Source organism: Homo sapiens, chromosome 3 (assembly GCF_000001405.40).
Source record: "Homo sapiens chromosome 3, GRCh38.p14 Primary Assembly".
Lineage (NCBI taxonomy): Eukaryota > Metazoa > Chordata > Mammalia > Primates > Hominidae > Homo > Homo sapiens.
This window is the reverse complement of record NC_000003.12, coordinates 154,860,556-155,004,734: the sequence shown is the minus strand read 5'-3', so window position 1 is coordinate 155,004,734 and position 144,179 is coordinate 154,860,556. Positions and strand designations below refer to the sequence as shown.

The 144,179-nt window shown below is 37.5% G+C and overlaps 2 long non-coding RNA genes across 3 annotated transcripts, besides 2 other annotated features; both read left to right on the top strand.

The window, feature by feature from the left end:
* Positions 1-34,469: 34,469 nt before the first annotated feature.
* On the top strand, positions 34,470-105,669 carry LOC105374171 (uncharacterized). Of its 2 annotated transcripts, XR_001740568.2 has the most exons (5): positions 34,470-34,632; positions 47,636-47,796; positions 49,129-49,222; positions 66,600-66,771; positions 105,638-105,669. It is a non-coding gene; the product is annotated as an uncharacterized LOC105374171 (long non-coding RNA). The 2 variants fall into 2 exon arrangements; XR_001740569.2 differs by lacking the exons at positions 47,636-47,796; positions 49,129-49,222; positions 66,600-66,771; positions 105,638-105,669 and adding an exon at positions 35,053-35,784.
* Positions 82,871-83,406: an enhancer, noted in NCBI's record as "NANOG hESC enhancer chr3:154639118-154639653 (GRCh37/hg19 assembly coordinates)". NCBI's record gives its function as "activates a minimal SCP1, AML or CMV promoter by ChIP-STARR-seq in primed H9 embryonic stem cells {active_cell/tissue: H9 hESC(primed)}" and the evidence as "EXISTENCE:reporter gene assay evidence [ECO:0000049][PMID:30033119]".
* Positions 115,593-116,792: an enhancer, noted in NCBI's record as "BRD4-independent group 4 enhancer chr3:154605732-154606931 (GRCh37/hg19 assembly coordinates)". NCBI's record gives its function as "activates an origin of replication core promoter dependent on BRD2, P300/CBP, MED14 and CDK7 cofactors, and independent of BRD4, by STARR-seq in HCT116 cells {active_cell/tissue: HCT116}" and the evidence as "EXISTENCE:reporter gene assay evidence [ECO:0000049][PMID:35650434]".
* On the top strand, positions 117,321-141,017 carry LOC105374170 (uncharacterized). The gene is made up of 3 exons (XR_924602.1): positions 117,321-117,406; positions 123,157-123,198; positions 140,514-141,017. It is a non-coding gene; the product is annotated as an uncharacterized LOC105374170 (long non-coding RNA).
* The last annotated feature ends 3,162 nt before the right edge of the window (positions 141,018-144,179 follow it).

The window sequence follows — 144,179 nt, the reverse complement described above, 5'->3', positions numbered from 1 at the left end:
GCCTGAGCTTTATGTTGGCCCCTTTTAGCTACAGCTTGGACACAGGGAACCAAGTCTCAAGACTGCACAAAGCAGCAAGTCCCTGGGCCTGGCCCATGAAATCACTTTTTACTCCTGAGCCTCCTGGCCTGTGACGAGAGGGGCTACAGTGAAGATCTGTCCTGGAAACATTTTCCCCATTGTATTGGCCATGAACATTTGGCTCCTTGTTACTCATGCAAATTTCTGCAGTGGCTTGGATTTCTCCTCAGATTTTTTTTTCTATAGTATCATCACACTTCAAATTTCTCAACCTTTTATGCTCTGCTTCCCTTTGCTGAGACCAGCTCGGTTGGGGAGACCCTAACCCAGCAGCACTAGAGGAATTAAAGACACACACACATAGAAATATAGAGGTATGAAGTGGGAAATCAGGGATCTCACAGCCTTCAGAGCTGAGAGCCCCGAACAGAGATTTACCCACATATTTATTAATGGCAAACCAGTCACTAACATTGTTTCTATAGATATTAAATTAACTAAAAGTATCCCTTATGGGAAAAGAAGGGATGGGCCGAATTAAAGGAATAGGTTGGGCTAGTTAACTGTAGCAGGAGCACGTCCTTAAGGCACAGATCGCTCATGCTATTGTTTGTGGCTTAAGAATGCCTTTAAGCGGTTTTCTGCCCTGGGCGGGCCAGGTGTTCCTTGCCCTCATTCCAGTAAACCCAAAACCTTCCAGCGTGGGTGTTAGGGCCATTATGAACATGTTACAGTGCTGCAGAGATTTTGTTTATTGCCAGTTTTGAGGCCAGTTTATGGCCAGATTTTGGGGGGCCTGCTCTCAACACCCTTTTAAATATAAGTTCCAATTCCAAACCATCTCTTTGTGAATGCATAAAACTGGACACTTTTAAGAGCACCCAAGTCAGCTGGGCACGGTGGCTCATGCCTGTAATCCCAGCATTTTGGGAGGCTGAGGGGGGTGGATTGGTTGAGGCCAGGAGTACAAGGCCAGCCTAGCCAATGTGATGAAACCTTGTCTCTACTGAGAATACAAAAATTAGCTGGGTGTGGTAGCAGGTGCCTGTAATCCTAGCTACTCAGGAGACTGAGGCAGGAGAATTGCTTGAACCTGGGAGACAGAGGTTGCAGTGAGCTGAGATGGCACCACTGCACTTCAGCCTGGGCAACAGAGCAAAACTCCAAAAAAAAAAAAAAAAAAAAAAAGAGGACCCAAGTCACCTCTTGAATGCTTTGCTGCTTAGAAATTTCTTCTGCCAGTTACCTTAAATCATCTCTCTCAAATTTAAAGTTCCACAGATCTACAGGGCAGGGACAAAATGCTGCCAGTCTCTTTGCTATAGCATAGCAAGAGTCACTTTTGCTCCACTTCCCAACAAGTTCCTCATCTCCATCTGAGACCACTTCAGCCTGGACTTCATTGTCCATATTACTAACAGCATTTTGGTCAAAGCCCTTCAACAAGTCTCTAGGAAGTTCCAAACTTTCCCACATGTTCCTGTCTTCCTTTGAGCCCTCCAAACTCTTCCAACCTCTGCCTGTTACTCAGTTCCAAAGTTGCATCCACATTTTCAAGTATCTTTAAAGCTATGCTCCACTTTCTTGGTACCAATTTACTGTATTATTTTGTTTTCATACTCCTATAAAGAACTGCCTGAGACTGGGTAATTTATAAAGGAAAGAGGTTTAAAATATTGACTCACAGTTCAGCATGGCTGGTGAAGCCTCAGGAAACTTACAATCATGGCGGAAGATGGAGGCAAAGCAAGGTACCTTCTTCACAAGGCAACAGGAAGGACAAGTGCCAAGTGAAGGATGAAGAGCCCCTTTTAAAACCATCAGATTTCATGAGAACTCATTCACTATCATGAGAATAGCATGGGCGAAACTTCCCCCATGATTCAATTAACTCTATCTGGTCTCTTCCTTGACACATAAAAATTATGGGGATTATAATTTAAGATTAGATTTGGGTGGGGACACAAAGCCTAACCATATCACTATCTCTAATGAACAAATATACGAGATTCTAATTTTTTCTTCACCCAAGTGCTTACAGCAACCTTGAAATGCCATTCATGTGGATATCAATTTACTAAAACAGTATCTAAAAGCTTATTAAATAAAAATTTATTATTTTAACATTATTTCTTTAATTTCTCAAAAATTTGCTGCTATAGGAACCCAAATTTCATTTTTCTTAGAGACAGTTATTATAAAATATCTAGTTTCTAATTCATTCATGCTATATAAAGGCCACCGAGTCAGAATTTATAATTTTTCTGGCCTGCAACTGGGTGCTCTTTAAGGAAGTAATTGCTAAGAAACCATGTGACAATAATTGGACTATTTTATGTCATATTGTGAATTTCCAAAATATTCAACAATTTGTTTAAATGGGTGCTAAAATAATATATTGTTTGAACTGCACCCGGTATTCCCATTCTACTCCTGTGTAGAAGTTTTTAAGAAGCCAAGGATTTCTATATAAACATAGTTTTAAACATTTTAGCAGGTTACAATAATTGTAATCATGCTGTGATAATATAGTATAATTATAGGCAAAATAATCTGCATCTGTGAAGAGGTCAAAGTAGCACTGTACAATGTAAATATAGTGTTAGCTACTTTTGAGATTCAAAATGTTTTAGTAGCCTCATTAAAAAAGATAAAGAAACATAAAGTTAACTTAAATAACATTTTCTCTAACCCAATATATACATAATATTGTCACTTCAACATGCAATCAATATTAAAAATTATTAAGAATTTATTTTTTGAACTAAATCTTTGAAAATTTTTATGTATTTTATACTTATGGTACTTCTTGAATTGGGCTGGCCATACTTCAGGGACTAAATAGCTACAAGCGGCTACTGTTTTGATCAGCCCAAAGTTATGCTAATAGTGAGGAAATCTGTTAAAAGGAAGTGAGAACAGTTACACAGAGGTTGCCGTATATTAAGCAATATTCTCAGTATATTCAGCTCTGTTTTCTTTTCTCTCTTTCTCTTTTTAACAGCATGGTAAGGAAGAATTTATTCAAGACCATTGCCATAGGTGTAGGGACCACTGCAATGAGGGCTTGCAGTCGGGGAGAGCAATTAGGCTCAACTCTGAATAGAGCAGGAACGAGTAGGAATTCACAGGCAAGGAACTGTGTGGGGGTCCGTGGATAGAAAATTACTAAGAGGAAACATCAGAAGTAAGGTGGATTCTGGCTAAACTTGCCTAACAGGGCTCTTGCGTAAGACAAGCCGGGGGGATCAGACATCACCTGGGAGATGGTGGAGGATGATGAACCTGATCAGATATGGAGGTTGAGGGTTCTTGCTAAACAGACTCAGCAGGGTTTTTTGCTAAAACTGGACTTTACAATGAAGTGCATTGAAGGAGCTAACAGAAGATTAAGAAGCTGGACTAAAGTTTTGCCAAGTAAAAAATCTTTCCCTTTTGTAAAATGTGTACTGCTGGGACCATGCTGGGCCTCAGCATCTTCCTACACCTTTGGCTTCCAGGAGAGTGTTGTGTCCAGTGACTCCTGGGCATTTTCTTGATTGATACTTTCTAAAAGACAAAAACCCTACACCTTACCTAGGGTCAATTCATTGTCAGACTTTTAAGCCTAAATTTTGTGACAATACTTCAGTGACAATCTCAGGTATTAAAAAAATAAGATTCATTCATTCACCAATTCTAAAGACACACATAAAACATTCTTTTGAAAAATGTGAGATCATGAAAAGGAAATGGAACCATATAATTATTTAAGCATCCCCAAACCCCTACATAATCTGTCCAAAACCAAAACCAGGGAAATCTTCTCAATATAAACTTTGGATCCTGCTAAATCACTGACTCCGCTCTCGTGGTTTATGCTTGTTTTTCCTGCGTCCTCTTTTCCTCCCCTCTCCCCGCCCTACAGCATTTGCTGCTTCCCTGTCTTGGTTTACTGTCCTCAAGTCAGACCTGTACCTATGGTCCCAAGCACTTCCAAACTTTCTCCTCAAATCCAGAAGATCCACTGAGGAACCTAGGTCCTACTTTTGAGAGCTAACCCCTGCTCTGAAAGAGGAAACTCATATTTCTTTGGGACCACTGCTAAAATGACAAACTAACATGTAAGAGTCCAGTATAGAATACACAGTTTTCACCCAAAGAAAGAATAATTGCTTCTTTTTTCTTTTTGAGACAGGGTCTTGCTCTGTCACCCAGGCTGGAGTGCAGTGGCACAATCATGGCTCACTGCAGCCTTGACCTTCCAGGCTCAAGAAATCCTTCCTCCTCAAGCAAGCAATCCTCCCACCTCAGCCTCCTCCTGAGTAGCTGGGACTACAGGTGCGCACCACCACACCTGGCTGATTTAAAAAATTATTTTTGTGAGTTGGGGTCTCATTATGTTGCTCAGGCTGGTCTCGAACTCCTGGGTTCAAGTGATCCTAATTGCTTCTTTTAATTGCTTCATTTTATATTCACAGTTATCCTCTATTCAGGTGGTGTTTTCCTACTCTAAAAGGAGAAATCAGGCAGATGGCAGTTCTGTTTTATTCTATTCCATAAATATTTCTTGAACAACTGCTAAATTAGAGACAAACTTTTGGGGCTATGAGGATTATATTAGGGGTCTACAGAGAAACAGGACCAATAGGACATGAATAGATATAGAGAAAAAAATTTATTATGAGACTGGCTCACGGGATATGAAAGCTAAGTCCCACGATTTGTCATCTGCAAATTGAAGAACAGGAAATACTTCTGATCCAAGCCCAAAGACCTGAGAACCAGGGGAGCCATAAGTCCAAGTCCCAGTCAGAGTCTGAAGGCCTGAGAATCAGGAGCACTAACGTTCAAGGGAATGAGAAGGTGAATGTCCCAGCTTCCAAAGAGAGAAAATTCACTCTTCCTTTGTCTTTTTTTTGAGACAGAGTCTCACTCTGTCGCCCAGGCTGGAGTGCAGTGGCGCAATCTCGGCTCACTGCAAGCTCCGCCTCACGAGTTCACGCCATTCTCCTGCCTCAGCCTCCCTAGTAGCTGGGACCACAGGCACCTGCCACCATGCCCGGCTAATTTTTTGTATTTTTTTTAAGTAGAGACAGGGTTTCACCATGTTAGCCAGGATGGTCTCGATCTCCTGACCTTGTGATCCACCCACCGTGGCCTTCCAAAGTGTTGGGATTACAGGCGTGAGCCAATGCGCCTGGCCGTCCTTTTGTTTTATTTGGGCCCTCAAGAGATGCCCACCCACATTGGTAAGGGTGAATTTTCTTACTTAAACTACTTATTCAAATTTTAATTTCTTTCTTTTCTTTTTTTTTTTTTTGAGAAGGAGTCTTGCTCTGTCACCCAGGCTGGGGTGCAGTGGCGCAATCTTGGCTCACTGCAACCTCTGCCTCCCGGGTTCAAGCAATTCTCCTGCCTCAGCCTCCTGAGTAGCTGGGACAACAGGCACATGCCACCACACCCGGCTAATATTTGTATTTTTAGTAGAGGCGGGGTTTCACCATGTTGGCTAGGATGGTCTCGATCTCTTGACCTCGTGATCCGCCCGTCTCGGCCTCCCAAAGTGCTGGGATTACAAGCCTGAGCCACAGTGCCCCGCCTCAAATGCTGATTTCTTCCAGAAATACCCTCACATACACACCCGGAAATAATGTTTTACCGGCTATCTGCTTAGCCCATCCCTTAGTCCAGTCAAGTTGACACATTAAATCAACCATCACGAAGACTAACAAACAAACAAACAAAGAAAACCAGTTTCTGCCCTCAAGGAATCTGCTATCCAGTGATACATAGAATTACTATATATATTTACCATGCAATGGATATGTGTCAGGCATAGTGCTGGGCAATTTAAATTTAATTCTTCCCTCATTGTGAAAAAGACTATTTAGAATTTTTACATGCAAAACTTCTGTGTAATGTAGAGCCAAAAATAAAATATTTTTGAGCCATATGTTTGCTCATATATATGGCAGGAGTGATGATGAATTTAAATATACTTTACAAATATCTAAAATGTAGATCAGAATATTATTACATCCAGCTTTTCAAGTATCCTTAAATGTTTTATAATTTATTTATAAGTTCATTTATGTATTTATTAGGAAATTCTCATCAAATTGCAGTAGTGTAGCATATGGTAGGCACTGACTCAAAATGCATCAAATCAGTGAAATATTGCTTTCTGGAAACACTGTTAATTACCATGAGGAACAAAATAACTGGATATGGATTTCATTTTCAAGATATTTGCATATTTAGAAAAAAATGAAACATGTAAACAACTGAATATTGCAAAGTAGGAGACCACAGGTGTTATGAAACAGGAAGGTGCTATAAGAGTTCATTAGAGGATGCAATGGACTGAATGTTTGTGTCCCCTCAAAAGTCATATGTTGACTAATCCCAAGGTAATGATGTTTGGAGGTGGGGCTTTTAGGAGGTAATTAGGCCTTGAAAGTGGAACCAGTAGAGGCAATACTAAGAAGAGGCCAGAGAGCTAGCTAGCTCCCTGTGTTTTCCATGTAAGTATCCATGGAGAAGTCGGCAGTCTGCAAGCCAGAACTCATCATCCTGATCTTGGACTTCTAACCCCTAGAACCATGAGAAATAAATGTTTATTGTTTAAGTCACACACACAGACTATGGGATATTTTTTAGAGCAGCCCAAACTGACTAAGACAGAGAGAAAGAAAGCAGTTGAGAAATCAGTGTTATGCTTTAGTTTCCAAAAATATCCTGACCTTTTGTTTAAAAAGGTGCAAAAAATAAATTTATTATTTGAACCACTTCAGACATCTACCATCGCTTTCTTCCCCTGAATGAGCCTTGTCCTCCTATGCACCTTTTCCCAAAAAGATGCCTGCATACAGGGGGAGAAAGGGCTTATATGATCTCTTGATAATGGGAAAAAGCAAGCTGTTATGAACTGAACTCTTTTGCCCTCAAATTCATATGTTGAAGCCCTAACTCTCAATGTGACTGTATTTGGGAGATGGGGCCTTTACAGAGGTAATTAAGGTTAAATGAGGTGGTAAGGGTGGTAGTTTAATCTGATAGGACTAATGTCCTTATAAGAAGTGAAAGAGAAGGCCCGGCATGGTGGCTCACGCGTGTAATCTCAGCACTTTGGGAGGCCGAGGTGGGTGGATCACCTGAGGTCAGGAGTTTGAGACCAGCCTGGCCAACATGGCAAAACTCTGTCTCTACTAAAAATACAAAAATTAGCCAGGCATGGTGGTGTGTGCCTGTAATCCCAGCTACTAGGGAGGCTGAGGCAGAAGAATCACTTGAACCTGGGAGGCAGAGGTTGCAGCGAGCCAAGATCATGACATTGCACTCCAGCCTGGGCAACACAGTGAGATTCCGTCTCAAAAAAAAAAAAAAAAGAAGTGAAAGAGACACCAGAGATCTCTCTCACCACACACTCACAAAGAAGAATCATGGAAAAACACAGTGAGAAGGCAGCTGTTTATAAACCAAGAAGAGAGTCCTCATCAGGAACCAACACTGACGGTACTTTAATCTTGGACTTCTAGCCTCCACAGCTATGAGAAAATAACTTTCTGTGATATAATCTGCTCAGTCTTTGGTATTTTGTTACGACAGCTCTAGCAGACTAACATAGAGGCCCAGACTGGTAATAACTGTATTGGTTTATTTTTCTGGAGTGATGGTAAAGGATGGTGGGTAGGTTGGGCAGCAATCTTTGACTCCTGGAAACATTGATGGGTAGAATCTAACAGTTATTGTATTTAGACTTCTTTTCTCTATAGATTTTCCTTCAATAACAACAAGTGTTGCATTTTCAAAACTGCTATCCCAAGAAAGAGAGGAAGAAAAGGAAAGCACAAGCTAGTAAAAGAAAGAGGAGAAGAGAAAGGGAAGCTGATAAAAGCGTTATTCTTGATGTATAATGACTTAGACAAAAGATGTATAGCAACACAGATATATATCTAGTATATATAGTAGACATGATAAATATTTGTTAATGAATGAAACCTAGAGTCTTGGAACATACCGAGACAATTCAAACTATCCTTCAAGTAAAGCATTTATAAATACTAAATCTCTTTAGTAGTGACATGTATTGAGTGTTTACTATATGCTGGAACTTGGGTCAAATATTTTACGTTTCTGTTTGTTAAATTTTTACAAGAAGCTCATAAGTGAGTTATAATTAGCATTCCATTTGCAGATGAGGCTTAGAGATGTGTAGACATTCATCCAATGTCACAGTACTCAGTGATAGAGCTAGGACTTACATCTATAGCTGTCTGACTTGAAGTCTGAGGTCTGAGCCACTGCAATATTTATTTTTCAAGAAACATGCAGAAATGAGGAATATACTGGTGATCTAATCCTTCTTCTTCAAACAAGGTGGCAACATTTGGCATATTACCCATTAATTCTCCATTCCATGACTTAAGCTGAGTATTTTTGATATATTTGGTTAATTATGATATTTATATGGTTTGGCTGTGTCCCCCGCAAATCTCATCTTGAATTGTAGTTTCCATAATCACCACATGTCATGGGAGGGACCCAGTTGGAGGTAATTGAATCATGGGGCAGTTACATCCATGCTGTTCTTGTGATAGTGAGTGAGTGCTCATGAGATCTGATGGTTTTATAAGAAGATTTCCCCTGACTTCTCTCTCTACTTCTCTTTGCTGCTGCCATATGAAGAAAGACGTGTTTGCCTCCCCTCTGCCATGATTGTAAGTTTCCTGAGGCCTCCCCAGCTGTGCAGAACTGTGAGTCAAGTAAATCTCTTTCCTTTATAAATTACCCAGTCTTGGGTATGTCTTTATTAGCAGTGTGTGAATGGACTAATACAGTAAATTGGTACCACAGAGAGTGGGGAGCTGCTGTAAAAATACCCAAAAATGTGGAAGTGATTTTGGAACGGGGTAACAGGAAGAGGCTGGAATGATTTGGAGGGCTTAGAAGAAGACAGGAAAATGTGGGAAATTTTGGAACTTCCTAGAGACTTGTTGAATGGTTTTGACCAAAATGCTGACAGTGATATGGACAATGAAGTCCAGGCTGAGGTGGTCTCAGATGTGGATGAGAAACTTCTTGGGAACTGGAGCAAAGGTGGCTCTTATTATGCTTTAGCAAAGAGATGGGTAGCATTTTGCCCCTGCCCTAGAGATCTGTGGAACTTTGAACTTGAGAGGGATGATTTAGGGTATCTGGCAGAAGAAATTTCTAAGTGGCAAAGTATTCAAGAGGAAGCAGAACTTAAAAGTTTTGAAAATTTGCAGCCCAATGACAAAGCAACAGAAAAGAACAACTCATTTTCTGGAGAGAAATTCAAGCCTGCTCTAGAAATTTGCATAAGTAACAAGGAGCCAAATGTTAATCACCAAGACAATGGGGAAGATGTCTCCAGGTCATGTCAGAGACTTTCATGGCAGCCCCTCCCATCAAAGACCCAGAGGTCTAGGAGAAAAAATGGTTTCATGGGCCAGGCCCAGGGCCCCCACCACTGCTGTGTGCAGCCTAGGGACCAATACAGATATTTAGTGGTCAATGTTTCTTTTCTCTTTTCAGAAGTACATTCTAAAAGAATTATAATTAAAAATTAATTATATGAAAAATATTTCATAAGTGTTGGAGCTACAAAGCAAAATAAATAAATAAATAAACCTGACAATAAGAAATCTCATAGGGTCTTTTTCAGGCTTAACTGTTTTATCAGAGGACATGTGGAAAAATATTTTAAAACTCCAATGCTGAGTGTAATAACTTACTTATTTATCAATAGAGATTTATGTTTAAATTAGGTTTTCTTCAGAAATCATACTTGGGAAGACAGTGTTTCTGAATTTTCATTTTAAAAAATTGTCTTTAATGGTTGGTCTTAAATTTTTCATTGGATCCTTTTACATTTGTTTTATTTTCCTTGAAAAGGATATAAAGTTACTAAGTTTACATGTATCTTTATCTGAGTTTCATTTGAGGATTTATCTCAATAGCTCTGCCAAGATTTATTTTTCACATCCTGATAGTATTATCAAACAAGAGGGAGCATGTCCTGTCTACTGATTATCCAGAAAGAAAACATCCAGGTTGGTTTCGTTTCATAGAAAATATGTTGTTAAAAAGAATGTGGAAACATAATTAAAAGATTGAGTGGAGTGCTATACATTCTTTACACTTTAAAAACCTGCTTATGGAATTGGAGAAACTCCTCCCTACAAACACACTATATTAATAAAGTTTATATCCCCCAAGCCTCATAGCTGCATTTACGTATTTTCTCAGACCTAATCATAAACAATATCAAGGAAAAGAGTAAATTGATAAGGGAAATAATTATGCTCAAGTCAACATAAACTGCCACTTCAGGCTTGTAAATAAATATGGAAGCAGTAAATATGAACAAACACAAACAAAAAAAACAAGCACTTTGGCCAGTTAAATGGAGATAAGGTATAATATTTTTCTTCTTTTTTGTTTTTATAAATACAATTATGTTTATTTAAAGGCCTTTTAATTCCTTTAACCCTGTAAAAGGCATTGTATTTTTTAATTAACAAATAATAATTATATATATTTATGGAGTACATAGCAATATTTTGATACATGCAATGTATAGTGATCAGATCAAGGTAATTAGCATATCCATCATCTCAAATATTTATTTTTTCTTTATGTCGGGAACAATGAATATCTTCCTTCTAGCTATTTGAAACTATGTAACATGTTGTTGTTAACTGTAGTCATCCTACAGTGCTATAGAACACTAGAAGATATTCCTCCTACCTATCCTTTAACAGCTGTTTTCTAGTCCTTCCTTCCTCTACCTGTCCTCACCTCTGATGTCCTCTGTTCTACTTTTTTTACTTCTATGAAATCAACTTTTCAGCTTCTACATATGAGTTGAGAACGTGATATCTCACTGTCTCTTCCTGGCTTATTTCAATTAACATAATGTCTTCCAGTCCATTCATACTTCTGCAAATGCCAAGATTTCATTATTTTTTATGGAGGAATACTATTCCATTGTGCACATATCACATATTATTTATTTATTTATCTGTTGTTGGACACCTAGGTTGATTTCATATCTTGGCTATTGTGAATAGTGTTGCAATAAACATGGGGGTGCAGATGTCACCGATATATTTTTTTCCTTTGGATAAATGCCTAGCAGTGCAATTGCTGGATGATATGGTAGTTCAGTTGGTAGTTTCTTGAGGAACTTCCATACTGTTCTCATAGTGGTTGTACTAGCTTACATTCCTACCAGCAGCGTGTAAGAGTTTCCTTTTCCTTGCATTCTCATCAGCACTTTTTTTGTCTTTTTGATAGTAGCCATACCAACTGGAATGAGATTCTACTCCATTATAGTTTTGATTTGCATTTCCTTGATGATTTGTGATGTTAAGTATTTTTCATATATTTTTGGGCCATTTGTTTGTCTTCTTTTGAGAAATGTCTATTCAGATCATTGCCCATTTGTTAACCGGATTTTTTTTTTTTCCTGGTGAGATGTGTTCCTTGAATATTCTGAATATCAATTCCCTGTCAGATGAGTAGTTTCCAAACATTTGTCTCATTCTGTAGGTTGTCTTTTCACTCTTTTGATGGCTTCCTTTCTGTGCAGAAGGTTTTCAGTTTAATATAATCTCATTTATTTATTTTTGCTTTTGTTGCTTTTGAAGTCTTTTTCATAAAATCTTTTCCATGACCAATGTTCTGAAGCATTTCTCCTATGTATTCTTCCAGTAGTTTTATCATTTTGGGTCTCACATTTAAGTTTTTGATCCAATTTGAGTTGATTTTTGTATAGGGTAAAATATGAAGGTCTAGTTTCATTCTTGTATATATAGACATCCAGTTTTCCCAGCATCATGTTTTTGCTGACTGTCCTTTCCTGAGTGAGGGCTCTTAATACCTTTTTCAAAGATCAGTTGGCTGTAAGTACTGGTTAAATATCTGGGTTTTCTACTCTGTTCTTTTGGTCTACATATCTGTTTTTATGTCAGTAGAATGCTTGTTTGGTTGATATAGCTTTGCAGTACATTTTGAGGTCTGGGAGGATGATAACTTCAGCTTTGCTATCTTTCCTCAGGGTTGCTTTGGCTCTTTGGGGTCTTTTGTGCTTCCATACACATTTTAAGATTTTTTTTCTATTTCTGTGAAGAATGTCATTGGTATTTTCATAGAGATTTCACTGTATCTATAGATTTCTTTGAGTAGTATTGTCATTTTAACAATATTGATTCTTCTGATCCATAAACATGGGATGTCTTTTCATTTGCTTGTATCCTCTTTAATTTCTTTTTTTTTTTTTTTTTTTTTTTTTTTTTTTTAGTTTTTCTTGCAGAGATCTTTCACCTCCTTGGTAAAATTTATTCCTAGGTATTTTATTTTTTAAATTGTATTTATTATAAATGGAATTGCATTCTTTTTTTTTTTGAGACAAAGTTTCGCACTTTTCGCCCAGGCTGGAGTGCAATGGCATGATCTTGGCTCACAGCAACCTCTGCCTCCTGGGTTCAAGCAATTCCTCCACCTCAACCTCCCGACTAGCTGGGATTACAGGCACTGCCATCATGCCCTGCTAATTTTTTTTTGTATTTTTGTAGAGACGGGGTTTCACCATGTTGGCCAGGCTGGTCTTGAACTCCTGACTTCAGGTGATCCACCCGTCTCGGCCTCCCAAAGTGCGGAATTGCATTCTTGATTACTTTTTCAGCTATTTTGTTGTTCATGTATAGAAATATTAGTGATTTTTGTTTTGTTTTATTTTGTTTTTTGAGATGGAGTCTCACTCTGTTGCCCAGGCTGGAGTGCAGTGGCACAATCTCAGTTCACTGCAACCTCCGCCCCTGCTCCGGTTCAAGCAATTCTCCTGCCTCAGCCTCCTGAGTAGCTGGGACTACAGGCACCTGCCACCACACCCAGCTAATTTTTGTATTTTTAGTAGAGATGGAGTTTTATCATGTTGGCCAGGCTGGTCTCGAACTCCTGACCTCAAGTGATCGTCCCAACTCAGTCTCCCAAAGTGCTGGGATTACAGGCATGAGCCACCATGCCTGGCCCACTACTGATTTTTGTATATTAATTTTGTATCTTGCAACTGATAAATTCATTTATCAGTTCTAATAATTTTACGGTAGAGTCTTTAGGATTTTCTATATCTAAGATCATGTCATCTGCGAACAGTGACAATTTGACTTCCTCCTTTCCGATTTGGATGCCCTTTATTTCTTTTGCCTAATTGCTCTGGCTAGGACTTCCAGTACTATGTTGAATAAGAGTGGTGAGAATAGGAATCCTTGTCTTCTTCCAGTTCTTAGAGGAAAAGCTTTCAACTTTTCTCTGTTCAGTAAGATGTTAGCTGTGGATTTGTCATATATGACCTTTATCATGTGGAGCTGCTTCCTTCTCTACCTAATTTATTAGAGTTTTTATTACAAAGTGTTGTTGAATGTTATTAAAGGCTTTTTCCTGCATCTATTAAGATAATTTTATAGTGTTTGTCCTTTATTCTATTGGTGTGATATTTGACGTGTATTAATTTGCATATGTTGAACCAGGCTTGCCTTCCTGGATAAATCCCACTTGATCACAGTATATTACCATCTTGATGTGTTGTTGAATTCAGTTTGCTAGAATTTTGTTGAGGGTTTTGATTTCTATGTTCATTAGGGATATTGGCCTGTAGTTTTCTTTTTTGTTGTTGTTGTGTCCTAGTCTTGTTTTGGTATCAGGGTTAGGGTGGGCTTATAGAATGGGTTAGGAAGAATTCCCTCTGCTTCAATTTTTTTCAATAGTTTGAGAATAGTTGGTATTAATTCTTCTTTAAAGGTTTCATAGAATTCAGCAGTGAAACCATCCATTCTTGGATTTTTCTTTGGGAGACTATCTGTTGTGTTGTCTCCTTTTTCATTTCTGATTTTATTTATTTGGGTCATCTCTATTTACTTCTTAGTCTAATTGTCAATTTTGTTTACCTTTGCAAAAAACAAAATTTTTATTTTATTGATCTTTTGTATTTTTTTAGTCTCAATTTTATTTTTTTTTGCTGTTTCATTTATTTTTTCTTATTTCTTTCCTTCTACTAATTTTGAGTTTGGCTTGTTCTTACTTTTCTAGTTCCTTAAAGTGCATCATTAGGTTGTTTGTTTGAACTCTTCCCAGTTTTTTGATGTAGACATTTTATGCTAAAATTTTTATCTTACTACTCCTTTTGGTGCATCCCGTAGGTTTTGGTATGCTGTGTTTCCATTTATATTTGTGTTAAGAAATTTGAAAATTTCATTCTTAATTTTTTCTTTTCTTTCTTTTTTTTTTTTTTTTTTGAGACGGAGTCTCGCACTTTCACCCAGGCTGGAGTGCAGTGGCCCGATCTCTGCTCACTGCAAGCTCCGCCTCCTGGGTTCATGCTGTTCTCCTGCCTCAGCCTCCTGAGTAGCTGGGACTACAGGCACCTACCATCATGTCTGGCTAATTTTTTGTATTTTTAGTAGAGACGGGGTTTCACTGTGTTAACCAGGATGGTCTTGATCTCCTGACCTTGTGATCCGCCCACCTCAGCCTCCCAAAGTGCTACCATTACAGGCATGAGCCACCGTGCCTGGCCTTAATTTTTCCTTTACCTATTACTTTTTCAAGATAATGCCTTTTAATTTCCATGTATTTGTATAGTTTTGAGTGTTTATCTTGTTATTAATGTCTAGTTTCACTCTATTGTGGTAAGATAAGATACTTACTATGACTTTAAATATTTTTAACTTTTTGAGATTCATTTTGTGCTCTAACATATAGTCAATCCTAGAGAATGTTTCACGTGCTAAGTAGAATGTGTGTTCTATAGCCACAGGTGAAATATTCTGTAGATGTCTTTTAGGTCTATGGTGCAGTTTAAATTTGATGTTGTTTGTTGATTTTCTCTCTGGATGCTTTGCCTACTGCTGAGAATGAGGTGTTGAAGTCTCCAGCTGTTGTACTGGCATCTGTCTCTCTCTTTAGATCTAATAATATTTGCTTTATGTATCTTTTTTTTTTTTTTTTTTTTGAGATGAAGTCTTGCTCTGTGGCCCAGGCTGGAGTGCAGTGGCATGATCCCAGCTTACTGCAACCTCTGCCTCCCAGGTTCAAGCGATTCTTTTGTCTCAGCCTCTGAGTAGCTGGGACGACAGGAGCATGCCACCATGCCTGGCTAACTTTTTTTGTATTTTTAGTAGAGACAGGGTTTCACTATGTTGGTGAGGGTGGTCTCAAACTCCTGATCTCAGGTCATCAAACACCTGCCTCAGCTTCCCAAAGTGCTGGGATTACCAGTGTGAACCACCACTGTGCCCGGCCAGCTTTATATGTCTTGATACTCTGGTACTGGGTGCATATATTTTTATAATTGTTACATTTTCTTGCTGAATTGATTCCTTTATTATAATATGTCTTTCTTTGTCTCTTTTTACAGCTTTTAAATTGAAATCTGTTTCGTCTGATACAAGTAAATCTACTTTCATTTACATGAAATATATTTTTTCATCCCTTCATTTTCAGTCTCTGTGTGTCTATCCAAGTGAAATGAGTTTTTCTGTAGGCAGCATATAGTTGAGTTTTGTTTTTGTATACATTCAGCCAGTCTGTATCTTTCATATGGGGAATTTTACTCTTTTACATTCAAGGTTTTTTCTGTTAGGTGAGAACTTACTCCTCTTATTATATTGATTGTCTTGGGTTGTTTTGTGTATTCTTTGTCTCTTACATTCTCTCATTGTTTACATTTGCAGTGCGGTAGTTTTCTGTAGTAAAAATGTTTGACTCCTTTCTCTTTCTCCTTTGGGTATCAGCTCTACCTGTGAGTTTTCTAGTTTCACTTGTTTTCTTGATAGTGGTTATTGTTTTTTCACTTCAAGATGTAAGGCTCCCTTGAGTATTTCTTGTAATTCCAGTCGAGTGGTAATGAATTCTCTTATTTTTTGCTTATATGTGAAAAATTTTATTTTGTCCTTCATTTCCAGAGGAGAGTGTTGCTGGCTATAATAATCTTGATTGGTAGTTTTTTCTCTCAATACTTTGAATATACAATCCAATTCTCCCCAAACCTGTAAGGTTTCTGCTGAGAAATCTGCTGTTAGTGTAATGGGGATTTCCATATATTTAACGTCACGCTCTTATGCTCCTTTTAAAATACTATTTTTTTTTTAATTTTGACAATTTGAGTATATTATGCCTTGAAGAGGATTTGCTTCATTTGAATCTATTTGGAATCCTTTGAGCTTCCTTAACTCGATTGTTCATCTCCCTCCCAAGATTTCAGGTTTTCTGTGATTATTTTATTAAATATGTTTTCTTTGCCCTTTCCTGTTCTTCTGAATTGCCTATAATATAAATATTTGTTTGCTTAATGGTGTCTCATAAATCCTGTAAACAGAGCTTTATTCTTTTTAGTCTTTAATCTTTTTTTTTGGTCTGGCTGTGATATGTCAAAAAACCTGCCTTCAGGTTCAGAAATTCAGGCCTAGGATGTGGGTGCAAGGCTGCTTGACTAACCTAGGGGCAGCCCCATGGGCTGCTCCTCGGGCCTGGGACACAGGACCAAAGCTTCTTAGCTATCCTAGGGGTTTGTCTCCATGGAGTGGCCACAGGGATGTTTCTGAGGCTCAGGGTGCAGGCACACAGCTTCTTGGCTGTTCTGGGAATGTGTCTCTTAGGGATCTCCCAAGGTGTTTTTCTCAGGCCCAGGATGAGGGCACATAGTTCCTTGGCCAGCACAGAGGCATGCCTCCTTGGAACAGCATGTGGAGTTGTTGCTCAGTTCTGGGAATTGGGTGTGTAGTTGTTTGGCCAGCCTGGGGGAATTTCTGCCAGGGGCATCCCACAGAGCTATTTCTCAGACTTTGATTATGAATGCATGTCCATTGAGCAGGTGAGGGTCTTGTCTGCAGGAGGAGGGGCACCTCAGGGCTATTTCTCAGGCCTTGGGTGCAGGTGCCTAGTTGCTACACCAGCTCAGGAATGCTCGGAGGGTTGGAGGCTTGGAGGTTTGAGGGCGTCTCTCATATGAGGATGGAGTGCAATGGTTTGGCAGGCTTAAGGGTGGGTTCACCTGGGGCAGGACTATTATTAAACTGTTCCTCTGTCTGGAAGTGAGGGCAGCAGAAGTTGGTTTCCCTGATGTGTAGGACCAGAGTAACAGCTGATCTTGTGCCCAGTCTCTGTGCTGCTGGGGTTGTGGCATACAGCCCCTGGCATGGGCTTGGTATAATGAAGATGGAGCCTCAGTGCTGGAGAGGTGCAGCAGCTACTGTTCCCCAGAGAAGGGCACACACCAGAGGTGGCTCTGGTTTCAAGATGGCACCATGCTGCACAGCTTGGCTCACTGCAGGTAGATGGAGGGTGGAGAGTGCCCACCTTGTGCTCCTAATTTGGGGCAATGCAGCTGTGTGAATTCTTGGCAGCTCTACAATTCATAAGACTTTGAAATTCTCCTGTTGTACGTACTGTAGGTGTTTGTGGTGACAATGGGAGCTGGTGAGGCAAGTCCCTCCTAACTCTAGGCAGATCACACCCTGAGTGGAAGAAACAGGGCTACAGAGGCCCAGTGCCTCCATGCTGTCCTCCTGGCCTTTCAATCACATGTGTGTCTCCACTCCCCTGCTGCACTCTAGCACTTTCCCTTTGACACTCCAGTCAAATCTTAGCTGTTAATTCATTGCCTTGGTCTGGAGACTGGCATGACCTAGCATGTTACAGAGTCTTTGTTCTTGAGAGTTCCAGATTCCAGTGTCCTAGTTACCTAGTTTCTTATTGGGAAGGTGAGTGTGCAGTGTCTCAGCCATCTTGCTGACGTCACTCTCTACAATTTTTTAAAAAACATATATATTTTCATTATACTTTAAGTCATAGGGTATATGTGCACGATGTGCAGGTTTGTTACATATGTATACATGTGCCATGTTGGTGTGCTGCACCCATTAACTCCTCATTTACATAGGTATATCTCCTAATGCTATCCCTCCCCCCACCGCCCACCCCACAACAGGCCCCAGTGTGTGATGTTCCCCTTCCTGTGTCCAAGTGTTCCCATTGTTCAATTCCCACCTGAGTGAGAACATGTGTTTGGTTTTTTGTCCTTGCGATAGTTTGCTGAGAATGATGGTTTCCAGCTTCATCCATGTCCCTACAAAGGACAGGAACTCATCCTTTTTTATGGTTGCATAGTATTCCATGGTGTATATGTGCCACATTTTCTCAATCCAGTCTATCATTGTTGGACATTTGGGTTGGGTCCAAGTCTTTGCTATTGTGAATAGTGCCACAATAAACATACATGTGCATGTGTCTTTATAGCAGCATGTTTTATAATCCTTTGGGTTTATATCCCAAATATAAACCCAGTAATGGGATGGCTGGGTCAAATGGTATTTCTAGTTCTAGATTCTTGAGGAATCGCCACACTGTCTTCCACAATGGCAGAACTAGTTTACAGTCCCACCAACAGTGTGAAAGTGTTCCTATTTCTCCACATCCTCTCCAGCACCTGTTGTTTCCTGACTTTGTAATGTTCGCCATTCGAACTGATGTGAGATGGTATCTCATTGTAGTTTTGATTTGCATTTCTCTGATGGCCAGTGATGATGAGCATTTTTTCATGTGTCTGTTGGCTGCATAAATGTCTTCTTTTGAGAAGTGTCTGTTCATATCCTTCGCCCACTTGTCGATGGGGTTGTTTGTTTTTTTCTTGTAAATTTGTTTGAGTTCTTTGTAGATTCTGGACATTAGGCCTTTGTCAGATGAGTAGATTGCAAAACTTTTCTCCCATTCTGTAGGTTGCCTGTTCAATCTGATGGTAGTTTCTTTTGCTGTGCAGAAGCTCTTTAGTTTAATTAGATCCCATTTGCCAATTTTGGCTTTTGTTTCCATTGCTTTTGGTGTTTTAGACATGAAGTCCTTGCCCATGCCTGTGTCCTGAATGGTATTGCCTAGATTTTCTTCTAGGGTTTTTATGGTTTCAGGTCTAACATTTAAGTATTTAATCCATCTCAAATTAATTTCTGTATAAGGTGTAAGGAAGGGATCCACTTTCAGCTTTCTACATATGGCTAGCCAGTTTTCCCAGCACCATTGATTAAATAGGGAATCCTTTCCCCATTGCTTGTTTTTCTCAGGTTTGTCAAAGATCAGATAGCTGTAGATGTGTGGTATTATTTCTGAGGGCTCTATTCTGTTCCTTTGGTCTGTATCTCTGTTTTGGTACCAGTACCATGCTGTTTGGTTACTGTAGCCTTGTAGTATAGTTTGAAGTCAGGTAGCATGATACCTCCAGCTTTGTTCTTTTGGAATAGGATTGACTTGGCAATGTGGGCTCTTTTTTGGTTCCATATGAACTTTAAAGTAGTTTTTTCCCAATTCTGTGAAGAAAGTCATTGGTAGCTTGATGGGGATGGCATTGAATCTATAAATTACCTTGGGCAGTATGGCCATTTTCATGATATTGATTCTTCCTATCCATGAGCAGGGAATATTCTTCCATTTGTTTGTATCCTCTTTTATTTCGTTGAGCAGTGGTTTGTAGTTCTCCTTGAAGAGGTCCTTCACATCCCTTGTAAGTTGGATTCCTAGGTATTTTATTCTCTTTGAAGCAATTGTGAATGGGAGGTCACTCATGATTTGGCTCTCTGTTTGTCTGTTATTGGTGTATAAGAATGCTTGTGATTTTTGCACATTGATTTTGTATCCTGAGAGTTTGCTGAAGTTGCTTATCAGCTTAAGGAGATTTTGGGCTGAGACAATGGGGTTTTCTAGATATACAATCATGTCGTCTGCAAACAGGGACAATTTGACTTCCTCTTTTCCTAATTGAATACACTTTATTTCCTTCTCCTGCCTGATTGCCCTGGCCAGAACTTCCAACACTATGTTGAACAGGAGTGGTGAGAGAGGGCATCCCTGTCTTGTGCCAGTTTTCAAAGGGAATGCTTCCAGTTTTTGCCCATTCAGTACGATATTGGCTGTGGGTTTGTCATAAATAGCTGTTATTATTTTGAGATATGTCCCACCAATACCAAATTTATTGAGAGTTTTTAGCATGAAGGGCTGTTGAATTTTGTTGAAATCCTTTTCTGCATCTATTGAGATAATCATGTGGTTTTTGTCTTTGGTTCTGTTTATATGCTGGATTATGTTTATTGACTTGCATATGTTGAACCAGCCTTGCATCCCAGGGATGAAGCCCACTTAATCATGGTGGATAAGCTTTTTGATGTGCTGCTAGATTCGGTTTGCCAGTATTTTACTGAGGATTTTTGCATTGATGTTTATCAGGGATATTGCCCTAAAATTCTCTTTTTTGGTTGTGTCTCCACCAGGCTTTGGTATCAGGACGATGCCGGCCTCATAAAATGAGTTAGGGAGGATCCCCTCTTTTTCTATGGATTGGAATAGTTTCAGAAGGAATGGTACCAGCTCCTCCTTGTATCTCTGGTAGAATTTGGCTGTGAATCCATCTGGTCCTGGACTTTTTTTGGTTGGTAAGCTATTAATTATTGCCTCAATTTCAGAGCCTGTTATTGGTCTATTCAGAGATTCAACTTCTTCCTGGTTTAGTCTTGGGAGGGTGTGTGTGTTGAGTAATTTATCCATTTCTTCTAGATTTTCAGGTTTATTTGTGTGAGGTGTTTATAGTATTCTCTGATGGTAGTGTGTATTTCTGTGGGATCAGTGGTGATATCCCCTTTATCATTTTTTATTGTGTCTATTTGATTCTTCTCTCTTTTCTTCTTTATTAGTCTTGCTAGCGGTGTATCAATTTTGTTGATCTTTTCAAAAAACCAGCTCCTGGATTCATTGATTTTTTGAAGGGGTTTTTGTGTCTCTATTTCCTTCAGTTCTGCTCTGATCTTAGTTATTTCTTGCCTTCTGCTAGCTTTTGAATGTGTTTGCTCTTGCTTCTTTAGTTCTTTTAATTGTGACGTTAGGGTGTTAATTTTAGATCTTTCCTGCTTTCTCTTGTGGGCATTTAGTGCTATAAATTCCCCTCTATACACTGCTTTAAATGTGTCCCAGAGATTCTGGTATGTTGTGTCTTTGTTCTCATTGGTTTCAAAGAACATCTTTAGTTCTGCCTTCATTTCATTATGTACCCAGTAGTCATTCAGGAGCGGGTTACAATTTTTTTTCTTGATCAGCATTTCTTAAAAGGTGTTCCATGAAACAGGAGAAATATTTATCTCCTGAAAAGAGCTTTTCAGGCTCTCATAAGTTAGGAAAATACAGCTTGTCGTCCCTCTCTTGGAGGTTCACAGTCAAAGGTTCTAAGATGATCCGCAGTAAGGAAATCCTTTTAACATCATTTAACCTGAGTTTTTAAATATTCCTGGGGCAAAGAATTTTTTTGAAATCCTACTATTAATACCTTTGGATCATGTGTAAGGAAATACTATTTCAACCTTATCTTTCAACTCTATTTTAGGACTATTAGGTCATAATACTAAGTTAGTTTAACAAAATATTTCCTTTTCAATGCAAGGGGCTTTTGGTCAAAACATAATCTATTGGAAAGTAGTTATTAGAATTTAATTTTCTGAAGAAATATTTTGCTCAATTCTGAAATTATTAAATCAGAGAAAGAATGTTTCGATACAAACAGTCTTTTTTTTTTTTTTTTTTTAATACATGGATAGGGAAATGAAGCTGGGGAACTAGCCAGAGGCCAGATCACTCAGAGCCTTTTAAGTAATATGACCATTCTTCCTGAGCTGGATTATGCCATTATTCCTGCATAATTATTAACAATGTTCTCCTTCACTCTAAAAAATGTCCTAGTGTAGATAATAAATTCTATGGTCCACCTACTTATATGCCACTAAAAAATTTGGTGAGTTCATCATATGCACAGGATTTTGATACTCTCTCCCTACGGGGTGCAGTGAGGCTAGAGTAAGAGTTAGCCTAAAATGCTGGGACCTATAAAGAAAACTTTGAGAATTACTGAGAATCTTGTTAAGTTAATTCCATTGTCAAGAAATAAATAGTCAAATGATAATTAAGAGAATTATGCAGAAGTTTAGGTAAATTAAGATGTTTCTAGTTAAAGAGCTAACAAAATGCGGGTGGGGGTAGTGGGAAGGATTCAAAGCTAAGCCTGTATGTTTTTTCAGTATACTGTGAAGTGTGTCCATCTAAATACAATATATCTCTTGCATTTGAATTTATGAACTTGTATTAAAAAGTAAATGATTTAATCTTTTTTTAACTCCAGAGAATTAACATTTATTCAGGTGGGCTGGAGACTGGCATGATCCATCATGTTACACAGGCTTTGTTCTTGAGAGTTCTGGATTCCAATGTCCTAGTTACCTAGGAGTTACAAGGTGGTTAATAAGATGATTTCTTTGCCAAAAGCGATAATCACCATGCAATTAGATTCTGTGAGCCTTTTAGGGGATCATTCCATTCCTAGTCAACCTCTTTGTTTTCCTGAAAAATCAAACTCTTCTTTAAGTGATCTCAGTCTTGCCTTTTGATTTTATTAAAAGCACACCAAAGAAAAAATAAACATTAGAGAGACTCTCACACGTTGGTTATGGTGCTTTATTTTAATCATGCTTAAAGACAGCTATTAAATGTGTAGGACTATAGCAGTTTTCCAAAACTAAATTCCTCTGAGCATGCTGTCCTTCCTTTTTGGTCCATGTTGTGGCCCCATCAGGAGGCTTATTTGGTGTCAGAAAGTTATGGATGTTGAAGATCATGACTTTAGTTCCTCAAATAAATACCAATGACCCTGGAAATAAAACAGATGTTCCAAAGGTCTCCCCAGTAATTTTGGTGCAAAGGTCAATCTCCTGGGAAATTTAAGCTGGTGGCTCAGCTGGTTGTCTGGATGAGTGGTTTTATGGGTCAGATTATTAGTGCTAGCCACAGGTCATCCTCAAAGTCATAAAGACTATGTGGATCGATCAAAATGACAGCTCTTATAAAATGGGCTGTTGACAAAACCAGAGGGAGAAAGACATTTCATTTCCTTTTTTTTTTTGACAGCATGACTATTTACAAGATTGTCTCCCTACACCAGAACTTTGATTTCAATGAATAAAGAATTCAGACAATAGTAAACAAACAAAAACAAACAACAACATCATAAAATCTTAAAGAAGTTACTGTTAAGTCCTTCTCCCTCATCAGATGACATCAAGATGGTCACTGATTCTTATCAACTATACTGTTAAAATGCATCTTGACTCTTTTGCTAGAATCCCTACTGCCATGACTACAGTTCATACCCCATCTTTTCTTGTCTAGACTTAGAATAGCTTTCAGCTTTGTCACTGGACTTCACATCTCCCTTTTCCAGTATATCCACTAGCATTTCACAGGAAATATTCTTTGGAAACAAATTTGATCATGCCATTCCCTGTTTAAGCATTTCACAATATGACCAGTGCATATTTAAAGCAATCTACCACATATTCATTTTATGTATCACCAAACCAGAAAAAAAGTGCTACCAACTAAGCTATAAAATAATTCTTATCACTTAGACTTTTTCATTTTATACTTGTAATCTCTTTTAGACTTATTTTGTCAGATTTTTATTATGTATCATTCCTGTGCATGCATAAGGTGGAAAATATAAGTTGCAAGTGTAGACAATGACAATTATGTCACAACTCCTACTGTAGAACTATCCATTGAAAGATGCATTGTAATGGCAGAATTGTAAAAAAGTGAAAAATGTACATCTTAGAATATATAAAATATAGTAAAAGTTTTACATGTTTCTATCCATCCCCCACAAATTTGACTGTAGGGAGGATAAGGTCTGAATTCCTCAACATGACATTCAAGGATTTTCATAATGTGGCCCATAACTATATTTTTAACCTAATGTCCTTTCACTTACCCGTGTGTCAACACACCAGAACTTTCATGTTCATGTGCTCCTTTGCCTGTTTCCTTCTCTCCCTGGAGTCCTAGGTATAATGCCTCCTTCTTTGTTTTCTCCATTATCCTCTCCACCCTGACAATATTAGTTTCTCCCTGTAGTTCCTTATAGTATTGTCTTCATTCTGATCATGTACTGTTTCAAGTCAATGCTCTGTGTTTAGTTGAACACATATGTTAATGGCTGTGTCTTTTCATGGTACCTGGAACAAAAGAGATGCTTCATAAAAACATTTCAAGAGAATTAAACTAAAATAAAACTGTAACAGACCCATTTAAAAAGTAAAATAGTCAAAAATATCCCACAAAACATTCTGCTATCATCATCATAATCCAAATAAGGCTATTATCTGTTATTTAAAGTGATTAAAAACTTGATTAAAAACATAGCCTTGGCTGGGCACGGTGGCTCACACCTGTAATCCCAGCACTTTGGGAGGCCAAAGTGGGTGGATCACGAGGTCAGGAGATCGAGATCATTCTGGCTAACAAGGTGAAACCCATCTCTACTAAAAATACAAAACTAAGCTCTGTGTGGGAGTGCATGCCTGTAATCCCAGCTACTCAGGAGGGTGAGTCAGGAGAATCGGTTGAACCTGGGAGGCGGAGGTTGCAGTGAGCTGAGATCGCACCATTGAACTCCAGCCTGGTGACAGATCTAGACTCCTTCTCAAACAAACAAACAAACAAACAGCCTTTACAGGTGATTATGTTGGTATTTAATATTTTCTCTTTTTCCTCTTGAGAAAACTTACTGGGAGACTGGAGTGATGCTCAAATTTCTAGAGGGGTGATAGTAGTAAGTTCTTGATCTGCCTCCAAGGTTGTGGGGTTTGTTGGGTGCAAATGTATTAGATTAAATGAGAAACTGGGCTTTCTATGTGGTTAAAGCCCACACAAGGGGACAAATAGACCCTCCATTCCTTATTTCTCCAAGATGTATTTGCTCTAGAATATTTGGTAGCTGTCATATAGCTTGCTATAAAATGGAAAGGCTCAATCCTTTTTTTGATTATTTAATTCTACATTTGATTGTAATCCCAGCTGCTCAGGAGGCTGAGGCAGGAGAATTGCTTGAACCCAGGAGGCGGAGGCTGTGGTGAGCCGAGGTTGCACCATTGTCCTTCTGCCTGGGCAACAAGAGCGACACTCCATCTCAAAAAAAATAAATAATTAATAATAAAAAAAGTTCTTTAATTAACAGAAACCATTTCTACAATAATTCACTTCCCCTCTCTCTTCGTGCATAAAGAGGATCTTTGTAATCTATGTAATGTTGGCCCTGTTACCATGTGATGTATGCTCTCTGTGCATGGCGGATCTGGGCAAATTCTGCTTTTGTTTTAACCCTTGAAATAACATTTTGTTCCCTTTGATATTTAGAAAAACATAAGCTGATATCACATAACTGATGTTAGATACAAATAACATTGAACTAAAGTGATCATTTAGACTGTATAAAGCATTTTTTGAGAAAATGTTTTTGGTTTTTTTTTTTTTTTTTTTTTTTTTTTTGCAGTTGCAAGATTTAATAGAGTGAAAACAGAGCTCCCATACAAAGGCAGGAGACCCAAAGGGGTTTGCCATTGCTGGCTCAAATGCTTGGGTTTATATCCCGGTCATTGTCCCTCCTGCTGTGCTCTCAGGTGATAGATGATTGGCTATTTCTTTACCTCCTGTTTTTGTCTAATTAGCATTTTAGTGAGCTCTCTGATTGGTTTGGGTGTGAGCTAAGTTGCAAGCCCCGTGTTTAAAGGTGGACACGGTCACCTTCCCAGCTAGGCTTAGGGATTTTTAGTCGGCCTAGGAAATCCAGCTAGTCTTGTCTCTCAGTCCCCGCTCTCAACAGGAAAAACTCAAGTGCAGTTGGGGAGGTTGGCCGACTACCGCTCTAACTGCTTCCTGCTGAACTGGGGCATAGTAGGGGTTGTGCAGTTGAGATTTCCTCAGGAGGGGTGCTTTCGATGTCATTAACATCAGAGCACAGGCTAGCAGGCTGGTCTAGGGGTCTGTGGTAGATCTTAGTCATGGACTACATCTGGGGCTCCATTTGAAGAACTATTTGTAGTTTTACAGCTTCGATTCTGGAAGAGACAAACTTAACAAGGAGGTTAAAGATACAGGGATTGAAATGTATGGCCTGCAGCGCAGGGGATTATTTCTTTGGCACACTTCACAGGCCCTGACTATCTGCTTGATAGTTTTGAAAAGGCCTGGTCTTGTAAATAATGATTTGGCCCTCTGATGGGTGCTATCAATGCCTAAGTGAAAGGCTTGGAGAAGGGTTTTAAGTAATTTCCATTGGTTAGCTGCAGGCAAAAGTATTTTCCCTTCTTCGGTGGCTAGCCATCCTGAGCGAAGGAAACTATGTCCTCGTGAGGTTCCCTATTCTATTTTTCCTGCTGAGTACTGGGGCTTGGTTTCCCAGAAGGGATTACCACATACTAGGGGTCCTTCTATAAGCATTTCTAATGGAGGGTCCTGCCTTGCGGCTCTTTTTACTTCAATATCCGCTTGGCGGTTCCCTTCTATTTCCCTTTCCTTTCCTTTCTGATGACCCCAGCAGTGTAAAACTGCCAACTCTTTAGGTTTCTGTACAGCCAATAATAATCTCCTAATGGCTTCCTGATATTTGATAGGTGTTCCCTTGGAAGTTAGGAATTTCCTTTCTCTCCATATTGCTGAGTGGGCATGGAGGACTAGATAAGCATACTTAGAGTCTGTATACATATTTACCATTAGAGAAAATATGCTTTTTAATGAAGCAAGTTAAAATATACATGTTATGAATTCAACCACACGTCTTTTTGATTTACAGAGAATAATTTGAGGTGTTTCCTGGGAATTTGTACTCATTTATTCATTATTTATAGTGCTAGTTATTGTCTTTTCCAGATACAATTTCTTTCCCAGCAGCACTAGAAACATGTTTTGAATAAATCTTGGCAGAAATAAAGTCAGAAACATTTGAACTTTGTTCAGCCAAAATATAGCTGTATGCTTCATTTGGAAACCAGTGCATAAGAGCAGCTTCATTTTTTTGATATTACTCCTGTGGTTTTATAGTAGTGATTCTTTTTTTCTTTTTTTTTTTTTTTTTGAGACAGAGTCTTACTCTGTCACTGAGGCTGGAGTGCAATGGTGCAATCTTGGCTTACTGTAACCTCCGCCTCCTGGGTTCAAGTGATTCTCCTGCCTCAGCCTCCTGAGTAGCTGTGATTACAGGTGTGTCAACCACCACGCCCTACTAATTTTTTGTATTTTTAGTAGAGACAGGGTTTCACTGTGTTGGCCAGGCTGGTCTCCAACTCCTGACCTCGTGATCTGCCCGTCTTGGCCTCCCAAAGTGCTGGGATTACAGGTATGAGCCAGCGCGCCCGGCCTGATTCTTTTTTTTTTTTTTTTTTTGAGATGGAATCTTGCTCTGTCATCAGGCTGGAGTGCAGTGGCGCAATCTTGACTCGCTGCAACTTCCCCCTCCCGGGTTCAAGCAATTCTCCTGCCTCAGTCTGCCTAGTAGCTGGAATTACTGGCGTGTGCCACCATGCCCAGCTAATTTTTGTATTTTTAGTAGAGACAGGGTTTCATCATGTTGGCCAGGCTGATCTTGAACTCCTGACCTCAGATGATCCACCCACCTCAGCCTCCTGAAGTTCTGGGATTACGGGCATGAGCCGCTGCACCCAGCAGCAATTCTTTAAAACAATGCATACACTTAAATTTGAAGCTTAGCTGGGAGATTTTTGGATATGGTCAAGAAGATATAGGAACAATTTAATGAAGTTTTGTAGGCCAGTTGCTCTTTCATGTTCACAAAACAGTCAAGTGCCACTAATCGCATTTTGACAAACAATGAACCACATATACAACTATGGTCCCATAAGATTATGGTATTTTTACTGTACCTTTCATATGTGTAGATACAATTAGATACACAAATAGTTATCAAATAGTTATCATTGTGTTACAATTGCCTGGAGTATTCAGTATAGTAACATGCTGTATAGGTTTATAGCTAAGGGGCAATATAGCCATATAACCATATAGCCTAGGTGTGTCTTAGGCTATACCATCTAGGTTTGTGTAAGTATACTCTATGATGTTTTTACATCAACAAAATCACCTAATAATACATTTCTCAGAATGTATCCTTGTTCTTAAGTGATTCATGACTATCGTTATTCTTGACTCATCCTACTCTTAAGCCTTTTAACTGAAATACATTTATATTTACTTATTCAAAGTAGAAAGATCTAAGAATTGAATGTTCATTATATAATTATTTCAGAGATTTTTTTTCAAAATAATATTTGAAAATACTATGTATTGAGTCAAAATCTTGTTAAGATAAAAAATAAATGCTGGGTCATCTACTGTAATTATCTCAAGGGTAATTAGTGACATAGCTGAATTTAGAACTTAAATGTGGGAAACTACAGCTCATTTATCCCTGCGCTGTATGATGCTAAAATCAGAAAACCCCTGGAAAGTTACTATCCCCACTAAATTGTCTATATGACGTTGGCCCTGCTAAAAGATGATGAAATGTTCTCTGTGCATGGTGGTTCTGGGCCAATCTGATTAGACACAAGTAACAGCCATCACCCAGTTCTGTTTCAGGAAAAGACCAAGATTGCTTCTTTAAGAAAATATCGTCTTTTAACAATTGTTTAAATAAACAGATTACTTTTCAAGTACACTTCTGATTTACTTTTCATTCAGGTAATCTTAGATATATTTCCAGTTGCTGTGGCATATTAGATAGTTGCTTCTTTCCTAGCTCCATAAATAATTGTTGAATTTGTTGCATGGATGCATTTTATTTTTCTTTGTAGCCTCCCAAGTACCTTACTTGGGCCTTTGCATACGATAGTGGATGGTCGAATTAAGTTGGCATGGGATTCATTCTTTCTCTCTCTTTTCTTCTTTTCCATTTTCCTTTCTTGTTCTTCTCTTTGTCTTTTTACATCTCATTTTTCACCTTCTCATTCCTTATTGGAAATAATAAATCATTTTCCCAAAGCCATTTTGCCAATCACCCTAAAATTTATTTTCTGTAATTTTCCCAGCAGTTTGACAGGTTCAGTACATGTCATGTTGAGCAATTTTTAAGGAAATGTCAGTTATCCCTTATAAAGCTCAGCCTTTTAGAGTTTTGATCCAGGAAATGTATTAGTATTATTCATAGAAACCAGTTTTCATGGCCAATTTTAGCTCATTTGGCTATTCATGCCATCAGGTAAGTAAATATTTCTATTGACCAGGCCAGTCATGTCTGCTCTCCCTCTGTGCATCCAGAGGTCCAGCAAGGAGAATGTAGAAAACGATTTTCTTCTTAGCTTGTAGAGAGATTGGAGTAGGCATTATCCCACATCACATAGCAATGACTAATGACAACTTGAACTGCTGGATACATTCTACTTCCATTCCTAGATAGGTTTAGAGACAGATGACTTACGGAAATCTCACAAAAGGAAAATGGGTTTGTATGTGTATAGACTTATTGTCAAAATACAAAAGGATTCCATAAATTGTTATGGATTGAGTGACTTGAACAAGGATTTAAAAGGCATGTTCACCAGATAGTTTAGAAGAAATATAAACATTTTTGAACTTCACTGTCAATACTGATTGATTTATTGTTTGCAGAGTTTTTTTTGTTGTTGTTGTTAACTAAGGCCTCAAAGACTTTTCAAACAATAATGTTTTATGTGTTCATGGTGCTTTATAGTGTATACATCACATCGCCACTCTCTTGTTTAATTATCATGAAAACCATATAAATAGAGGTGCCATTTTTACATAAATAACATAGAGATATGAGATTGATGTGTTTTACTAAAAATTCCCTGGGAATTTTGACTTTGGTACTATAGGACCTTAAGAATTTTGGAGTCGGCTGGGCATGGTGGCTCACAACTGTAATCTCAGCACTTTGGGAGGCTGAGGCAGGCAGATCACTTCAGGTCAGGAGTTCGAGATCAGCCTGGCCAACATGGTAAACCCCGTCTCTACTAAAAATACAAAAATTAGCCAGGTGTGGTAGCGTGCACTTATAATCCCAGCTACTTGGGTGGCTGAGGCAGGAGAATCACTTGAATCCACGGGGCAGAGGTTGCAGTGAGCCGAGATTGCACCACTGTACTCCAGCCTGGGAGATAGAGCAAGCCTGTCTCCAAAAAATAAAAATAAAAATAAAAATTTGGAGTCACTGTGAGATATACATACACAATATACCTACTTTATATATATATATGTGTATATATATATGTTTGTGTGTGTATATATATATATTCTCACACATTTATCATCAAATAGGTATATTTGAGGTTTGTTCTCCCCAGCCAGGTAAGGTAATATAGTGGGAAAAGCATGGATTTGGAGTCTTAAATCCTGATTCTATCAGCAGTATTGTCTTGCATTAGTTACTAATCTCCCTGCATCTCATTTTCTCATCTAATAATAATAACAATTATTCTACTCTTAGGAGTACATTATGTAATGTAGATAATGTGCCTGAGATGGAATAACCATCAGAAGAGTCCATTTCCTACCTGGATTATTTTGTACAAATGCATCTAGATGATCGTTCCCAATCTCTTCATTAATGAATGGCACCTTTTGAGAGACAACCAGTTAATGTTGCTCTCTGTGGCCTTTGGGAAAGAGAAAAGTAACTGGTTTATGCCAGAATTAAACCTGGAACTCTAACCTAATGAGCAAACAGCAAAGAAGGCAGATCAATTGCAGACGTGAGGTGATTCATCATTTAGACCCTGGAGGTATGCCTTGGGACTCAACTATCTCCCTCATATCTCTGAGACACCAGTGTGAGCTTGGACCCCTCTAAACATTCAGATCTATTCCTATTCCAGCATACTTGTGTCTCAATTCACTCAGTGCAAAGGCGAGAAACTTAAGCTGTAAACAATTTGAACAACTATGGAATACACTAGATTCTATCTTGAGTTTTGTTTTGCTGATTAAAAACTCATACTGAAAGAGAAGTTTGATTGTAGAAAGAACTGACATGAATTCTTTGGAAGAAAGTTTAATAGAAAAAGTTCTCTCTCTAATTTATTGATGGCCGTGAGGAATTGTGGGTGAGATTTTAGCCATCAGTGGACATATAACAGATATTACTGAGTGATGAGATAGTGAGTGATTGTTTAAAATCTTTACTTCTTTGTGCTTCTCCATATTTCTTTCAATAAAAAACATGATGAGGGGGTACAATCAATCAATGAATCAATCAGTACATATGAGAAAGAAAGACTATTTTGTGATTACTGTTGGGATAGAATAAAACACATTCCCTGAATTCTTAGGAATTGCATTTAATGGAGAGCATTTTTGTCCTATCTATGTTCTGAGCCTTTTTGCTCAGAAGTTAGATTTTCTTTTCCTGAAGCAGCTCTTTCTGCCCATCCATGGATCTCATCAGCACAATCTGCAGGGTTTGTATGCAGCTGGCTTTCCCTGTTTTTACTTCTGAATGGGTGGCTTATTTCTTTCCAGCATTTTTTTTTTCTGATTGACCCAAAATGGGTGCAGATGTGGTAAGCACATGCTGAAAGTTGTTGAATATTATTTTCACCCTTATGAAAGGCCTGACATAAGCAGTTTCAGATTGTGTGAATTCTTAATTCTGCAGTGGGCTTCCAACAGTGGTTCTGTTGCCAGTGATAACAAAAACCTGGGAGAGACCTTGGGCGGTAAACCACAGACTTAGTTCCCAAGAATTGAAGACCTCATATGTTCCTTGGTATGTGATCTTGTGAAATGCAGAGGTATAAAATGAAGTTTTGACTTTCAAAATTGGTCCTAGGGACTAAATTATGATGTAAGGTATTTTCCCTATATGTTTTAGTGCATACTTGTAGAAATTGGCTTCTGTTATTTTCTTGTTTACAACAAAGATCATCTTTTTGTGCCATTTCTGAATTTTGAATTTTCTTTTGGTTCTTTCTAATACCTTTTTGTTAGTGGCATGTTGTATTGAAGAGCCACTAAACTGGGAGTAAAAAAAATCTGCCTGTTTCTCTCTTGTTTTGTGAAACAAGTATATATTGTAAATATATAATTGCTGAAAAATAAGGATAATATTATATTCTACCTAACTTTTGTACACAATAGCTATTCACATTGCTCAAAAGTTGTTTTTCAATACTTACGGAAAACATTTAATTAAACAGAGTTAGCTTGACTGTATGTATTTTTTACTTTGGGGTCTAAAACTGTTCATTCCAGAGGTTCTAGGAAGATGAATTGTTTTTTTAACTGGGGAAATTAAAGACTTACTTCTTGATAGAGGATCATCAAGGAATGGATTACATTTGTATATTTCCTTTTATTTCTGGTAAATAAAAAATTATAGGAGGCCATTGTTTTGAGCTACACTCCTACACTAGACCCCAACAGATCAGACTAAAAATCAAAACGGAGTCGCTCACGCTGTGGTTCCACATTACCAAACCAAAACTGAGTGGTTATCTAACCTTTGGAGAAGCCCAAAAGGAGAGATAACAGCTTAATTTCCCAAACAGACTGGTTTCAATCTACAGGATAATGAAGTTCCCTCTGCCTTTAATCTTTAAAGGGAAGGTAACCTGAAGTAACCTGATATTAAGCAATCAGTTATTTCTCTATTGTTTCCCTGTTCCTGCCTTACAAGGGAAATAGCTTTGAAATGACCAGTCACATTTTGTTCTACATTTCTGCTTTCTTCAGTTCTTCTCCGTCTATAAAACCAAACCCTTCCACTCAGCTTATTGGAACACTTATTCTATTTTATGGAATGAAGTGTTGCCCAATTCTAAAAATGCAATAAAGCCAATTGAGATCTTTAAGATAAATTTGTTGTAGCTTTGTCTTTTGGCAGATCTAAGCATACAAGGGCTAGATTAATGCACTCATTCATTTCCTTATTTAACAAAATTGTATTGAGTGCTTTCCACATACTAGGTACTTTGCCAGGGCCCAGGGGATACAGAGGTCAATTACAAAAACAGTCCCCGTCATATTGTCTGCAGACTAGTGTAGAGATGGACAAGTTAGCTGTTGCAGTAAGAGTGCATTAGTGGAACACCTGAACCTAGATTTGGGGGTCAGGAAAGGAATTCTGAGAGGAAAGTAGAACTGAGAAATAAATAGAAATTATTCAAGCCTGTGTGTGTTGAGAAAGAGAAAGTGGCAGTGTGTGCATGTGTTTGTACTTTAAGGAAGAGAAAGAGACAAGCACAGGGAGAGAGAGAACGTGAGTACACACTAATAGCTTAAGTCTACATTTGGATTGTATTAAAATAACACCAAAAGCTGATGGAAACTCATGCCGCGATCGTCATTAGGCTCTTACAAGCTTGCTGGCCAGTTTCAAAGTTTGCTTTCTTGGAACACATAAAGATAATTTAATAAATTTTCCGTTCGGGGTAGGAGAAAGTTAATAGACTACTAAAGGGCCTAATTTACCTCCCCGGATTAGATTAATCAGACTTAAAATAGGGCATCTAAGATGCAGATGCCATGTTTAAAAGTATACTCTGTGCAATTCCAGAAGAACAAAGTTTTCCAGAAAGCATTAGTGTTTGGTCAATGTAATAAGACTAATTTCTCAAGAACCTCACACCTAGGTTTCAGGTAAAAGGAAAAAGAAAAAGTAATGATGATTCTGTTTTTCCTTCTCAGGCACATTTTTCAATGCATTAGACTGTTTGGTTTGGATGGTGCAAGGATCAAATCTATGTTGTAAGAGGAAAGCCAGATGATCTTTCAAAATGCATCTAAAATTTCTTCAGCCAACTCAAAATGAATGAGTCATGTTGACGTTATACTAGGGAGCCATGTCTTAAGCTAAATTCCTAATCCTTACATGATACTGTTTTTAATCCTTTGGCCTATTTCCCGAACTATTCAGTTGGACTCTTGTGCAGTGTCATTTCTCACACATCTCAGAGCCCAAGTGGACTTCTTGATGGAGTTGGCTTTACATGCCGTGATGCCTCCTTAGCATTTTGTAGAAAGAAATAAGATCCAATCCAGTTTCAAAACACCCTGGTTTGGGAGGATTCTGAAGTTCCCTAAGACCTTTAAAATGCTTTAATTTCAATTCAAGGATGGCAGCATGAATTAATTATTCAAAAGACAAAGGATGCCTCTAAGTGATCCTTCAAACTTGGGATTTATTAATTCATTCAAGAGATATTTACTGAATACTTATTATGCACCAAGCACTCTTCTATGTATTGCAGTGTGGCTGAAATCCTAGACATACCCAGTGCTGAGTCAGAATTTCAATATAATAAGACACACTCCACTGATCAATATATATTAATAAAAAATAAATAAAAATAAAAAATTCCATCAGTTGAGTGTTTCAAATGTTTGGGACAATCAAAATCTTGGCTTTGCCACTCAGTAGCTATGTGACCTTCAACTTCTTTTCTCTGAGCTGCCGTTGTCACATTTCTTAATTGTGTCCAACAACTACTTTCATGAGAGGAATGGAAGAGATTGGCTGTAACAAGTCAAATGCAAGGGGAGCTGCTTTGAGAGCCCTCAACTTGCACTGTTCACCTGTCAGGTTTTATCTTTCAGGGGTCAGCCAAGCCAGTGGGAAGCCTACGACATTCCCCTGGGTCACTTAGTGAACTCCTACTCTTTCATCAGGCCTCACTTGAACATGACTTCCTCCAGAAGCCTTCCCAGACATCTTTGGTGAGTATATGTGCCTTATATGCATTTCTAGGGTATCCTATCTATCTGTATCATAGCATTTGCCACAATTTAATGTGATGGATGTCTGTTCTGTCTTCTATCTTTCTACGAGAGTCTATGCTTCAAAAGGGCAGAGAATGAATGTGTTCTGCTATCTATTTTAGTTCCAGTATTTAGAAGGGTCTATTTGTTATTGTTGAATGAATTAATGAATGTGTATCTGTATCCCACAAGCTAAATAGAAATTTATGAATGAGATAAAGGTGCATATTGGTCTATATTGTTTGCCTTGCACTTGTATACATGTAATTTCAGTTAAGCCTCAAAACCACTCTAAGTGGTGGAAGGACAGACATTTTGATGCTTGTGTGCTGATGAAAATGAGGTTCAGAGGGTAAAAGGATTTTTCTGTGTTTGCAGAGCTAGAAAGTCAGAAGAGTAGAATTGGAACCCAGCTCAGTCTGATGCCACATCCTTTGTTGTTTCCATTAAATCAGAGAATTTCTTAGTGCTGAGAAACTATTCTGGAACTTACAACAAAGGCAAGTGGGAAGGGAGTCGCCTGGAATTTGATCTCTGTAGATGCCTTTTTCATTTAGTTTATTTTTCATTTTTATCTGTTGCTTTGCTCTTATCAAATACAGATAAATAGCAGCTGCTACTGGTGCTGTTGATTGCGATTTCTGTTTGAAAATGGAATCTTGAGCATCTGTTCTCTCCTTTTATATTTTACTGTGAGAGAAAATCTATTTTTTTCAAAAGGTAATTCATACACATGGTAAAAATTTAAACAATATAAAAACCTATTTTTAAAAAACATATACTCTTGAGTATTTCTGTGTACTTTGCTTTCATCACTAATACATCTTTAAGTTTATTCCATATTGGTACGCAAAATACATATTTCATTATTCTAATGATTACATATTACTTAATTCAATTTGTAATACATAAATGGCAGTTTACTAATATAACCATATAAAAAGTAATCTAACAGAAGTTACAATGTTTTATCAGGTGAGCACTACACTGTTATTTTAATACTTGCCAGTTAAATCAAGCAATGTGACTGCTAAAAGTAGAATTCCCATACAGTAGGAAAGCACAATTTATTTTTATAATAAAAGCAATAAATGTGTTTAAAAATTTCAATCCTTTATTGTGAATCACTTGTGGCCAAGTATCACTTAGAATAAGAGTTCTAGAACTAAAAGTGTCTTTAGAGGCCTAGTACAGTTTGTTATAAGGAACACTGTGTGTGTGTGTGTGTTTGTGTGTTTGCATGTGTGTAAGACTATTTAGAAAAGTAAGCTTATATAAAGGTACAATAATGTCTTGTTTATTGAGTATCTACTTTGAGTCTGGCATATCATCAACATTTTATATCATTATCTTATTGCTTACAATCTTAGGGATAGGTACTATTATCATTTTTATTTTACAGGTAGGAAACAGAAATGCAAACTCTTTCTGATTCCAAATCCTATATTTATAACCACAGCACATTATTTGGTCTATTAGATGTAAAACAACTAAATTCCAGAAATAGTCTCCGAGCCCACCTACTTAGCCTCAATCTTCAATCTTGGAGGTCCCTGAAGGGGCTCCTCTAACCTTTAAGGTTTTTCACATGTTTTTACAATTGTTTCAGAGCCCATGCCAGGGTTAATAATCAGCCACTACTTACTGAAAACTGTACCAGTTTTGAAAATATTAAAGTACTTCTGAACCATTTAGTAAATAACCCTCTATGACCCAGCTACTCTCTAAGACTGACTGGTTGTTGTGGATTGAATGGTATCCCCAAATTTTGTATGTTAAAATTCCATTCCCCAAGACCTCAGAATGTGAACATATTTGGAGATAGGTCTTAAAGAGGTTAAAATGAGGCCGTTAGGGACATATCCTAATCCAATATGACTGATATCCTTATAAGAAGAGGAAGAGACACCAGGGATGTGTACCAACAGAGGAAGGGTCGTAAGAGGATACAGTCAGAAGGCAGCTGTCTGCAAGCCGAGGAGGGAGTCCTGAGGGGAGATCAAACCTGTGGACACCTTGGTCTTGGACTTCTAACCTCCAGAACTGTGAGAAAATAAATTTCTGTTGTTTAAGCCACCCAGTCTGCAGTATTTGATTATGGCATCCCTAGGAGACTGATACACTTGTTTCTCTCATAATCTGGAAACTAAAGAGCTGGTTCCTGGCACACACCAGAGGCCTCCCCAGGGGAACTTGCTCTGGTTGGTTACTCCTTGTGACTGTGGACATTTTGCTTGTTTTCAGCAATCTATGCTGTAATGAATGTTCTTGTACATATGTCTATATATTCATCTGGGGATATATTTTAATATACATTTCTAGAAATAAAATTGCTAGGTGGGTTGACTTAGAAAATAACTTCATGTATTTTAACATTCTTCATAAAATACCTTTAAAAATTCATCTGGGCAAAGCTACATTTGTGAAAGACACTTGTGTATTTGTTGTGCTCATTTTGGTTTCTTCTTGATGCTAATAGCTACCTTGCCTTTCAAGGGAGAAAAAGTTTCAAAGTAGAAAATATTTCAAATGCGTTAAGTAGAGGTTTGAAACATCCCATAACCCGCTAAATGAAGCCCAAAGCCACAAAGGGCAGAAAGGTCTAGGCAGCTCTGATAATGACTTTAAGTGGGAGCAAGGCTGCAGAGCACCATTGCTGAGAATAAAGGCTTAACATAATGCCTTTCTCCTGGGCATCCTTTGCCCACAAAACTTACCCATAATGACAGTTTACATTATGTTCATTCCTTCAGGAATAATTACTGTGCCTCCATGTGGAAGTTTTCTCATTCCAAAGAAGCAGGATCATCCATCATATTAATGTGATATGGTTTTGCCAGATGCCAGATGAATTAGCAAATGGTATTCAACATACACATTCATCAATTCTGACTAGTGCATAAATAAAATCATAAGGATATATCTTTGGAAAATACTGGTGGGCATTGTCACAATATTTTAAAAATTGTCCAGACAGGTATATTTTTCTCTTAGTCACTTGAAACATTTAGAATTAAATTAACTTTTGTCAAAAGATGGTTCTTCTTTAATATAAATTGAAAAAGGCCAGAGGCAGAAATTCTCCAAATTGAGGATATATCAGAATCACTGAGGGTATGTTAAAACACGGATTACTGAGGCCAGGTGCTGTGGCTCACACCTGGAATCCTAGCACTTTGGAAGGCCCAGGTCAGGAGTTCGAGACCAGCATGACCAACATGGCGAAACCCCGTCTCTACTAAAAATACAAAAATTAGCCACGTGCGGTGGCGGGCGCCTGTAGTCCCAGCTACTGGGGAGGTGGAGGCAGGAGAATCACTTGAACCCGGTGGGCGGAGGTTGCAGTGAGTTAAGATTGTGCCACTGCATTCCAGCCAGGATGACAGAGACAGACTCTGTCTAAAAAACAAACAAACAAACAAACAAACAAACAAACAAAAAAACCAAAAAAACCAAACACAGATTCACAGATTACTGGTCCTTACTCCAAAATTTTAGACTGAGTAGGTCTGGAATGGGCACATGGTTCTGCATTTTTAATAAGTTTTCAGTTGATGCCAATTGATGCTTCTAGTCTGGAGAGCACACTTTGAGGATTGCTGGTCTTGGAAGGTCTTTTACAAGATTTAAGTCACATACCAATCACTTAGGTATCTTTTGAAGATACAGATTCAGATCCAGTAGGTCCTGGGTGGTGCTCAAGATTCTGCTTTTTTTTTTTTGAAACAGAGTCTTGCTCTGTTGTCCAGGCTGGAGTACAGTGGCATGATCATGGCTCACTGTTACCTTGAACTCCTGGGCTCAAGGGAAGATTCTGCACTTTGACAATCTCCTGAGAGATGCTGCTGGTCCATGGGCCACACTTTGAGTATCAAGTGTGTTTCAATGTATAGTATATTTAGTTGGTTGACAATTTAGGGGTTGTCTGAGTAAAAGATAAAGGTAATTTTTAAAATATGTATGACTTTCCCCACTTTCTTGCAGTTTCTCTATTGAATGTTGAATGCCTTGAAACTGATTACCAGGCCTTTTAATGTAACTTAGCTCATGGTCCTCTCACCCAGAAAATGTGACCAATTTGACCCATACTTTCCACCTCCAAATTTTGCTGAGGCCCAGTTTGATATGTTTTCAATTACATGCTCAGAAATAGAAACTGGACACAACACATCTTTGCTCATTGAGACCATGTATATGCAGAGTAAATAAGTAATTTACCTAGGACACAAAACCCAGGGCAGGTATGCTACTTGCCCTCTTGTTGCTTAGGAGAGGCAACATGGTGGGAGTGGATTCTAAAGACTGTGTAAGGGAAGAAAGGAGATAACCTTGATGATCTGGTGATGATAACAGTTTTCTAGAAATAGGGTGTGGCCTAGGTAGAGGTTTAGAGTCCAGAGTGGGGGCAATTACCCATACACAGTAGCTAACTTCTCTAGCAGACTTTTGAGGTAAGAAAGTAGAAGTCTTTTCCATTTCATGAGGCCAAGTGTCATAGGAGGACTTCAGACTTCTGTCATCAGTTTCCAGCATCCATTCCTCTGTCCTATCACTTCACCTACCAGTGTATATCAGTTCAAACTGGGGTCATTAGGCTCCAAAGGATTGAATCACAGAACCATAGAATCTCAGAGTTGAGAAGAACCTTCTGGCTTTTTCTCCTCTGAAACTGTGATTCAGCCCTAATGAAACTCAAAGTAGATACGTTCATAATCCATCTCTAAGATAATATCTCCTAGATATCAGAACAAATTCAAAATATGAGGATCCTTTGAGGAGTATTAAGACACCTCAAAACTGAACTAAAATTTGGAATCAATAAAATCAAATAGTGTTGGAAAGGATGAGAAGTTTTGTGGGACACTTCACTCAACTATGGAAGAGTATGCAAACTAATTTGTTCTCCTATGAATATTGCAAATGTTAGCCCCAGATTTTCTAAGTTGGCATTAGATTCAAACATTCTATGTATTGTACACAGATCTGCTTAGATTGCATGTCACAATATTTGGTTTGGTAAATATAATCAATATAACTAAAGAGTTCTTCCCAAGGGCAGCAACCCTTTTTCCCTAGAGAGTCTCGGTCCCCCGGTGATATGACAGGGCTGTGATAGATTGTCTATCCAGCTCTCCTGGCTTTGGCCTCTGCACTAAACTGCCCATTCTCTTTGAGGACCTCAAGCTTTAGAGTTGAATACTTGGCAACCTTTCTGAGCCTCACAGCATATAAAAGCCACAATTTTTGTGGCCTTGAAAAGAAGGCTAGCCTGTAGTGTTGCAAAGAATTAAATACATTTTGTTTTAAAAAGATATAATTTTATTACTTTTAAACACCATGGGTAAATCACTTCACCTCTTTCAACTTGAAACAGACAATGAAAGTTTAAGAGACTCAAATCCACTCCCTAAATCTGAGTCCCTGCAGCTGTCCTGCCTTTGTTGCCCTTTCTAAAACTGTCTAACCAAATCTAGGCAGATAATCTCTTTAAGCTCAACATTTTCCTGTATGTATAATAAAAATATTATTATTAATTATTTATTCTGTGATTAATAGATCATTTATTTAGTGACCATTTATTGAACCCTACTAGATTTCCCTTTACCCAAAATGTTAGACACAAAGAAAATGAATGAGGCATGGCCCCTGCCCTGCAGAAATCCACTGTCTAGTAGGGGAGATAAGCATTCATTTTTCATTAATTCATTCCAAGAATGTACATTGAGTTTCTATCATGCCCCCGCCACTGTTCTTAAGCGCTAAGGAGCTTACGTTTTAGTGGTGGTAGCAGGGACAGGGGAGAGGGAGAAGATAGATAATAATCAAGTAAACAAGCAAATGACATAGTATCAGTAAAAATACTAAGAAATCAGGGTAAAGGAACAGGGCGTTCAGAGGAGGCATTTCTTATTGGGTGACAACACCAATGAGACTTGAATGATAAGAAGGATCAGGTCATGTGATGATCTGGAAGAAGAGCATTCCAGGTGGTAAAAAGATCTGGAGTCCAAAAGAAATACCCTGTATTCCAGGGAGAGAAAGAAGATGGAGGGTGAAGGAGTAATGACACATAATGACAATGAGAATAGATAAATGATAAGAGAAAAGAAAGTATAAACTGCTTTGGAAATATGGGCATGTGTAACTGTCTGGAAAGGGTAGACGGATGTGGGGCCATGTCTTGGGGTGAGGTGGCTTTGCAAAGAGTCATTGAGAGTAGGCACCAGCAATCTTTTATCTAGGATGCTTCTAAGATTCTTGCCTAAGGAGGCGGAGGAAATGAATAAAAAGGGAACCAGGCTTGGGGAGTGGGATGGAGAGGGGAATGCTGTCTAACAGCGCTTTCTAATTTTATGCATTCTCATAGATGAAAATATCTAAAAGGAATTTACATGCCTAGAAAAACAACTTTGTAATAATTGTACACGATTAGATACACTTTGGCTCAATTTTATTTTGAGTGATCATAAATTCCGACTTAGTAAAAAGTCTGCATTGAGATTTTTATGTCGCCTTGCCGTTTTGTCTAGGAAATTGAGATCTATGCCAAAAAGCTTTTTCCTTATCAAGCGCTATTGATTTACATATCAATTTTTAAAGAATATTTATGTGTGTGCACTGTGTATTTTTTCATTTTAACAGAGATGTAAGGGAATAAGGCATAATTCTCTTATTACAGTAGTAATAAGGGAATAATAGTAATAGTACTCAGTCATCTTGACTGGTCCTTCTGATGAGGACTGGGAAGACTCTGAAAATGTTATCTACTTTGTGGCTGGAAAAAAATTAATAATATTAACATTTAAAAATAAAAAGAAATTTAAAACACTATGGGTTTAAAAACCATAACATGAGTTCTGGAACTCGTGTGTGTGTGTGAGAGAGAGAGGGAGAGCACAAGGGAGAGACAGAGATGGAAACTGAGACAGAGATACAGAGAGATTGTGGTTTTTGAAGAGAACAAATGATCCAGGTGTGCTGTGGGTTGTCCCATGGATCTTATTGTTCCTATTTTTAGACCCCTCAGCATACCTTGGGCTTTATGAGTGAAAAACAAAATGCAGTGGAACTCATTTAGTGTCACCTGAAACCATGTGATATAGTCAAACTTCCCTTTCATATTCTGAGAAAAACATGATTTGAGGTTTTAAAATTTTGCTGGCATCTGTCCCCTCACCTTTATAAGTGGAACCAAGGACAAAGCTAGTGTTGTTTGCTGCTAGCTCTGACAAGTGAGGGCATTATAAAATAGATTTTAAAATTACTTAAAGAAATGCAAAATTCCATACTTTTCTTTGCATCCCTAGGCAGTCCCCTCCCAAAACTTTATTTTTAACTAAGATGATTTCAAAGCTTGGTATTTTCAAGAATTGTAGTAGTGTTTGTGTTCTTTAAAAAATAAATTGCATTTCTACGCATCAGCAAAGGTTATAAAGTATGTAATGTTTTCTCTCATGTTTTATCTTTTAATAGAAAGATTAGAATAATAGTACTTCAAATTGAACTTGGATAGCATTTTTAACCAATTTTTTAGAAAGCATATTTTTGTTCTATCTTTTTTATACACATTTGAATTATTCTTACAATTTCAAATTCACTATATTTCCCAGAGGTTTACCTCACAGAGAATGGAGCATTTTGCAGTTAAACTTGCCTAGTGGCTGAAATTGTTCAAAGCAATTTGTCCAAGGTTGCACCTGAATTAATGTGGTGAATGGATTATATATTACGTTACTTTTTAAAATTCAGGACACAATGCAACCTTTTCATTTATTCAGGACCAGCATTAAGGTATAAAAAGAGTAAATGATGTGACATATGATTTGAGGAGAAATGCTGAGAGACACCCTTTTCCATTTACTTTCCTTTTCTTCCTCCTCAGGGCCTAAACTTTCTCTCTTAGAAAGGCTTTGTGTCTAGAAGTACGAGGGCAGAATGCAAAGCAATGATTAAACTGTGACTTATCTGGGTAAATGTATTTATCAAATTACCTAGCAAGAACTTGGGGATGGTGGAGAAATGTTACCAAGTATTTATGAGATAGTGGAGGAGGAAAAAGCCCTAATTTTCTTGCTCCAATTTTCTTACCCATAATGTGTATGAGGAGTTGGAGAGCTTTATAGGGACACAAGGATTATTTAAGTGCCTGGCAAGCTTAGTTGGTAAAGCATGACACTCCTTTATTTATTTATTTATTTATTTATTTATTTATGTATTTATTGAGACAGGGTCTTGCTCTGTCACCCAGGCTGGAGTGCACTGGCGTGATCACTGTAGCCTCAACCTCCTTGGTTCAAGCTATCCTCCCGCTTCCTCAGTAGCTGAGACCAGAGGCATGAACCACCATACCCAGCTAATTTTCTATTTTATTTTGTTCTTAGTAGAGATAAGGTCTCACTATATTGCCGAGGCTGGTCTCCAACTCCTGAGGTCAAGTGATCCTCCCTCCTCAGCCTCCCAAAGTGCTGAGATTACAAGTATGAGCCACCATGCTCAGCCTCTTATTTTTACTTATGCAGCTGTAGAGAGATGAAGCCTCCTTGTCTGTCCATTGGATTCAATTCTTCTGGATACTTTTCTGCACCTCTCCATATTTGTTCCATTTCTTGGAATGCCCTTTCTGACCCAGGCCCCAGCTTCCTAATGAACTTCTTTCTATCTTCGAATCTCAGCTCAAATGCTGCTTGTTTCTTGAAATCTTCTCTGACTGATTCATTTCTTCCCTTCTGGAAGGAGTGTTTGCATATCTCCTTCCAGAGCATCATGTGTGTCTCCATTGTGGTTAGCTTTTCTTACAATGATTTGTTTGGGTCTCTTCCTTGCCATATTCTGAGCTAGCATAGGATCCCTTATTACTTTCTGGAGGACCTGGCAAAGTTATTCAATAAATGCAGAATAAATGCATTGCAGTTCTTGCTCTTGTGTGTTTCCCAAATTGTTTATCTTCTATATATGAAGTTAAATATTGCTAGATCATCTTCCATTTAAATACTTGTATTTTTTTGTTTATTTTTTAGTTATGCTTTTTTTTACCACTAGTTTGTCACATTCTTTATAAAATAAAAATTATATGTGTAGAGTATGATATTATATTCATCACTGTCCTCCAATCCTCCAATCCATTCTACCCCATGCCCCTTCCTTATCTTTCCCAGAACAGGTAACTGATGGCTGTCCCTTGCTTGACAGAGAAAGAAACAGCTATCCACTTGAAAACCCACAACTCCTAACCTTTTTCACTGATCAGGTTCTACTTCTCTCTACCTTACAAGAGATTCTTAATTCAACATGTCCTTCATCTCATTTATTCTGTATATATTGGGCTATTACTGTGCTGAGTTTCTCCCCCTTTATGTATCTTCAACCACTCCAGTGAATTCTTCCCCTCAGCAGGTAGATACATCTCAAATCTCTTTAAATAAAAAAAACTATCTCTTAACTCACACATGTTCCAATATCTCTGTCCTTCCTCCTTCTCTATGCAATAAAACAATAGTTACCCACAATCTTAATCTCACTTTCTATTGACTCCTGAAACTAATGCATCACCCATGATCATTGCTAAGGCCAATATTCATTTCAGTCTTTAATCTTACTTTTACTCTCAGCTGCATTCGACTATTTTGAGCATGGTCTTATTTTTGGAACTTTCTTCCTCCTGGATGTTTTATACATCCATGTCCCTTTGTGATTTTCTACTTACAAATTGCCAGCCAATCTTTTGAGTCAACTCGATGAGCTCCTCTTTTCCTACTTGCTGCTTAAGTGTTAATATTTTCCAAGGTTCTGTTATTGACTTTCTTCTCTTCTCACTTTGCATACCCTCCACAGGTAGTTTTCTTCATACATGCAACATCAGCTATCAACTATGCTGAAGTTGGTGCTGAAATTGGTATACCCAAATGTCTGCATCCAGTCCAAATAAAACTCTGAATTCCCAAGTCCCCAATATGTGACTTGGGAGTCATTCTTTACCTTTTCCCTTTTTTCATCTCTCATATCTAATGTTTCACAGCTGATGAGGAGATGGAAGCTGAAGCCAAATAGTTTCCTTCTCCCCACATTTTCCTCCCAAAGGAAAGTTGAAGAGCATTCCCTTGTGTACTCCCTTGTAGGAGAAATATTGCCAAAAGTTGCTTAGGTTCAGGAGCATATATTTAGCATTGGCCTTGTGAGGCCAGTGTACAGCGGTAAAGTCTTTCGAGGATGCATTCTTCCCTCAGGACTGTAGGCTCCCTGGAAGATCCCCCATACAGCATTCATTTGTCTCATCTTCTGTCCTCTCCTTTACACTCCCATGCCTTTCCTCTTTCTTCTCTTTCCTTCTTTTCCTCCCTTCTCCCATCCCATCCCATAGGTGTGAACTTTCTGCATTTTGAAGAAAGATTTGTATTTTTGGGTGGACTAGACAGATCTTTCATTCTGCTTTTCTTGTCGATTTTTAAGATTGAATTTGCCTAGCAAAAGAAACTTCTTTTGAAAACAGATAATTCATAAGACCTCTTGATATGGTTTGGCACTGTGCCCCACCCAAATCTCATGTCGAATTTTAATTCCCAATGTTGGAGGAGGGACCTGGTGGGAAGTGATTGGATCATGGGGGCAGATTTCCTCCTTACTGTTCTTGTGATAGTGAATGAGTTTTCACAAGATCTGGTTGTTTAAAAGTATGTAGCACTTCCCCCTTCACTCTCTCTCTCCTGCTCTGGTCATAGTAAGACATGCTTGCTTCCCTTTCACCTTCTGCCATGATTGTAAGTTTCCTGAGACCTCCAAGCCATGCTTCCTGTACAGCCTGCAGAACTGTGAGTCAATTAAACCTCTTTTCTTCATAAATTACCCAGTCTCAAGTAGTTCTTTATAGCAGCGTGAGAGCAGATGAACACTGAAAACTGGTACCAGAGAAGTGAGGCATTGCTAGAAAGATACCTGAAAATGTGGAAGCAACTTTGGAACTGGGTAATGGGCAGAGGTTGAAACAGTTTGGAAGGCTCAGAAGAAGACAAGAAGATGAGGGAAAGTTTGAAAAATTTGCAACCTGACCATTTGGGAGGAAAGAAAACCCATTTTCCGGGGGTGGATTCAAGTAAAGAAGAACAGAATGTTAATAGCCAAAAAAATGGGGAAAATGCCTCAAGACATTTCAGAGACCTTCATGGTAGCCTCTGCCATCACAGCCCTGGAGGCCTAGGAGGCAAAAAAAAAAAAAATGGTTTCATGGGCCAGGCTCAGGGTCTCGCTGCTCTGGGCAGGCTCTGGACATGGCGCCCTGCATTGTGGCTGCTTCAGCTCCAGCCGTAGCTAAAAGGGGCCAAGGTACAGCTTGGACTGTTGCTTCAGAGGGTGCAAACCCCAAGCCTTGGCAGCTTCTATGTGGTGTTGGGCCTGCGGCTGTGCAGAAGACAAAAATTGAGCTTTGGGAGCCTCTGCCTAGATTTCAGAAGATGTATGAAAATGCCTGGATGACCAGGCAGAAATCTGCTGCAAGGGTGGAGCCCTTATGGAGAACCTCTACCAGGGCAGTGTGGAGGGGAAATGTGGGGTTGGAGCCCCCACACAGAGTCCCCACTGAGGCACTGCCTAGTGGAGCTTTGAGAAAGCTGCCATCCTCTAGACCCCAGGATAGTAGATCCACTGACAGCTTGTGCTGTGCACCTGGAAAAACTGCAGTCACTCAATGCCAGCCTGTGAAAGCAGCCATGAAGGCTATACCCTGCAGAGTCAATGAAGCAGAGATGCACAAGGCCTTGGGAGCCCACCCTTTGCATCACTGTGGCCTGGATGTGAGACAATGAGTCAAAGGAGATAATTTTGGAACTTTAAGATTTTATGACTGTCCTGCTGGGTTTCAGACTTGCATGGGACCTATAGCATCTTTGTTTTGGCCTATTTCTCCCTTTTGGAATGGCGGCATTTACCCTATGCATGTATGCACATTGTATCTCGGAAGTAACTAACTTCTTTTTGATTTTACAGGCTCATAGGCAGAAGGGACTTGCCTTGTCTCAGATGAGACTTTGGACTTGGACTTTTGAGTTAATGCTGGAATGAGATATGACTTTGGGGGACTGTTGAGAAGGCATGATTGTGTTTTGAAATGTGAAAAGGACATGAGATTTGGGAGGGGCCAGGAGCAGAATGATATGGTTTGACTCTATGTCCCCACCCAAATCTCATGTAGTTGAATTGTAATCCCCAGTGTTGGGGAAAGGACCTGGTGGGAAGTGATTGGCTCATGGGGGCAAACATCCCCCTTGCTGTTCTTGTGATAATAAGTTCTCATGAGATCTGGTTGTTTAAAACTGTGTAGCACTTCCCCCTTTGCTGTCTCTCTCTCCTGCTCCCATCATGTAAGACATGCTTGCTTCCCCTTCACCTTCCACCATAATCATAAGTTTCCTGAGGCCTCCGTACCCATGCCTACTGTACAGGCTGTGGAACATTGAGTCAATTAATCTTCTTTTCTTCATAAATTACCCTGTCTCAGGTAGCTCTTTATAGCAGTGTGGGAATGGACTAATACACATCTCTATTGGTTTTTGAGTCAAATTCTTCAGATAGAAAAAAAATGGGTCAATTTTACTTTGCTTTTTTTTCTGTGTCTATATTTTTTTCTGGGAACCATGTGGAGAGGTAAGTCCCAAAAACAGGATTCAATTAATCATGGATCTCTGGTCAGTATAATTTTAATTTCACTATCTTTCTCCTTTTACCAGCAGCCACCAACTATTTTTGATTCTATATTCTAGCTATTTCAAAATTCTCTCTTTGGTAGATTATAAAAATGATCACTTTTTTTGATAGCCATTTCATCAAGAGATACAGTCTATTTTTCCATTCTTTAATTCTGGGCTGGCTTGGTGACATGCTTTGGCTCAGAGAATGAGACTGACACACAACAGTGTGCATTCTGAGGCTGGATCTCAAGAGGCCTTGCATATTTCTTCTTGATCTCTTGTAGCCTTCACTGTATGAACAATGCCTGATCATTCTTCCAGAGGATGAGAAACCAAAGGGATCAAAAAGGAGCTGTTCCAGCTGAGCCCTTTAGCTTAGCCAGCTCCCACCTGACCAGCTATTAATAGTCGACCAGAGATGTATGAATCAGCAAGTTGAGATCAGGTGAGCCTGGCCCAGATCAGCAGAATTCCAATGAAGCCCAAACCATACTGATGGCCTGCAGACTCTTAAGCTAAATCAGGGTTTCTCAACCTTGGTAATATTGACATTTTGGACTGAATAATTCTTGGGGAGGAGTGGTACTTTCCTGTGCATCATAAAATGTTTAGCAGCATGCCTGGCTTCTAATAACTAGATGACCACAGCATCCTCACCCCCACTGTGACAACCAAAAATGTCTTTAGACATTGCCAAATGTCCCACCCACTTCCCCACTTCACTGGTTGAGGACCAATCAGCTAAATAAGTGGTAGTTGTTTTAAATCTGTAAGTTTTGTGGGTTTTTTTTGTATACAAAATGCTAATTAATACAGATCCCTTTTTTCTAGCTCTACTGACATTTTCTTACATTTGGTTCCTATAACTTTGCTTTGACTAAATTTTTGCCAGCTGCCTAACTAGTCTTTCTATTAATACTTGGGTTTACTCCTGTAACCCACTTCACACATTTCCATTAGTAGTTAAGCAAATAAACACACAAACACAAATCATATCACTGCAGTAGGACCTCATAACCTGCTTGGCAGAATTCCAAACTCCTGACATAAAAGGTCCTTTATCATTCAGTTTCCACTACAAACCATATGAGGAAGTTTGTATATGCCCCTAAAAAGAATGTTGTTGAATTTTAAAGTTGTTAGGAGCAGATTCTAGTATAGTAGATATTTCCTATTTTATTGAGTATTCATTACGCTGTTTTCCCTTGATCTGGGAAAAAATCCCATATCCTTTTTGGGAAATTATCTCTTCACTGTGTGCAAGATTAAGAAGCCTGTCAATCAAAGTATCTTGACTTTTTCTAACCAAGGGGATGGAAACACAACTTTAGGTACGTTAAATAGCATCTGCTCTAGGATGCAGACTCTTGGAGAATGATGCAAAACCCTAAACAATGATAGGTGTGCCCTTATCCTGTGGTAGCCAATTCACTCCTGTATAATAGTCTAATTTCTGATTCCCCAGTTTGTGTTATTTTTTTTTAAGCCTATTGTAGGCTTTTTCACCTGTACTGGCTGTGATCCTCTCAATATATTCCCTTTTTGGTAATATTATTCAGAGTTTTTTCTGCAATCTTAATTGATCACTCTCACAATAGAAAACAACAAAAACCTGAGTAAAGCAAGAATAAATAACAATGACCAATGTGTCTTTTATGACCTTAGATAAAGTGTGCATTAGTTTTCAAACTAAAATTAGTAGTTATCTTTTAAAAGTATAGTTTAACCATGAATTTATCATAAAATGTTATGGCGAGCTAACTGAATCCTTTTTTAGTCCAAAGGAAAGTTGGATGGCCATGAAACCAATAACTTGGTAGTAGAGACATCAATGGGTCTATAAGTCTGTGACTACGTATGCCAAATTTTTGGTATGTATTGCATTCCTTATTATTTAAGTCAATATATATGAACTAAATCTGATTGTTTGAGGTTTTGTGTGTAATATTTTCTCTTAAATATTTTGTAATATTGACAATAATATCATTTCCTTAAAATAACATTAAATTAATTTTAATATATTTCATAATATATACCTTTGACTAAATCAGTGTGGATTTCTCCCATTCCAGCCCTAATTAATGAAATTCTATTATATTTTTGCTATATCTATCTATAGAAGAAGGAAAAATAATTTTCTCTTAACCCTTAGTCTAGCCTCCTTCATTTCTAGCTAGCTATCTAGCTATCAATCAATCAATCGTATATCGAGGAATCAATTTCCTAGATGCTCCAAGTATTTATAAACCTTATCTTGCATGCCAGAAGTGGGGGAATCAGGTAGCTTAGAGTTTATTTATGCTCTATGCCACTTCTGTTTTATATGCATACTTACAAGCAGAAGACATGTTATAAATGTTCTTCTTCTGACTCTGAGACTCCATTATACTTGCTTAGGTTCTTGAGAAACAGGAGGATGCCCTCTTGAGGTAGTTATTAGCGCTGTACTCTTAAATGTATCCCCTGTCTCCTGTTCTAGGCACATGGTATCATACTTTTCATCCTCATTGTGTCTGAGTGAGGCCCTGTGATTGGTTCTGAATAATAAGTTATGAGCAAAAGTAGCACATGATATTTCCAGGGAAATCATTTAATAGCCAAGGCAAGAACCTTCATAATTCTTTTCTCTCTAATTTTTAATGTTTGAGATGGTGAGTGTTCCCTGAATGATTATGAGCAGAGTAGGTGAATGTATAGATTGAACAAGAAACAAGACTTGATTACTTTAAGTCAATAAGATTTTGTCACTGCAGCATAATGTAGCTTTTCTTGCCTGATAATATCTTTATTTCTGCAAAGTAATTCTTCAGAAATCTGCCTTTTCTCCTAATGGTAAATTTGTTTGGACAAGTAAGAAGATCATCTGAAGGCCCCCACTGATTCTTTAGCCAGTAGTCTAGAAGCTCAATCTTGGTCTTCTTTGGTATATTTGAAAGCACACCTAACCTGCCTTCCTACCTTTCTATCCACTTCCACAGGTTTATAAAGTCTCCTGAAATCTTGAAAATGTCTTAGACAAATGCCCATCATCTAAAACTCTATACCTAAAAAAGTACAATCGAGAAATTCTGCCCCCATCATCAACTTTTTTTTTTTTTTTTGGTTTTCAAAATCCTTTCCTTTTACCTAATAAAAGTTTCTCAAATTCCAGCCTGTTTTACCTCTTCTTGAAACAGGAGGGGAGATAATACTATTTATCTCCTTTTTTGACCCCCAATTTAATAAACATCCTTTCTTCCTCCTTCAGTCTTTTTATTTCTGTTAGCTCTCTATCAGTGTGACTTTGATCTTGATGCCTGACATGTGCTTTCACCTAGAGAAGGTGAAAGTAAAATGGGGATAGGGATTGGGGTAACAACAGGTGCTTTTTCTAACATTTTCTACTGAGGGCACAAAGCATGCCCTGATTTTTAAAAAATGCTGTTAGAATTGGTATTCACATGAACTCAGTTCTGATGTCATTTGTGACAGTTGGAGTGTGATAATCTGTAGGTTTTCTGATTCCAGTGAGGTTATATGCCTGCATATTGACAGGAAGGCTAAAGAAAGCCTCTTTTTCTACTCTTTCCATTTAGCTTGAGCTAAGTGACCCAACAGAGACCTATGAAAGCAGAGAGCAGAAGAGAAACAGGGTAGGGCTATGGGTCACACGTAGTGAATAGAGAAGGAGTGACATCAGTACGAAGTCTGTAGCTTAATAGTTTTCACTAACCACAGTGGCAGCTCTGAGATGAGTTTATTTTGAAAATTCAAGGTTGAAGCCTTTTTAATTCTGAGAAAGAGGAAATTTCTTCAGGATATGTTATTCGTTTCTTTATGGTTTGAGTTTAGTTTTGTTTCAATAGACACCTTTTATGAAGCACAAGACTTCTTTTTTTTTTTTAATTCTGGGAAAGGTGGGTATATAAATAAAATGAAATAGTTCCTATATCTCTTATTGACAGGTTAAATGGCTGGAAATGCTCAACTGAAAAACATTCTGGGGCTCTATTTTGGCTCAGTGGTGACAGAATAGCCATGATGGCCTAGGGCTTAGGAGCTTTAAATTTGTCATCCTTGTTGTAGGAAGTATGTGAGTAATAATCTCTTATATTCTTATACTTTAAGGAAGAAAAGGGAATATATTATTTTTTCTCAAAATATAATATTTTTTCTTTAAAGTCTTCAGAGAAAGAGCTCTCTGGACATTGGACATTCTCATTTCTTACAAGTTTTTAAAATTTTGTTTTAAATTGACAAATTAAAACTGTACCTATTCATGGGGTACATAGTAATATTTCAATTAACTTCATTTAACATAATGTCCTCCCACTTTATCCATGTTGTAAAGAATAACAGAATTTCATTAATTTCTATGTCTGAATAGTATTCCATTGTGTATACATACCACATTTTCTTTATCCATTCGTCTGTTACTGGACACCTATGTTGATTTCTAATCTCGGCTATTACGAATAGTGCCGCCATAACATGGGAGTTTAGATGTCTCTCTGATATAATTATTTTTTTCTCAGAGAGAAATATTTAATAGGGACTTATAAATCATATTTTTGGCAGTTGCAAGATGAGCCGGTGGATCCCCAACCATTATGTTATAATTATTTCCTTTCCTTTGGATAAATGCCCAGCCCTGGGATTGCTGGATCATATGGTAGTTCTATTGGTCATTTTTGAGGAACTTTTATCCTGCTCGCCATAGTGATTGTACTAGCTTATATTCCCACAAACAGTGTTTTAAGAGTTCCCTATTCGCTGCATCCTCACCAGCATTTTAAAATTTTTTTGTTGTTTTGATAATAGCCATTCTAACTGGGGTGAAATAATACCTCATTGAGGTTTTGATTTGCATTTCCCTGATGACTGGTGATGTTAAGCATTTTAAAATATATTTGTTGACCATTTGTTTGTTTTATTTTGAGAAATATCTATTCAGATCACTTGCCCATTTAAAAATCATATTGTTTGCTTTTCTTGGTGTTGCAATGTTGGAGCTCATTGTATGTTCTGGATATGAATCCTTTGTCAGATGAGTAGTTTGCAAATATTTTCTCCCATTCTGTAGATTGCCTTTTTACTTTGTTGATTGTTTGTTTTGCTGTATAGAAGCTTTTTAGTTTGACATAATTCCATTTGTTTAATTTTGTTTTTGTTGCCTATGCTTTTGAGGACTTCTTCCCAAAACATTTTCTAGACTGATGTTCTGAGTCATTTCTAGTGTGTTTTCTTCTAGTAGTTTTTTTGTTTCAGGTCTTACATTTAGATCTTTGGGCCATTTGAGTTGTTTTTTTAATAGGATGAGAGTTGTGGTTCTAGTTTTTCTGCCTATAAATATCCATTTCTTAGCACCATTTATTGAAGAGACTGACTATTCCCCAGTAGGTGTTTTTGGGACCTTTATCAAATATCAATTGATTGTAGATATATGGATTAATTTCTGGGTTCTCTATTTTGTTCCATTGGTCTATGTGCCTGTTTTTATGCCAGTACCATGCTGTTTTGGTTACTATAGCTTTGTAGTATACTTCAGATCTGGTAGTGTGATATCTCCAGCTTTGTTCTCTTTGGTCAGGATTGCTTTGGCTCTTTGAGATCTTTTGTGGTTCTATACAAATTTTAGAAATTTTTCTATTCCTGTGAAGAATGTCATTGACATTTTGATAGAGATTACATTAAATCTGTAGATTGCTTTGGGTAGTATTGTCATTTCAACAATATTGATTCCTCTGATCCATGAGCATGGGATGTCTTTCCATTTGTTTGTATCCTCTTTAATTTCTTTCATCATTGTCTCATAGTTATCCTTGTATATGTCCTTCATCTCATTTGTTAAATATATTCCTAGGTATTTTATTTTTCTGTAGGTATTGCAAGTGGGATTGCCTTCTTGACCTCTTTTTCAGCTAGTTCATTGTTTGTGTACAAAAATGCTACTGATTTTTGTATATTAATTTTATACCTTGCAACTTTATTTAATGTGCTTATTGGTTCTAAGTTGCTGGGGGTTTTTTTTGTAGAGTCTTTAGGGTTTTCTTTTCTTTTTTTTGCTTCACTTTATTTATTTATTTATTTATTTATTTATTTATATTACACTATAAGTTCTAGGGTACATGTGCGCAACGTGCAGGCTCGTTACATAGGTATACATGTGCCAGGCTGGCCCACTGCACCCATCAACCCATCATTTACATTAGGTATTTCTCCCAATGCTGTCCCTCCCCGCTGTCCCTCACCCCACAAAAGGCCCCAGTGTGTGATGTTCCCCATCCTGTGTCCAAGTGTTCTCATTGTTCAATTCCCACCTATGAGTGAGAACACGCAGTCTTTGGTTTTCTGTCCTTGTGATAGTTTGCTCAGAATGATGGTTTCCAGCTTCATCCATGTCCCTACAAAGGACATGAACTCATCATTTTTTATGGCTGCATAATATTCCACGGTGTATATGTGCCACATTTTCTTAATCCAGTCTATCATTGATGGACATTTGGGTTGGTTCCAAATCTTTGCTATTGTGAACAGTGTCACAATAAACATATGTGTGCATGTGTCTTTATAGCAGCATGATTTATAATCCTTTGGATATATACCCAGTAATGGGATCACTGGGTCAAATGGTATTTCTAGCTCTAGATCCTTGAGGAATCGTCACACTGTCTTCCACAATGGTTGAACTAGTTTACATGCCCACCAACAGTGTAAAAGCGTTCCTATTTTTCCACATCCTCTCTAGCATCTGTTGTTTCCTGACTTTTTAATGATCGCCATTCTAACTGGTGTGAGACGGTATCTCCTTGTGGTTTTTATTTGCATTTATCTAATGACCAGTGATAAGGAGCATTTTTTCATGTGTCTGTTCACTGAATAAATGCCTTCTTTTGAGAAGTGTCTGTTCATATCCTTCACCCACTTGTTGATGGGGTTTTTTGTTTTTTTTCTTATAAATTTGTTTTTAAGTTCTTTGTAGATTCTAGATATTAGCCCTTTGTCAGATGGGTGGATTGCAAAAATTTTCTGCCATTCTGTAGGTTGCCTGTTCACTGTGATGGTAGTTTCTTTTGCTGTGCAGAAGCTCTTTAGTTTAATTAGATCCCATTTGTCAATTTTGGCTTTTGTTGCCATTGCTTTTGGTGTTTTAGTCATGAAGTCCTTGTTCATGCCTATGTCCTGAATGGTATTGCCTAGGTTTTCTTCTAGGGTTTTTGTGGTTTTATGTCTAACATTTAAGTCTTTAATCCATCTTGAATTAATTTTTGTATAAGGTGTAAGGAAGTGATCCACTTTCAGCTTTCTACATATGGCTAGCCAGTTTTCCCAGCACCATTTATTAAATAGGGAATCCTTTCCCCATTTCTTGTTTTTGTCAGGTTTGTCAAAGATCAGATAGTTGTAGATGTGTGGTATTATTTCTGAGGTGTCTGTTCTGTTCCATTGATCTATATATATGTCTTGGTACCACTACCATGCTGTTTTGGTTACTGTAGCCTTGTAGTATAGTTTGAAGTCAGGTAGCGTGTTGCCTCCAGCTTTGTTCTTTTTGCTTAGGATTGACTTGGCAATGTGGGCTCTTTTTGGTTCCATATGAACTTTAAAATAGTTTTTTCCAAGTCTGTGAAGAAAGTCATTTGTAGCTTGATGGGGATGTCATTGAATCTATAAATTACCTTGAGCAGTATGGCCATTTTCACAATATTGATTCTTCCCATCCATAAGCATGGAATGTTCTTCCATTTGTTTGTGTCTTCTTTTATTTCATTCAGCAGTGGTTTGTAGTTCTCCTTGAAGAGTTCCTTCACACCCCTTGTAAGTTGGATTCCTAGGTATTTTATTCTCTTTGGAGCAATTGTGAATGGGAGTTTACTCCTGATTTGGCTCTCTGTTTGTTGGTTATTGGGGTATAGAAATTCTTGTGATTTTTGCACATTCATTTTTTATCCTGAGACTTTGCTGAAGTTGCTTGTCAGCTTAAGGAGATTTTGGGCTGAGACGATGGGGTTTTCTAAATATACAATCATGTCATCTGCAGACAGAGACAATTTGACTTCCTCTTTTCCTAATTGAATGGCCTTTATTTCTTTCTCCTACCTGATTGCCCTGGCCAGAACTTCCAACACTATGTTGAATAGGAGTGATGAGAGAGGGCATCCCCATCTTGTGCCAGTTTTCAAAGGGAATGCTTTCAGTTTTTGCCCATTCAGTATGATATTGGCTGTGGTTTGTCATAAACAGCTCTTATTGTTTTGCGATACATTCCATAAATACCTAGTTTATTGAGAGTTTTTAGCATGATGGGCTGTTGAATTTTGTTGAAGGCCTTTTTTGCATCTATTGAGATAATCATGTGGTTCTTGATGATGGTTCTGTTTATGTGATGGATTACGTTTATTGATTTGCGTATGTTGAAGCAGCCTTTCATCCCAGGGATGAAGCCCACTTGATCATGGTGGCTCAGCTTTTTGAAGTGCTACTGGATTCGGTTTGCCAGTGTTTTATTGAGGATTTTCACATTGATGTTCATCAGGGATTTTGGTCTAAAATTCTCTTTTTTGTGTGTGTGTCTCCACCAGGCTTTGGTATCAGGATGATGCTGGCCTCATAAAAAGAGTTAGGGAGGATTCCCTCTTTTTCTATTGATTGGAATAGTTTCAGAAGGAATGGTACCAGCTCCTCTTTGTACCTCTGGTAGAACTCGGCTGTGAATCCACCTGGTCCTTGACTTTTCTTGGTTGGTAGCCTATTAATTACTGCCTCAATTTCAGAGCCTGTTATTGGTCTATTCAGAGATTCAATTTCTTCCTGGTTTAGTCTTGGGAGGGTGTGTGTGTCCAGGAATTTGCCCGTTTCTTCTAGATTTCCTAGTTTATTTGTGTAGAGGTATTTATAATATTCTCTGATGGTAGTTTGTATTTCTGTGGGATCGGTGGTGATATCCCCTTTATCATTTTTTATTGCATCTATTTGATTCTTCTCTCTTTTCTTCTTTATTAGTCTTGCTAGCGGTCTATCAATTTTGATTTTCAAAAAACGAGCTCCTGGATTCATTGATTTTTTTGAAGGGGTTTTTGTGTCTCTGTCTCCTCCAGTTCTGCTCTGATCTTAGTTATTTCTTGCCTTCTGCTAGCTTTTGAATGTGTTTGCTCTTGCTTCTCTAGTTCTTTTAATTGTGATGCGAGGGTGTCAATTTTAGATCTTTCCCGCTTTCTCTTGTGGGCATTTAGTGCTATAAATTTCCCTCTACACACTGGTTTCAATGTGTCCTAGAGATTCTGGTATGTTGTGTCTTTGTTCTCATTGGTTTCAAAGAACATCTTTATTTCTGCCTTCATTTCGTTATGTACCCAGTAGTCATTCAGGAGCAGGTTGTTCAGTTTCCATGTATTTGTGCAGTTTTGAGTGAGTTTCTTAATCCTGAGTTCTAATTTGATTGCACTGTGGTCTGAGAGACAGTTTGTTGTGATTTCTGTTCTTTCACATTTGCTGAGGAGTGCTTTATTTCCAACTATGAGGTCAATTTTGGAATAAGTGTGATGTGGTGCTGAGAAGAATGTATGTTCTGTTGATTTGGGGTGGAGAGTTCTGTAAATATCTATTAGGTCCGCTTGGTGCAGAGCTGAGTTCAATTCCTGGATATCCTTTTTAACCTTCTGTCTCGTTGATCCGTCTACTATTGACAGTGGGGTGTTAAAGTCTTCCAATATTATTGTGTGGGAGTCTAAGTCTCTTTGTAGGTCTGTAAGGACTTGCTTTATGAATCTGGGTTCTCCTGTATTGGCTGCATATATAGTTAGGATATTTAGCTCTTCTTGTTGAGTTGATCCCGTTACCATTATGTAATGGCCTTCTTTGTCTCTTTTGTTGGTTTAAAGTCTATTTTGTCAGAGACTAGGATTGCAACTCCTGCTTTTTTTTGCTTTCCATTTGCTTGGTAGATCTTCCTCCATCTCTTTATTTTGAGCCTATGTGTGTCTCTGCATGTGAGATGGGCCTCCTGAATACAGCACACTGATGGGTTTTGACTCTTTATCCAATTTGCCAGTCTATATCTTTTAATTGGGGCATTTAGCCCATTTACATTTAAGGTTAATATTGTTATGTATGAATTTGATCCTGCCATTATGACATTAGCTGGTTATATTTCCTGTTAGTTGATGCAGTCTCTTCCTAGCATCAAAGATGTTTACAATTTGGCATGTTTTTGCAGTGGCTGGTACCGGTTGTTTCTTTCCATGTTTAGTGCTTCCTTCAGGAGCTCTTGTAAGGCAGGCCTGGTGGTGAGAAAAATCTCTCAGCATTTGCTTGTCTGTAAAGGATTTTATTTCTCCTTCACTTATGGAGCTTAGTTTGGCTGGATATGAAATTCTGGGTTGAGAATTCTTTAAGAATGTTGAATATTGGCCCACAGTCTCTTTTAGCTTGTAGAGTTTCTGCCAAGAAATCCACTGTTAGTATAATGGGCTTCCGTTTGTCGGTAACCCGACCTTTCTCTCTGGCTGCCCTTAACATTTTTTTCCTTCATTTCAACCTTGGTGCATCTGAAAATTATGTGTCTTGGGGTTGCTCTTTTCAAGGAGTATCTTTGTGGTGTTCTCTGTATTTTCTGAATTTGAATGTTGGCCTGCGTTGTTAGGTTGGGGAAGTTCTCCTGGATAATATCTTGAAGAGTGTTTTCCTACTTGATTCCATTCTCCCCGTCACTTTCAGGTACACCAATCAAATGTAGATTTGGTGTTTTCACATAGTCCCATATTTCTTGGAGGCTTTGTTTGTTACTTTTTACTCTTTTTTCTCTCAACTTCTCTTCTCACTTTATTTCATTAATTTGATCTTCAGTCATTGATACCCTTTCTTCCCCTTGATCGAATCGGCTACTGAAGCTTGTGCATATGTCACATAGTTCTTGTGCCATGGTTTGCAGCTCCATCAGATCATTTAAGGTCATCTCTACACTGTTTATTCCAGTTAGCCATTGGTCTAATCTTTTTTCAAGGTTTTTAGCTTCCTTTTGATGGGTTTGAACATCCTCCTTTAGCTTGGAGAAGTTTATTACCAACCTTCTGAAGCTTACTTCTGTCAGCTCATCAAAGTCATTCTCCGTCCAGCTTTGTTCAATTGCTGGTGAGGAGCTTCGATACTTTGGAGGAGAAGAGGTGCTCTGGTTTTTAGAATTTTCAGCTCTGGTTTCTCCTCATCTTTGTGGTTTGATCTACCTTTGGTCTTTGATGTTGGTGGCCTACAGATGGGGTTTTGGTGTAGATGTCCTTTTTGTTGATGTTGATGCTATTCCTTTCTGTTTGCTAGTTTTCCTTCTGACAGTCACGTTCCTCAGCTAAAGGTCTGTTGGAGTTTGCTGGAGGTTCACTCCAGTCCCTGTTTGCCTGGGTATCACCAGCAGAGGCTGCAGAACAGCAAATATTGCAGAACAGCAAATATTGCTGCCTGATCCTTCCTCTGGAAGTTTCGTCCCAGAGGGGCACCTGCCTGTATGAGGTGTCAGTCGGCCCCTACTGGTGGGTGTCTCCCAGTTAGGCTACATGGTGGTCAGGGACCCACTTGAGGAGGCAGCCTGTCCATTCTCAGAGCTCAAACACTGTGCTGGGAGAACCATTGCTCTCTTCAGGGCTGTCAGACAGGGATGTTTAAGTCTGCAGAAGTTTCTGCTGCCTTTTATTCAGCTATGCCCTGCTCCCAGAGGTGGAAGCTACAGAGGCAATAGGTGTTGCTGAGCTTTGATGGGCTCCACCCAGTTTGACCTTCCCCTGCTAGCCACTTTGTTTACCTACTCAAGCTTCATCAATGGCAGATGCCCCTCCCCCAGCCAGGCTGCTGCCTCACAGTTTGATCTCAGACTGCTGCACTAGCAGTGAACAAGGATCCATGGGCGTGGGACCTTCCAAGCCATGTGTGGGATACAATCTCCTGGTGTGCCGTTTGCTAAGACCATTGGAAAAGCACAGTATTTGGGCAGGAGTACCCCGATTTTCCAGGTACAGTCTATCATGGCTTCCCTTGGCTAGGAAAGGGAAATCCCCCCACCCCTTGTGCTTCCAGGGTGAGGCAATGTCCTGCCCTGTTTCGGCTCACCCTCTATGGGCTGCATCCACTGTCCATCCCGTCCCAGTGAGATGAACCAGGTACTTCAGTTGGAAATGCAGAAATCACCCATCTTCTGTATCAATCACACTGGGAGCTGCAGACCGGGGCTGTTCCTATTTGGCCATCTTGGAACAGACTCCCCGTCTTTAGGTTTTTCTATATATAAGATCATGTCATCTGCAAACAGGGACAATTTGACTTCCTCCTTTACAATTTTGATGCCCTTTTTTTCTTTCTCTTGCTAACTGTGCTGGCTAGGGTTTCCAGTTCTATGTTATGTTCTATTAGTTTTTATAGGAAAAGATTTAGCTTTCCTCTATTCAGTAAGATGTTAGCTGTGGATTTTCCATATAAAGCCTTTAGTATGTTGAGCTTCTTTCCTTCTTGTGGGAAAGAGAGTTTCTGGTTGGTCTCCTCTGTGTGCGACACCCATGGAAAGCCATGGGTGGACTCTGAGGAGAAGTCTCCTTATTGCCTTCATGTCTTTATGCCCCAAGAGCATAACCACTCAGCGGCATTCCATAGGTTGCTCAGGGAGATAACGCTTCCTTGAAGCAGTGGAGTATAATCAAACATCTTGGCTCCTCCTGAAACCTGCTCCCACCCGTTTCAGTCCAGATAAGTTAAAGATCTTAAGTAGTTTATACACACGCCTTTGCTCAAGGAAATTCACAGAAACCACCACTGCTATACATTTTATCAAATAACTCACGAGTTCTCCTTCACTGATTAATCCATTTCCTCATCCCTTCCTCCCCCTCCCATCTGCCCTAAGAACAAAGAGCTTGTAAACCAATTAAACCAATAAATTGGGCAGAGCCTGAGAGCTCTGGGCTGTGAGCAAACCTCCGATGCTCTGGTCCCCTGGACCCACCTTTTAAACGCTTTTTCTGTCTCTTTCTAACTCCTTTGTCTCCACTGGACTCCGAGTACCCACTGGGTGGTGTGGGACTGGTTTCGCCAACACTTCTCTACCTAATTTATTAGTTTTTATTATGAAGGGATGTTGAATGTTATCAAAAGCTTTTTCTGCATCTATTAAGATGATCATATGGCTTTTGTTCTTCATTCCATTAATGTGATGTATGATGTGTATTGATTTGCATATGTTGACTCATGCTTGCTTTCCTGGGATAAATCCCACTTGATCATGGTGTATGATTAATTTGATGTGTTGTTGTATTTAGTTTGCTAAGATTTTGTTGAGAATTTTTATTTCTATGTTCATCAGATATTGGCCTGTAGTTTTCTTTTTATGTTGGATCCTAGTCTTCTTTTGCTAACAGGGTTATGCTAGCCTCATAGAATGAGTTAGGAAAAATTCCCTCTGTTTTAAAATAGTTTGAGAAGAATTAGTGTTAATTCTTTAAATGTTTAGTAGAATCCAATGGTAAAACCAGTCCTGGACTTTTTTTTGTTGGAAGACTTTTTATTATTGATTTAATCTCATTAATTGTTATTAATATTATATGTTTAGGTGTTCTATTTGTCTTGTTTCAATTTTGGTAGGTTGTATATGTCCATTAAGTTATCCATTTTCTCTTTATTTTTAAATTTACTGGTATATAGTAATCTCTAATGATCCTTCCTATTTCTATGTTATCTATTGAGATATGTCATTTTTTGTTTCTGATTTTTATTTATTTGAACCTTTTCTCTTTCTTAGTCTAGTTAATGGTTTGTCAATTTTGTTTATATTTTCAAAAACTACCCTTTTGTTTCATGAATCTTTTGTATTTTTTTACTCTCAGTTTTATTTATGTATGCTCTGATTTATATTATTTTTTTCCTTCTATTAATTCTGGGGTTCATTTGTTCTTGCTTTTCTAGTTCTTCAAGGCACATTGTTACACTGTTTATTTAAAATCTTTCTAGTTTTCTGATGTAGGCATATATTGCTATAAACTTACCTCTTAATACTGCTTTTGCTCCATAAGTTTTGGTATGTTATGCTTAAATTTTCATTGGTTTCAAAGAAGTTTTAAATGTTAGTCTTAATTTCTTTCTTTACCTATTGGTCATTAGGAGCCAGCTATTTAATTTCTATGTATTGGTATAGTTTTGAATGTTACTCTTGTTATTGGTGTCTAGTTTTATTCCATTGTGATCAGATAAGATACTTGGTATGGTCACAATTTTTAAAAATTTTGGAGACTTGTTTTATGTTCTAATATATGATCAGTCCTGGAGAAATGACCATATGTTAATTAAGCATTAATTAACATTAATGCTTAATTAACATATGTTAATTATGCTTGATTAACACATGTTAATTATGCTTGATTAACACATGTTAATTATGCTTAATTAACATATGGTCACCCAAGCAGCTGTTGAGTGAAATGTTCTGTAAATGTCTGTTAGGTCTATTTGGTCTATAGAGCAGATTAAATTCAATGTTTCCTTGTTGATTTTCTGTCTAGATGATTTGTCTAGTGCTGACAGTGAGGTTTTTAAGTCCCTAGATATCATTGTTTTAGGGTTTATCTCTCTCTTTAGATTTAATAATATTTGCTTTATATACCTGAATGCTCTAGTATTGGGTGAATATATTTTTACAATTGTTATATTTTCTCACTGAATTAATTCCTTTATTATCACATAATGTCCTTCTTTGTCTCTTCTTATAGCTTTTAAAATGAAATCTCTTTGTCTGATACAAGTATAGGTTTTCCCGCTCATTTTTGGTGTTTGTCACCGTGGAATATCTTTTTCTATCTCTTCACTTTCATCCTATTTGTGTCTTTAATAACAAGATGAGCTTCTTGTAGGGAGTATGGAGATAGGTCTTGTTTTTGTAACCATTCAGTCAGTCTATGTTGTTTAAATGAGGAATTTAATCCATTTGTATTCAAGATTATTTTTGATAGGTGAGGTCTTATTCCTATCATGTTTATTGTTTGTTTCGGGGTTATTTTGTATATTCTTTGTTCCTTATATCCTTTCTTCTTATTATTATTTTTTTAGATTTGGGTGGTTTTCTGTAGTGATAAAGTTTGATTTATCTTTCTCCTTTGTGTATCAGCTGTACCAGTGAGTATTATAGTTTTGCATGTTTTCATAATAGTGGTTATCATCTTTTTATTTCCAAACATAAGACTCCCTTGTAATGCTGGTGTAGTGGTGATAAGTTTTCTTAGTTTTTGTTTGTCTATGAAAGATTTTATTTATCCTTCATTTCTGAGGGATAATTTGGCTGGGTATATTATTATTGGCTGGCAGGTTTTTTTTTCTTTCAGCATCTTGACTATATCATTTTATTGTCTCTTGGCCTATAAACTGTCTGCTGAGAAATGCGCTTTTTTTTTTTTTTTTTTGAGATGGAGTCTGGCTCTGTCACCCAGGCTGGAGTACAGTGGCATGATCTTGGCTCACTGCAACCTCTGCCTCCTGGGTTCAAGCAATTATCCTGCCTCAGCCTCCCAAGTAGGTGGGATTACAAGCGTCTGCCACCATACCCGGCTAACTTTTGTGTTTTTAGTAGAGGTGGGGTTTCACCATGTTGACCAGGCTGGTCTCGAACTCCTGACCTCGTGATCCACCCACCTTGGATTCCCAAAGTGCTGGGATTACAGGCATGAGCCACTGCACCCAGCAATACACTGTTATTCTAATGAGGATTCCCTTATATACGACTTTACACTTTTCTCTTGCTGCTTTTAAAATTCTATGTTCTTGACTTTTGACAATTCGACTATGATGTCCCTTGAAGAGGACCTGTTTAAGTTGAATCTATTTGGGGTTCTTTGAGCTTCCTGAACCTGGATATCCTTCTCTCTCCATAGACTTGAGACATTTTTTGCTATTATTTCATTAAATATATTTTTCTTACCTTTCCTTGTCTCTTCTCCTTTCTATAATGCTCATAATGTAAATATTTGCTTAATCGTGTCTTGTAAATCCAGCATGCTTTCTTTATTCTGTTTTCTTTTTTCTTTTTTTTTTGTCTGCCTGTATTATTTCAAAATATTTATCTTCTAGTTCATAAATTCTTTCTTCTGGTTGGTCTAATGTGTTGTTACAGTTCTCAATTGTATTTTTTGTTTAACTCAGTAAATTCTTCAGTTCTAGGATTTGTTTGTTTTTTTATAATGATATCTATTTATCACATCTGTTTGTTGAATTTCTCATTCAAATGATGAATTGTTTCCTAATTTTATTGAATTGTCTATGTGCATTTGCTTGTATCTCACTGAGTTTCTTTAAGATTATTATTTTGAATTACTACTCTAGCACTTCCTATATTTCCTTTTGATTGGGGTATATTACTGCAGAATTATTTTCCTTTGGAAGTGACATGTTTCCTTGCTTTTTCATGGTTGATGTGTCCTTACATTGATTTCTATGCATCTGGTAGAAAATTCACCTCTTCCAAATTTATCGAGTAGGCTTCCTAGGGAAAGACTTATTCATATGAATAGGTCTGGTGGTATCAGTGTGTTGTGTGTTTTGATCTTTGTTCTAGTATAGTCTCTGTGTAGTTTCTTCAGTTGTAATCCATGCCGGTGGCATTTGCGAGTTTCTTAGCGTCTTAGGCTGAGAATGTTTGTGGCTTGGTTGTGTGCTTTGCCATGGGTGGGCCCACTGGGCTGTTTCTTATGTTGAGGGTATCTGTATGCACATATGGGTTGGCCAATGTGAGGTTTGACTCTCCAGGGTTGGGGGTCACAGGGCTGTTACTCTGGCCACAAACTAACGCACACAGTTGTTTGGCTAGCCTGGGGTTTGGCCTCTCAGGAGCAGCTTGTGGGGTGGTTTCTCAGGCCTGGAAGGTATGTACACTACTGCTCTGCCACCTGGAAATGTGTTTTCCAGGGTTGACCCACAGGGCTGTTTCTCAGGCCTGGGACATGGGCTAAAGGCTGCTTGGCTGGAGTAGGGGGGTGTGCTAGCCAGTGATAGTCCATGGGGTTATTTCTTAGGCCTGGTATGTGGGTGCAGGGCTGGCTGTGTGTGTGCCTGCTGCAGCTGATCCACGACACTATTTCTCAAGCTTTAAAGCTGCATGGCTGCTCAGCTGGGGGATGTCTGTGGGAGGCGGTCCATGGTGCTGTTGCACAGACCTGGGATGCAGACACAGGGATGCTTGGTTGGTCCCGGGCATGCTTACCAGAAGCAGCTCACAGGGCTCTTTCTCAGGGGCACATAGCTGCTTGACGAGCCTGGGGCCGTCTTCTCTGGATGGACCATGGGCTAGTGCTTAGGTTTGAGATGAAAGTGTAAGGCTGCTTGGCTGGCTCAGGGGTGCGCTCAACAGGGTGGTCCATGGAATTGTTTCTCAGGTCTCTTGGCTGCTTGGCTGATCTGGGAGCATGCCTACCAATCATGGCTTACAAGACTATTTCTCAGGCCCTTATTAGGGTTACAGGGCCACTGGGCAGGCCAAGGACATGTCTGGGGGTATCAGGGATGCTAGGGGGCTCTTAGGTTCTGAGCACAGGTATGTAGCTACTCTGCTGGCCCAGGGGCATATTAGCTGCTTGAAGACTCAGGGGCCTCTCCGACTTCAGGGGAAGGCATGTAGTGGTTTGGCAGGCTTTAGGATAAGTTTGTCCTAGGCAGGACTGCTAGACTGTTCCTTTGACTGGAAGTGAGGGAGGCAGGGATTGGTTATCCTGCTGTGCTGGACCAGAGTCACAGCCAATCCTAGGCCCAGGCTTCACACAGCTAGGATTTTGGCATTCTGTCACATTTGTGGGCTTGGTTTAATGAAGATGGAGCCCCAATGCAGGAGAGCAGTAGCTACTGTGCCCCAGAAGAGGGCACACACTGGTCTTAAGATGGCACCGTGCTACAGCAGGTTGGCTCACCATGGCTGGGTGAGAGGAGTACACACCTTGTGCTTCTAATCTGGGCAATACAACTATGCAAATTCCCAGTATATTTCAAAACTTGGCTCAGGGCTTGTGAGAACTTAAGATTTTCCTGTTGTAAGGATTGTAGGTGTTTACGGTGGCAATGGGGGCTGGTGGGGATCTTCTGCATACCTTCTCCTTGAAACAGGACGTCCCTCCTGACTCTAGGCAAATCTGATCTGGGTGAGAGAGATGGGGCTGCAGAGGCTAGGTGCCTCCACACTGCCCTCCTGGGCTTCCAATCACCACAAATGTGTCTCTACTCTCCTACTACATTCTAATGATCTCCCTTCAACACTCCAGTCAAATCAGCTATGGATTCTTTGCTTTGGTTCATTCTTGTAGGGGGGATGAATGCCAAGCGTCTGTAGCTAGCCATCTTGCCGATGTCACTCCCCCAATTTCTATCACAGGTTTTTTTTTTTTTTTTTTGGCAAGAACTTCTGAAAGCTATGCTGTAAGGCAACATTGTGGGGTGGATTGTTTTTTAAGCTTTTTCAGGTGAGCTTTTGTTTGTTTTTACTGAAATATCACACAAATGTCTAGTAAAAAACAAGTTTCAGTTATAACTATTTTATTTAAAGAGGGAGCAGTGACCTAAGACCGAATTCCTTGGCCTTCTTCTCTCTTACCCTTTGGCACATTTGAGAATACATAGGCCTTTACCAAATGCAACTGAAAGCTCCAAAATTGACATTTGCCAGAGAAACCTGGAATTGAATCTTGCTTTCATTGCTTTCTAGCTAAGTAACATTGGAAAAGTTGTTAGCCCATCTAAGATCTGTTTTCTTTATCAGTTAAATAGTGGTACCAGTGCTTAGCTTGCAAAGTTATTGTGACATTAAATTGAGATAGCAGAGGATAGTAGATTCTCAACAAAGATTATTTCTATTTCTCTCCCTGCTTGAAGCTACATACAACATAATAAACCAAATTTTTTATAAACCTGGTTTAAATTAATTCATTGCCATCATCCTCCACGTATTTGTAGAACATGTGAAGTTTTCTTCTGTTTTTCTTTGTTACCAAAATTAACCCTGATGTAGTTTTTTCTCTTCTCTTATACACTCATCTGGTGAAACAATAGATAATATTTCTCCTTTCTCCTTTATTTATGTTTGTTGAATTTTCATTAATGATAATATCTTACTTTTATAAACAAAAATAATTAATTTAAATAATACCACAGTTTTAAAGCTATACTGTTAGATATTATTTAGCTTATTTACTAATTTAATAAATGGCGTTTAATACATCTTTAACAATTGCCTAATGTGTATTTTGATAATTTTCTTCTTTTTCTTAGTCAATTTGCATTGCAATAAAGGAACACCTGAGGCTGGGTAAATCATAAATAGGTGATGTGGCTCAAGGTTCTCTAGGATGTACAAGAAGCATGGTACCACCATCTGCTTCTGGTGAGGGCCTCAGGCTGCTTCCACTTACGGCAAAAGGTAAAGAGGAGCAAGCATTGCATGGTAAGAGGATAGAAGCAAGAGAGAGAGTGGAGGAGGCATCAGGCTCTTTTTAACAATCAGTTCTCATGGGAATTCACAGAGCGAGAACTTGCTCATTACTATGAGGATGGCACCAAGACATGCATGAAGGATCCGCCCTCATGACCCAAACACCTTCTGTCAGGTCCCACCTCCAACACTGGGGATCAAATTTCAACATGAGATTTTTGAGGGGGCAAACATTCAAACTCCATCATTCTTCATATATGATTTTCTTAGAAAGTTTTTATACATACATTATTTCCATAAGTTTCCAAAGTTACACATTGTTATGTCATGTATACATATGTTTTTGATGTAAAAAAAGGATCAGTGAAAATAGCAAATTATAGCTTAAATTACTTTTCTCTACGCAAAACCAGCCTTTGCGTAATAGGTTGCTATTTGCAAAGGCTGTTGCTTTGTTTTTTTCTGTATACCTTTGACTAAAATGTTGTAAGATGCTTTTTCTTCTTTCATCTTTCTTTCTTTTATCTTGGCCTATTCTTGGAACTTTTGTCATAGTCCTTGACTATTGCAGGTTATTTAATATTGAACTTAACTGTATCTTTGCAGTATTTGTTTGACTCCATATTTATACTCTGCTTTTCTGTAGACTCACCTCCCTAATGTTACTGCTTAAGTGCTAACAAATTTGGAAAATGGATTTGATAAAGGAAGTGAACAGTTCCTAGACTGGCCTTAAAAGAAATCAGACCTATTTATTCATAGACATACCACAGAGTGATTTTCATGGGACTAACTCTTGAAAATTCTATTTTTTAAAAAACAGAAACAGAGTGAAATAATTCACTGTAAAGAAATTTAAAGTTACTTATATTTCTTCATTAATAGATTATTTGAATCTGAATTCATTGTTTACAAAAGCACAATCTTTGATGTGGGGCGCACATATATAAGGAAGATCTTATATGGTGACTTTGTTGGCCATGATTACAATGTAAAAAAAAAAGTCTTTTATTTGTAATGCGTAAGCAGGAGGAATTTAACAGAAAGTCCACCTTCTAAGATGACCAAGGAAAATAGGATGAGAAGGAAAAGGGAAAACTTAGCTTAGAATGAAATTATGTGATTGGAAAGATCTAAAACAGTAATATTAGCAACCAAAATCAAGTTTACATTCCCAACCTATTAGCTAAATCTAGAAAAGAACTTGACATTCTAATATAAGCAGCTGCTTGAAGAGTTTAGACAACTTTCTTTGCATAGATATTTAGATAAAAGCAAATTAATGCATATGTTTTACAGAAAATTATTTTATCTGTGACACAGAATTTAATGGAAGACAAGTATTCTCTAGAAAAATAGACTCAAGGGAAAACAGCTGGAATTCTTACAGCTTATAAATGAAGTGCCTGAAGGTAGCCTTAATATAGTTTGCTAAATGCTTCCAAAGAATTGCCAACAGGTCTCCACATCTTTGAATTAAAACATACCAGGTTTCTTAAGGAAACTCAAAGTAGATCCAAGCTGGCACGGCATTTCCGGGCCCTGTGATCCAATGAATTAAACTTTAGTCATCACTTCCTAAACAAAGCAGAGCGGAGTTTCTTATGTAGGCAAAATTTCCTTACCTCCATTTCAACCGCTGTTTTTGAAAGGCCTTGTGATGAGGCCCAAGGGAGTTTTGATCTGAGAATCACAGGAAATGTTTTTTCCACTTTCCAATAAAATTCCAAGTTTTTGTAACATGACCATTCAGTCTTTCTATAATTGCTTTGATAACTTATGTTGTATAATGAGGTAAATAATTCACAGTGTAGAATGAAAAAGATTGGCCGGGTGCGGTGGCTCACGCCTGTAATCCCAGCACTTTGGGAGGCTGAGGCGGGTGGATCACGAGGTCAGGAGGTCGAGACCATCCTGGCTAACACGGTGAAACCCCATCTCTACTAAAAATACAAAAAAAAATTAGCCGGGCGTGGTAGCGGGCACCTGTAGTCCCAGCTACTAGGGAGGCTGAGGCAGGAGAATGGCCTGAACCCGGGAGGTGGAGCTTGCAGTGAGCCAAGACAGCGCCACTGCAGTCCAGCCTGGGCGAAAGAGTGAGACTCCGTCTCAAAAAAAAAAAAAAAAAAAAAAAGAATGAAAAAGATTATGTGTGTGTGTGCGTGTAAAATTATTTGCAGAGAACCGATACTAGTAATTATAATCCTTTTTCAATCCCTCAGAAATATAGTAGAGATAAGTCACTTAGATGTGCATTTTGGTGCTGCTTAATTAAGGAGCATGTTGTTTACAAAATTATCCTGAAAGAAGAAAAGTATTACGGTTGACTCCTTCCACCTGGCTAAAACACAGATTATTATTTTACTGTCAGATTAGAAACATGTGAAAAAGTCTCTTTCTGTAATTTTAAAGTGTACTGTGTTATTGTTATTCACAGACAAAATTTTCTTTGTTTTCCATCTATGTACACTAATATTTAGTATTTAAACACATAATATTTAAATATTTGAAAAAAAACTCTGGGAATAGGAGACCAATCTGCCAAAAAAAAAAAAAAAATCCCCTTTCAACTTATGGCTTTTACTAGTACCTTAGTATTAGAAATTTCAACCACTTTATGAGTTTTAAACAGTCTATATATGAGATAATTTATTGAATAAGTTGTAGGGTTTCTTTAGATGAGAAAAAATTGCCAATTTTAAGTATGAAACTATAGAATATCATAAATGCTAGAAGGAAAACAGTCTTGTATAAATTTTTGACCCCACATCCCTGTAAGTAACATATTTTGAGCATGTACAATTATATACACTTGACTTATTTATGTACTACATTATAAAACACACACTTAAAATAACATAAGAGTATAAAAATGAAACAGCATTTTCTCATACCTGAAGGAGTATACAGTCATTCCTTGGTGTTTGTGAGGGACTGGTTCTGGAACCCCTGCAGATACCGAAATCCATGAATGCTCAAGTCCCTTATATAAAATGGCATAGCATTTTCAAATAACCCAGGCATACCCTGTACACTTTAGATCATCTCTAGATTACTTAAAATAACTAATACAATGTAAATGCTACATAAAGTTTTAATATTGTATTTTAAAATTTATATTACTTTTTATTGTATTTTTTTCCAAATATTTTTTATCTGAGGTTGGTTGAATTCATGCATAAGAAACCCATGTATACAGAGGGCCAACCATATACTATCGCTACAAATTTGAATATGAAGAAAAATTTCATGTAGCTATTTCTTTCACTCTGTATTTTTTTCAAGGCTCCAGAGAACCTCTTTAAGCCGGGGGCACATGCAGCACAGTTTTGTGGCCTCTTTACCAGAGGACACATGACAGGGGAGAGAGAGGTACTTCCGCATCCCACAGGGTGGCCCTCAAAACTCAGTGTGCATCAGAATCACCTGTATGTTTTAAAAAATACTGATGCCCAGGCTCTAACCTCAGGATTTGGTTTCCAAAAGTCTGGTAAGAGCAGGGTCTAGGCATTTATATTTTTAAAAATCCTCCCAGGAGAAGTTAGTGTACAGGAGGTGTTGAGAATCACTGCTTTAGACACTTGTTGGAGGGCCAAAGAAAATTTCCAGCAGAATGTGGCTATGGTGTTCAGCCATAGTGCCTGGTGGGGCAACACAGTAGCTGCAAGGACACAGTGGAAATAGTGATCTGTCCAGATGGAGATGACTGCATTGCCCCAGGAAGGTGGTCACTGGAATCAGAAGAAGCAACTGCCATGCCCTACAAGATAGTGGTGCTCAGCAGAAGAAGATGTGTCACTAAGATTGAAGGCTGGACTGCTTTAAGAGCTCTGGCAAGTCATCAGAAGAATGTTGCAGGGGCTGAGATCTTGACAGAGCAGGTGGGAACAAAGACTATTGCAACTTAAATTAATGTCATGCCAATGTCATTAAGGCTTCCACAGTTTGAAGATGCTTAGGGAAACTCAGGTTACAGCATTCGTATTGTAACAATAACCACCTTTTACAGAGAGAGCATCACAATTTACAAAGATCTTTTGTATATATTATGTTACTTGATCCACCCTTTATCCCTGGGAGGAAGTAGGATAAACTCTATTAGTTCCATTTTATGAAGGAAAATAATAAAGTTCAGAAATGTTAAGTATTTGCCTGAGGTCATACAATACCAAAGGGCAGAATCAGAATGCCAATCTAGATCTCTCAGCTCTTAACCTTTCTCTTTCTCACCAAATCTTGAGATGGTAGGGTGTTTGGTGATGCATAGAAGAGGATGTCTATGAATTTATGTGGTTATTGGCTTGTTTAGAAATGGGGTAAATCTCTCTCAGGCATGCTTTTAGAATGGTGCAAAAGTAATTGATTATTCAACAACTAAGAGGTTAATACCTGACACAGCAAAGACATTCCTGGCCCTGGTTCAGTGCCGAGGACCAGACTAAGTGCCTGGGCTATAAAATATGTGGTTGTGAAATGATAGAAAGATTACCTTTCCCCATGGCCATTCATTTTCAAATTCAGGTGTTTTGGAAATTAATTGTATTGATAATAATGGGCCATAGAGAATGGATAAGCAAAACATTGATCTATCCATTCAAAGATTCATTTCATCTGTGACCAAGCTATTTCGATTCTGCCTCCTAAATATCTCTCCTTTGTGTCGCCTCCTGCTCCCAACCACTGCTGCCTTTATTTAGATTTTCAGCATCTTTTTCATAGCCTCTTGTTATGTGGTCACTGATTCTTATCTAACCCCTTCCAGTTTGTTCTCACACTGCTCCCAGACTTTTAGCTCTAAATTTGAAATCTGATGATGTCCCTACTCTTTTAGATTTTACCCTTTTAGAATTTTTCAAAGGTTGCCTTTTATTGGTAAGGTTTTACTTAAACACCTGCGCTGGAACACAAGATCATCTCTACTTTGGTTTATGCTTTTCTCTTCAGCTTCATATCTAACTGAACCCAGTTCTCACTGTATCTTACATTCATGTCACAATGAAATATCCAGAGTTCTCCAAATGTACCATACAACTGTGCCATGACTCTTCTTTGCAGACTCACATCACCTTTACTTCCTGATGAATGAGAGTACATTCTCCAGACTTAATTCAAGCCCCACCTTCTCCATTGATTAACATCCTGATTTCCCATGGCCTCACCCAGTTGGCAATGACTCCTTCCTTTATGAACTCATCATACTCCATGAATACTTCCATCACAGCACCTATAAAGCTTCATTCCACCTACTTGTTTATGTAGCCTTCTCTTCCATTTAAACTGTTTATACTCTTTGGGGGTATAAATCATGTCTTAGTTTTATCACCAGCACCCAAAATACTGTATGACGTATGAGGTATTTAATAGTGCTTATCAAACAAATGCCTTAATTCATTAACTCCCATATATGAATTAGGGGCTCTTCCTCAGATATAACCTAGAGCTTCTGAATTTTAAAAAAATTAGGTAAAAGGTCTGACAAAGATTTTTTTAGTTTCTCTTTCAAACCTGGGAAATAATAGATAATGATATATCTATGAATGTCAGTTGGCAGACATTGCTAAGTGTTTTTCAAAGCAGTGGGAGTCCCGAACCCAGTCATATATGCCAACCACAAAACTATAAATAAGTATCTGTGTACTGCAATTAATAGCTTATTTGGAGCCAGATAATTTCTTCAAGCACAGAGTATTTTAAATCAGGAATGAACTAGCACTGAGCGAGTTTTGGCAAGTTTCTCTTACACATGGGTTGAGATTTTAAACATCACTTAGGTGCTTAAACAGTTAGAAACACATTAATGTCAGCCATTATTTTTGGTTACAAGCTGGTGTCATAACTGGCCTAATCCTTTTTCTTTATTCCTTTTCTTAAAATAATCTGATCTATAAGAACAATTGGCAGATGTTATTTGAAAATGGGCTCCACACACCAAAATTCTGTGGAAGTTCCTCCACACAGGTAGAGGAAAAAAAGAAAAAAAAAATTCCTACTTCTTAAATCAGATAGAAAATTCCCATTCTGGGATTAAGAAGAAAAAAGCAAATCTCAACTTATAAGTGCTTTGCCAAACATATAAATCACAAGCGTTTATGGTTTATTTTTGAATACTCTTAATTGCTAAGATGTAAACTCAACATTTCAAAAGTCTCTACATTATTTATCCAGTCTTATAACCTTGAAAGAAACAAACTGTCCTAAAGCATGAACTATTTTTAAGTGAGCTAATATCTGTGGAATCCTTTCCCAAATGGATTTCAGGGTTAAGGGCGTGTCTGATCCACTGTGCAAGAAAGCAAGATGTGCTCATTTCCTTCCACTGTATGCATGAAAATGATGACAACTTATCCTCAAAGTGAAAACTAGGAACTATGTGTCAAGTGATGTATAAGACTATGTAAAATATACATGTATGCAAGAAATGTGTACATCTAAACACTCCAAATGTTTGACTGTATAATATGACTTTTAATGTCAGAATGAGAAGAAGGAAGCATTGAACAAGAATAAAGAAAAATCCTATATTTACTTTTTAAATTAAAAAGCATAACCACATCTTCTATAAATTCTAACAAAATCCTGCACACAATTTTGAGAAACAGTACCATATCTCTTATGGTACTGTGTTACTTGGATGAACTTAGCAGTTGGTGGGGATAAAGAAGTATGAGACTAGAGAACCAAATTTTCATTATTTGTCAACAGACAAATGGGTAGATGCTAGGAGTAAGTAGAGGAGTAAGTAAATTCAGAGGGAATTTTTTTTTTGAAGAAACCGGGGCAAGGTGAGGGTGGCTTTAGTTTATGATATTACCCATGCTCGCTATTATGACTGTGCTTCCTGTACTAATTTCCGTATCTGTTCAAGCTGAATCCACATGCCTGTTGATTGGTACTTTGCTTGGTTTCAGGGACCTCTCTCAAATGTAGCCTAGAGCTTCTGAATAAAAAATATCAAGTTAAGATATTTGATGAAAGTTTTTTTCTACTTGTTTGCCTTGATTTATATAGTGCATCTTACAAAGCCATTGAAATTAAACCACATATCCATAATCTGTTAAGAAAAGGTAAGTAAAAGAAATAAGGTTGGGCCGGGCGCGGTGGCTCACGCCTGTAATCCCAGCACTTTGGGAGGCCGAGGCGGGCGGATCACGAGGTCAGGAGATCGAGACCATCCCGGCTAAAACGGTGAAACCCCGTCTCTACTAAAAATACAAAAAATTAGCTGGGCGTAGTGGCGGGCGCCTGTAGTCCCAGCTACTCGGGAGGCTGAGGCAGGAGAATGGCGTGAACCCGGGAGGCAGAGCTTGCAGTGAGCCGAGATCCCGCCACTGCACTCCAGCCTGGGCGACAGAGCGAGACTCCGTCTCAAAAAAAAAAAAAAAAAAAAAAAAAAAAGAAATAAGGTTATATGAAATTGGGACTATTTTGAAAATTCCAGGAAGTATGCTGGCATATATTTCTCAATTGTTTTCTCAACATTTTGAAAATTATTGTCCAGGCTGTAGATCATGTTGTCAGTGGCTTCTCCCCATCTAATAAAATATGAAGACCCTCTCCACCTTTTGGAGGAAAATGCTGGTATCTTGGAGTTTGATACTACCGTGTAGAAACCAATATACTAACTTGTAAGAGACAAAAGTTTATTTACTCCACGTATTGTTGAAATTTTATCATAAAAACTGATATTCTTTGGGAAAATGATTATAAAAGCCACAAATTTTAACATCTATTCGGTTGTAATTTAAAAATACCTGAATTTTCAGCCATTTGCAGTGGCTCATGCCTGTAACCCCAGCACTTTGGGAGGCCAAGGCAGGCAGACCACTTGAGGTCAGGAGTTCAAGACCAGCCTGTCCAAAATGGTGAACCCCACCTCCCACCCCATCTCTACTAAAAATACAAAATTAGCCAGGTGTGGTGGTGTGTGCCTGTAATTTCAGCTACTTGGGAGGCTGAGGCACAAGAATTGCTTGAAACCAGGAGGCAGAGGTTGCAGTGAGCTGAGATCGTGCCACTGCACGTCAGCTTGGGTGACACAGCGAGACTCTGTCTCAAACAAACAAACAACAACAACAACAACAACAATTTTCAAGGAAAGAATAAGTTTTCTACTATCGATTCCATTAACTCCGACTACACAACTCAGATTGTGTTTTTGAGGTAGCACAGTAAGCTGGGCATTAGTCCTGCATGCTCCTAGGTAAACTCTCTGAGCTTTAATTTTCTCATTTGTGCGATAGGAATCATTCTACGCACCCAGTTTCTCTCAGGGCATTTGAGGGGAAACCCCTGGAGCAATGGACAAAAAAAAACCCCTTTGATACCTGTAGATACTGGTGTTCCAATCTCTACAGATTGGTGTTCCAATACCTTTGCCCGGGTTATGCTTATGCCCCAGCACCTAATCATAAAATGGTGTCTTTGCCCTCTTGCCTCCTGGCTCACAGCTTCTTACACACTTGAGTCAGAAGCGGTTTTTGTCTTCCTCCTTTCATGAGAGCAGGAGCCTCATTCCAGTCTCCAGCTTTGAGAAATGAGTATTTCTGTTGCCTTCTTGCATGGAGCACTCTCTGCTCTTTAACTGACAAGGGCTAAGCTCCTGACTGCTATTGTCTTCCTTGAGTTTTGCCCCTGCTTTTGCTTGGCATTTCTGTCCAAGAAAAATGCTGATCTTGTTTTTGAGATGGGCTATGTCTTTTTGGTCTCTCTGTTATCAACCTATATATGTGTTTAGAGTGGAGAGTATGCATCAAAGAAACATACTCGATGTTCAAGAAATCTTTAAAGAAATGCTGTCTTCTCAGTTCTTGGGGCAATATTGTGTTGAGTCAACTTATCCAGACAACTTGGCTGGAAGGCTTTATTGGTGCAAGTATTTCATAAACTGCAAAGTTCTATACAAACATAAAACATTATGTTGATGTGTATAAGAAAGAAAACCTAAGGTTTATCTTTTTCTGAACTTCACCAGCCATTCCTGAGAATATCTGATATTCAGTGTTATCACTTCAATAGCAGCACAGATCAGTCACAGAGTGTGGCCCACAAATTGCTGATCCATGGATTGTTACTGATCTGGGGCAAGATAAGTTCAGAAAGTGAGAGTGAGCACCTAGAAAATTTTAGAGCAATTTGACAAAGTAATTTTACATTCGTTATATCTAATGATTTGAAGAATTAGCTTATTATATTTTTATATCTTTTAAATTTCATTTTTCTTGTACTTTAAAAAATACCTGTGACGAATTGAAAATTGAAACTAGGTCCTTTACCACAGATAGGCTTATACTGTTACTCATGCTTATTATATTTCACCAAATACGATTTCATCAATTTAACATGTGCTATAATCTTTATATATTAATACAAAAGAAGAAAACAATGCTACCAATTAAGCTATCCACAAGGCCTATAAATCACTTAGTTTTTAAAATCTTATATTTACTGAAAGAGCTCTTTTAGTAAAGTAAACACAATTTTGAACTTAACATAACTTTAAAGAATTTCATATCAGTCTTATGTGGGTATAAAAGGAAAATGTTAATGCAATAAATTAATGAAGAAGACATTTCCTAAATTTCTTTACAATCTGAGTCCAATGCTTCTGACTCACTTTTCAGCTTAGAGTTGTTAATGTCTGTGTTTTCTACACAATATTGCCCCAGGGCTGAGAAGATGGCATTTCTTTAAAGATTTCTTGAACATTAGTTGCAGATTTTTCTCCCCAAATTACTGGCCTTACTAAAAAGTGTCTAGGGGCAGTTACGTGTATTTTAGGAGCAAACTATATCGTAACTTTTCATGCCTGTAAGTACTGTCCTTTCTTAGGTTCCATAGAGCACTTGATAGTTGCTTTGCAAGAAAAAATGAAATCATGACTATCTTTTCAAAAACAAGTATCTGCTTCTTCAGTATCAAATGTATACTCAATGTTCTGTTTCCACGCTTTATTGCAAATATAATAACTTTTTTGTGTTAATGCTCAGTTATATTGTAATCTTTTAAAATATATTTTAAAAGACAATTAAACCCAACACATATATTATTAACAAGGCATTTAATTCCATAGAAGTGATGAGAATATGAAAACTGTGACTGAGCTTGAGAATGCTTAGGCAAGGTCTGGCTGACTATAATTGCAATCACAGATTATGAACTGTATCCTAATAACATGAGCTGTCTTTACAATCTTTTATTTTATTTTTTCAGGGATGGGGTCTCGCTTTGTTGTCCAGGATGGGATGCAGTGGCTATTCAGAGGTACAATAATCATAGCGTACTGCAGCCTCAAACTCCTGGTCTCAAGTGAGCCTCCCAAATAGCTGGGACTATAGGCAATTGCCACCACACCCAACCTTGAATTAATGACTTTAAGAGTGAGCTATCATTTTGCCTATAACTTAAAGATACCTAGGTTCATGATTAATATTTACTCCCAGGAGAATCACTAAACTTAATGCTTCTAAATTTAAATCCATTGAACATAAAGGAATTATCTAACTGTATGGAGATTGCAACATTCCATTGACTAAATCAACTAGCCTGCTAGAGAGCTCAGTAAATAGCTAAGTGGTTTAATTTACTGAACTACTTACTCCAAAGACAGAGTGTATCTAGCACATGTGTAACAAACAGCACTTATAATGTGTAAGGCATTATCCACAGCAACCTTTTAAATTAGGATACTAATAATTCTCCCATTTGTAAGACCAGGCAACAAGGGCAAAGAGAGGTTAATAAGTTGTGGAGCCAGGACTCAAAACCACATGTCTACCCTAAGGGTTGAAAGACTGAGCTTTTAACATATGCTATTTTGTTTTTCAATAAGTGAAATTATTTTGGCTACACTTTGAGTTTTCAGAAGATCTCATAGTTAATTTAAGAAATTATTTTCTAAAACTTTCCAGATCATGAAAGCATATAATGGGAGAAAAAACAACAACTCTGAATTTAAGCAAACAAACCAACTACACTGGTCAAGGCTGGGAGCATGAGTGGAACCAGCTGAAGAAAATGTGGCCCAATCAGAGCCTTTACCAAGTCTTGGTAATAAATGCCCTTGGCAAACAAAGACAATCAGAACAAAAACTACTTTCCACTACCACTGAAAGGAAAAAATGTTGGCAAAGATTATGGAAATGTGGTGACTTGTAATTATTTAGCTGAGGGGGAATATAAACTGGGACTTACATAGACTTTAGATGCCAAACAAAACGATTTTAATGAAATTCTAGGAGACCAAATGTAAATTAAAACTATGGTCCAGGCTACAGCGTTTCTCCACTATTGAATATACAAAGGTGAAACTGAATCACCAAGGGGGACAAAGCAAGCAACGATATCAGCTATTTCTCACAATGAAATCCTAATAAAAATGCAACTGAGTTTGTTAAATTTCAGTTGTCTGAGGTAGATGCATTTCCTCTTGTTATTTAAACAGCAGATTCTTGCTTACCTAAAATACAGAGCCCCAAAAATGTCCATTTGCCCAATAAAATCTTTATTTAGGGAATACAACACATGAAATACTTAAACAATAGGGTATTTTATATGTTATAAAAGGATGCATTTATATTTCATAGACAATTTAGTTTCCCATGAGTTAAATGAATTTCCAGATCATTGTGTGATTAAGCTCTTCGTTCTAAGAAAGTTTAAAGTAAAGCTTAGGTAATGGCCAAGTTAAGATGAATAAAATAATTGAATAGAAAAACACTATTTGAAATTATAATACAATCAATACCAAATATTTGATTTTACTAAATTATATAGACTAAGACAAACCTTATTCACTTTCAGCAGTAGTGCTTTCTAAAAATCCTGGCATCTTTTAGAAGGAAAACACTGGAAGATACTAAAGGACAATCCGTTGTGGCTAGAATACAATATTACATCTTTTATTTGCATTTAAAAATATTTATACTGTTATTTTCATATACTCATTATGTATCATGTTTAATGTTAAACAAATAAGATGTTTTACTTTATTACATTTTGAAACATGGATTGGCCTAGGAGCCCTTATTTGGTCAATATGTGAGGATGTGGAGGCCGTCCTATCAAAAGGATGAGCTCCAACCTATGATGGGTAATTTTACATGTAAACTTGGTTGAGCCAAGGCACCAGGCGATCCATCAAACATTATTCTGGATGTTTCCATGAAGGTGTTTTTTTGGATGAGATTAACACTTAAATTGGTGGATTTTGATTAAAGCAGATTACACACCATAGTGTGGATAGGCCTCATCCAACCAGTCAAAGTCCTTAATAGAACAGAGACTGACCTTTCTCAGAGGAAGAATGAATTCTGCCAGCACATTGCCTTCAGATTCACGCTGCAACTCTCCCCTGGATCTTCAGCCTGACAGAACCTCCACCTTGCAGATTTTGAATTTACCAAGCCCCACAATTGTGTGAGCCAATTCTTTAAAATACCTCTCTCTCTCTTTCTTTCTCTCTCTCTCTCTATATATAGAATATATATATTCTATATATATTCTCTCTATTCTATATATATTCTCTCTCTCTATATATAGAATATATATAGAGATATATATATACACACATGATATATATGATATATGAATCATATATGATGCTATATATATTTGATATATGATATATGAATATATATGATTATATATACATACATATATATATCTATATATATGCAAAGAGAGAGAGAGAGATAGCCTATTGTTTCTATTTCTCTGAAGAACTCTGACTAATACACCCCCATGAAGGAATGAGAGTGGAGCCATCACTTATTTGCTGTCCCTTAGAAATCTGGGATGTATTGCCATTTATGTGTGCTTAGCTATATAGACTTAGAGAAAATATTAATCAGTTTTTAACTACATTCATCCTCACAAAACAGACAAGTGGTCTAAAGATTCTCTCATATAAAAACTCAAGTTGAGATTATGTTAAAATTCAGCACAAATAAGCCTCAAGACACTTCATAACTACATTCCAATTAAAAAATCATTATTGAATTACATATGAGAAATCTGTTATGAAATCTGTTATAAAACTGTAACTATCTGAAAATCCATTTGAAAAATAGATTTATATTATTAATGAACCATGCTTCAGGTATATATTGTGCTAGGAAATAATAATTCAAGTTTTTAAAACCTGATATTTGTGTAATTTAAAAATAAATAGCAGGGGATATGTACAAAATATGTTTTAATAAAATGGGCGATCATTCAAAAATATTTACACACTAATTTTAGATGAATGTCAAGCAGAATAAACATTTAAAAAAGCTGACTGATAAAATTAAATGCCTTCAAACCAATCTTTGCTGTTAGAAGTCAGAAAAATTGATACTATTAGAGGGAGCAGGTAGTGACAAGAAGGCTTCACAAAGGGGCTTCTGGTTTTGCCGACGATTTGTTTCTTGAGCTTGGTTTGGTTATATGGATGTGTTTAGTGCATTAAAGTTCATTGAGCTGTGCTCTATAAATAGACTCTTTTCTCTATGTTTATTAAGCTTCACTAAAAAGTTTAACAAAAAATGGCTTTAAAACTAGAAAATGTACCCCTCTACAAATTCTGAATGCATAAATGCAGTTAATTTGTATATATACCAATTGTGATTATAAAGGGAGACCATAAGGTGCAGGCACTTTCTGACCATCAAAGAAACAGGCTAAGATTTTAGATAGTTTGGAAATTTCGCATATATGTTCATGAGCGGTATTAGCTTGCAGTTTTCTTGTAATGTCTTTGTCAGATTTGGGTATTAGTGTGGTGCTGGCACCATACAATGTGTTGGGAAGTATTCTTTGCTTTTCATTTTTTTCAGAGACTTTGTTTAGGATTGGTGATATTTCTTTCTTAAATATTTGGTAAGATTCCCTAAAGAAGGTATTTGGGCCTGAATTTTTATAGGAAGATTTTTAACTATAAACTCAATGTTTTAATAAATGTTAGGCTATTCCCATTATTCGTAAGTGAGGGTTGGTGGACATTTGATTATTTTTTCCCCCTCAGTCTAAGTTAAGTTCCTTGGCATTAAATTTTTTATAAACAACTTTTGCTTAATTGAAGTTTAATTTACTTTTTTTTTAGTTTTTAAATGTAGAGGCTAAGATTATTAATTTGAGGCCTTCTTTTTCTTTTCTAATATAGCCATTGCTACTATAATTTCCCCTCACATACTGCATTCCACATTTTCATTCAGTTCAAAATATTTTCTGATTTATAAAAAAATCTTTCTTTGATACACGGGTTATTCAGAAGTGTTATTTAATTTCCAAATATTTGGGATTTGTCAGGTATCTCTTATTGATTTTAGTTTAATTCTGCTACGTTTATACAACATATTTTCTATACCATAAAACCTTTCAAATTTAGTAAGACTTGTTTTATCACCCTGAATGTGGTCTATCTTGGTAAATCCTTACTGTGCACTTGAAAAACAATGTGTATTTTGTTGTTTCTGGGTGGATCATTCTAATAGTTTTCTAGTTGGTCAAGTTAGTTTGGTAGTATTACTCAAGGTTCAATATACTTACTGATTTTCTGTCTATTTCTTCTATCAACTATTGAGATGTATGTTGAAATTTCCAGCTATAACTGAGAATTTATATATTTTTCTTTGCAGATTAATCAATTTTTCCTTCATGTAATTTGAAACTCTGTTATTAGGTATAAAAACATTTAGAATTGTATGTCCATTTGATGAATAGAACCTTTTATCATTATAAAATGGCCCTTTTTATCCCTGGTAATATTCTTTGCTCTAAAATCTGTATTATCTAATATTAATATGAGTGATTAATGGTAGCATGATATATCTTTTTCCATCCTTTAACATGTAGCCTATTTGTGTGGTTTTTTTTAATTTAAGGTGGTTTTCTTCTTGGTAGCATTTGTTTGTTTGTTTGTTTTCAATACAACTTCTGCCTTTTAATTGGAGTGCTTAATTAATAATTAATGAAATTACTGATATAGGTGCATGTGAGTCTATCATATTCTTATTTGTTTTCAATTTTTCTATATGCTCTTAGTTCCCCTTTACTGTATTTTCTGGCTTCTTTTGGATTTTTTAAAAAATTATTTCATCTTATTTACTTTTTTGGTTTATTAATTATAACTCTGTTGTATTTATGTGTTATGTGTATGTGTTATGTATACTTTGAAGCATAAATTTTTAACTTATCACAGCTTTTCTTATATGTATACCACAGCATATATATAATAAGAACCTCATGTCAGTACACTTTCATGTCTCCCCTCCTGGCCTTTGTAATATTATTGTCATATATTTTACTTTTACATATATTATAGATCCTAAGATCCTATGATACACTGTTTTTTTTTCTTTTAACAGTTTTTAAAAGACATTTTAAAAAACAAGAAATTTGATATAGTTTGGGTCTATATCCCTGACCAAATCGCATGTCAATTTGTAATCCCCAGTGTTGGATGTTGGGCCTGGTGGGAGGTGCTTGAATCATGAAAGCAGATTTCCCCCTCAGTGCTGCTCTTGTGATAATGAGTGAGTGTTAGCCAGATTTGATGGTTTAAAAGTGTGTGGCACCTCCCTCCTTGCTCTCTTCCTTTGGCTCTGGCCATGTGAAGACATGCCTGCTTCCCCTTCGCTTTCTACCATGATTGTAAGCTTCCTGAGGCCTCCTTAGCCATGCTTCTTGTACAGCCTGCAGAACTGTGAGCCAATTAAATCTCTTTTCATTATAAATTACCCAGTCTCCAGTATTTCTTTATAGCAGTGGCGAGAATGAACTAATACAGAAAGCTGGTACCAAGAGGTGGGGCATTGCTATAAAGACACCTGAAAATGTGGAAGCAGCTTTGGAACTGGGTAATGGGCAGAGGTTCGAACAGTTTGGAGGGCTCAGAAAAAGACAGGTAGATGAGGTAATGTTTGGAACTTCCTAAGACTTGAATGGTTGTGACCAAAATGCTGATAGTGATAGGGACAGTGAAGTCCAGGCTGAGGAGGTCTCAGATGGAAATGAGGAATTGGAGTAAAGGTCACTTTAATAAGTAAAGGTGGCTTATTGGGATATGGAGTAATGGTCACTCTTGCTACACTTTATCCCTGTTCTAGGGATCTAAGAAACTTTAAACTTGAGAGAGATTATTTAGGGTACCTGGCAGAATAAATTTCTAAGAAGGAAAACATTCAAGATGTAGCCTGGCTACTTCTAAAAGTCTATGCACATATGCATAAGCAAAGAAATTATCTGAAACTGAAACTTATATTTGAAAAGGAGGCACAGCATAAAAATTTGGAAAATTGGCAGCCTAGCCATGTGGTAGAAAAGAAAATCCCATTTTCTGGGGAAGGAATTCAAGCCAGATGCATAAATTTGCATAACTAAAAGGAAGGCAAGTACTAATAGCCAAGACAATGGGAAAAAGACCTGAAGGCATTTCAGAGACCTTCATGGGAGCCCCTCTCATCACAGGCCCAGGAGGGCAAAATAGTTTCGTGGGCCAGGCCCAGGGCCCTACTGCTCTGCACAACCTTGAGATGCTGCTCCCTGCATCCTTGGGGACTCCAACCATGGATCAAAGGGGCCCAGGCACTTAGGCCACTCACTGCTTCAGAGGGTGCAAGCCATAAGCCTTCGTAGCTTCCACATGGTGCTGGACCTGCAGGTGTGCAGAGTGCAAGAGTTGAGGCTTGGTAGCCTCTGCCTAGATTTCAGAAGATATATGAAAAAGCCTGAATGTCCAGGCAGAAGTCTGCTGTGGAGGCAGAGCCCTCATGAAGAACCTCTACTAGGGCAGTGCAGAGGGGAAATGTGGGGTTGGAGCCCCCACACAGAATCCCCACTGGGCACTGCCTAGTAGAACTGTGAGAAGAGGACCACCATTTTTCAGACCCCAGAATGCTAGATCCACCTGCAGCCTGCACTGAGTGCCTGGAAAAACCCCAGGCAATCAATGCCAGCCCTTGAGAGTAGACATGAGGGCTCAGCCCTGCAGACCCAATGGTGCAGAGCTGCTCAAGACCTTGGGAGTCCACCCCTTGAATCAGCATGCCCTGAATCTGGGACATGGAGTCAAAGGAGATTATTTTGGAGCATTAAGATTTAATGACTTTCCTGCTGGGTTTTGGACTTGCACAGGGCCTGTTGCTCCTTTCCTTTGGTTTATTTATCCATTTTGGAAAATGAGTATTTACCCAGTGCCTATACCCCCTTTGTATCTTGAAAGCAACTAACTTGTTTCTGATTTTACAGGCTTATAAGTGGGAGGTACTAGCCTTATCTCAGATGAGACTTAACTTTCGACTTTTGAGTTAATACTGGAATGAGTTAAGACTTTGGAAGACTGTTGGGAAAGCATGATTGTGTTTCAAAATGTGCGGACATGAGATTTGGGAAGGGTTGGGCAGAATAATATGGTTTGGATCTGTGTCCTCCCAAAATCTCATGTCAAATTGTAATCTCCATTATTGGAGGTGGAGCCTGGTAGGAGGTGACTGGATCAAGTGGGGCAGATTTCCCCCTAGGTGTTGCTCTCATGATAGTGAGTGAATGCCCATGAGATCTGGTTGTTTAAAAGTGTGTGGCACCTCCCCCCTTGCTCTCTTCCTCCTGCTCTGGAGATGTGAAGGCACGCTTGCTTCCCCTTCACTTTCCACCATGATTGGAAGTTTCCTGAGGCCTCCCCAGTCATGCTTCCTATAGGAAGCCTGCAGAACCATGAGCTGATTAAACCTCTTTTCTTTATAAATTACCCAGTCTCAGATATTTCTTTATGGCAGTGTGAAAACAGACTAATACAAAAGTTTTTCTAATTATATAATTACCATTTCTAGTGCTTTTTATTCCTTTATATAGATGCACATTTTCATCTGGTATCATTTTTTTCTGCTGATAAACTTCCTTAAAATTTTCTTGTAATAAGCAGTCTGCTAGTGATGAATTCAGATTTTGTATGTCTGAATAAGTCTTTATTTTACCTTTGTTTCAACAAATATTTTTCCTTGGTAAAGAATTCTAATAGACAAGTTTTTAAAAATGTCAACATCAGCTCTATAGTTGATAGCATCTCCTTAATTCTTACCACACTAAATCTAATCTCTGATTTGTAGAGTTTGAGGCTCATCCTATCATTTTAATTGATTGTCTCACTACTCTAAAATTAATTTTCAAATGCAGGCATACTGGTCTCCTTCCTCGTCCTATTTATTTTTCTGCCTTCTCTTTAATGTTACCTTCTTTTCAGACTGACTTATTTTACTTAGCAATATGTGTTTAAGTTTCCTCCATGCCTTTTCATGGCTTGATAGTTTATTTCTTTTTAACACCAAATAATATTCTGTTGTCTGGAAGTACTGCAGTTTATTAATCCATTCATCTCCTGAGGGACATCTTTGTTGCTTCCAAGTATTGATAATTGTAAATAAAGTTGCTATAAATATCTGTGTGTGTGTTTTTGTTTGGATATGTTTTCAACTCATCTGGATAAATACCAAGTGAGCAATTGCTGAAAAATATGGTATGAATATGTTTAGTTTTGTAAGAAACTGCTAAACTGTCTTCCAAGTAACTGTACCATTTTGCATTCCTACCAACAATGAATAAAAGTTTCTGTTGCTCCACATCCTCATCAGTGTTTCTTGTTGTCAGTATTTTGGATTATGGCCATTCTAATATGCAAGTAATGGTATCTCATTGTTGTTTTAATTTGCCTTTCTCTGATGACATGATGCAGAACATCTTTTAATATGCTTATTTGTCATCGGTATAATCTTGTTGAAATGTCTGTTTAAGTCTTTAACCCATTTTTAAATCAGGTTGTGTGTTTTCTTATTGTTGAGTTTTAAGAGTTCTTTGTATATTTTGGATAACAGTTCTTATTCAGATGTGTGTTTTGCAAATATTTTCTCCCAATCTGTGGTTTGTCTTTCCATCCTCTTTATATTGTCTTTCACAGAGCAGAAATTTTTAATTTTAATGAAGTTCAGCTTATCAATTATTTCTTTCATGGATAGTGTTTCTTGTGTTATATTTAAAAAGTCATTGTTACACTCAAGGTCATCTAGATTTTCTCCTATGTTATCTTCCATAAGTTTTATATATATATAAAATATATATATATTTACATTTGGGTCTAGGATTCATTTTGATTTAATTTTTGTGAAGGATGTATGTTGGTATCTAGATTTATCTTTTTGCATGTGGATGTCTAGTTGTTCTAGTACCATTTGTTGAAAAGACAATCTTTGCTCCATTGTATTTTCTTTGCTTTTTTGTCAAAGATCAGTTGGGTATATTTATGTGGGTCTATTTTTGGGATTTCCATTCTGTTCCACTGATCTGCCTATTCCTTTCACCAATACCACACTGTCTTGATTACTGTAGCTTTATAGTAAGTCTTGACATCAGGTAGTGTTTGTCCTCCAACTTTGTTCTTCTCCTTTAATATTATGTGGCTATTCTGGGTTTGCTTCTTCATATACACTTTAGGATCAATTTGTCAATATCCACAAAGTAACTTGGTTGGATAGTGATGGGAATTGCATTAAATTTATAGATCAAGTTGGAAGAACTGACATCTTGATAATATTGAATTTTTTGTCTATGTTCTTTGCCATTTAAATCTTCTTTGATTTGATGTGTTTCATCAGAGTTTTGTAGGTTCTCTCATATAGATCTTGTACAATTGTGCTAGTTTTATACCGAAGTATTTAATTTTTGGGGTGCTAATGTAAATAATTTGGTTTTAATTTGAAATTTGACTTGTTTAATGTTATGCAGGAAAGTATCTGACTTTTGCATATAAACTCTGTTTCCTGCAACCTTTCTACAATTGCTTATTAGATTCAGGAGGCTTTTTTTGGGGGGCGGTGGGACAATTTTTTTGGATTCTCTATGTAGACAACCAAGTCATTTGTAAACAAAGACAGTTTTATTGCTTCTTTCTCAATCTCTATGCTTTTTATTTCCTTTTTGGTTTGATATATTGCAGTAGCTAGTACTTTCAGTATGATGTTGAAAAGCAGTAGTGAGAGGCAACAGTCTTACCTTGTTCTTGATCTTAGCGAGAAGATTTCAAGTTTCTCACCATTAAATATATTATCTGTAGGTTTCTGTGGATGTTCTTTATTGAGGACGTTCTTTTCTATTATTAGTTTTTATCATGAATGGGTGGGAGTTTTTTTCAAGAATGGGTGTTGGATTTTGTCAAATACTTTTTCTTCATCTACTGATATAATCATGTAATTTTTAGACTGTTGATTATAATAATGAATTTTTAAAAGTTGAATCAGCCCTGCATACTTGGGATAAAACCCACTTGGTCATGGCATATATGGTTATGCATCACTTAATGATGGGAACATGTTCTAAGACATGCATCATTAGGAGATTTCATCATTTTACAAACATCATAGAGTGTACTTACATAAACTTAGATGGTACAGCTTACTACACCTAGGCTATATAATATAGACTCTTGTTCCTAGGCTACAAACTCATACAACATGTTACTTTCCTGGATACTGTAGGAAATCACAATGCAATAAGTATCTTTGTATCTAAACATAGAAAAGTGCAGTAAAGATGTGGCATTATATTATATCATCCATCATTGATTAAAATGTCATTATATGGTGCACAACGATAATTGTTTCTATACATTGTTGGATTCAATTTGCTAATATTTTATTCAGAATTTTTATTTCTACATTCATAAAATATATTGGTATGTAGTTTTCTCTTCCTGCAATATCTTTGTTTAGTTTTGGTATTAGGTAAGGCTGGCCTCATAAAATGAGTTAGGAAGTAGTCCTGTTGCTTCTATACTCTGAAAGAGATTGTAGAGAATAGTACAATTTCTTCTGAAGTGTTTGGTAGAATTCTTCAGTAAACCTCTTTGAGCATTCTGCTTTCTGTTTTGGAAGGTTATTAATTATTGGTTTAATGTCTAGAATAGATATAGAACTATTCAGATTGTCTATTTCTTCTTTTATGAGTGTTTGGTCATTCTTTTAAGGCTTTTGTCTACTTCATCTAGTTTATTAAATTTGCGGGTGTAGAATTATTCATAATATTTTTTATTATCATTTTAATGTGCATAGGATTTTAAAGTTTATAGTATTTCCCCTCTTTCATTTCTGACATTAGCATCTTGTGTCTTTTCTTTCTTTCTTTGTAAGCCTGGAAAAAGGATTATAAGTTTTACTAATGTTTTCAAAGTAACAACTTTTGATTTTGTTGATTTTTCTCCATTGATTTCCTGTTTTCAGTTTCATTGAGTTCTGCTCTAATTTTTATTGTTAATTTTCTTTGGCTAACTTTGGCTTTAATTTGTTATTTTATTTCTAGCTACCTAAGGTGGAAGCCTGGATTATTTATTTATTTAATATTTTTAAATTTCCTAATTTTAAAATAATTTTTTAAACTTTTATTTTAAGTTCTGGGTTACATATGCAGGTTTGTTGTATAGGTAAATTTATGTCATGGGAGATTATTAGACAGATTATTTCACCATCTAGGTATTAGCCTATGAAGGAAAAAATGTTAAAAGCAGTTAGAGAGAAAGGTCAGGTCACCTATGAAGGGAAGCCCATCAGACTACCAGCAGACGTCTCAGCAGAAATCCTACAAGCCAGAAGGGATTGTGGGCCAATATTCAACATTGTTAAGGTAAAGAAATTCCAACCAAGAATTTCATATCTGGCCAAACTAAACTTTATAAGTGAAGGAGAAATAATATTCTTTTCACACAAGCAAATGCTGAAGGAATTTGTTACCACCAGATCTGCCTCACAAAAGCTCCTGAAGTTAAGCACTAAATATGGAAAGGAAAGACTGTTACTAGCCACTACAAAAACACACTTATGTATACAGACCAGTGACACTATAAAGCAACCACACAAACAAGTCTGCATAACAACCAGCTAGAATTAAGGTAACAGGACCACATCTACACATATTAATAATAATGTTGAATGTAAATGGGCTAAATGTCCCACTTAAAAGACAGAGTGGCAAGCTGGATGAGAAACCAAGATTCACTGTTATGCTGTCTTTAAGAGACCCATCTCACAAGCAGTGACACCCATAAGCTCAAAATAAAGGGATGAAAAAAATTTACCAGGAAAATGGAAAACAGAAAAAAGCAGGGGTTGCAGTCCTAATTTCAGAGAAAACAGACTTTAAACCAACAAAGACCAAAAAAAGACAAAGAAGGGCATTACATAATGGTAAAGGTTTCAATTCAACAAGAAGACCCAACTATTCTAAATATATATGCACCCAACACAGGAGCACCCTGATTTGTAAACCAAGCTCTTAGAGACCTTCAAAGAAGTTTAGACTCCCACACAATAATAGTGGGAGACTTCAACACCCCACTGACATGATTAGACAGATCATCAAGACAGAAAATCAACAAAGATTTTCACAACCTGAAATCAGCACTGGATCAAATGAATCTGACAGATATCTACAGAACTCTATCCCAGAGCAACAGAATATACATTCTTCTCACCACCACATGGCACATACTCTAAAATTGACCACACAATTGGACATGAAACAATCTTTGGCAAGTGCAAAATAACTGAGATCATAACGACCACTCTCTTAAACCACAACACAATAAAATTAGAAATCAAGACTAAGAAAATTGCTCCAAACCATACAATTACTTGTCATACAATGTGTGATAATCACATCATGGTAAATTAGGTATCTATTGCATCAAGCATTTATCCTTTCTTTGTGTTACAAACTATCCAATTATACTCATTTAGTTATTTCAAAATATATAATAAATTATTGTTGACTGTAGTCACCCTATCGTGCTATCAAATACTAGATCTTATTCATTCCATCTAACCACATTTTTGTTCCCATTAACCATCTTCACTCTCCACCCCACCCCGACTCCACTACCCTTCCCAGTCTCTGGTAACCATCATAAAACTCTCTAGCTGCATGAGTTCAATTGTTTTAATTTTTCTAGCTCCCACAAATAAGTGAGAAGTAACATTTGTCCTTTGTTATTTCCAAATATTGGCTATTGTGAGTAGTTTGATAATGAACATGGAAGTGCAGACATCTCTTCTTTATATTGATTTCCTTTCTTTTGGGTATATACCTAGCAGTGGGATTGATGGATCATATGGTAGTTCTTTTTTTTTTTTTTTTTTTTTTTTTGAATTTGGGATATGTTTTTTTTTTATTATACTCTAAGTTTTAGGGTACATGTGCACATTGTGCAGGTTAGTTACATATGTATACATGTGCCATGCTGGTGTGCTGCACCCACTAATGTGTCATCTAGCATTAAGTATATCTCCCAATGCTATCCCTCCCCCCTCCCCCAACCCCACCACAGTCCCCAGAGTGTGATATTCCCCTTCCTGTGTCCATGTGATCTCATTGTTCAATTCCCACCTATGAGTGAGAATATGCGGTGTTTGGTTTTTTGTTCTTGCGATAGTTTACTAAGAATGATGGTTTCCAATTTCATCCATGTCCCTACAAAGGATATGAACTCATCATTTTTTATGGCTGCATAGTATTCCATGGTGTATATGTGCCACATTTTCTTAATCCAGTCTATCATTGTTGGACATTTGGGTTGGTTCCAAGTCTTTGCTATTGTGAATAGTGCCGCAATAAACATACGTGTGCATGTGTCTTTATAGCAGCATGATTTATAGTCCTTTGGGTATATACCCAGTAATGGGATGGCTGGGTCAAATGGTATTTCTAGTTCTAGATCCCTGAGGAATCGCCACACTGACTTCCACAATGGTTGAACTAGTTTACAGTCCCACCAACAGTGTAAAAGTGTTCCTATTTCTCCACATCCTCTCCAGCACCTGTTGTTTCCTGACTTTTTAATGATTGCCATTCTAACTGGTGTGAGATGATATCTCATAGTGGTTTTGATTTGCATTTCTCTGATGGCCAGTGATGATGAGCATTTCTTCATGTGTTTTTTGGCTGCATAAATGTCTTCTTTTGAGAAGACATGGTGTTTTGGACATGAAGTCCTTGCCCACGCCTATGTCCTGAATGGTAATGCCTAGGTTTTCTTCTAGGGTTTTTATGGTTTTAGGTCTAACGTTTAAATCTTTAATCCATCTTGAATTGATTTTTGTATAAGGTGTAAGGAAGGGATCCAGTTTCAGCTTTCTACATATGGCTAGCCAGTTTTCCCAGCACCATTGATTAAATAGGGAATACTTTCCCCATTGCTTGTTTTTCTCAGGTTTGTCAAAGATCAGATAGTTGTAGATATGCGGCATTATTTCTGAGGGCTCTGTTCTGTTCCATTGATCTATATCTCTGTTTTGGTACCAGTACCATGCTGTTTTGGTTACTGTAGCCTTGTAGTATAGTTTGAAGTCAGGTAGTGTGATGCCTCCAGCTTTGTTCTTTTGGCTTAGGATTGACTTGGCAATGCGGGCTCTTTTTTGGTTCTATATGAACTTTAAAGTAGTTTTTTCCAATTCTGTGAAGAAAGTCATTGGTAGCTTGATGGGGATGGCATTGAATCTGTAAATTACCTTGGGCAGTATGGCCATTTTCACGATATTGATTCTTCCTACCCATGAGCATGGAATGTTCTTCCATTTGTTTGTGTCCTCTTTTATTTCCTTGAGCAGTGGTTTGTAGTTCTCCTTGAAGAGGTCCTTCACATCCCTTGTAAGTTGGATTCCTAGGTATTTTATTCTCTTTGAAGCAATTGTGAATGGGAGTTCACCCATGATTTGGCTCTCTGTTTGTCTGTTGTTGGTGTATAAGAATGCTTGTGATTTTTGTACATTGATTTTGTATCCTGAGACTTTGCTGAAGTTGCTTATCAGCTTAAGGAGATTTTGGGCTGAGACGATGGGGTTTTCTAGATATACAATCATGTCGTCTGCAAACAGGGACAATTTGACTTCCTCTTTTCCTAATTGAATACCCTTTATTTCCTTCTCCTGCCTGATTGCCCTGGCCAGAACTTCCAACACTATGTTGAATAGGAGCGGTGAGAGAGGGCATCCCTGTCTTGTGCCAGTTTTCAAAGGGAATGCTTCCAGTTTTTGCCCATTCAGTATGATATTGGCTGTGGATTTGTCATAGATAGCTCTTATTATTTTGAAATACGTCCCATCAATACCTAATTTATTGAGAGTTTTTAGCATGAAGGGTTGTTGAATTTTGTCAAAGGCTTTTTCTGCATCTATTGAGATAATCATGTGGTTTTTGTCTTTGGCTCTGTTTATATGCTGGATTACATTTATTGATTTGCGTATATTGAACCAGCCTTGCATCCCAGGGATGAAGCCCACTTGATCATGGTGGATAAGCTTTTTGATATGCTGCTGGATTCGGTTTGCCAGTATTTTATTGAGGATTTTTGCATCAATGTTCATCAAGGATATTGGTCCAAAATTCTCTTTTTTGGTTGTGTCTCTGCCCGGCTTTGGTATCAGAATGATGCTGGCCTCATAAAATGAGTTAGGGAGGATTCCCTCTTTTTCTATTGATTGGAATAGTTTCAGAAGGAATGGTACCAGTTCCTCCTTGTACCTCTGGTAGAATTCGGCTGTGAATCCATCTGGTCCTGGACTCTTTTTGGTTGGTAAACTATTGATTATTGCCACAATTTCAGAGCCTGTTATTGGTCTATTCAGAGATTCAACTTCTTCCTGGTTTAGTCTTGGGAGAGTGTATGTGTCGAGGAATGTATCCATTTCTTCTAGATTTTCTAGTTTATTTGCGTAGAGGTGTTTGTAGTATTCTCTGATGGTAGTTTGTATTTCTGTGGGATCGGTGGTGATATCCCCTTTATCATTTTTTATTGTGTCTATTTGATTCTTCTCTCTTTTTTTCTTTATTAGTCTTGCTTGCGGTCTATCAATTTTGTTGATCCTTTCAAAAAACCAGCTCCTGGATTCATTGATTTTTTGAAGGGTTTTTTGTGTCTCTATTTCCTTCAGTTCTGCTCTGATTTTAGTTATTTCTTGCCTTCTGCTAGCTTTTGAATGTGTTTGCTCTTGCTTTTCTAGTTCTTTTAATTGTGATGTTAGGGTGTCAATTTTGGATCCTTCCTGCTTTCTCTTGTAGGCATTTAGTGCTATAAATTTCCCTCTACACACTGCTTTGAATGCGTCCCAGAGATTCTGGTATGTGGTGTCTTTGTTCTCGTTGGTTTCAAAGAACATCTTTATTTCTGCCTTCATTTCATTATGTACCCAGTAGTCATTTAGGAGCAGTCTGTTCAGTTTCCATGTAGTTGAGCGGCTTTGAGTGAGATTCTTAATCCTGAGTTCTAGTTTGATTGCACTGTGGTCTGAGAGATAGTTTTTTATAATTTCTGTTCTTTTACATTTGCTGAGGAGAGCTTTACTTCCAACTATGTGGTCAATTTTGGAATAGGTGTGGTGTGGTGCTGAAAAAAATGTATATTCTGTTGATTTGGGGTGGAGAGTTCTGTAGATGTCTATTAGGTCTGCTTGGTGCAGAGCTGAGTTCAATTCCTGGGTATCCTTGTTGACTTTCTGTCTCGTTGATCTGTCTAATGTTGACAGTGGGGTGTTAAAGTCTCCCATTATTAATGTGTGGGAGTCTAAGTCTCTTTGTAGGTCACTGAGGACTTGCTTTATGAATCTGGGTGCTCCTGTATTGGGTGCATAAATATTTAGGATAGTTAGCTCCTCTTGTTGAATTGATCCCTTTACCATTATGTAATGGCCTTCTTTGTCTCTTTTGATCTTTGTTGGTTTAAAGTCTGTTTTATCAGAGACTAGGATTGCAACCCCTGCCTTTTTTTGTTTTCCATTGGCTTGGTAGATCTTCCTCCATCCTTTTATTTTGAGCCTATGTGTGTCTCTGCATGTGAGATGGGTTTCCTGAATACAGCACACTGATGGGTCTATTTTAAGTCTTTGGAGGAACCTCCATGCTGTACTCCATAGTGGGTGTACTAATTTACATTTGCCCCAACAGTGTTTGGGAGTTCCCTTTTCTCCACATTCTCACCAAAATTTGTTATTGCCTGTCTTTAGGATAAAATCCACTTAAGCTGGAGTAAGATAATATGTCATTGTACTTTTGATTGCATTTCTCTGATGATCAATGATGTTGCGCATCTTTTCATATATCTGTTTGCCATTTGTATGTCTTCTTTTGAGAAATGTCTGCTCAGATCTTTTGTGCATTTTTTAATTGAATTATTAATTTTTTTCTTATTGAATTGTTTGAGCTTCTTATATATTCTGGTTATTAATCCCTTGTCAGATGTATAGTTTGCAAATATTTTCTCTCATTCTGTGAGTTGTTTCTTCACTTTGTTGATTGTTTTATTTGCTGCACAGAAGCTTTTTAACTTGATGTGATCATACTTGTTCATTTTTGCTTTGGTTGCCTGTGCTTGTGGCGTACTAATACTCGGAAAAACTTTGCCTAGACCAATGTCCTGGAGAGTTTCCCCAATGTTTTTTTGTAGTATTTTTATGATTTCATGTCTTATATTTAAGTCTTTAATCCATTTTGTTTTGATTTTTGTTCATGGTGGGAAATAGGGGTCTAGTTTCATTCTTCTGCATGTGTACCAGTTTTCCTAGCACCATTTATTGAAGAGACTGTGTTTTCCCCAATGTATATTATTGACATTTGTTGAAATGAATTTACTGCAGAGGTATGGATTTATTTCTGTGTTCTCTATTCTGTTCCTTTGGTCTATGTGTCTGTTTTTATGCCAGTACCATGCTGTTCTAGTTACTATATCTCTGTAGTATAGTTTAAAGTCAGGTAATGCCACTCCTTTTGGTTTGTTATTTTTGCTCAGGATGCCCTTGTCTATTCTGGGTCTTTTGTGGTTCCATATAAGTTTTAGGATTTTTCTTTCCTCTGAAGAATGCAATTGGCATTTTGATAGAGATTGCATTGAATCTGTAGATTGCTTTAGATAGTATGAACGTTTAGCAATATTGATTCTTCCAATGCATGAACGTAAAGTATCTTTACATTTTTTTGTGTCCTGTTCAATTTCTTGCTTCAATGTTTTATAGTTTCCATTTTAGAGATCTTTCAATTCTTTGGTGAAATTAATTCCTAGGTATTTAATTTTATCTGTAGCTATTGTACATGGAATTACTTTTTAATTTCTTTTTCAGATTGTTTCCTGTTGGCATACAGAAATGCTACTGATTTTTGTGTGTTTCCACACTTTACTGACTTTTAAAAAAATCAGTTTTAATAGCTTTTGGTGGAGTCTAGGATTTTCCAAATACAAGATTATATCATCTGGAAACTGACTTTTTCTATTCCAATTTGGTTGCCCTTTATTTTGCTCTTTTGTCTGATTGCTCTGTCTAGGACCGCAGTACTATCTAAAATAACAATGGTGAAAGTTAGCATCCTTGTCTTCTTCCAGATCTTAGAGAAAAGATTTTCAATTTTTCCTCATTCAGTATGATTCTAGCTGTGGGTGTGTTATATGTAGCTTTTACTGTGTTGAGGTATGTTCCTTCTATACTCAACTTTTTGAGGGTTTTCATCATGGAGTGATGTTAAATTTTATCAAATGTTTTTTCAGCATCAATTGAAATGATCATATTGGTTTTGTCCTTTGTTCTGTTCACATAATGCATCACATTGATTGATTTGCATATTTTGAATCACCCTTGCATTTCTGAAATAAATCCCACTTGATCAGGATGAATGACCTTTTTAATGTGTTGTTAAATTCACTTTTTTAGTATTTTGTTGGGGATTTTTGCATCAGTGTTCATTAGAGATATTAGCCTGTAGTTTTCTTTTTTTGATGTACCTTTGTCTGTTTTTTTATATTACTGGCCTCGTAGAATGAGTTTGGAAGTATTTCTCTTCCTCTACTTTTCAGAATAGTTTGAGTAGGATTGGTATTGGTTTTTCTTTAAGTGTTTGGCAAAATTCAGCAGTGAAGCCATGAGGGCCTGGGTTTTCTTTGCTGAGAGACTTTTTATTATGGCTTCAATCTCATTACTTGTTATTGGTCTGTTAAGGTTTTGGATTTCTTCATGGTTCAATCTTGATAGGTTGTATGTGTCTAGGAATTTATCAATTTCTCTTAAGTTTTCCAATTTATTGGGTATGTAGTTGCTCATAGTAGCCTCTAACGATCCTTGGAATTTCTGTGGTTTCAGTTGTGATGTCTCTTTTTCTATCTCTAATTTTATGTATTTGGGTCTTATCTTTTTTTTAATTATTCTGGCTAAATATTGTCAATTTTATCTTTTCAAATAATCAACTTTTTATTTCATTGATCCTTTGTACTTTTTTATTTTAATTTCATTTATTTCTGCTCTGATCTTTATTATTTCTTTGCTTCTACTAATTTGGGGTTTGGTTTGCTCTTTTTTACTTCTGTAAGATCCATCTTTAGGTTGTTTATTTAAAATTTTTCTACTTTTTTGACATAGCCACTTTTGTTATAAGCTTTCCTCTTAGTCCTGCTTTTGCTGTATTCCATGAGTGTTATTATGTTGTGTTTCTATTTCTATCTGTTTCAAGAAGTTTTTAAACTTTCATCTTAATTTCTTTATTGAACCACTAGTCATTAAAGATCATATTCTTTAATTTCCATGTGTTCATATAGTTTCCGAAGTTCCCCTTTTTGTTGATTTCCAGTTTTATTCCATTGTGTTCAGAGAAGATATTTGATATGATTTCAATTTTTTTGAATATTTCAAGACTTGTTTTGTGACCTAACATATGGCCTATCTTTCAGAATGATCTAGGTACTGAGGAGAAGAATGTTTATTCTCCACCACTGAATGAAATATTCTCTTAATATCTATTTAGGTCCATTTGGTCTAGAATGCAGATTAAGTTCAGTGTTGCCTTGTTGATTTTCTGTCTTGATGATTTGTTAAATGCTGTAAGTGGTGTGTTGGAGCTCCCAGCTATTATTTTATTGGGGCCCATCTCTCTGTTTAGTTCTAATAATATTTGCTTTATATATCTGGATGCTGCAGTGTGGGGTGTTTATGTATTTACAACTGTTGTATCCTCTTACTAAATTGACTCCACTATCATTATATAATGTCCGCTTTTGTCTCTTTTTAGATTATTGATTTTTAGATGTTTCTTCTTTTCTATTATATGCATTCAGTGCTGTAAATTTCCCTGCAAGCACAGCTTTCACTCTATCCCACAAATTTTGGTAAACTGTATTATCATTTTAATTTAGTTCAAAATATTTTTTCACTTCTTTTTAGATTACTTCTTTGATTGCTGTTTTATTTGGAAGGTTTTTAAAATCTGTATGTATTTTGGTAAATACATGGGATTCTGCATGTATTTCCCAGCTATCTTTCTGTTATTGTTTTCTACTTTAATTTCATTGTGGTCTCAGGGCAGACGACAATTTACAGTTGTATTGTTTAAAATTTCTTAAGGTGCTTTCCATGACCCAGATAGTGGTGTATGTTACTGAATATTCCATGTGAACTTTAGGAAAATACATAATCTGCTATTGTTGGATGAAGTTATCTACAGATGTTGATTGATTGATGATGCTGTTGAGGTCAAATAGGTCCTTCCTTACTGATTTTCTACCTAAGAGTTCTGTTAATTAAATTAATAATGTTATTAAATTAAATTAATAATATTATTAAATTAAATTAATAAAGAATGTTATTGTCTCCAAGTATAATAACACATTTATTTCTTCTTTCAGTTCTATCAGTTTTGCTTCACATAGTTTGACACTCTTTAGTTAGATGTATATACCTTAAGGATTGTTATACCTCCTAGAAGCATGGACCCTTTTATCATTATATAATGCTCATTTTGTCCCTTATAACTTTGCTTGAAGTCTGTGCTGTCTAAAATTAATAAAATATATTAATATAGCTTGATAAATTAAAACATAATAGCTATGTTTTCTATTGATTAGTAGTAGCGTGGTATGTTTTTCACCTTCCATTTACTTTTAATTTATACATGTTTTAATGCTTAAAGTTGTGGACAACACACAGTTGGATCGTGTTGTTCCATTCACTCTGACTGACAATTGTTGTCTTTTTTTTTTTTTTTTGGAGATGGAGTCTCACTCTGTTGCTCAGGCTGGAGTACAGTGGCGCGATCTTGGCTCACTGCAATCTCCGTCTCCCGGGCTCAAGCAATTCCCCTGCCTCAGCTTCCAGAGTAGCTGGGATTGCAGGAGCATGCCACCATGCCCGGCTAATTTTTGTATTTTAGTAGAGACGAGGTTTCACTATGTTGTCCAGGCTGGTCTTGAATTCCTGACCTCAGGTAATCTACCCTTCTTGGCCTCCCAAAGTGTTGGGATTACAGGCGTAAGCCACAGCACCTGGCCAATCATTGTCTTTTAATTGGTGTATTTAGGCCACTGAAATTTAAAGTGATCATTGATATAGTTGGATTTATATTTATCCTATTTGTTAGTGTTTTGTATTTATTGCCATTGTTCTATCTTCCTATATTTGTCTACTGTACTTTTTTTATTTTTTTGCCTCTTGTGCTTTTAATTGAGCATTTTAAATGATTCTACTTTTTATGTTTTCTTAGTTATCAAGTATAGGTCTTTTAAAAATTTTATTTCTTTAGTGCTTGTTTTAGAGTTTGTAATATACATTTACAACCAATCTAAGTCCACTTTCAAATGACACAATGCCATTTAAGGAGTAGTGTGACTACTGTATAAAAACAAAATAGTCATAATTCTTTCCTCCTGTCTTATGTGTTATTGCTGTCATTTGTTTCACTTATTCATAAGCTTATGCATATTTACATGTATATGCTTATGTATATATATTCACCTAAGTATGCATAATTAAATACTTTGCTGCCATTATTATTTTGAACAAACTCTTATCTATTACATCAAGAATAAGAAAAATAGAAGTTTTTGTTTTACCTTTAGTTACTCATTCTCTGACATTCTTCCTTTACGTAGTTTCTGAAACTATATCATTTTCCTTCTTTCTGATACATTTCTTTTTTTATTAATTGCAAGGCAGTTCTGCCAACCAATTCTCTCAATTTTTGTTCAACTGAGAAAGCCTTTATTTCTCTTTCCTTTCAAGGATAATTTCACAGGGCACGAAATTCTAGGTTTGTATTTTTTTTCTCTCAACACTTTAAATACTGTTATATCTAAAATAGCTAAAATATTGTTTGAATATTTTATTTTATTATTTTTTTTGAGACGGAGTCTCGCTGTCGCCCAGGCTGGAGTGCAGTGGCGCGATCTCAGCTCACTGCAGACTCCGCCCCCCGGGTTCACGCCATTCTCCTGCCTCAGCCTCCCGAGTAGCTGGGACTACAGGCGCCCGCCACCTCGCCTGGCTAATTTTTTGTATTTTTAGTAGAGACGGGGTTTCACCGTGTTAGCCAGGATGGTCTTGATCTACTGACCTAGTGATCCGCCCGCCTCAGCCTCCCAAAGTGCTGGGATTACAGGCGTGAGCCACCGCGCCCGGCCTTGAATATTTTATTCTACTCTCTGCTTGTTTGCATGGTTCTTGGGGAGAAGTTTCATCTAATTGTTTGCTCCTCTATGGGTAAAGTGTTTATTTTCCCTCTACCTTCTTTCTCTATCTTTAATTTTCTGAAGTTTGAATATGATAGAACTAGGGTTTTTTGGGGGGTGGATGTGTCTTTCTTGGTGTTCTATAAGCTTCCTATTTCTGTAATTTGGTGTCTGACATTAATTTGAAATTCACAATCATTATTGTTTTAAATATCCTGCTCCTTTGCTTCTTCTTCTCTAATATTCCAGTTATTCATATTTGTACCTCTTGCACTTGTCCCACAGTGCTTAAATATTCTTTTCTAGCTTTTTGTCAGTCTTTTTCTTCTCTGTTTTCAGTTTGTAGAAATTTCTATTGCTTCTATTTTGCCTCTCTTAGAATTTCTCTCTCTGCTTACATTTTTTATCCTTTCTTGCATGTTATCTACTTACTTTATTAAAGCCCTTACTATTTGGATCATAGATTTTTTTAAAATCTTGAATTTAGAAGTCTAGCATTACTGTTATATTTGACTCTGGTTCTGATGCTTATTTGATTGCTTCACACTGTGATTTTTGCCTTTTAGTATGCCTTGTAAATTTTTGTTGAGAGGTAGACATAATATATCGAGTAAAATAAACTGCATTAAATAGGCCTTTAGTATTATGGTGTAAGGTGTGGGGGCAGAAAAGGCCTTCAAGAGTCTCATCAGCAAATCTCCATCTTTTAGTGAGTCTGTGCCACTGGTGAGCTTCAGAAGTGCTTCTCAGGTTTCCTCCCACATTAATATTAAACAGGAGATTTAGAGGGAGTTGGAGCTGGGTATTTCCTTTTCCCACATGGAAGGCTAGAACCACCTCGAGTTAAGTGTTCCCTTCCTTTGGGCTTGTTAGGCTCTGATTACATCCTAGTAGGTTAGGCTCTGAGAAAAACAGAATGCTTTGGTGTATTTCAAAGTGGTTACTTTTTATCTCCCCCTGCTGGAAGCAGGAAGGGTTTTTTCTCCAATATTCATGGTGCTGACCTGGTAGAGCTCCTGGAGGTGAAACGCCCAGAAGTATGAGGGGTTCCCTACAACTAGGTATCCTTGGAGTTTTCAGCTTTCAGCCTTGTGCACACTGATTCTTCAGTAATTTGTTAGTTATGTTTCTTACCTCAGTGCTAGTTTCTGAAGAGACTTTTGCTTCAGTTAGTTGTTATTTTCTGAATCTACCTATATCTTCAATTTGGGAGGAGTGGCTTGCCTTGTGATCTTGCTTCTCTGACAGATCTAAGAAGAGTTGTTCATTTTTCAGTTTGTTTAGTTCTTTACTTGCTTTTTTTAAGACACAGTGGTGACTTCTAAGTTCCTTATATGCTGCACCAGAAACCAGAAGTCTCTTCTATTTTTATTCCACTTTAATAAGAGGTAGAGTAACTCACGTTTCTGTTATCATATTTAAGGGAAACACATTCTGTCTGCTTTTCTGCTTATTGGCCAGATGCTTTTATTTACTTATTCATGCAAGAAATATTGGTTGAACACCTACTGTGCATGTCAAGCATTTTTCTAGGAGCTTTGGATTCATGATGTCAAAGCAACTCCCTTTTATATTGATTATAAGAGGGATAATCTCCAACGTAGTGAAATAGCTTATTCATGTGTTGATTTTTAAAAATATATGATTTTTACATTCAGATTAAGCCAATGCCTAGTGAAATACCTTTTTTTTAAATACTTTAAATTCTGGTGTACAGGTGCAGAAAGTGCAGGTTTGTTACACAGGTATACACGTGCCATAGTGGTTTGCTGCACCCATTAACCCATCATCTACATTAGGTACATGATCTACATTAGGTATTTCTCCTAATGCTACCCCTCCCTTAGCCCCCTACCCCCCCCAATAGGCCCTGGTGTGTGATGTTCCCCTCCCTGTGTCTATGTGTTCTCATTGTTCAACTCCCACTTATGAATGAGAACATGTGGTGTTTGGTTTTCTGTTCCTGTGTTAGTTTGCTGAGAATGATGGTTTCCAGCTTCATCCATGTCCCTGCAAGGACATGAACTCCTCATTTTTTATGGCTGCATAGTATTCCACAGTGTATATGTGCCACATTTTCTTTATCCAGTCTATCATTGATGGGCATTTGGGTTGTTTCCAAATCTTCACTATTGTGGATAGTGCCACAATAAACATATGTGTGTATGTGACTTTACACAAGAATGATTTACAATCCTTTGGGTATATACCCAGTAATGGGATTGCTGGGTCAAATGGTATTTCTGGTTGTAGATCCTTGAGGAATTGCCACATTGTCTTCCACAATGGTTGAACTATTAAAGACTTAAATGTAAGACCTAAGAACATAAAAACCCTAGAAGAAAACCTAGACAATACCATTCAGGACATAGGCATGGGCAAAGACTTCATGACTAAAACACCAAAAGCGATGGCAACAAAAGCCAAAATTGACAAATGGGATCTAATTAAACAACAGAACTTCTGCCCTGCAAAAGAAGTGAACTTGCCACTTACAGAATGGGAGAAAATTTTTGCAATCTATCCATCTGACAAAGGGCTAATATCCAGAATCTACAAAATACTTAAACAAATTTACAAGAAAAAAAACCAACCCCATCAAAAAGTGGGCAAAGGATATGAGCAGACATTTCTCAAAAGAAGATAAGTGCATAAATGCAGCCAACAAACATATGAAAAAAAGCTCATCACCACTGGTCACTAGAAAAATGCAAATCAAAACCACAATGAGATACCATCTTATGCCAGTTAGAATGGTGATCATTAAAAAGTTAGGAACAACAGATGTTGGAGAGGATGTGGAGAAATAGGAATGCTTTTACACTGTTGGTGGAAATACCTCATTCTATATGAATAAAAGAAAGTTATGACAGCTTTGCAGTTGAAACTGACAGCAGTGATTTTAACAGTCTTAGGGATACAGTGAGTAAACATAAGAATTATTATATTGGTATCATGTCTAACTAATACAATACAGCTTATTATTAAAATGCATTTTATCTGCTACAAAATTATACCTTTGCTAGAACAGACATATCTTTGCAATGATTGGCTGATGCTGAATCTCTGTGTTGTAGACCCAAGTCAAATTGGTTAGCATCTTCAGTAATTATTTTTCCATGCAGCATAATGACGCTGACTTCCAAGGCCTTCATCAGAAAGCTAAAGCCAGTTTTATTCCCCCCACTGATATTATTCCTCTAAGAATTACATTTTAATATTTTGCTTGGGTGTTTTTTTCTGGCTCTGTTTAAGTGTTTACTTTTTAATAATAAGTTTTAAATGCATTTTGAATTTAATTGCTATTTTTGTTTTGATAGTACATGATGAGTGCTTGCTGTCTTGTGGTTTTCTTCATCCCACTACTGTTTATTGATTTTATCTATTCTCATTGATATGTCTAGTCAATCAATGTTGATTCAATAAATGACTTGTTTTAGTTATACTTGGAGATATCAGACTGTAATATTGTGCTCTTAAACATGTAGAAACACCATCAGGGGCATTAAGAGATAGTGTAATGTAATGCTTATATGCAGAGCTCTGGAACCAGACTCTCAAGGTTTGAATCATTATTCTTTGCGACTTTAAGCTGATGTGTGTGTTTGGCTTTCTGCATATAAAAATGAGATTTGTATTACAATCCAGCTCATGAACTTCTTGGAAGAATTAAATATGTTAAAATATGTGAAGTGCTGAGAACAGTGGCTAACCCACAGTAAATGCTATGTAAATGATTATTATATAATTTCAAATTTAATTTTGTTTTCCTTAATGCACTTTTTCTTTCCCTGTAATTTGACTTGTATCTTGCATAGTCATTCTCTGTTCCAAGACATTTAGTTAAAAGATTATAGTTTTGTTAGGAAAGAGTGGTTTCTGTGGAAGTACTAGAATACATCTTAGAATCTTTCAATGCCAGGAGTTGCTAGAGAGACTCTTTAAATATCACAGAACTTATTTTATCTTACAAGTTCAGAAAAAATTCAAGTTATGGAAATCTGACTCCCATACAAAAAATTTGTGTTTTCCGCCAAAGTATTCCTTGTGAGTGACTGTTACGTGATTCTACCTTCTCTCATGTCTGAATAAGATCAGCACTTAGTTCATGGCCTAACATCCAATAAATTCTGTTGATAGACTGACTGTAATTTTCTCCAACACTGTGTACTCCAGTAATTTCTACAGGGTCATCCTATTAGGATCTCTGTGAGACTCTTAAATATCTTTGTCACGCCAGTGAATGTCCTTAAATACATTTGTGCCATGAAAAACATTTTCTGTGCATTCTCTGACAGAATATTTGCAAGAATAGGCCTTGAACAGAGGATAAAATCTAAGGGAAAGAGTTTTCAGAACAAAAATGCGTTCTTAAGGAATTTCTGGGGAGAGTTCAATTCCATTACTTAACTATGTTTTTTGAAGGGCATACCAATGCCAAGATATGAAATAACCAGGAAGAATATTACTGAGGTGATGACAAACTTTTCCAGTAATAGCCAAAAGTGATACAACTTTCTTCCAAACCAAACTTTGCAATATTTTTAAAGGAAGGCTTGGTAACATTGCAATATCTAGAAGAAAATGAGAAGGTAGGAAGCCATCCTCCCTAGTGACTGATTACACTCCAGACACTGTGGAAGACTGAGAGCTATCTAGATAGGCAGTTTAAGGTGAGATGTCTCAGATGTGCAAGGAATGTTGAGGTGTCTGATAAAGAAAACACATTAAGACAGTGATATATAATTAGTGCTTTGGAAATTAATGTTCTCCTTATATTCATTTACTTAGAAATAAGCAGCATTCAAAATGATAACAGAAAACGTTAAATCAAAACAATAATCTAGGATTAGAGTCACAATGTAATAAGACATTGTCAAGATGAAGAATATAAAAGTGCAGTTAATTTTACAATAAAATTAAAAATTAACACAAAATTGTGCATTAGAGCTATTATCAATGACATTTATATTTTTCTATTTATTATAAAATTGAGCTACTTGGAAGTGGATGTTAATTTCCACTTCCAAGGTGCACTTGAAAGAACCATATCTAACTCAGCTTTGAACATTTAAAGTATTTGACCATTAAAAAAATTAATAAATGACAGCTAAACATTTTCAAAAGGCTTTGTGTCCACATTATTTGAGGGAAAAAATACAGCCTTCACTATGAACAGGCAGAAAATATTAAGTTTGTTCAAATTAGTTGAAATGGAATTTGAAAAATGAATTTCTTTATCACTGTAATGACTGGCTTCTGCTGTTGCCAAAAAGATGTAAAATTCGTCACACCTCACAGTGTGATTGTCCCTGCTGGGTGTGGCTGAAGCAGTGGAATTCTTGGTCCCATATTCACTGAGCAGGGTACTTCTCCTGATACAGGTGTCTCTCAGAGGTTGGGACAGTGACAGGAGACTCTTCTGGGAGGCACAGAGGAAAAACCTGGATTCCTCCGTCAGCCACCCAGCTCTACCTAGCTATCAGTCTACAGGACCCATGAAGCAACATCATGCCCAGAAAGGCAAAAAAGAGATAGAATGCTGAACTTTGTGGCTTTTTAATTTTGAGAACTATATTTGGTTTCATACAACTCTGATTCTTTTGAATTTGTGTCATCATCTTAACACAGTGAACACAGCACACACACACACACACACACACACACACCCCATTTGGTTTACATTCTCCTAATCTCTATTCTATTAAAGTATTGATTATATCATTACAATATTATTAGTTTATTTAAATCTTTAATCATTCAAAACCTATTTTGTTTTTCCTACTAATTTATACAATTGCTTTTATTGATTTTTGCCTTTTTATGCAGTCTAATTCTCTTTTATAAATTTGGTTTTGCTTCATCTTGTCTATTCTTATTCTGGTTTCTTATTTGCATTCTTATGTGTTGGTATCTTTTCTCAGCTTACTTCATTTTTAAAATTACAAGTGAATGTACTGTATTTCCCTCCCATTAAAAATATTTTTATTACTCTCCTAGCTTTTTAAATCACAGGCAGGAATCATGGCCTATGCTATAAAGTGGGTGCTATAAAGTTAATTTGTGCCCCAGGAAGGAGACTAATGATTTTTGTCTATGTCTTTCTGGCCTTTTAAACATGACCAACCTCCTACCCAGTTTAAATTGGCAAAAAGTTTTATAAGTCAATTAAATAATAAAACTGTAAGCCTCACTTATAAAAGTATTCAACTCAATCTTAGGATTCAAATTATCACACATATGTAAATTTAGGCCTTGCTTTTTATATTACTGGTAGTGAAATTTTCTTATACATTCTAATCAGTGGCTTTGTGTACTTTTATTGCCTTGTACCTAAGGCTTGTTTGAACATGTTTTATATATTTGAATTTTACTTTCACTTACTTATTTTAGATTGGAAGGAGTAATGCACAGGATCAAGAGGAAAAATGGAGAAAATATTCCCTCCAGTCTTTAATAAACAAACAAAGAAGAAAAAGAAAATTCACTACCAAATCATACATTTTCTTCCAACCGTAAAATGAAATAACAGTTTCTTCTAATTCAGTTGTCATAATCAAGTCTTCAACTTCCATATACAACATAGGAGAACAAGTTTGTTCGTGAGGCCACAGGGGAACTTGATGTTAACAGAAAAAAGATGTGAACAAAGCCCAAGGCAAATGTACAAAATAAAGGTGGAAACTACCTACTAAGAACTAGAACATGGTTGGGATTCAATGAGAACGAACACAAAATTCACCCATTCATATATAATGATTTTTGCAGATGTTAGTTAATGATTTTCACTTCTGCAGTTTTTGCAAGTCCTGGAATTCATCAGATCTGGAAGGAAACATTTCAACAGTTCCCAGAGAATTTCTGGCCTACCCATATTCAGGAAGTTATGTGGGTCTCATGAGGAATCCTGTTCTTGTAACAGTTATGGTCCACTTTGTAAACTCGGAAGAGTTGAACTAGGGTCAGCAGCAACTACTGTTTATTTGTTGCCCAGTAAGTGCCAGACAGTGTTAAGCACTTTACACATATCGTGTTATCTATGTCTTCTGACAAGCCTATTAAGTAGATATTATTATCTCTATTTTATAATGAGAACCCTACAGCTCAATTAACTTAACTCAAGGTCACACAGCCAGTAAGTGGCAGAGCTGGGACTGGAATCCAGGTCTTAAAGACTATATTCTTAACCATCAATTAATACTGCCCCCCAACTTCCTGAATGTTTATTTAAACTCCATGAAGAGCAGGCATTTAAAATTGTATTGCTAAATATTTTCAAGTTAACCTTGAATTGCTTGGGAGATGAGCAGATATGATATAGTTTGGCTGTGTCCCTACTCAAATCTCATCTTGAATTGCACTCCCATAATTCCCATGTGTTGTGGGAAGGATCTGGTGGGAGATAATTGAATCATGGGGGCAGTTTCCCCCATACTGTTCTCGTGGTAGTGAATAAGTCTCATGAGATCTGATGGTTTTATGAGGGGTTTCCCCTTTTGCTTGGCTCTCATTCTCTCTTGCCTGCTGCCATGTAAAATGGCCTTCTGCCATGATTGTGAGGCTTCTGCAGCCACGTGGAACCTCTTTTTCTTTATAAATTACCCAGTCTCGGATATGTCTTTATCAGCAGTGTGAAAATGGACTAATATAAGATACATTTGGAAAAAAATTCTTCAACATCCTTATTGTCATTTTTAGTATCATTTAAAATTCAGTGATAAATGGTACCATTTTAAGATCTATGGGCAGGGACAGCATAGAAGCCATAGCTACTAACTGAAAAGGATATAAAATACCAAGTTATAAAGCCAAAAATTTCAATCTGTAAGAGTTACACACGGTGTAATACATCATATTAAAATTGTACAAATCACAAGAGGTTAAATATCCACAAGCATAACTTTTCTTTAGGGTTCAGAGCTTGCCCTGACTTAAGCATTTTTAGGGTTCTGTATCTCTTTCCTTGACCTTTCCCCTTACCCTCTTTTGTCATTCTCTTTCCTTCTACTTTAATGAAAATTGCTCAAGAAAGAATTCTTAAACAAAAATTTAAAATATTAGTATATTTTTATCTAAAATACCTAAATACATAGAGTCAAAACATTTTTCTGTATAAAAATCTTAGATTCAAGGGCAGGGTAGAAGATTCTTCTGTTAGCCTCCAGTTTTCAGATAACAAATTCTAGCCACTTCTTTTTTTATATCTCTAAAATAAGAAAACATCTCTTTTATTTAGGCTCTTACTTCTTCTAATCTGTGTGTTATTTCCACTTTCACTAACTCCTCCTGCAGGTGAAATATCCTTCTACAAACCCATTCCTTTGCTCTCATACTGTTAATGTCTACATGGATTGGTTTTCACTTGTCCTCTATTAGAGAGTTGACCTGCAGGCCCTTTGGCAAGCAGCACGGTTCTTTTATCTTTTTTTTAATATACTTTAAATTCTGGGGTACATGTGCAGAAAGTGCAGGTTTGTTACATAGGTATACACGTGCCATGGTGGCTTGCTGCACCCATCAACCCATCACCTACATTAGGTATTTCTCCTAATGCTATCTGTCCCCCAGGCCCCCACTCACTGACAGGCCCTGATGTGTGATGTTCCCCTATGTCCATATGTTCTCATTGTTCAACTCCCACTTATGAGTGAGAACATGCAGTGTTTGGTTTTCTGTTCCTGTGATAGTTTGCTGAGAATGATGTTTCCCAGCTTCATCCATTTCCCTGCAAAGGACATGAACTCATCCATTTTTATGGCTGAATAGTATTCCATGGTGTATATGTGCCACATTTTCTTTATCCAGTCTATCATTGATGGGCATTTGGGTTGGTTCCAAGTCTTTGCTATTGTGAATAGTGCTGCAATAAACATACATGTGCATGTGTCTTTATAATGGAATGGTTTATAATCCTTTGGGTATATACCCAGTAATGGGATTGCTGGGTCAAATGGTATTTCTAGTTTTAGATCCTTGAGGAATCGCCACACTGTCTTCCACAATGGTTGAACTAATTTACACTCCCACCAACAGTGTAAAAGCATCCCTATTTCTCCACATCCTCTCCAGCATCTGTTGTTTCCTTACTTTTTAATGATCGCCATTTTAACTGGCATGAGATAGTATCTCATTGTGGTTTTAATTTGCATTTCTCTAATGACCAGTGATGATGAGCATTTTTTCATATGTCTGTTGGCTGCATAAATGTCTTCTGTTCATATCCTTTGCCCACTTTTTGATGGTGGTGTTTGTTTTTTCTTGTACATTTGTTTAAGTTCTTTGTAGATTCTGGATATTAGCCCTTTGTCAGATGGATAGATTGCAAAAATGTTCTCCCATTCCGTAGGTTGTCTGTTCACTCTGATGATAGTTTCTTTTGCTGTGCAGAAGCTCTTTAGTTTAATTAGATCCCATTTGTCTATTTTGGCTTTTGTTGCCATTTCTTTTGGTGTTTTAGACATGAAGTCTTTGCCCATGCCCACGTCATGAATAGTATTGCCCAGGTTTTCTTCTAGGATTTTTATGGTCATAGGTCCTATGTTTAAGTCTTTGATCCATCTTGAGTTGATTTTTGTAAAGTGTAAAGAAGGGGTCCAGTTTCAGTTTTCTGCATATGGCTATCCAGTTTTCCCAACACCATTTATTAAATAGGGAACCTTTTCCCCATTGCTTGTTTTTGTCAGGTTTGTCAAAGTTCAGATGGTTGTAGATATGTGGTGTTATTTCTGGGGCCTTTGTTCTGTTCCATTGGTCTATATATCTGTTTTGGTACCAGTACCATGCTGTTTTGGTTACTGTAGCCTTGTAGAATAGTTTGAAGTCAGGTAGCGTTATGCCTCCAGCTTTGTTCTTCTTGCCCAGGATTGTCTTGGCTATGTGGGCTCTTTTTTGGTTCTATATGAAATTTAAAGTAGTTTTTTCGTAGCTTGATGAGTATAGCATTGAATCTATAAATTACTTCGGGCAGTATGGCCATTTTCATGATATTCATTCTTCTTATCAATGAGCATGGAATATTTTTGCATTTGTTTGTGTCCTCTTTTATTCCTTGAGCAGTGGTTTGTAGTTTGGCTTGAAGAGGTCCTTCACATCCCTTGTAAGTTGGATTCCTAGGTATTTTATTCTCTTTGTAGCAATTATGAATGGGAGCTCACTCATGATTTGGCTGTTTGTCTGTTATTAGTGTATAGGAATGCTTGTGATTTTTGCACATTGATTTTGTATCCTGAGACTTTGCTGAAGATGCTTATCAGCTTAAGGAGATTTTGGCTTAGACAATGGGGTTTTCTAAATATACAATCATGTCATCTGCAAACAGAGACGATTTGACCTCCTCTCTTCCTATTTGAATACGCTTTATTTATTTCTCTTGCCTGATTGTTCTGGCCAGAACTTCCAATACTATATTGAATAGGAGTGGTAAGAGAGGGCATCCTTGTCTTGTGCCAGTTTTCAAAGGGAATGCTTCCAGGTTTTGACCATTCAGTATGATATTGGCTGTGGGTTTGTCATAAATAGAGATACGTTCCATAGATACCTAGTTTATTGTGAGTTTTTAGCATGAAAGGGTGTTGAATTTTGTTGAAGGCCTTTTCTGCATCTATTGAGAGAATCATGTGGTTTTTGTGCATTATTTCCACTTTCACTCACTCCTCCTGCAGGTGAAATATCCTTCTACAAACCCATTCCTTTGCTCTCGTACTGTTAATGTCTACATGGAATGGGTTTCACTTGTCCTGTATTGGAGAGTGGACCTTGGAGGCCCTTTGGCAAGCAGCACAGTTATTTTTATTTATTTTTCTATTTTTTTTGAGACAAAGTCTGACTCTGGTGCCCAGGCTGGAGTGCAGCGGCATGATCTCAGCTCACTGCAACCTCTGCCTCCCAGGTTCAAGTGATTCTTTTGCCTCAGCCTACTGAGTAGCTGGGATTACAGGTGTGTGCCACCATGCTCACTTAATATTTTTATTTTTGGTAGAGACAGGGTTTCACCATGTTGGCCAGGCTGGTCTCAAAGTCCTGACTTCAGGTGATCCACCTGCCTTGGCCTCCCAAAGTGCTGGGATTACAGGCATGAGACACCGCACCCAGCCTAGCACAGTTCATTTTTGTTCAGCAATCATTTATTGAAGCGTTTCTATGTGCCAGACAGTGTGTTTGGTGTTGGGGGTGTAATAACTAAAAAGACATGGCCTTTGTCATAGGAGCACTCACAGGTCAGTGGATGAACTTTTCCTGCTTGACTAACTCTTGTTATTTTCTGGTTCCCACACTCCCTCCAAACTAAACCTTTCTTTCTTTTGCCACTTATATTTAGTTAAGCTCAGAGACATTAGCTGAGAACAACGTCTGAGCACTTTGGAGTTTCCTCTATTATGTCTCTCGGAAAAGGGGTGATATGGTTTGACCCTCTGTACCCACCCAAATCTCAGGTTGAGTTTCCAGTGTTGGGTGAGGAAACTGGTGGGAGGTGATTGCATCATGGGGGTGGAGTTCCCCCTTGTTCTCGTGATAGTGAGTGAGTTATCACGAGATATGATTGTTTAAAAGTATGTGGCACTTCCTTCTTCTTCTCTCTGTCTTCTGCTCCACCATGGTAACACACGCTTGCTTCCCCTTCGCCTTCTGCCATGATTGTAAGTTTCCTGAGGCCATGCTTCCTGTACAGCCTGCAGAACTGTGAGTCGATTAAAACTCTTCTCTTCATAAATTACCAAGTGTCAGATTTTTTTTATAGCAGTGTGAGAATGGAGTAATAAATGAGATTTCCCCTGAAGTTTTCTTCTCATAAACATCAGCTTGTTCTAGCAACATTTTAACCCAGCTTCTCTGGCCAGTGTACTCTTGTAATTGCTTTAATTTTACTCTGCTGGCTTCCAAGTGAGATTATTCTTTTTAATGAAAGGAAGCATATAATAAATAATAAGTAGACATTTTATAGGGGGAAGGTTTGGTACTTTTCTGCCTTGAGAGCTGAAGAATTGCTGTCTTATTAGAGGGCAGGTGGTAGTTAAGAATAAAGGTCCTGGAATCAGGTTGCATGGGTTCAAATCGTAACTGTGACTATCCCTAGCTGTGACCTTGGGCCATTTATTTCAACTCTCTGGGCTTTATTGTTCTCTTCTGCTACATTGGGTTAATAATAGGGCCTTCATGTCAGGGCTGTGGGGAGGAATAAGTAGGATTTAGAAGAGCCACATAAAATGCTCAATAATATTATCTATTATTAAAAGCAAGTCCTATTCTTTGATGACCTCAATAAGGATTGATTTGAAATTAGCCTAGGATGTAAAATTTGCTATGTTCCCATGTATTAAGATCACCAAAACATTATTACACAAAGCATAACTTCTAATGACTTCATCTAGTATTTCAATTTGGGAAATATATTCTAAGAAAATAATTCAAGATGAAGACATACTTAGGTACAGAAATATTAATCACATTAATTATTCAAAAGAGCAAAAAGGCACTTCTGGATGTAACTTTCATTCAGAGAGTAATATACTTACAAATATTACATAAAATTTATATATTATATAAAATTATAGAGAATTTCCACAAATGTACTTGTAATGTCCATTATTTTATTAATAATATACAATAACATAACTTATTTAATAAACATTCATTAAAACTATATTTATAAAAATTCTCTAATGGATGGAAAAGACTTACGACAAAACAGGTTAAAAAAGATAATAAAATGTGTATATTGTACATGCTAAACTCTGAAAAATAACACACACAGAAGAGAAATGCAGCAAATTTTTCTGAGCAGTTAACTCTTTCTTGATGGTAAGACTATGGGTAGTCCTTCTATTTATCTGCACTGAAACAAATTTATTAATTTATAATATGGATGAAAAATATTTTTAAATGTTAACATGGATAACCCCAAGTTGTATAAAATGGCATTTAAATATTGAAACCCAGTGGGAATTTTAATTATGTTAAGTCGGTAAGGGATTCCTAAAATATTTGAAGGTGGGAGCTGCCTGTTTTTTAATAATCTTCTTCACTTAATAAAATGGTTTGTACTCTGTGAACACTTGTTTTGTGATTGTTGACATATCTAGAGATTGGTTGGCTAAATCTTCAGACATCTAAATTTTAGTAATATCAAGCAGAGCAAATGGAAAAATTAAGAGTTCTTAATTATACATCTGAATCTTTTTTCTGGTTCTTTATTTTTATTTTTTATAAATGAAACTATTGGGTCTGATAAAAATTAGTGCACTATATATTGTGTATTTTTACAAAGCTAGTAGCAGACGTAATAGGAACAAGAGAGAAACCTTGAAGTACTGAGGGAGACAAATGTGAGGATGAAGCCATCAGAGGTGATAGTAAAAGGTCTGAAACTGGTAGTTGGTAGCATCCAGGACATTTGGGGGCTGTGCAATTTCCAAAACCACTGAAAATTCCCTTGGAGAGTGAAAGATACTAGATTTCTGCTATTGGACCTAGAAAGGGGAGGTAAAGGTTAGTTGGCCTGCATCTACTATAGCATCTCAAGAACAGACTCATCAGATTTGTCGTCACTGCCTGAGAAGATCCAAGATGACACCTTAAGGTTCTGGAACAGGCAAAATAAGTGGAGTCAGAAGATAGTTAGGAAGCTGCAAAACCACTGCTGGCTTTAACTTCCTCAGGATCCCAGAGCCCTTGTCCTGTTGCTCCCCTTCCTTCCAGGAATAGATACTGTCATGTTCAAAGGGCAGAACTGGGACCACCCTGGTTCTGATTTATGTCCACAGCACTGCCTCTATGTTCTCCCATACACTGTTCTCTTTTCTTGTGCTTGGGCTTCAAGCTCTCATCTAGAAGGTATGAGAGCAAACAAAGAATGGTAGAAGAAAACTTCAATTTTGGCAGGAAAAGGCACAACAAAGAGATTCTCAACAAAGATAGCAGAGACTCTCTAGATAAACCTGAAGATTTTAATGTGGATTGAATTATTTCCCTTATATGTAAAGACATCCTTGCTTCTAAAGTGATTTCTTTTGCTGCTTTCAGTTTATCACCATTATTATCAGTATCATTGTATAGTGGCTTACAGTGCACAGAATACTTTCATATATATTATTTTATGTATGTAAAGTTATTACTAGCTTTTTACAGATGAAGAAATCAAAACTTAGAAATGACATGATTTTCTCCTGTAAAAAAGTCAAATTCATATGCTTTGACTCTTGTTCATCTGTTTGGTCCTAGAACTGACATACACTATCATGTCAATTGTCCCAAATGACAAAAATCCTGAGACTTAAACTGTATTCCCATTAAGTCACGTCCCAAATTATCTAAATCTTCCTTTGGATACTTTGTCAGTCTAATACTCAAGGCTTATAAAACTCAGGCAAGTCTAAGAAGAATAGAAAGAATTCTACTTTTTTTCTTTTGCTTGTGTTAAGAATACTATTTTAATTTATTTGCACTATCCCAAAGTGGCAGGCTTGGCAATATTCTGCTCTGAAGCCTTTCTTGATATATTTTCCATAAATATACACTTTCCCAAAATGCTTCTACTTTGGTAGCAAAAGAGAAGAAAAATGTTATTTTAGGCCCAGAAACAAAGACTATGAAGGTTATGGGCAAAAAAAATATATATTGTGCACAGTTCTCCAAATCTTAACATAGGTCCAATAAACATTTCCAGTTCCCAGACTGCCTTTTGGCTCTCATCAAAGAACTCTAAGCCTGTTTTTAACTCAAAAAGACCTCCTATACCCTGATAATACCCTTGGTATCAGATTTTAAAAACATAGAGTTGTCAAGTGTCAACATTTTGTGGAGAGGAGTCAAATTAGCATTTCCTCCTGAGAATTTGCGCCAGCTTTTTCTGTTACTGACTCTGGCACTCAAAGAAAGCAAGGATGTTTGTTACTCCTTAGACCTAGATGAGAAAGAACTCAGCTCTGTTGCTTTGAGGGGAGGGTAATATTACTTGATGGCAAAAGTGAAAAAGATATGAAAACTCCCAACTTTGGCAGGATTTAATTTTTTTCTCCATCTGTGTTGTCTCATTCAGCATAATAAAACAAATCTTAGAAGGTTATTGTCTTTGTTAGGGCTGCTAGAACAAAATATCTTAGACGAGGTAATTTATGAGTAGGACAAATTTATTGCTCACAGTTCTTACCGGCTGGAAGGTCCAAGATCAAGGCACCTCCAGATTCAGTGTCTGGTGAGGCTTGCTCTCTACTTTAAAGATGGTGCCTTGTTGCCATGTTTGCCATGTCCTCATGTGACCTGAGAGGCAAACAAGTTCCCTCAGGCCTCTTTTTTACAAAGGAACTAATCCCATTCACTAGGATTGAGCTCTCATAACCTAATCAACTCCACAAATCCGCATCTCTTAATTTCTACCACATTGGGGATTAGGCTCCAATGTATGAATTTTGGGGAGACACAAACATTCTGAACATAGCAGTTGTAACAAAATTTAGTAAAACTGTATCAATTTTAGATTTACTGAAACATATTTTTATAGGATTTTGTGTTTTTGATTCAAACATTTATTAAGTACCTATTCTCTATAAGGCACTGTGGGAGGTTAAAAATACGACTTTTTCAACCACACTCCTCTGATAAGCTTTCTCTACACCTACCCCAAGACGATGTAAGATCATAATCTATATGCTTCAATGGTAGCCAACATTTACCTTGATCGTAAGTCATTCTGAGAGGTGACAGCATGCTGGCAGCGCTCGCAGCCCTCCCTCGCTCTCGGCGCCTACTCGGCCTAGGCGCCCACTCTGGCCGCGCTTGAGGAGCTCTTGAGCCCGCCGCTGCACTGTGGAAGCCCCTTTCTGGGCTGGCGGAGGCCAGAGCCGGCTCCCTCAGCTTGAGAGGAGGCGTGGAGGGAGAGGCGTGGGCGGGAACCCAGGCTGCGCGCGGCGCTTGTGGGCCAGCGCGAGTTCCGGGAGGGCGTGGGTTCGGCGGGCCCCGCACTCCGAGCGGCCGGCTGGCGCCGCCGGCCTCGGGCAGTGAGGGACTTAGTAACTGGGCCAGCAGCTGTGGAGGGTGCACCGGGTCCCCCAGCAGTGCCGGCCCGCCGCCAGTGCTGCACTCAAGTTCTGGCAGGGCCTCAGCTGCCTCCCTGTGGGGCAGGGCTTGGGCCTGAGACTCCCCCATTCCCCGGCCGCCATGGGCTCCTGCACGGCCTGAGCCTCCGGACGAGCTGCGCCCCCTGCTCCGCAGCGCCAGGTCCCATCAACCACCCAAGGGCCGAGGAGTGCAGGCGCACGGCAGGACTGGCGGGCAGCTCTGCCTGTGGCCCTGGTGCAGGATCCACTAGGTGAAGCCAGCTGGGCTCCTGAGTCTAGTGGGGACTTGGAGAATCTTCATGTCTCTCTAAGGGATTGTGAATACACCAATCAGCACGCTGTGTCTAGCTCAAGGTTTGTAAATGCACCAATTAGCACTCTATGTCTAGCTGATCTGGTGGGGACGTGGAGAACCTTTAGGTCTAGCTGAGGGATTGTGAATACACCAATCAGTACTCTGTATCTAGCTCAAGGTTTGTAAATGCACCAATCAGCACTCTGTATCTAGCTCAAGGTTTGTGGATGCAACAATTGGCAATCTGTAGCTAGCTAATCTAGTGGGGACTTGGAGAACTTTTGTGTCTAGCTCAGGGATTGTAAATGCACCAATCAGCAGCCTGTCAAAACGGACCAATCAGCTCTCTGTAAAATGGACCAATCAGCAGGATGTGGGTGGGGCCAGATAAGGCAATAAAAGCAGGCTGCTGAGCCAGCAGTGGCAACCTGCTGGGGTCTCCTTTTGCAGCGTTCTTTTGCTCTTTGCAATAAATTTTGCTGCTTGTCACTCTTTGGGTCCACATTGCCTTTATGAGCTTAACACTCACCGCGAAGGTCTGCATTTTCTCTTGAGGGCAGCGAAACCACGAACCCACTGGGAGGAATGGACAATTCCAGATGTGCTGCCTTAAGAGCTGTAACAGTCACTGCGAAAGTCTGCAGCTTCACGCCTGAAGCTAGCGAGACCACGAACCCAGCAGAAGGAAGAAACTCCGAACACATCTGAACATCAGAAGGAACAAACTCTGGACATGCTGCCTTTAAGAACTGTACTCACTGCGAGAATCAGTGGCTTCATTCTTGAGGTTAGTGAGACCAAGAACCCACCAATTCCTAACACAATTCAAAAAGTATTTACTGAAGGCCTTCTAAGTGTCAGACGGTGTGCTAAGATCTTGAGAGCCAACATCTTCCCTACTATAGCTGTGAGCAACCCAAAGACTGAGATTCAAATGAAAAATATTAATACATTAATTGAAATGGTACTGGCTAAGTTTCAGAACAAAAGGGGAAAGTGTAGACCCAGGGAGAGAGAGGCACTAGGAGTTCATGTGGCAGGATGTGGTGGGCAGTTTCTTTTTTCTTTTTTTTGAGACAGAGTCTTGCAAGCCTTGTCACCCAGGCTGGAGTGCAGTTGCACCATCTTGGCTCACTGCAACCTGCACCTCACGGGTTCAAGCAATTCTCTTGTCTCAGTCTGCAGAGCAGCTGGGATTATAGGTGTGCACCACCACGCCTGGCTAGTTTTTGTAGTTTCAGTGGAGTCGGGGTTTTGCCATTTTGGCCAGGCTGGTCTCAAAGTTCTGACCTCAGGTGATCCACCCACCTTGGCCTCCCAAAGTGCTGGGATTACAGTCATGAGCCGCCACACCTGGCCTCAATGTCTTCCGTCTTAAAATTAAACACCTGTCGGGGTTTTAGATCTTTGCATCTTGACTCAAGATTCCAAGTCCTTCAAGGGAGAATACAATTAGCCTAACTGGAGTCATAGGCCCAGCACTTGAATAGCGGCACCTGGACTAATAATCCCATGAAGCCAGCAAACATAGCAGTGGAGTGAAAATTCACTCAAGGGATTGAGAAAGTGTTTCCAAATCAAAGAGGAATAGATACAGACAGCTAAAACACAACAAATATACGTTGTACATGGCAACACTACACAAAAACCTTTTATATCTAAGTTCTGGAATTTAAAATGGAAACCTTTACATTTTCTCCTGCTTCCTGATTCCTCTTTTACCTCTGGCCTTCATTCAGGAGGAATGTGGAGATAAATGCCCACAAGTGCATCGCTGATATGTCCTACCAAACAAGGTAGATAGACTAGCAATCGGTAAGTCACAGAATTCGAAAACAAGTATTAACACTTTTGGTTCCGTAGTTATCTAAAGGCTATTTGCTTTTTATCTGGGCTGTATTTTGTATTTTTTCCAAGTATAAACTTATTTGTCCTCATAATTCAGAGAAGTGAATTCCCTCACCTTAGAGTCCTCATTTTTGTAGGTACTATGAAAGCCACATTACTTAACATTTTTGTCTCAATTTTTCCACCTACAAAACAGGAGCTAGATACAATCTTGTTCATGCTGCCATATTTAATGCTTGTCTAAGTATTTATGATATTCAGACATAGTCATCTTTGTTTTTCCTTCAGAAACTTCAGCTTTCAGTCAGGTTGGCCCAGGTAAAAAGATGAAGACAGGTCAAGTCTGATTCTGGGGCTTTCTGTTCACTGCTATGGTTGGTTTTTCGCTTGTTTCTTCATGCCGTTTTTTCACATTTCCATTTTCTCTCTTAGTGAGATAATTAATGTAAAAAGTGAACTAAATGGTGTTTGGGGATGGTAAGTCTTGAGCATGTAGACATTGTATCCTGAGTCTCACAGTTCTGCACAAGTTGCTCAAATCACACTGTAAACGTCATCACATTTTCCAGAGCCCAGGATGGCTGGTTGGCTTCCAGCTATGAGAAATGGCTTCCTGAACATGGGCTGGTGAATCTGATGCTTTCAAGATTTGTGTAGCCTGTGTCTTCTCAGCTCTGAGGATTTAGTCATTAAGTTCTCAGCAGGAAGGGGAATTCTAGGGCTGTTTACATCACGTAGTACAAACCACATTTGATTATGTGACACATCAAGAATTCATTTAAATCCATAGACAAATCAAGATTCCTCACAGAATTACACTCATTTTTTATGACTCATGGGAACGTTTTTCTTGTAAATTCAAATATGAGTGATTTTTAAAAATTCCTAAATGGGTCTCCTAATTTGTTCCTAAATTGTTCCTAGATATTTTGTAATTCCTTGTCTTTCTCTTTTGAGAAAAAATGAAAAACCCTTGCTCCTTTATCCTTAGAATACCCTTCAGGTCCTGTTTCTCACTTTCTCTTTTATTGCTTAAGCAACTGATTAGGTTTCTTTACCTAATATCAGGAGCTTCATATCTAGAAAAAAATATTTTTTCCAAGTGAGCTCTGGAAATGTTTGGAAAAGAAATAGAATTTCTTTAGATTGACATTTTAAAATATTTGTGATAGCTCATAACATATTATGAATGTGATAGAATCTCTAACTTAGCCTCATATAAATTTTTAAAAAATATTTGTTTAAATGCCCTGGCACCAACGTCTGTATTAAATTGCCTTTGAAAATAATGTAAAGTTCTACACATTTAGGAAGATCAAAACAAAGCCATCTTCATAATGATACATAGTGCTGAGCTAGGCTTGGGGTAATATTAATGGTTACTGAGAACCTACTATTTTTGTTTACTTATTTTTTTAGAGTATTTTTAGGTTCATAGCAAAATTAAGGGGAAGTACATAGATTTCCCATTCTCCATGCCCCTACATATGCATAGCTTGCCTTATTATCAACATTATTTACCAGAGTGGTACATTTGTTGCAATTGATGAACCTACGTTGACACATCATAATCACCCAAAGTCTGTAGTGTACATTACAGTTTGTTCTTGGTGTCGTACATTCTGTGGGTTTAGACAAATGTAAATATGAAGATACATATGCATAATTATAGCACCATATGGAGTATTTTCACTGCCCTTAAAATCATCTGTGCTCCATGTATTCATTTCTTCCTTCCTGCAATCCCTGGCAACCAGTGATCTTTTAGTCTTGCCTTTCCAGAAGATCGTGTTGGAATCATACAGCATATAGATTTTTCAGATTGGTATCTTTCACTTAATAATATACACTTAATATAATATATATATAATATACATTCCTCCATATCTTTGTAGCTCATTTCTTTTTAGCACTGAATAATATTCTAATGTCTGAGTGTACCACAGTTTATTAATTTGTTCATTCACTGAGGATATCTTGATTGTTTCCAAGTTTTGGCAACTATGACTAAAGCTGTTATAAACATTCATGTGCATTTTTGTGTGTATGTGTGTGTGGACATAACTTTCCAACTCTTTTGCATAAATGCCAAGAAATGCATTTGCTAAGTTGTGTGGTAAGAGTATATTCAGTTTTGTAGAAACTGCCAAACTCTCTTCAACAGTAGCTGTACCATTTTGCATCCCCACCAGCAATGAATGAAAGTTCCTGTTGCTTGGCATCCTGGACAACATTTTGTGTTACTGGTGTTCCAGACTTTGGACAGTCTAATATGTGTGTAATGCTATCTCATTATTGTTTAATTTGCATTTCTCTGATGACATATGAAGCAAAGCATCTTTTCACATGCTTATTTGCATTTGCATTCATGTTTTTTCTTGGTGAGGTGTCTGAGTCTTTGGCCCAGTTTTAAAGATTGTGTGTTTTCTTATTCTTGAGTTTCAAGAGTTTTTGTATATTTTAGATAACAGCCCTTTTCATATGTGTCTTTCGCAAATATTTTCTCCCAGTCTGTGGCTTCTCTTCCCATTCTCTTGAAATTGTCTTTCACAGAGGAGTTTTTAATTTTAATGAAGTCCAGCTTATCAATTATTTCTATCATGGATGGTGCTTTTGATGTTTTATCTAAAAAGTCACTGTTACGCCCAAGGTCATCTAGGTTATCTCTTATGTTATCTTCTAGGAGTTTTCTAGTTTTGTGGTTAACATTTAGGTATATGGTTCATATTGAGTTGATTTTTCTGAAGGGTGTAAGATTTCTGTTTAGATTCTTTTTTTTTTTTTTTTTCGCAGCTAGGTGTGCAGTTATTCCAGCATCATTTGTTGAAGAGTATCTTTTATCTATTACATTGCTCTTTTGACAAAGATCAGTTGACTGTATTTATGTGGGTCTGTTTCTGGGATCTCTATTCTGTTCTATTGATCTATTTGTATATTCTTTCACCAATATCACACTGTGTTGATTACTGTAGCTTTGTAGTAAGTTTTAAAGTCATGTGGTGTCAGTCTCTAACTTTGTTCTTTTTCTTCAATGTCATCTGGACTATTCTAGATTTTTTTCCTTCCCCCATAAACTTTAGAATCAATTTGTCAATATCTACAAAGTAACTTGGATTTTCATTGTAATTATTTTAAATCTATAGACCAAGTTGGGAAGAACTGACATCTTGATAATGTTGATACTTTCTATCCATGAATATGGAATATCTCTCCATTTATTTAGTTCTTCTTTGATAGCTTTCATTAGAATTTTGTGGGTTCACTCATATAAATCTTGTACATATATTGTAAGATTTATACTTAAGTACTTTCTGGGGTGTGCTAATGTAAATGTTATTGTGTTTTTAATTTCAAATTCCCCTTGTTCATTGCTGGTATATGGAAAATCTATTGACTTATTTATTCATTTTTTTTTGAGACAGGGTCTTGCTCTATGGTCCAGGCTGGAGTGCAGTGGTGTGGTGCAATCTCAGCCCACTGCAACCTCTGCATCTTGGACTCAGGTGATCCTCCCACCTCAGCCTCTCGAGTAGCTGGAACTACAAGCATGCATCACCACGCCTGGCAATTTTTTCCATTTTTTTAGTAAAGACAGGTTTTCTCCATGTTGACCAGACTGGTCTCAAACTCCTGGGCTCAAGCAATCTGCTCAGCTTGGACTCCCAAAATGCTGGGATTACAGGCGTGAGCCACTGTACCTGGCCACTATTGACTTTTTTATATTAACTTTGTATCCTGGAGCCTTGCTAAAATTGCTTAGTAGTTCCAGGAGTATTTTTTGTTTGTTTTAAATCAATTCTTTGAGAGAATCATATCATCTTTACATAAAGAGTTACACTTCTTCCTTCTTAACCTGTATACATATTATTTCCTTTCCTTTTTCTGTCTTGTTGTATTAGCTAAACTTCCAGTACAATGTTGATAAAATGTGATGAGAAGAGACATCCTTGCCTTGTTCTTGAAATTACTGGGAAAGTTTTATGTTTCTCACCATTAAGTATCATGCTAACTATAGGTTAGCTGTAGGGTTTTTGTATATATTCTCTCTCAAGTTGATGAAGTTCCCCTCCATTTCTAGTTTACTAAGCCTTTTTATTATGAATGAATGTTAGAGTTTGTCAAATGCGTTTTTTGCATCTATTGATATGATAATGTGGTTTTTATTTATTAGCTTGTTGATGTGATGGAATACAAAAATTGATTTTCAAATGTTGAACCAAACTTGTATATCAAGGATAAATACCACTTGGTCATGGTGTATGATTTTATATACATTGTTTGATATGATTTACTGAGGATTTTTACAGCTATTTTCATAAAATGTATTGATCTGTAGTTTTTATTTCTTCTAATGTCTTTGTCCAGTTTGGGTATTAGAGTAATATTGGCCTCATAAAATGAGTTAGGAAATATTCCCTCTGCTTCTCTACTGTGAAAGAAATTGTAGAGAATTGCTAACATTTCTTTCTAAATATTTTGGAGAATTCATCAGTAAACTTATTCGGTCTTGGTGCTTTCTGTTTTGGAAGTTTATTTTCAATTCCATTTCCTTAATATGGGGCTATTCAAATTGTCTTATTTCTTTTTCTGTGAGTTTTGGCAAATTGTGTTCTTCAATAAATTGTTCCATTTTATCTAGGTTATCACATTTGTGTGTGTGGTGGTGTTTGCAGTATTTCTTTATTATCCTTTTAATGTTTATAGGCTCTGTAATGATGTCATGTCTTTCTTTTCTGATATTAGTAGATTCTGTTCTCTTTTTTCCTAGTTTACCTGGCTAAAGGCTAATTAATTTTATTGAACTTTTCAAAGAACCAGCTTTTGATTTTATTGATTTTCTCTATTGATGTCTTATTTTCAATTTTATTAACTTGGTTTTTGCTCTGATACTTATTTTTTTTCCTACTGATTACTTTGGATTTAATTTGCTCTTCTTTTTCTAGTTTTCTGAGATAGGAACTTAGAATATTGATTTTAGATTTTTTTTACTAATATGTGCATTTTAACACTATAAATTTTCCTCTAAGCACTGCTTTTGCTGTATTTCACAAATTTTATATTTTAAATTTTCTCTTGAGATTTCTTCTTTGAACCCCATGTTATTTAAAATCATGTTGCTGACCAGCCTGGGCAAAACAGCAAGACCCTGTCTCTACAAAAGTTATAAAAAAATTAGTGCAGCATGGTGGTGTGTGCTTGTAGTCCTAGCTACTCAGGAGGCTGAAGCAGGAGGATTGCTTGAGCCCAGGAGTTTGAGGATGCAGTGATCTATGATCATGCCACTGAACTTCAGTCTGGGTAACAGAATGAGACCCTGTATTTTTTTTTAAAAAAAAGCATGTGGCTTAATCTGTGTGCATTTTGGGATTTGGTATTTTCCAATTATCTTTTTGTTATTGACTTCTAGTTTAATTTCATTTGGTCTGAAAGCAGACACTGCCTAATTTATATTCTTTTGAATTTGTTAAGATGTGACATATGGTCCTGAATAAGGTCTATATCCATGAATGTTTCATATGAGTTTGAGAATAATTTGTAATTAGCTGTTGCTGGATAAAATAATCTATAGATGCCAGTTATATACAGTTGATTGATGGTGTTGTTTAGTTCAACTAGGTCCTTACTAATGTTATGTCTGCTGGATGTGTCCATTTCTGAAAAAGAGATGTTGAAGTCTCCAGCTATAATGATGAATTCATTTATTTCTCCCTTTGCAGTGCTATCAGTGTTTGCCCCAGCTGTTTTGACACTGTTGTTAGGTGAGTATACATGAAGAATTGTTATATATTATTAGAATTGACCCCCTTATCATTATGTAGCGCTCTTCTGTATCCCTGATAACGTTCCTTGCTTTGAAGTCATCTTTGTCTGAAATTAATATAGCTATTCCATTTTCTTCTGATTAGTGTTAACATGCCATATTTTTCTCTATTCATTTAATTCTAAACTATATGTGCCTTTATATTTAAAAGGGGCTTCTTCCAGACAATATATAGTTTGGTATTTTTTTTTAATCTACTCAAACAATATCTGTCTTATAGATGGTGCATTTAAACTTTTGATGTTCAAAATGATTGTTGATGGTTGGATTAACATCTACCATATTTGTACTGATTTCTCTTCAAGGCTTTCTTTTCTTTTCTTTCTTTCTTTTTTTAGAATTATACTTTAAGCGTTGGGGTACATGTGCAGAACATGCAGGTTTGTTACATAGGTATTCATGTGCCATGTTGGTTTGCTACACCCATCAACTCGTCATTTACATTAAGTATTTCTCCTAATGCTATCCCTCCCCCAGCCCCCCACTCCCTGACAGGCCCTAGTGTGTAATTTTCTCCTTCCTGTGTCCGTTTGTTCTCATTGTTCAACTCCCACTTATAAGTGAGAACATGCAGTGTTTGGTTTTCTGTTCTTGGGTTACTTTGCTGAGAATGATGGTTTCCAGTTTCATCCATGTCCCTGCAAAGGACATGAACCCCTTCTTTTTTATGGCTGCATAGTATTCCATGGTGTATATGTGCCACATTTTCCTTATCCAGTCTATCATCGATGGGCATTTGAGTTGGTTCCAAAACTTTGCTATTGTGAACAGTGCTGCAATAAACATATGTGTGCATGTGTCTTTATAGTAGAATGATTTATAATCCTTTGGGTGTATACCCAGTAATAGGATTGCTGGGCCAAATGGTATTTCTAGTTCTAGATCCTTGAAGAATTGCCACACTGTCTTCCACAATGGTTGAACTAATTTACACTCCCACCAACAGTGTAACAGTGTTCCTATTTCTCCACATCCTTTCCAGCATCTGTTGTTTCCTGACTTTTTAATGATTGCTATTCTAACTGGTGTGAGATGTTATATCTCATTGTGGTTTTGATTTGCATTTCTCTAATGACCAGTGATGATGAGCATTTTTTCATAAGTTTGTTGGCTGCATAAATGTCTTCTTTTGAGAAGTGTCTGTTCATATCCTTTGCCCACTTTTTGATGGGGTTGTTTGTTTGTTTTTTTCTTGTAAATTTGTTTGAGTTCTTTGCAGATTCTGAATATTAGTCCTTTGTCAGATGGATAGATTGCAAAAATTTTCTCCCATTCTGTAGGTTGCCTGTTCATGCTGATGGTAGTTTCTTTTGCTGTTCAGAAGCTCTTTAATTTAATTAGATCCCATTTGTCTATTTTGGCTTTTGTTGCCATTGCTTTTGGGGTTTTAGTCATGAAGTCTTTGCCCATGCCTATGTCCTGAATGCTATTGCCTAGGTTTTCTTCTTGGGGTTTTTATGGTTTTAGGTCTTACATTTAAGTCTTTCATCCATCTTGAGTTAATTTTTGTATAAGGTGTAAGGAAGGGATCCAGTTTCAGCTTTCTGCATATGGCTAGCCAGTTTTCCCAGCACCATTGATTAAATAGGGAATCCTTTCCTGATTTCTTGTTTTTGTCAGGTTTGTCAAAGATCAGATGGTTGTAGATGTGTGGTATTATTTCTGAGGTGTCTGTTCTGTTCCATTGGTCTATATCTCTGTTTTGGTACCAGTACCATGCTGTTTTGGTTACTGTAGCCTTGTAGTATAGTTTGAAGTCAGGTAGTGTGATGCCTCCAGCTTTGTTCTTCTTGCCCAGGATTGTCTTGGCAATGCAGCTCTTTTTTGGTTCCATATGAAGTTTAAAGTAATTTTTCCCAATTCTGTGAAGAAAGTCATTGTTAGCTTGATGGGGATGGCATTGAATCTATAAATTACCTTGGGCAGTATGGCCATTTTCATGATACTGATTCTTTCTATCCATGAGAATGAAATATTCTTTCATTTGTTGGTGCCCTCTTTTATTTCCTTGAGTAGTGGTTTGTAGTTTTCCATGAAGAAGTCCTTCACATCCCTTGTAAGTTGGATTCCTAGGTATTTTATTCTCTTTGAAGCAATTGTGAATGGGAGTTCACTCATGATTTGGCTCTCTGTTTGTTATTGGTGTACAAGAATGCTTGTGATTTTTGCACATTGATTTTGTATCCTGAGACTTTGCTGAAATTGCTTATCAGCTTAAGGAGATGTGGCGCTGAGATGATGGGGTTCTCTAAATATACAATCATGTCATCTGCAAACAGAGACAATTTGACTTCCTCTTTTCCTAATTGAATACCTTTATTTATTTCTCTTGCCGGATTGCCCTGGCCAGAACATCCAATACTATGTCGAATAGGCATGGTGAGAGAGGGCATCCTTGTCTTGTGCCAGTTTTCAAAGGGAATGCTTCCAGTTTTTGCCCATTCAGTATGATGTTGGCTGTGGGTTTGTCCTAAATAGCTCTTATTATTTTGAAATACGTTCCATCAATACCTAGTTTATTGAGAGTTTTTAGCATGAAGCGCTGTTGGTATACCTGAAAATGATGGGGAGAATGGAACCAAGCCAGAGGCCTTTTCTGCATCTATTGAAATAATCATGTGGTTTTTGTCGTTGGTTCTGTTTATGTGATGGATTATGTTTATTGATTTGTGTATGTTGAACCAGTCTTGCATCCCACGGATGAAGCCGACTTGATCGTGGTGGATAAGCTTTTTGATGTGCTGCTGGATTCGGTTTGTCAGTATTTTATTGAAAATTTTTGCATCTATGTTCATCAGGGATGTTGGCCTAAAATTTTCTTTTTTTTGTTATGTCTTTGCCAGGTTTTGGTATCAGGATGATGCTGGCCTCATAAAATGAGTTAGGGAGGAGTCCCTCTTCTTCTATTATTTGGAATAGTTTCAGAAGGAATGGTACCATCTTCTCTTTGTACCTCTGGTAGAATTCGACTGTGAATCTGTCTGGTCCTGGACTTTTTTTGTTGGTATGCTATTAATTGCTGCCTCAATTTCAGAACCTATTATTGTTCTATTCAGAGATTTGACTTCTTCCTGGTTTAGTCTTCGGAGAGTGTACTTGTCCATGAATTTATCCATTTCCTCTAGATTTTCTAGTTTGTTTGCATAGAGGTGTTTATAGTATTCTCTGATGGTAGTTTGTATTTCTGTGGGATTGGCGGTGATATCCCCTTTATCATCTTTTATTGCGTCTATTTGATTCTCCTCTCTTTTCTTCTTTATTAATCTACCTATTTTGTTGATCTTTTCAAAAAACCAGCTCCTGGATTTATTGATTTTTTTTTGAAGGTTTTTTTGTGCCTCTATCTTCTTCATTTTTGCTCTGATCTTAGTTATTTCTTGTCGTCTTCTTCTGCTAGCTTTTGAATTTGTTTGCTGTTGCTTCTCTAGTTCTTTTAACTGTGATGTTAGGTGTCGATTTTAGATCTTTCCTGCTTTCTCTTGTGGGCATTTAGTGCTATAAATTTCCCTCTACACACTACTTTAAATGTGTCCCAGAGATTCTGGTACGTTTTATCTTCGTTCCCATTGGTTTCAAAGAACATCTTTATTTCTGTCTTCATTTCGTTATTTACCCAGTAGTCATTTAGGAGCAGGTTGTTCAGTTTCCTTGTAGTTGTGTGGTTTTTAGTGTTTCTTAATCCTGAGTTCTAATTTGTTTGCACTGTGGTCTGAGAGACAGTTTATTGTGATTTCTGTTCTTTTACATTTGCTGAGGAGTGTTTTACTCCAGTTATGTGGTCAATTTTAGAATAAGTGTGATGTGGTGCTGAGAAGAATGTATATTCTGTTGATCGAGGGTGGAGAGTTCTGTAGATATCTATTAGGTCCACTTGGTCCAAAGCTGAATTCAAATCCTGGATATCCTTGTTAATTTTCTGTCTTATTGATCTGTAGGGTGTTAGGGTGTTAAAGTCTCCGACTATTATCATGTGGGAGTCTAAATCTCTTTGTAGGTCTCTAAAAACTTGCTTTATGAATCTGGGTGCTCCTGTATTGGGTGCATGTATATTTAGGATAGTTAGCTCTTGTTGCATTGATTCCTTTACCATTATGTAATGGCCTTCTTTGTCTCTTTTGACCCTTGTTGGTTTACAGTCTGTTTCATCAGAGACTAGGATTGCAACTCCTGCTTTTTTTTGCTTTCCATTTGCTTGGTAATCTTCATCCATCCCTTTATTTTGAGCCTATGTGTGTCTTTGCATGTGAGATGTGTCCCCTGAATACAGCACATTGATGGATCTTGATTCTTTATCCTGTTTGCCAGTCTGTGTCTTTTAATTGCGGCATTTAGCCCAGTTACATTTAAAGTTAATATTGTTATGTGTTATTTTGATCCTGTCATTATAATGCTAGCTGATTATTTTGCTTGTTAGTTGATGCAGTTTTTTCATAGTGTTGATGGTCTTTACAATTTGACATGTTTTTGCAGTGGCTGGTACTGGTTGTTCCTTTCCATGTTTAGCGCTTCCTTCAAGAGCTCTTGTAAGGCAGGCCTGGTGGTGACAAAATCTCTCAGCATTTGCTTGTCTGTAAAGGATTTTATTTCTCCTTCTCTTATGAAGCTTAGTCTGGCTGGATATGAAATTCTGAGTTGAAAATTCTTTTCTTTAAGAATGCTGAATATTGGCCCCCACTCTCTTCTGGCTTGTAGAGTTTCTGCCGAGAAATCCGCTGTTTGTGTGATGGGCTTCCCTTTGTGGGTAACCCAACCTTTCTCTCTGGCTGCCCTTAACATTTTTTCCTTTATTTCAACCTTGGTAAATCTAATGATTATGTGTCTTGGGGTTGCTCTTTTCAAGGAATATCTTTGTGCTGTTCTTTGTATTTCCTGAATGTGAATGTTGGACTGCCTTGCTAGGTTGGGGAGGTTCTCCTGGATAATATCCTGAAGAGTGTTTTCCGGCTTAGTTCCCTTCTCCTTGTCACTTTCAGGTATACCAATCAAACATAAATTTGGTCATTTCACATAGTCCCATATTTCTTGGAGGCTTTGTTCATTTCTTTTTACTCTTTTTCTCTAATCTTGTCTCCTTGCTTAATTTCATTAAGTTGATCTTCAGTCACTGATATCCTTTCTTCTGCTTGAACGATTTGGCTATTGAAACTTGTGTATGGTTCATGAAGTTCTCATGCTGTGTTTTTCAGCTCCATCAGGTCGTTTATGTTCTTCTCTACACTGGTTTTTCTAGTTAGCATTTCGTCTAACATTTTTTCAAGGTTCTTAGCTTCCTTGCATTGGTTTAGAACATGCTCCTTTAGCTTGGAGGAGTTTGTTATTACCTACCTCTGAAGCCTACTTCTGTCAATTCGTCAAACTCATTCTCCATCCAGTTTTGTTCCCTTGCTGGTAAGGAGTTGTGAGCCTTTGGAGGAGAACAGGTGTTCTGGTTTTTGGAATTTTCAGCCATTCTGCTGTGGTTTCTCCCCATCTTTGTGGTTTTATCTACTTTGGTTTTTGAAGTTAGTGACCTACTGATGGGGTTTTGATGTGGATGTCCTTTTTGTTGATGTTGATGCTATTCCTTTCTGTTTGTTAGTTTTCCTTCTAACAGTCAGGACCCTCAGCTGCAGGTCTGTTGGAGTTTGCTGGAGGTCCACTCCAGACTGTTTTTGTGGGTATCACCAGCAGAGGCTGCAGAACAGCAACTATTGCTGCCTGATCCTTCCTCTGAAAGCTTCGTCCCAGAGGGACACCCACCAGATGCCAGCCAGAGCTCTCCTGTATGAGTTGTCTGTCAGCCCCTACTGGGAGATGTCTCTCAGTCAGGCTACCTGGGGGTCAGGGACCCACTTGAGGAGGCAGTCTGTCTGTTCAGAGCTTGAATGCTATGCTGGAGAACCACTGCTCTCTTCAGAGCTATCAGTCAGGGACATTTAAGTCTGCTGAAGCTGTGCCCACAGCTGCCCCTTACCCCAGGTGCTCTGTCCCAGGGAGATGGGGGTTTTATCTGTAAGTGCCTGACTAGGGCTGCTGCCTTTTGTTCAGAGATGCCCTGCCTACAGAGGTGGAATCTAGAGAGGCAGTCAGCCTTGCTTAGCTGTAGTGGGCTCTGCCCAGTTCAAACTTCCTGGCAGCTTTGTTTACACTGCGAGCATAAAACTGCCTACTCAAGCCTCAGTAATGGTGGACGTCCCTGCTCCACCAAGCTCGAGCGTCCCAGGTCTATCTCAGACTGCTGCGTTAGCAGCGAGGATTTCAAGCCAATGGATTTTACTTTGCAGGGCTCTGTGGGCAAGGGACCTGCCAAGCCAGGCACTGGAGGGAATCTCCTGGTCTGCCAGTTGCGAAGACTGTGGGAAAAGTGCAGTATCTGGGCAGGAGTATACTGTTCCTCCTGGTACAGCCTCTCATGGCTTCCCTTGGCTAGGAAAGGGAAATCCCCCGACCCCTTGCATTTCCTGGAGCTGTTCCTATTAGGCCATCTTCCTGGGCCCTCCCCAAGGTCTTCTTTTCTTTCTTTCCTTCTTCAGATGTCTCACTCTGTCACCAAGTGTGAAGTGCAGTAGTATGATCACAGCTCACTGTGGTCTCAAACTCCTGGGCTCAAGAGATCCTCCTGCCTCAGCCTCCTGAGTAGCTAGGACTACAGGCATGTGCCACCATGCTGAGCTAATTAAAAAAAATTTTTTTTGTAGAGATGGTGTCTCACTGTATTGCCCAGGCTGGTCTCAAACTCCTGGCCTCAAGCAACCCTCCTGCCTTGGCCTCCCGAAGTACTGGTATTACAAGCATGCCTGGCCCCTCTGTTCTTTATTTCTGTTTTTGTCTCCCATTACTTCTGCTTTTTGTGGTTTTAATTGATTATTTTACAGATCCATTTTCTTTCCCTTCTTAGCTTATTTATTTTTCTTCTTTATTTTTAAAAAAGGTTTTCCTAGTGTTTGCAATAAACATTTACACCTAATCCAAATCCACTTTTAAATTATACAATAGCATTTCAGAGATAGTGTGAATAACTTAAAAAATTGAATTTCTTCAGCACATTCTTTGTATCACTGCTGTCATTCATTTCACTCATATATAATCATACATAAACATATATAATCAAAAACATTGTTACTATTGTTATTTTGAAAAAATTATTATCTGTTAGATCAATCAACAATCAGAAAAGTTTTTTTCTTACTTTCACTTATCTTCTCTTTGTTGGTCTTATTTTCTTCACGTAGATGCGAGTTTCTGACCTAGGTCACTTTCCTTCTTTCTGATGATCTTCTTTTAACATTTCTTGCAAGGCAGGCCTACTGGCAACAAATTTTCTCCATTTTTATTTGTCTAAGAAACTCTTTATTTCTTCTTCACTTTTGAAGAATAATTTCACAGGGTACAAGGTTCTAGATTAGTGGTTTTTTTCTCTCAATACTATATAGATTTGATTCCGCTTTATTCTTGCTTGCATAGTTTCTGAGAAGTCAAATATAATTTGCTTTTCTAAGCAGCAGTCCCCAGACTTTTTGACATCAGGAACCAGTTTGATGGAAGACAATTTTTCCACAGATGGGGTCAGGGGGTGGGATTGGTTTTGGGTTGAAAGTCTTCCACCTCAGATCATCAGGCATTAATTGGATTCTCATAAGGAGTGTGCAACCTAGATCCCTTGCATGTGCAGTTCACGATAGCGTTCACGCTCCTATGAGAATCTAATGCTGCAGCTGATCTGACAGGAGGCGGAGCTCAGGTGGTAATACTCCATTGCTGCCGTTCACCTGCTGCTGTGCAGCCCATTTCCTAACAGGCCACAGATCAGTACAGGTCTCTGGCCCAGGGGTGAGGACCCCTGCTTTATAGGAAAGGTTCCCTGACCCCTCCCCACGTCCCCTTCCCTCGCCCCTGGCTTCTTTCAGAAGTTTTTATCTTCCATTTTCTATAATTTGAATATAGTAGGCCTAGCTGTTGTTTTTTGGGCATTTATCCTGTTTAATGGTCTCTGAGCTTCCTAATTTTATAACTTGGTGTCTGACGTTAATCTTTGGAAATTTTTAGTCATTATTGTTTCAAATATTTGTTCTGTTTCTCTCTTTCTTCTCCTGGTATTCCTCAGTATGAATAGATTACATGTTTTCTAGTTGTCCCACAGAGCTTGGATATTCTGTTCTATTTTTTTTCTGTTTTCACTTTGCTTTTCAATTTTGGAAGTTTCCATGGTCATATCCTCAGGCTAAGAGAGTCTTTCCTCAGCCTTGTCCAGTTTACTAATGAACCCATTAAAGGCATACTTTATTCCTGTGGATGCATTTTTGATATCTAGTATTTCTGATTGATTCAGTCCTAGAATTTCCATCTTTCTGCTTATATAATCTGCCCCTTTTTGCATGCTTAGTTTTTCCATTAAAGCCATTATCATATTAATTATAGTTTAAAAAATTCTTGGCTTAATTCCAACATTCCCGCCATGTATGGTTGGTTCAGATGCTTATTCAGCCTCTTCAAACTGTTTTTCTGCCTTACAGTATAACTTGTAATTTTTTGTTTAGAGGAAGACATGATTTACTGGGTAAAAAATAATTCGGTTAAGTAGGCCTTAGTCATGTGGTGATAAGGTATGAGGGAAGAAAGAGTGTTCTGTAGTCCTATGATTAAGTTTCAACTCTTTTAGTGAGGCTGTGCCTCTGGGCTGTTACTTCACAGTGCCTTCCAGTCCCCTCACTTAAGTGGAACAGTATGGTTAGAGGAGGCTGGAGCTGGGTATTTTCCTTTCCCCAACATGGAAAGCTAGAGGATGCAGAGTTGGATATTTCCCTTCTCCTATGTGAAAGGCCAGAGCTGAGTGGATTTGGATATTTCCCTTCTCCAGGTTAGTTAGGCTCTGATAATGCCCCAGAAGGTTAGACTTCTGTTAATTAGCTTCTCCTGAGGCTCTTGTTAAGAACAAAATGCTCTGATATCTTTCAAAATGGTTCCTTTTCCCATCCCCCTGACAGAAGTGTGAGGAGATTTTTTCCTCCGGCATTTACTGTGGTAATTTGCTTGATCTCCTGAACATAAATCTCACAGTATTGTGGGAGCCTCCCTATAACTGGGTTCTCCTGGAGTTTTTCTCTCTCAGAAGTGTCCACAATGAGCCTCCATCAATTTGTCCACTGCGGTTTGTGTTTTCCTCCCCTGACGCTGCTTCCTGACGTCTCAGCTTGCACATCTGCTCTGGCATTCGCTGTATCCACCTGTCTCTCCACTTTGAGGGCAGTGGCTTGCCTCATGTCCTCCTCTTTCTTTAAGACTCAAGAAGAGTTATTGCTTTTTCCGTTTGTTCAGTTCTTTTTTCACTCGTTGTTAGGACACAGCCATTGTTTCCAAGGTCTTTACATGTGGAACAGGAAACCAGAAGTCAGAGATGCTCTTTTTTATATGGAAAAATATATTTTATATGGAAATAATTTCAAACTTTAAAAAATAAAAATAGTAAAAGGAAAACTAATGTATCCTTTTACCTAATTCCCCTGTTGTTACCATTTTACTCTGTTTGCTTTGTTATTTTCATTTGCTCTCTCATTGAGTAACTACTCTTTTGCCAGATTTTTTTAATCTTCTCCCTATTTCTAATCTTCAGAGAAAATTTATTCAAAATTCATCCAAATTTTAGATATAAAGAAACTAAAGCTTTATGAGATGAAGTGGCTATTATTTTTTGCCTCTTATTCACCTTGTGTTTTCTAATTTTCCTTTGGAGAACCCTTACTCTTCACTCATGTGGTTCAGATGGATGGATCCTCTCCAGGTTGTAGGGGTGGGTTCGTGACCCATGCTTAGCAAGTGAAGGCAATGCATCTTCTTTGTTATAGCAATTAGTTCAGAGATGGGCATATGACTCAATTCAGATGAATTATAACCAATCAACATTAGCCCCAGAGCATTTTTCTAAAACATTTAGGAATGTAGTTCTCTTTCCCTTGGAGTTGTTAAACTGTAGAATACAAGTTTGGAGCTGTTAGAGACCTTTTTTTTGCTAACACAAGGAGACTTATAGTGAGACTGAGAATAAAGCTAACACAGAGAAAGAAAGAGAGTTCTGAAAGAAAGAGTCATAGATGCCTGGAATCATTATTTGCAAGATAATGACACAGTCATGTTAGACTTAGATTTCCCTTTTTGCCCAATATTTACCCTTGCAACATAGAATAAACTCCTGTTCTTTTCTACTCTATCCTTCTCTATTCTATTCTGTCTTCCTCTACTCAGTTATTTCCATTCCACTGGACACCACTTAAAAAGAAATAGTGGTTGATTTGAGATTCTGTTACTTGCCACTGAAAACATTCTGACTAATTGAGACACTACACTCTTTTCTAAGATTCCAAGGCTGTTTAAGTGTCAGAAGCTGGAATTTAAACTAAGTTCTGTCTTAGGCCAAACTCTTCCCTCTTGCAAACAGAAGGCCTCTCAATTGTACTAAGTGCTGGCAAATAAAGAGAGGAGAGAATTGCACACATGCAACTTCTTAAGAAGAATGTTTCAGGCTGGGCGTGGTGGCTCAAGCCTGTAATCCCAGCACTTTGGGAGGCCGAGGCAGGTGGATCACGAGGTAAGGAGATCGAGACCATCCTTGCCAATATGGTGAAACTTTGTCTCTACTAAAAATACAAAAATTAGCCGGGCATGGTGGCACATGCCTGTAATCCCAGCTACTCAGGAAGCTAAGACAGGAGAATCGCTTGAACCAGGGAGCTAGAGGTTGCAGTGAGCTGAGATTGCGCCACAGCACTCCAGCCTGGCGACAGAGCGAGACTCTGTCTCAAAAAAAAAAAGAAGAAGAAAAATGTTTCAGTAAACAAACTGTTTTTTAACATGTCTGTATTCCATATTATTATAGAACATCATATGCTCTACTGTGGCAAATAAAGAAAGATATAGAAATAAAAATAACTCACTGTGTAATGCTTATGAATTAATAGAAAATAAAAGTTATTTTTTAAAAGACAGGGAAAAAGACACATTGATAGTTTGATCATTTTGAACTACATAAATGGACAAAAATTTCTGTCTGAAAAAAAGAGTAAAGGGCCACATCATACCCTCAAACCATTACCCTTTTCTGATGTTTCCAGTACTCTCCACAAAGTCACTGGCTTCAGATCCTTTAGGTACATAACACGAGTCATTTTCAGTTCTCTCTTGCCACCACCAAAGGTCCCAAGACAAGCCCTGGTGATTCTAATTATAGAATATTATTTTATCTTTTATACTTCCACAGGCCTGGGCTTTTTTTTTGTATTAAGCTGGGACTGTTGTAACAATATATTATAAAAACAAAATATTATATTTGCCATGCTTCCGTTTTCAGGCAGAAGGACTTTGTCACCCAAGCATTTACTAAGCTAGCATTTTTCAAGTGATGGGCCTTAGTAGGTCACAGCCACTATTTCTTTTTAAGTGGAGTACAATGGAATGGAAATAACTGAATAGAGCAAGAGAGAATAGAATAGAGAAGGATAGAGTAGAATAGAACAGGAGTGTATTCTATGTTGCAAAGGTAAATATTGCAGCACAACATTTTTATGTACAACATTTTTATATACCTAAAAATATGGGTATTGATATGGATATAGGTATTGATACAGGTCTAGGTATATGATGTGAATGTGTTTGTGTGCATGCTTATGCATACTGGGTTGCCATATATAAAATATATTTCATATGTGAGTTTTCAACAAAAATGTTCAAAATCCAGTGAACTAGACAGAGCAGTAACTAGCAGTCAATCGAAGAAAATATATTAGCAGAATCTAGTTTATGCAAACATTGCTATAGGAATCATCATTACAACACAAGAGTGACCTTGCAGTATCTTTGCTGTGAAAATGACAGTGAATACAATCCTCCCTAAGTTCTGAACTCGTTCCAATGTGCTTCAAAGTTGGTCACAAAAATGATGCTTCCTGTGGAATAACCCTTATCTGTCACTGTTCTCTAAGCATTGCTTCTCTCCTCTCATCTCTGCCAAGTCACAGCATTACCTCCATTCAGAATCTTGTTCAAAACCTACTTCTTCCACAGAACTGTGAGAAACTTTGTCCTAAAAGAAACAGGTTAGACCAGGTGCAGTGGCTCATGCCCATAATCCCAGCACTTTGGGAGGCCAAAGTGGGCGGATCACCTGAAGTCACTTTTTTATATACCTAAAGACAGGCCTGGCCAACATGGTGAAACTTCATCTCTACTAAAAATATAAAAATTAGCTGGGTGTAGTGGCAGGCACCTGTAATCCCAGCTACTCAGGAAGCCGAGGCAGGAGAATTGCTTGAACCCTGAGGTAGAGGTTGCAGTGAGCCGAGATTGGGCCACTGCACTCCAGCCTAGGCGACAGAGCAAGATTCCATCTCACACACACACACAAAAGAAGTTAGTTTATACCTTATTTGATTAAAATCTTTTTAACTTATTACTAGCTTTGTAGAAAGTTTGAAAAGTACAGAGGAAAAAATGAAATACGGTATAAAGAAGGAAAGGAAAAAAAAAAGCAATCCATGCCAATCCTATTAACATTTTAGGTAGGTGGAAATGGCCTCCAAAGGCCAAAGAAAAAAATTTTTTTTTTTTTTTGAGTTGGAGTCTCGCTCTGTTGACCAGGCTGGAGTGCAGTGGGGAAATCTTGGCTCACTGCAACCTCCCCCTCCAGGCTCAAGTGATTCTCTTGCCTCAGCCTCCTGAGTAGCTGGGATTAGGGGTGCCCACAACCACGCCTGGCTAATTTTTTTTTTTTTTTTGGTATTTTTAGTAGAGACGGGGTTTCACCATGTTGGCCAGGCTGGTGTCAAACTGCTGACCTCAACTTATCTGCCCGCCTTGGCCTCCCAAAGTGCTGGGATTACAGGTGTGAGCCACCGCACCTGGCCAGAAAAATTTTTATTTGAGATGTTGAAGAGGAATCATCATAATTCCCCCAAATCTATTCCATTTAAGGTTTAAATTAAATATAATCAATGTGAGCACAAAACTTCGATAATTAAAAAATTAACTATCACTTCTGAGTTATAAGAAGAACAAGGATTTAACCAAAAGATTACTCGTGATTAAAAGATATTTATGAGAGTTGAGGTAACTTACTAGTTTCATTAGTAAGCTGTGCCGGTTTCTCTTTGATTCAAAAAGTGTTTTCAAAGTGTCACAATAAGTTTTGGGTTGATGAAAATATGATATACACAGTGGTGAAACCTGATGAGGAATGACTGGAAAATGTGTGAAAAGAAAACATGTGAGAAGTGTTAGACTAAGTCCTTGAGAGAAAAACAGGAATGGGTCTGTAATCCTAGTTCAAGTTTCCACGGTCTTTTTCCTTGTATCTCTGCCAACCATCTTTCTAAATAAATTAATAATAAAGCTTGCAGGAATAACAAATGTTTTGCTGAAATGCTGATATATTTTTATTTCTCTATTTGAACATCATGAAAGTACATTTGAGTTTATGAATATTAACTTTCATGGCCTCATTCACGATCTCATCTTTGCGTCTTGTCCCCACATTTCTGGGCCAGACTTGGAGCTTCCATTAATGTCAAACGGAGCTTTGCCCTAAGGCAGGGAACTGAAAGGTTGTAGTAACAAAATGAGGATTTGTCCTACTGGGAATGAGTAAAAGAAAAGGAAGTTCACTTTTGTCAAAGAAAGCAAAAAAAAAAAAGCCTATAGAAGTTGGAATAAAAAATAAAACTTTTTCAGATATCTTTGTTGTTTGAGATATAAACCAAGGCTATGTTGAAGTTAGCAATTTAACTTTATTCATTTGCCTTTCAGAAACAGTGTCATCTGTAAGCAGTAGCATCCTGTGATCTCTGCAGTCTTTTCTGAAATATCTCTTCTTATCATGGGTCATGAAAACTTACGATAGAAATTTAACAAAACACTTACTGTTTAAGAAATTAAGATTCCATCTTGGGCTTTCCTAAAGGGAAAAAGAGGAAAAAAAGTTTCTGTGTACTTTAGCAATACAACCCATGCAGAACTGGAAAACGACTAAATAAATGAAAATAATTTTGTCTCTGTAAAAGACAGGGCAGAGCCAGCTTTTGGTTGAATATCTGTCAAAACTAATGAAAGCCTGTAGTAAAGGCAAAAAGAATCAACCATCTTAGTTGGCCATCAAGGTAAACATCTTATACCTAGGTGCTCACCTTATTTTCTATGAGCTTTGCATGAGATAAACTGCATTTCATCTCAGACAAGCCAAAAGCCCTGGAAGTCCCTGCCCAGCCAGACTCTTTCCAGGGAAAACACAGAAGCCATAATCTGTTGAACCCTTGCAATTAAGTCGAACCATTTGAAATTGCTGGTTAAGAAGTACTAGGCACATTAGATAAGTTATTGCTGTAATCCCTACAATTTGGCTTTGAGATAGGCACTACCATTCACATGAAGCTGATGAGAAAGGAGGCCAGGGAGGTAATGTTATTTGCCTAGGATAGGGTCACTTGGCTTGTCAGTGTTGGAGTTGGGTTCCAACAAGATCTGACTCTAAAGCTAGTGATGAGTTAGTTTATCAGGAAACAAAAAGTTAAAAAGACATTCCTGAAATATTTTCTTTTTTTTTGGATGGCCAAAATTAAAAGTGTTTTACTACGAGTTAAGGTAAAGAGGGGTTCTACTCTCCTTGGAAAGACAAAGGGGAAAAAATGGGGGAAAGCTATTAATAAATGTAAAGGATTAAAATAAAAATTCATTACTGCAATGAAGGACAGAGTTAACTGTGTACAAGCCATATGCCTGGGACAAAATAAAGCAGTAATTTGCCTCTTAATAAATAATAGCAAGATGTGCTATATAAATGCAATGGTACTTGGCATACAAAAGGAAATTTAGAAACTTGAGAATACAAGCTGTTGTATTAGAACCCTTTAATGGTGTCTAACAAATCAGACCCAAATTATAATTCTAAGATTTTTTTTTAAATCAGCCATAGCACATAAATACGTGATATGAGCTTTCTGAGTTCACTTATCCATGTGCAGATGTACCCAGGTCATACTTTTTGCAACCCCAAATGTTTGCTCTGCCCTCTAAAGGGCTTAGAGGAATTCATTCAGCCAGTTGGTTTATTATGGATAGCTCCTTCACTCTGAGATTTAGATCAAATATGCTGAAAAAAGGTGGTTTTCTGTCTTTGAGTGAGACTAGTACATATATGTAATAAACACTGAACTTTTTTAAAAAAAGGAAACATTCACTGAAAGGCAAACTTTCACTATATCTCTGCATAATTGATCCAGGCCACTTAGTTGAGTAAAATGTGTTCAGTTAGTCACTTAAGATGTGACACGTACCACTTGGAACAATCTAGAAGTGAGGTTAACAAGGGCCTCTGATTCACTCAGTGAACTCTGAAGGTAGAATGAAAAACATTTATTAAAAAATCTATTACTTTTGTCATTTTTAATGACTCAATTAAAAAACATTATTTCCTTTAAATCTACAGTAGGGATCCAATATACTCAACTAGGCTTTAAACAAAATAATGGTTATAAAAGTCTTTCTGAAAATATGAAAAAGTTAAAGCATCACTAACAGCAACCTCTCAAAATAAGATTAAACAATTCAAAATGCCACCAGTAAATAATTGTAAAGAAAATACAGTTAACTCTTAAGTATTTAGTATGTTGTAGGTTTTTAAAAAACTTTTTGCATTATCAGTATTCATCTCTTTTTTTTTTTTTGAGACAGAGTTTTGCTCTTGTCACTCAGGCTGGAGTGCAGTGGCACAGATCTCGGCTCACTGCAACCTCCACCTCCTGGGTTCAAGCGATTCTCCTGCCTCAGCCTCCCAAGTAGCTGGGATTACAAGCGCCCGCCACCACGCCTGGCTAATTTTTGTATTTTTAGTAGAGATGGGGGTTTCACCATGTTGGCCAGGCTGGTCTTGAACTCCTGACCTCAGTTGATTCACCCACCTTGGCCTCCCAAAGTGCTGGGATTACAGGTGTGACAGTGTTCATCTTTTAAGCTTCTTTTCCATTCATTTTCTGACTTTTTAATCACCTGACTGTGCCTCAAGAACCAGTCTTGGTTCAATGAACAGGCTGGATGAGAAAGAAGTTTTGAAACTGAAGTCAACGTTAGATAAATTATAATAATGAACAAGGCTGAGCTGGGATTAGCATCACTACCTCAGAGAAAAATTTAAGAAGGTACCAAAAAACTCAGAAATGAAAACAGTATTTTAATACAATATTTTAAAAAATCAAAATTAATGCAAAAATTCATGATTAAAAAAACAAAAATGTAAATAAAGACATCTTGTTTGTTTGCCTGACAGTCCTGTGTTATTATGCAACAGGAACAGTTGTTTCCAATCAGCTCACAATTCTCAGCCAGTGCAACCCTCTTGGCTTCTGCCAGGAGGATCTATGAAGGCTGACAATGATGTGTAAACTATTTTAATTGTAGAACTTTTGTTAACTTTCCCACTTGGTTCAAAATATAGGAGGATATTTTGTTAGGTATATGTAGATTCACACTTTTAATTTTTTTCTTTTTACCTCGGGCTCCAACATGGTTTCATTTAACACTGATAATGGAGTTCAATAAGTGAGTCCCAGGCAGCTGGAAATTCAGAATTCATCAGCATTTGCTTTTTGGTTTCAAGATGGACGTGGTTCATGTTCTGGGAATTTCCTTCATACAAAGCTAGAAGTTACTTCATGGAGACCTAAAAAAATTAAAACATATTCTAGTTTTTCTGTCAATATTTTGCAAGGCCAAGATCAATCTCAGCACTGTGCTAAGCAAAAAGATGTATAATTCCTAGTGTAATGCCTGACATGGATTAATTGCCCAATACGTGTTTGTTCTTTGAGCTCTGAAATTCCCACAGGTGGGATAAAAAGTTCTTTTAGTTGTAAAGTAGAAAGTAATAGTAATGATAAATAATAATAATTCAAATTTATTAATATTTTAGTCCTTTATTACACTGACTTCAAAAAAATTATCAGTATTATTTCTAGTCTGCTATATTTATTTTCAAGGCTATGAAAATCTTGCTTCCAGCTCTCAGAACACAAAATCAAGACTATATATCCTAGCTTCTCTCCCCTTTTTTTAGACAAAAAAGACGTGGCATCTAAGTTTCTTTGACATTCTTCCTTATCTTGATGTGTGAAACTCCTTGAGGTCAAGTTCAGTGTCTCGAACATCATAACTTTTTAGTAAATGCATATTGAATTAAATGCTATGAATCTAAATTGTGGCAATAGCCTGACTACCAGTTTTTGTTTTATTTTCATCCAGGTTTCAAGGAATGGTGGCTTTCATGTGCTTGGCTAATTCCAGCCTGAAAGTAGCACAATGCTTCATGTACAGATGATCAAAAGTACCTGGATAAAGCCAAAACTCAGGAAACTCAACTTGTACCATGCTGTATGGGATGCTAGGGAGAAGTTCAAAAGATTTCTAGGCAAAATAACCTTGTTGTCTCCCTAAATATGTTCCAAGTAGCCTGAATCCCTCTCCTACACCTTGTGAAAATCTTTTTTCTGCAATTCAATATCAAAATTAGAGAAAAATAGAGAGTAATATATTACAGAAAAAACAGAAATGGAAGGTAGCAGCAAGTTGTAATGCAGTTTCTACAAGTGGAAGATTAGAGAGGAATGTTCCATTCAGGTGGCTTGAAGATCCTCCTACAAATGAATTCTGAGTTTTTGGTGTTTCTTTCTTTTCCTTCAGTTTGTTAAATGTGCCCATAATGTTAAACAAAAAAGACCCAATAAAACAAAAATGGCAGAAATTTTCTATCTTGTATCAGGTGGGTAGAACACAGATTTGGGATGAAATATTTCTGCTGTCATTTGAGATACCACATAAGCAACAATCTCGAGCATGTGTTGCCTTAGAAACAAGTCAGGAAATAACGCCTAGATCAGGTAAGGTAGGATGTTTTCATATAGAGCATTCACTTTTTGGTTTTAAGGGGCATAGAAAGGTGACTAAAATAATTGGTTGAGAATACACACATAATTATTTTTACACAAACCCCAAAGTGTGCAGCTAGCCTCTGGAGAAGCAAAAGTCCAGCATATTTTGTTGCCTAAAGCTTAGTGGGATATTAATGTGCATGGTAAATATTCAGTACTTTTGAAGTTCGATTTTGATATTGGTTATCCTTATATGCAAATCTCTTAAAAACCATGTTACGTGGTTTTGAACTTTTTGCTCAGTAGGGAAATGTATATGTATTTTTTCAGATCAAAATAAATTACATTTTTCCTTTTCATTGTATGGTTATTAATAACCCCACACATAAAATGCATTCATTAATATATGAGGTGTAATATAAATAATAAATTCCTTACTGTTGTTTCTTAAGGTATTCAAAGCCTGCGATAAAGTACTATTCTATTTGCTCACTAAAAATTAAATAACTACAAACTTTATAAAACAGTGTTATACAGGAGAAAAATTTGGCCTTGTATTATTGCTTGTAGAGAGGTAATCTTGAAGTATATAGCTAAGAATATAGCTAGCTTAGTGTGTCTTAAAACATAAAGTTATTAGAGGAAATATTTCTGACGTGTTGACCTGGATTTTGAAAGTCATGGAGCCTTGTTTAAAAATGATATGTAGTGGCGTAGTTGGTATTACTGCTGCTCTAAAGGGGAAAAGAATTTTAGTAGCACTTTTTTGCTTGAAATACATTGAAATGGAAGGAGAGTCTGTGAGAATGACTGTAATAGCTAAGAATCATTTGCATTTTCTCTCAGCCTAGTTGTCTGGTACAATAATAGGTGTAGAGAATTTGAAAATAAAACCTTCCAGAACTTCTAGATCCTTTTGGTTTATCCACAATAGAGATGTCTGCACTGTTAATCCAGTGGAAGAGATATGATAGAGCTTTCTCAGGCAAGGGTGTCACTTCATGAAAAAAGAGAAATCTCAGGCTTTCCCATGTCATTAAAAGAGTCTCTGTGAAACTACTGACATTTAGCTTGGTATTCAGCTGGAGGTTGAGAAGTTGTCAATTCCCCAGATCAGTTTGAGTCATGTTAAAAATACTTTGGTATGTGTGGTTGGTTAACTGCAGGTGTTTGGCTATGAAAGTTGAGGAAGCACAAACATGCAGTTAGAACATTGTGGTTCACAATGATTTGAATGGGAGCTAAGAGAAAACATTGTTTGTGACCAATTAATTTATTTCCTTTTTAGAAGTGTCTCTGTGATGCCAAACATCTGAGTGAAAAATAAAAAGCACTAGAAAATCCTTTGCAAAAATTTTTTTCTCTTCATCCATCCAATCATTTATTCGACATTTCCTGGTTGTTTATAATACATATGGCCTTATCACCAAGGAGCTTAGAGTATAAAAGGGGAGAAAGTTATGCACATATACTATAATTGTTATGGAAGTTATAAAGATATTAGAGAGTGCCACAAAAGAGATGTAAACAAACTCTTATGCCTAAGCAGATTACTTAAACATAGCTGGGAGATTCAGGAATGCCTTCTGGACAAGATGACATTCAGTTGAGCTTTAAAGTGAATGTTTTCATTCTAGCTGGAGTTTGGGCCATATAACAGAGACACTTCGGTTGTAAAAATGCAGAAAACACAAGTAAGACTTAAATGAGGATATTGGAGAGAAGGGAAGGCACAATCCATTAGAACATGATGATTCCCATTCAAATCATATAATTGGAATATGGTAGGAACATTTTTGGTTAGACTGGAAAGGGAAAAAGAGTGGGGCACTTGCCCCAGAATGTGAGAAGGGATTGCCTCATAAAATTGGTATCCATTAAGCAATAGTCTGAGATGTAAAGTTGTAAAGGTAGCTGGAGCTGTAAATGTTAAATCAAGGATTAACAGTAGGCCAAAGAAAAAGAACTAGGAAATTTTGCACTGGTGAAGGCAAGGGATGATAATTAAGGTTTGGATTAATATAATAAGAATGAAGTTAGGAAAGGATATGTATTCTAGATCTGCCAATTGTAGAATCGGTGTCAGTTGGCATTCAATTTGAATGTGAGTACTGTTGATTTTCATGGTGCCATAAACCAAATTTATATGTCATGTGAAAGCATGTGTTCGAGGGACGAGAATATATTCAATTTGATGCATATTGAGCTTGAAGTGTAGGTAGACTACCAAGTGGAAAGGTGGAGCAGAGTTTTCATTAGTGCTGGGCTCATATCAGGATGGAATCATAGATCTAGGAGTTCTACAGCAGTAATAACAGAAACCTAGTGATTGTTAAGAGAGTATATGTTGAGAGAAAGGAGGAAAAAAGAGAAGATGGTCAAAATGTTTAATGATTTAAGTACTAGGACATTTGAAAAGATATGGATGTTTTATACATCTATACTACCTAAAAAGTGACTTGAATTTTTACTTTTCATCTACATGGTTTAGTAACATGGGGGCATTTATATTTACTTTTTTTGGTGATTTTAAATTTAGTATTATATGTGGAAAGGTGTGGGTGATTTCTAACATATATGCTTGATGCCACGGCCTATATACAATTATCATATCCCCTTAATTGGAAAAGTTTGAACAATCAAAGGGCATTTTTCTAAATGGCCTCCTCAACTGTTTTCTGTGTTTTGGTCATATCCAAACATATTTTGATATTTTGTATGTTTGTCTTCAGGCTTACTCATTAAACCTCTACCTGACTTCTTTATTGGAGACTTTCGCAAGCTGCTCTGAAAATTCCTTTTTGGTGAGCATTAATTAATATTGATTGTAGTTTTTATATCATTTGGATTTATTAGTACTTGGAATAAAGGATATTTTCAAACCCAAAGTCAGAAGGGTATTTGGATGCATGCAAATTTTTACATAAGCTAATACTTTCCCTTATTGTGCTTTGGTGTCATTCATAAAATTGTAGTAAATACTCTTATTATGTAATGTAATCTCATTTGGGACTATTTGTATACTTGTTTGTGGGTGCAA